The 124,638-nt window shown below is 35.6% G+C and overlaps 12 protein-coding genes across 15 annotated transcripts in view; 4 read left to right on the top strand and 8 right to left on the bottom strand.

Annotated features, from left to right (window-relative positions):
* LOC110817859 (polyphenol oxidase, chloroplastic-like) overlaps positions 1-427 on the bottom strand; it is a 1,624-nt gene extending 1,197 nt beyond the window's left edge. Inside the window, exon 1 of the mRNA XM_022046576.2 lies at positions 1-427. This exon is cut by the window's left edge and continues 1,197 nt beyond it. Within this exon, the coding sequence (XP_021902268.2) occupies positions 1-396 (396 nt within the window). The 5' untranslated portion in view covers positions 397-427.
* Positions 428-3,065: 2,638 nt separating this feature from the next.
* LOC110817816 (polyphenol oxidase, chloroplastic-like) lies at positions 3,066-5,280 on the bottom strand. The gene has a single exon (XM_022046527.2). It carries the CDS (start codon positions 5,218-5,220, stop codon positions 3,418-3,420), a length of 1,803 nt encoding a protein of 600 aa, XP_021902219.2. The 5' UTR covers positions 5,221-5,280; the 3' UTR covers positions 3,066-3,417.
* A 3,192-nt stretch (positions 5,281-8,472) lies between these two features.
* On the bottom strand, positions 8,473-10,426 carry LOC110824768 (polyphenol oxidase, chloroplastic-like). Its single transcript, XM_022055284.2, has one exon. It carries the CDS (start codon positions 10,112-10,114, stop codon positions 8,531-8,533), a length of 1,584 nt encoding a protein of 527 aa, XP_021910976.2. The 5' UTR covers positions 10,115-10,426; the 3' UTR covers positions 8,473-8,530.
* A 34,228-nt stretch (positions 10,427-44,654) lies between these two features.
* LOC148252886 (1,3-beta-glucan synthase component (DUF1218)) lies at positions 44,655-47,429 on the top strand. The gene is made up of 3 exons (XM_088208069.1): positions 44,655-44,911; positions 46,581-46,780; positions 46,935-47,429. The coding sequence occupies exons 1-3, from the start codon at positions 44,822-44,824 to the stop codon at positions 47,179-47,181; spliced, it is 537 nt and encodes a 178-aa protein (XP_088064195.1). The 5' UTR covers positions 44,655-44,821; the 3' UTR covers positions 47,182-47,429.
* A 1,409-nt stretch (positions 47,430-48,838) lies between these two features.
* LOC110813138 (uncharacterized) lies at positions 48,839-50,499 on the bottom strand. Its single transcript, XM_022040166.2, has one exon. The coding sequence runs from the start codon at positions 50,116-50,118 to the stop codon at positions 49,201-49,203; it is 918 nt and encodes a 305-aa protein (XP_021895858.1). The 5' UTR covers positions 50,119-50,499; the 3' UTR covers positions 48,839-49,200.
* Positions 50,500-67,666: 17,167 nt separating this feature from the next.
* LOC110813148 (proline-rich spliceosome-associated (PSP) family protein) lies at positions 67,667-74,739 on the bottom strand. Its single transcript, XM_088207347.1, has 18 exons — positions 74,420-74,739; positions 73,603-73,722; positions 73,368-73,493; positions 73,105-73,167; positions 72,345-72,452; positions 71,754-71,831; positions 71,367-71,459; positions 71,164-71,250; positions 70,921-71,022; positions 70,661-70,780; positions 70,499-70,561; positions 69,590-69,729; positions 69,355-69,436; positions 69,182-69,240; positions 69,046-69,091; positions 68,437-68,528; positions 68,284-68,353; positions 67,667-67,996 (listed from the first exon to the last, which is right to left on the bottom strand). Exons 1-18 carry the CDS (start codon positions 74,657-74,659, stop codon positions 67,925-67,927), a joined length of 1,761 nt encoding a protein of 586 aa, XP_088063473.1. The 5' UTR covers positions 74,660-74,739; the 3' UTR covers positions 67,667-67,924.
* Positions 74,740-74,909: 170 nt separating this feature from the next.
* On the top strand, positions 74,910-77,950 carry LOC110814032 (putative polyol transporter 4). The gene is made up of 2 exons (XM_022041350.2): positions 74,910-75,530; positions 76,178-77,950. Exons 1-2 carry the CDS (start codon positions 75,317-75,319, stop codon positions 77,548-77,550), a joined length of 1,587 nt encoding a protein of 528 aa, XP_021897042.1. The 5' UTR covers positions 74,910-75,316; the 3' UTR covers positions 77,551-77,950.
* Positions 77,951-80,624: 2,674 nt separating this feature from the next.
* Positions 80,625-82,390, bottom strand: LOC110814024 (alpha 1,4-glycosyltransferase family protein). The gene has a single exon (XM_022041337.2). The coding sequence runs from the start codon at positions 81,992-81,994 to the stop codon at positions 80,663-80,665; it is 1,332 nt and encodes a 443-aa protein (XP_021897029.1). The 5' UTR covers positions 81,995-82,390; the 3' UTR covers positions 80,625-80,662.
* Positions 82,391-91,146: 8,756 nt separating this feature from the next.
* LOC110814052 (epoxide hydrolase 2-like) lies at positions 91,147-94,057 on the top strand. The gene is made up of 5 exons (XM_022041372.2): positions 91,147-91,305; positions 91,386-91,600; positions 91,872-92,039; positions 92,657-92,892; positions 93,531-94,057. The coding sequence occupies exons 1-5, from the start codon at positions 91,236-91,238 to the stop codon at positions 93,778-93,780; spliced, it is 939 nt and encodes a 312-aa protein (XP_021897064.1). The 5' UTR covers positions 91,147-91,235; the 3' UTR covers positions 93,781-94,057.
* A 542-nt stretch (positions 94,058-94,599) lies between these two features.
* On the top strand, positions 94,600-96,755 carry LOC110814041 (epoxide hydrolase 2-like). The gene is made up of 5 exons (XM_022041361.2): positions 94,600-94,804; positions 94,905-95,119; positions 95,275-95,445; positions 95,983-96,218; positions 96,336-96,755. Exons 1-5 carry the CDS (start codon positions 94,735-94,737, stop codon positions 96,580-96,582), a joined length of 939 nt encoding a protein of 312 aa, XP_021897053.1. The 5' UTR covers positions 94,600-94,734; the 3' UTR covers positions 96,583-96,755.
* Positions 96,756-99,986: 3,231 nt separating this feature from the next.
* VIP5 (plus-3 domain-containing protein) lies at positions 99,987-104,760 on the bottom strand. 2 transcript variants are annotated; one of them, XM_022046448.2, is made up of 2 exons: positions 104,417-104,760; positions 99,987-102,330 (listed from the first exon to the last, which is right to left on the bottom strand). In XM_022046448.2, exon 2 carries the CDS (start codon positions 102,289-102,291, stop codon positions 100,294-100,296), a length of 1,998 nt encoding a protein of 665 aa, XP_021902140.2. In that variant the 5' UTR covers positions 102,292-102,330; positions 104,417-104,760; the 3' UTR covers positions 99,987-100,293. The 2 variants fall into 2 exon arrangements, with proteins under 2 accessions (XP_021902140.2, XP_088064799.1); XM_088208673.1 differs by having other exon boundaries at positions 99,987-102,363; positions 104,417-104,553.
* A 1,679-nt stretch (positions 104,761-106,439) lies between these two features.
* Positions 106,440-114,526, bottom strand: LOC110817858 (wings apart-like protein 2). Of its 3 annotated transcripts, none has more exons than XM_088207530.1 (13): positions 113,685-114,526; positions 112,346-112,445; positions 111,279-111,618; positions 110,752-110,864; positions 109,854-109,985; positions 109,653-109,746; positions 109,451-109,561; positions 108,744-109,366; positions 108,201-108,466; positions 107,916-108,066; positions 107,462-107,559; positions 107,306-107,387; positions 106,440-106,970 (listed from the first exon to the last, which is right to left on the bottom strand). In XM_088207530.1, exons 1-13 carry the CDS (start codon positions 114,227-114,229, stop codon positions 106,887-106,889), a joined length of 2,739 nt encoding a protein of 912 aa, XP_088063656.1. In that variant the 5' UTR covers positions 114,230-114,526; the 3' UTR covers positions 106,440-106,886. The 3 variants fall into 3 exon arrangements, with proteins under 3 accessions (XP_088063656.1, XP_088063658.1, XP_088063657.1); XM_088207532.1 differs by having other exon boundaries at positions 109,854-109,982; positions 113,685-114,525; XM_088207531.1 differs by having other exon boundaries at positions 108,744-109,363; positions 113,685-114,525.
* Between the last annotated feature and the right edge of the window lie 10,112 nt (positions 114,527-124,638).

Genomic DNA, 124,638 nt, shown 5'->3' on the forward strand with positions numbered 1-124,638 from the left:
AAGCTCTACATTAGGAAACCCTACTTGTGTATAACCTCCAGAACAATAAGCACAATGAACTTTGGCTTGTTGCATGAAGCTACGAGGATCATCAGCAGGAAGTGCTTTCATTAGCTCAGTGGCTTTTTCATACTTGGCTATATACTCATTGTCAACCAAATGCGCGGCAGGCCTAACTCGAAGCCGCTCACATAAGTCCGATGGCTTGAAATCTATTACCTTTTCAGAGGTTGGTGGGAGACAATTATATGGTACTACATCAGGCTTAGGTGGGAATGGCCCGGAAAGATCGGGTGGTTGAATCGGAGCAGCCAATGCGAAAGGATCTTTACTGTTGAGAGTAGTTGCTCCATAGAGGCCTCCTAAGCTAATAAGAACATCTCTTCTATCAAACATTAATTTGTTTGTAGAACTTTGTAATTCTCCCTTTTTGGTTTTAGGATTTTTGAAATCGTCATCTTCTTGACTATTTGTGATGTTGCATGATACATTGACACCTAATTTAGGAAAGAATTTAGGGTTTGATCCTTTTCTAATTGGCATGCAAGGTTGGGGTGGTTTCTGAGGGAAGAGAGTTGTGACGAATGGGGAAGAAGATAATTGAGAAGCCATGTTGATGATCATTACGTTTAGGTGTTGACGATAAAGGCTGGCTTAATTAGCTTGTATTTATAGTGAAATATTTTCGAGAATTTTCAATATTTGGTCATGCATAAATATATTGTACAAAATAAATTATATTAAACTTCTCCCTCTATATTTATTTTCAAAAGTCTATAAATATTTTTTAATTATTATTTTCTAAATTTTTCGTTGAAATTTAGTATTCATTAAACCCTACAAGTGGAATTCATAAATACTGATTAATAACATATAATTAACTTGGTTTAATATAAAAAATTTGATTAAATAGTTTATTATATTTTTAAATAATTATTTATATATATGAGATAGTAATTTGTTTTAAAAATTAGAACAAAATTATATATATTAAACTTGATTTTATGCATACATAATAATTTTTTAAAATTTAAAATATTTAACTCATATAACACGAAATTCTCACTATAAATTATTATTTTGAGCTGAAATTCTAAAACGATAAAACCTTTTTATTTTATATTTGGTGAATCAGATTCATGCATGAAGAAGTATATTAATAAATATTAATTATTTCATGTGTTAATTTCTTTTCTTTAGAAATGAGTACGAGTCAAATCATCCCACTGGATTCAAGTATTTGTGAAATTTACTTCCGTCTCAGTATATGCATACATAAATACACACTGTTGATATAGGTTAATTACAAAAATATTCAGCTAATATTCTGAAAAATATTTTATATATATTTTAAATAAACTCTGATATAGTTTGGCAATATTTTAAAAAAAAAATTATTATTTTGTTTATATAAAGGCTTACAATCATATTATTGATGAATTCAACCGTATTATTACAAAATAATAATAATAATAATAATAATTTTTTTAATCTTTTTTATTTACGTATTATAAAATATTTATGTATTAAAAAAATATATTTCTTTTAACAAAAATGATATTAGTATGTTAAGATTACATATAAAGTTACAATATAGAATTGTATTCCACACCACAAAAATGTTACATGTCATGCTTATTAATAAAAAAGCATGATTATTTGATTTTTTAAAAAGAAAATTGTTCGATATAGTTCAAATTTAAATTGTCGATTCTATAATAAAAATATAAAATTTTTAAAAGAAAAAAAAAAGAATGATTAATTGCTTATTGTATTCTACAAGAAATTTGCTTAGGTTGCTAATTTCTAATTTCGTATTATGTCAATTGTAAAAATGAATTATACAGATAAAAATAAGAATAAAACAAAGCAAATATATATACATATATATATATATATCATGTAAATTTATAATTACTTAAACTAATTAATATTACAAAAGTCGAGAACGGTGATCACCCTCATAGTTTTCTCTATGGTGATTCCGTCTTTATCATCCTCTTCAAGGATGCTCTATTGTTTCACCCCATCATCTTGATCATGATCTTCAATCATTTTAACAACAATCTCCTCAACTTAAAAGATTTTGAAGGTTAATAATATTCTATTAACAAAGATTAATATTTATATAAAAGTATCATATTAGAAATATAGCAATTAGCGTAATAGAATTACATTTCTTATCACTTCCCCGAAAGTTGAACAGGGTAAGCTAACACTATCAACTTATCACATAACTAATGAAAATGATCTTTAGCTAAGGGTTTGGTAAAAACATTAGCTATCTGATCATGAGAACTGATGTGTTTGACTTGTAACAACTTGTTTTTTACTTGTTCGTGAACAAAGTGAAAATCGATCTCCACATGCTTGGTGCGATAATGAAACACAGGATTAACAACCAGATACGTGTCACTCAAATTATTGTACAATAGAATAGAAGCAAGGTGAAACGGTAGACCAATCTCACGTAACAACAGACAAAGTAATCTGATATGAGAAGTTGTCATTGCAGTAACTTTATATTCAGATTCAGTAGATGACTGAGATATAGAGTGTTGCTTGCAAAAGATCCAACATATTAAATTGGAACCCAAATAAATCACAAAAATCAGTGGTGGACTTCCAATCATCAACTGAATCTCCCCAATCTGTATCAATATATTTATATAATAAAAAATTTGACTACTTACTCAATAAGAGTCCATGATCTATAGTGTGGCAAAGATATCGTAAAATTTTTATAAGAGCACTCCAATGAACGTCAAATGGACAATGCATAAACTGAGAGAATTTGTTAACAACAAAGACAATTAGGATATAATATAAACAATGTGGGTAGGAGATTTCTAATTATAGAGATAACAATTAGGATTACTAGAAAATCTAGAATGATCAAATATATTTATTGACTTCCTTCACCTTTCTTAATAACACCTATATATGTATTTTTATTTAATTATATTTTACATCAACTAATATATATATACTATAATATTAATCTAATATTAAAATTAGAAAATAACTACTAGAAAATTTTTATATTGTCAAATAAAATGTAGATATAAAATAAACAATGATAATTTTTTTTATTAATGTAAATATAAATAAATAAACTTCAGATAAAAAATACTTTCCACTAGCTTTATACACACACATATACATATAATAAAGTTATCATCCTATGCTTATAGATTATAGAAATTAAGATCCATTATCTCTTAATGGATTCATAAATTTCTTAATTTCAACAAAGATTTTTTTCGGTGATAACTTCCTCGCTTTTCTGGGTAAAAATCCAATAACAATATTCTAATCTTTAAGTTCAAAAAAACAAATTAAAAAAAGTTCATAAGAAAAATTAAAAACCAAAAGGATTTTCCCATAAAATTCATGAGATGATCAATATTATGCTCATCACTCTCTTAAAAATTCTATCTTTATTCCGCCAATACGGATATCATGCCCAGATCTTGGCACCAAACTCACCACAATGCTATCATCATCTTCTGCTCCTAATTCCTCAAGCAAATCTGTTAACCCTAACGTCAAAGAAGCTCTAAACTTCCTTCTTCCATTTCCATGGATATGTGGCAATTTCACAAAACTCCCTGCAAATTCTGTGTTTCCAGGTCTGCACTTTGATTCACCTTCATCATCATTGACAAGCACATCAAATTTCACAAACTCGTTCATGTTGAACTCAATGTTCTCGATCACTATCACTTCCTCTTCCTCTTCTTTCTCCTCCTTACTCCTCGATTTCTTCGGCCTCGAAATCTCAACTCTCACTGTTTCTTTTTCTAAACTCAGAGGAAAAATTCCCGTGTTGCTATTTTGGGTTTCCTTCTTTCTCCCACTTCTCTTCAGCAATGTTTTTCTTCTCGTTTCTGGCTTAACGTTGAGCCATGGAAGATCAACGTCTTGGTAAACATAACCCAATTTTTTAGTCTCTAAACAATCTTTCACTTTGACTCGGACAAGATTTGAGTTCTCATCATAGAAAACAAACCCAGAATTAAGATAATCTGGGTCGATGAGATCCTTGTGTTTGCCTCCGAGGTTCTTCCATATTGTCCACATTCGATCAACATTTGAGTGATGAGCAAAGAAAATTGGGTCCCTCCCGGCAGAGTAAAAGGCTCCCATGTCCTCCCCGTTTGGCTGATTTTTATTTCCTATCCAATTATGTAAATTATTATGAGGAGATCTCTCAATTGTACCCCCTTCTTTTCCTTCATTCGGTTCATCACCAGCTCTAATTGGCTTCCCAAAGAAAAGCCTAGGAAGTTTTGCACCAGATACCATTTGCCTATACATGATCACTAGATTGTCTTTAATCAGCTCATCTCCTGGCATCGTCGGGTCGACCCCGCCGTAATCAAGATCAGCCAGTGTTGGTGGCTGGTGCTTAGCATCTCTTAACGGGTCATAGAGTGGAGACTTCGGATTTGTAAAAATAGCAGGCATTGTCATTCCAAGAGGTGTGTCCCAATTCCAGAATGGTAAAGCAAAAATTGGATCACCAATCAACTTTCCCAAAATTTTCTCATAGAAGTAAAGATAATATCTGTGGAATGGAAAGAAAAGCCATGAAAAGTGAACTTGAAGTTCTACCCCAGGAAACCCTACTTGTTCGTAAGCTCCAGCACAATAAGCACAATGAACATTGGCTTGTTGCATGAAGCTTCGAGGATCATCTGGAGGAAGTGCTTTCATTAGCTCAATGGCTTTTTCATACTTGGCGATATATGCCTTGTCAACCAAATGCGCTGCGGATCTAACTCGGAGCGGTGCCTTTGAGGATGGTAGCTTGAAATCTATGATCTTTGTAGAGGGTGGTTGGCGACAATTTTTCGATGGATTTGGGAGTGGCTTTGAAAGATCAGGCGGCTGAATTGGAGCTGCAAGTGCAAAAGGGTCTTTACTATTGAGAGTAGTTGCTCCATAGAGGCCTCCTAAGCTAATGATAACATCTCTTCTATCAAACATTAATCTGTTTGTAGAACTTTGTAATTCTCCCTTTTTGGTTCTAAGGTTTTTGATTTCATCATCTTCTTGACTATGTGTAGCTTTACATGAAATATAAGCGCCTAATTTAGGAAAGAATTTAGGGTTTGTTCCCTTTCTAATTGGCATGCAAGGTTGGGATGGTTTTTGAGAGAAGAGAGTTGTGAAGAATGGGGAAGAAGATAATTGAGAAGCCATGTTGATGATCATTAAGTTTAGGTTTTGAGATAAAGGATGGCTTACTTAGCTTATATACATAGTGAAATATTTTTGAGAATTTTCAACATTTATGTATTTTGGTCATGCATAAATATATTATACAAAATAAATTACATTAAACTTCTCCCTCCATATTTATTTTCAAAAGTCTAGAAATATCTTTTTTTACTATCATTTTCTAAATTTTTCGTTGAAATTTACTATTCATTAAACCTTACTAATGGAATTCATAAATAAAGATTAAGAACACATAACTTGGTTTAGAATAAAAATAATTTGATTAAATAGCTTATTATCTTTTTAAACAATTATATATATGAGATAGTAATTTGTTTTAAAAAAACAGAATAAAATTATATTTATATTAAATTTGATTTTATGCATGCATAATACGACGTTGCAGATGATTTAATATGTGTTATAGTCCAAAAATTGGTTATTTTATTTTATATTTTTTGAATAATTTTTTAGATTTAAAATATTTTACTCATATAACATGAAGTTCTTATTACAATTTATTATTTCTAGCTGAAATTCTGGAAAAAAAAAATCAAATCTTTTTTATGATATAAATTTTTTTTTAATTTCAGAAAATGTATATTTGATGGACTAGATTCATGCATGAAGAAGTACATTAATAAATATAAATCATTGCAGTAATTAATTAGAAATTATATCTTTTACAAATGAGCAGGAGTTAAATCATTACTACAACTCATTCAATTGAATTGAGTTACTGTTGAAAAATCTAAACTTTTTGTGTATGTGTATGATTATGAAAATACTTTTATATATATTTTAGAAATATTTTGGTATATTTTGTTAATATTCTGGTGAAAATATTATTATTTTGTGTATGTAAGAATTTACGACCTATTAGTAGTATACTCTCACTTTTCATCATAATGTAAAGGCTACGTGATACTCATAAAAGACAATTTAGATTGTATATCATATATTCCTTAGGGCAATATAATTTAAAAAAAAAAAAAGCTGCAGTAGCATCAAATGAAGAGGAATTTGATTTCTTTTTCTACGTTGAACTCTCAATCTGTAATATTCCGAACCTCAAATGTCGGTGAATACAGACGTCTACACAATATTTTCAACTAATGGAACCAGTAAGTATTATATATATAGCAAAACTACAAATTAATACACATCTTTTGTAACAAAATAATCGTTTGTTTGTATATACATAAGACATCTAAATTAATTTACAATTCTAAAATAGAATTATTAATTTTTCTTCACAATCTTCTCTTGAATCTTGGATTTGTTTTTTGTCTCCTCTTATTTGAAATGGAGGTAAATTGGGGTGAGTTTCACAAGTTCAGTAAAAAAAATATTCTATAATATAAATTTACGTACATGTACTCACGCAATATATAAAATATAATAATATTTACAATTGAGAAAATATCAAACAAGATATCATAATCAAAATACACAACAAAATAAATCAACACACAAAACATATTCTAATCATCTTTCTTCTTATTTAACTCTTGTTTTCATTTAAAATTACATTTTTGTTTTCTCAATTCACATCTAGTACCAGTTCTATTCTTTTGCTTATCACTCTTTTCTCATACATATCCCTTACACAAAATTTGCAAACACATACACATGGATTCACATCTTCCTCGAAATAAAACGGATTTACTCACATACACAAATCTTCCACTTGGATTCAATTTAGTCTTCTCACCCACACATTTTACTTCACTCGAAATTATAATTTTATATTAGTTAGTCTTTTAAAGCTTATTTAGGTTACCATCGCGTAATATTTGTTATATCGCAATCGATGATAGGCGAAAAGGATCCCCTCATAACATGTATATTACACACAATTGTACATTGACCATAATAGGTATGTTTGCTAGGTGACCCACATGCTCATAAATATTTATTCACGTCTACACTAGGTTTTAAAAAGCTATCTATGTGCAGGTTCATCATATTCGTTGAACTTCAGTTACACACGCACCCTCATCTCCTTGATTTATAACTAACGAATTAAGTGTCTGATTAATTCTTCACAGTTTTTTAATCATATCTTCAAAAGCTTCTCTTGTTCTTCTATCTACTTACTACGTAATTTATTTTTAAATATACATAAATTCTCTATTTTAAAAACTATTTCATATGTTTACCTTCATAGTAGCTTATTCAATCTATTTCTCTAACTAACTTACACTTTTCTATTTCTTCAGTATTTATTTTCCAAATCTATTCAATTATTCAATATCTTATTTAAAAATTTAAAATCTATATCAACTTAAGATTTCTAATTCTTGTAAACAATCTAACACGAATACATTTTTCTTAATTTTTACATGCAATTAAACACAAATACATATACTGTTACATAAATATATATTACACATTCACACGCATAATATGTGTACATACATATTAATATGTACACATGTATTATAACACATATATGCATCATCACTACATATCTTACACATAATATATATTTATATTCACACACACATAATTTCTAACGATACATACATACACATCTATAATTAAACATACATACAATATACATACAACATACCATACGTAACTATTTACGCATTTGTCCTTATCAGTTTTGTTATTATCAATTTATATCTATACAAAACACGCATATACATAATTTATACATATTCATATTTACACACATCATTTATAATTTATAAACACAATCCTATGTCTCCGTACAGGATTAACAAATTCTTACCTACAGTATGATCGAAAACGATCTTCGAATCCTTTCTGGCTCAATCAATAATGTTCTCGGAAATTCGAATACAGTTGGGATAATTTTCCTCATTTGTAATGAAAAATACACATATTAAATCATGAATAATTTTGAAAACTATATAATGCAAATTGAGGAACAAATTTTAAAGAATTGGTTTGATATAATTTTGAATTAAAATATTTAGATCCAAGAAAAAATCTAAAGTAACTATGGTAAAATTGAAGGATAGAATTTTAAAAAAAAAGTATAAGAAAATTTTTAGGATTAATGTTATTTAATTTTAATTTTTTCTTATGATATTAAGATTAATGTTAATACCTGCTTTGTGAGTGTCTTAGATTTAAATTTTTCTTTAAATTAATTATTAACATTTCAAAAAAAAATAAATGAATTGGAAATTTTTTCAATTAATTTATTCAAAATAATTTTGTTATATTTTTTAATGAAAATTTTATATATTTTTAAACAAAGGTCAGAAGAAAAATTAAAAATCTAAAGGATTTTCCCATAAAATTCATGGGATGATCAATATTATGCTCATCATTCTCTCAAATAATCTATCTTTATTCCACCAATACTAATATCATTCCTAGATCTTGGCACCAAAGTCACCACCACGCTATCATCATCTTCTACTCCTAATTCCTCAAGCAAATCTGTGCACGCTAACGTCAAAGAAGCTCTAGACTTCATTTTCCCACTACCATGGATTAGCGACAAACGAATAAAACTCCCTGCAAACTCTGTGTTTCCAGGTCTGCACTTTAGCTCACCTTCAACATCATTCACAAGCACATCAAATTTCACGAACTCGTTCAAGTTGAACTCAATGTTTTCAATCACTATCACTTCCTCCTCCTCTTCTTTCTCCTCCTTACTCCTCGATTTCTTCGGCCTTGAAACCTCAACTGTCACAGTTTGTTTCTCTAAATTCAGAGGGAAAGTTCTTGTGCTGTTCTCTTTGGTTTTCTTCTTTCCAACACTTCCCTTCACCAATGTTTTTCTTGGTACTGGCTTAGCTTTTAGCCATGGAAGATCAACATCTTGGTATACATAACCCAGATTTTTAGTATCTAAACAATCTTTTATTTTGACTCGGACAAGATTTGAATTCTTGTCGTAGAAAACAAATGCAGAATTAAGATAATCTGGGTCGGTGAGATCCTTGCGTTTGCCTCCGAGGTTCTTCCAAATCGCCCACATTCGATCAACATTAGAGTGATGAGCAAAGAAAATTGAGTCCCTCCCGGCAGAGAAGAAAGCTCCCATGTTCTCATTATTTGGCTGATTTCTATCTCTTGTCCAAGTATGTAGATTATTATGAGGAGACTTCTCGATTGTACCCCCTTCTTTTGGATCGTTGGGTCCTTGACCAGCTCTAATTGGTTTCCCAAAAAACAGTCTAGGGAGTTTTGCACCAGATACTATTTGCCTATACATGATCACTAGATTGTCTTTAATAAGTTCTTTTTTCGATATCGTCGGATCAACCCCGCTGTAGTCAAGATCAGCCACTGTTGGTGGCTGGTGCTTAGCGTCTCTTAATGGGTCATAGAGCGGAGACTCCGGATTTGTATAAATGGCAGGCATTGTCATTCCAAGAGGCGTGTCCCAGTTCCAGAATGGTAAAGCAAATGTTGGGTCACCAATCAATTTTCCTAAAATTTTCTCGTAAAAGTAAAGATAGTATCTATGAAATGGAAAGAAAAGCCAAGAATAGTGAACTTGAAGCTCTACTTTAGGAAACCCTACTTGTTTATAAGCTCCAGAACAATAAGCACAATGAACTTTGGCTTGTTGCTTAAAGCTACGAGGATCATCAGCAGGAAGTGCTTTCATTAGCTCAGTGGCTTTTTCATACTTGGCTATATACTCCTTGTCAACCAAATGCGCAGCCAGCCTAACTCGGAGCCGCTCACATGGGAACGGTGGCTTGAAATCTGTTATCTTTCTAGAGGGTGGTGGGAGACAATTAAATGGTACTACATCAGGCTTAGGTGGGAATGGCCCGGAAAGATCGGGTGGTTGAATTGGAGCAGCCAATGCAAAAGGGTCTTTACTGTTGAGAGTAGTTGCTCCATAGAGGCCTCCTAAGCTAATAAGAACATCTCTTCTATCAAACATTAATCTGTTTATAGAACTTTGTAATTCTCCCTTTTTGGTTTTAAGGTTTTTGAAATCGTCATCTTCTTAGCTATTTATGTTATTTCATGATACATTGACGCTTAATTTAGGAAAGAATTTAGGGTTTGATCCCTTGCTAATTGGCATGCAAGGTTGGGGTGGTTTCTGAGGGAAGAGAGTTGTGACGAATGGGGAAGAAAATAATTGAGAAGCCATGTTGATGATCATTAGGTTTAGGTGTTGATGATAAAGGCTAGCTTAATTAGCTTGCATTTATACTGAAATACTTTTTTGGAATTTTTGACATTTATAGAAAAGAAATTATATTAAATTTGATTTTATGCATGCATAATATGAGGCTGCAGATGTTTTATTACGACAAGCTTGCTGTCTCATATGTGTCATAGTCCAAAAATTGATTAATTGATCTTATATTTTTCTAATTAATTTTTTTAAATTTAAAATATTTAACTCATGTAACATGAAGTTCTCATTATAAATTCTTATTTCGAGCAGAAATTCAGAAAAAAATCAAATCTTTTTATTATATAATTTTAATTGCAGAAAAAGTATATTTGGTCGACTAGATTCATGCATGAAGAAGTATGTTAATAAATATAAATCATTTCAAGTATAATTTCTGTCCTATTTAGAAATGATTTACGAGTTAAATCATCCAACTACATTGAATTATTTGTGGAAAATCTAAACTTATATGCCAGTACATGTATATATAAAATACATACTGTTGATGTAGGTTAATTATCTGTATATATTTTGGAAAATATTTTAGTGCGTTATGAAAATATTTTGATGAAAACGCGAGTACTTTGTGTATATAAGATTTTATAATTATATTGGTGATATTTTTTTATTTTTTATCATAATAAAAATTTATTTTCAATTTTACCGCTACTTACCTAATAATATTAAATTTTTTTTATTACTATTTACTTTATGTGACTGTGTACATATTTGGAGAATTTATTTTCTTAACAATTGGTATCAAATTGAGGAAAGAATAAAAAAAACAGAGAGAAAGTCAGGAAGAAGAAAAAAAAAAGAGTAAGGATGGTCGGTTGGACCACCAGTGAAAAAAATGGGAAAAGGAAGAATAGATGGTCGTTAATAGTAGGTTTTCCTGGCTTTTTTCTTTGAAACAAGAAGAGACGGTGGTGATAGTAGCTCTGTTTTCTGTTTGGAGAGAGATAGGAAAAAGACATTGCGGCTCTGTTTCCGTCTGCAAAGAGATAGGAAGAAGACGAAGCACGCACGGTGGTGGCACAATTCCCAAGTTCCTTTTGGATCTCCAAGCAAGGAAGAATGTAACACCCAAAATATTTTTTTGAATTATTTTTATTTATTTTTTTGTATTTGAATTTTTTAGATTTTAATTTAATTTAATTTAATTTAATGAAAATAAAAATAATAATAATGATAAAATTTGGTAAAAATATTATTTAGATTTAATTGAAATTGATTTTGAGAAAAAGGGGTGAAAATTTGGATTCTGGGGGTGTTTTTGAAAAAAATAATCGAAAACCAGGGGGTCAAAATGCAATTTAGAAAAGTTGTGCCACGTCAGCAGCTCGGTCAGCAGCCCCGGCCAACCAGGACACGCCGCGTGGCAAGGAAACACTGACACGGGACGGGCCATGTGGGCGATCCGCGTGCGCGCGATCGGACGGTCCAGATCCGTTCTCGCGCGCACGGACGGCCCAGATTCAATCAGGGACGGACGGTCCAGATCGCATCGCGATGGACGACCCATATTTAATCCCAATTAAATTACGATCGTACGGTCCAAATTTAATCTTGATGGACGATTGAGATTAAAAGGCAAATGGTGTAAATAACCCCACCCACACCTGACCACAAAACCCTAGCCGCCAGTGCCTCGCCAGAGAAGAAGAACCAAACCGGAGCCAAACCACCGGCCAATCAGCCGGAAAACCCCGCCGAAGTCCGGCGCCGCCGCCGCGACTCCCCTTTATTTTTGCCTCCGATGAGCCCCTTCCCGGCCTCTGTTCGATGCAAATTTTATACCACTGTGATCACTGTTCTTTTCTCTACAGGTTGATCGGAGCCAAACATCAAAAAGCGACTCACGTCGGAGGAGCCGCCGCACCTGAGAGTACCGCCGCCGGTAAGTCTCAGTTTTTCGTGATTTTTTTGCCCACCGAGGGCCCTAGGGTTGTTTTATCGCAGGGACCAATGCAAGTTTTGCCGAATTCGGCCGAAAACGGCCAACTCTAGGCAGATCGCCGCTGCTTGTCGCCGGAGTACGGCGGAGCCGCCGTGCCGAAATTTTGATATTGGCTGAAAAGGGCCTTAGGTCTGATTTGGGACTTTTTGGGACACGTGCAGGTACCGGTAGTGCTCTTCAGTTTTCTGGGAAAAAAATTCAGAAAAATTAGGGACAGCCTGTAGACGCACTGTAGAGCCGATTTCAGACCCCGAAATCAGTAAGAACCTCTCATCCTATTTCCTATCACGGTATTAAAGCTTAATAAATAATTAAATGGTATTTTGTGACTTTATAGATATATAATTGATTAAGGTTACCAATGGAGCCCGAGTCTGATACATTGTTGGTCAGTTGTTGTTTGATCTAATTTTCAGTATAAAATGCAGTATTATGTTTGATGTAATTGTTTTATAGTCTCGTATGCATGAATCATGGTTTCTTTTATTATGGTTTGTATTATGGTGAACCCGATACTGTGTTGTTTTGTTTGGTGTCAATTATTGGTTTACATGTTGTGTATGATTGGATGATTGAAATCAAGGAAAAAGGTAAAAAAGGTTATGTGAATTGATAAATGGATAATGTGGACAGTCTGACTAGATATCCTAGTAGATGGTGGACGGACCGGGTCTATAGGGAACCCTAGCGAGAACGTGGTCTCTCATACTGGACGGGGTATGGAGACCTTATATGTTTTGGCGCCCATACCGGACGGCGTATGGGGACAGCCCATTTCACCCTCATACTGGATGGGGTATTGAAGTTTATGGTTTTGGCGCCCATACTGGATGAGATATGGGGACGGCCCTGGAATCAGGTTATTAATGATGATGGTTCATGTGTAGCGGGGACCCCCTATAGATCCCCATGGATATTAGTAGGCTGGTAAAAGAGGAAATTTATTGTCTGATTATTGAAGTACAAAAGTAGGACATGTGTTCTGTTACAAAATCAATATGATTTTATGATGATTATCATGTTATTGTTTTTATAGGTTATTTTCATGAATCTGACCGAGGTAAGTGGACAGTAAAGGTTTTTATGTTAATAAATGAGTTTGTTATAAATTATGCTCCATTGGTCGTTTTTGTTTTCTACCGACCTTTACTTATGTGGCAGTGAGATAGTGTGATGTCTTTACTGGGCTAGTGTAGCTCATTCCTTACTTAACCATTTCATATCAGGAAGACGTGGTCCTCGAGCTCGTTCCGCAGGAAGACGGCGAGTTAGACGCCTAAGGACTTTATAACTCTATTTATAGTTTTTATTTCGAGTATTTCTTTTAATTAACTTATTCTTTCATGTTTTGAGTACGTTTTGGGTTATTGTGTAAGGGATGTTAATCAAAATTATTTATTACGCTTCCGCATTTAAGATTATGAATACATACATCTTCATTTAAATTTTTGGGGCCGTTACAGTTGGTATCAGAGCCGCGTTCCTCGAACCCATCCCTTACACAATAATGCTTAGAGAAATACTCACCGATAAATCGTTACTCAACCATTCCTTATGAAATGCAGGTGCAAAGAAATGAGGAGAGGAAGACCCCCACTAAACCGAGGGGCCCGGGATAATTCACTTCGGGAGGATGTAGACAAGTTATTTGAGATGATGGAAGGATTCATAGCTACCCAGCAAGGGCGAGAGGAGAGAAGGGAGCTACCCGACCCTCCTCCACTACAGCAGGTTGAGCCTCCGCTACAGCAGGCTGATCCCGAGCCACCCCAGCACGAGCCTGCTCCTCCACAGTACCACCCGGCACCACTACCGCAGTACAACCCGGTGCCTCAGCCACGGTACTACCCGGCACTGCCACAGTACAGTCTAGTGCCCCCATCATATCAGTAGGTGCCACCACAGGACCCCCCAATCTATCCCCAGCCGGGCCCAGTCCCTCTTCCATGGGACCCCGCTCCTTCCTTGATCAACCCAGGCTACATAGAGAGGTACAGGAGACTGAACCCTTCCACCTTTGCAGGGGGATCCTCTTTTGAAGAGGCCCAATACTGGCTGGCGAAGACTGAGAGAGCTTTCAGGACCTTGAGAGTAGTTCCTGAGCAGAGAGAGAGCTGCCCTTGCTTCCTACATGCTGGTAGGGGAAGCAGGACGTTGGTGGGAGCTCAAGTAGACCACCCTGCCTACACCAGTCACTTGGGAGCAGTTCTTAGCGGCCTTCCATGTGGAATATCTCCTTGAGCATATCCGACACCTAAAGGAAATGGAGTTTGTTCAACTAGTTCAGGGAAACATGACAGTATCGGAATATGTTCGTAAGTTCCTAGAGCTGGGCCGATAATCCCCGGAGACATTGATGGATGAGGGCCGAAAGGCTAGGAGATTCCAGTGGGGTCTCCGCCCGGAGATCAGGCAACACTTTGTTGGTACTGGAGCTCAAGACATATTCAGTAGTCCTAGCAAAGGCACAGATCGTGGAAAGGAGCTTCAACACCCGTCCTCAGCCAGGAGGGAGTTCCCGACCCTCAACTCCGTTCTGCCGGCCAGCACCTACTGCACTTACCCAACCAAATAAGAGGCCTAGACCAGCCATCCAGGCCCCTCCTCAGGCTCCAGGGCAGCACGTGGGAAGATCTGTCAGCACTACGGCAGAGATCACGGAGACCGACCCTGCTACCTCCTCAACAACACCTATCGCATATGTGGCAGTGCCCAGCATTATGCAAGAGAATGCCCGAGGAACCAGAATCAAGGAAGGCCTCCTATCCAGGGCAGAGCTTACAACCTTACCCAGCAGGATGCCGACGCCGACCCAGATGTGGTACAGGATATGTATACTATCTGTGACCATATTGCTCATGTTTTATTTGACACTGGTGCGTTGCATTCCTTTGTTTCACATGTTTTTGCTTCTAAAATTAATGTATCACCTAATAAATTTGATTCATTGTTATTTGTGTCTACTGCCGGAGGTGAAACACTACTAGGGGAAGTTATCTACAGGGCTTGTGCCGTGGAAATAGCAAATAGAAAACTGAGTGTAGACCTGATAGGGTTAGAATCGGGGGATTCTGATGTAATCATATGAATGGATTGGCTAGCGGCGTATCACGCCACCATAGATTACTTAACAAGAAAGTTATATTTAATCCTCCTAACGATGAGCCATTTACAAATTAATAAAATCATTCAGTACTTATTCCTTGATGGCAAGTTTTCTTAACTTCTAGTGCCTTAATCTTGCTATTTTCTCTGACTATGCAAGCCCAAGAAGAAAATTTGTATTCAAGATATTCCGGTAGTCTGAGACTTCCCAGATGTATTTCTGGACGAACTACCCAGTCTGCCAGTGGACAGAGAAGTCGAGTTCACTATAGACCTACAGCCAGGTACCCATCCCATTTCGGTTGCTCCTTACCGCATGAGCCGCATTGAGATGGAAGAGTTGAGAAAACAGATCACTGAATTGCAAGCCAGTGGTTTTATTATACACAGTATGCCCCCTTGGGGTGCCAGAGTCACTTTTGCAAGGAAGGAAGATGGAACGTTGAGACTGTGCATTGATTACAAAGGATTGAACAAGGTTACGATCAAGAACAAGTATCCCCTTCCCCGGATTGATGACCTCTTCGACCAGTTGCAGGGTGCACAGGTCTTCTCTAAAATAGACTTGCGATCAGGTTACCATTAGGTAAAGATAAGAACAGAAGACATCCCTAAGACGGCCTTCCGAACTAGGTACGAACACTATGAGTTCCTGGTCATGCCATTTGGGCTAACCAATGTCCCGGCAATCTTTATGGATCTGATGAACATGGTCTTTAGAGAGTTCTTGGATCAATTTTTCATCGTGTTCATCTATGATATCTTAGTCTACTCAAAAAGTAGAAAAGAACATGCTCACCATCTTGCCCAAGTTTTGCAGGTTCTCAGAAACAAAAAGTTATATGCAAGGTTGAGTAAGTGTGGGTTCTGGCTTTAGCAGACCTCATTCCTAAGACACATCATATCAAAGGAAGGGGTATCAGTGAATCCCGAAAAGGTTGAAGCGGTACTTGGCTGGGAGAAGCTGACATCAGTTAAGGAAATTCGCAGCTTCCTGGGGATGGCAGGTTATTACCGTAGATTCGTTGAAGGATTCTCTAGTCTAGCAGCTCCTCTAACCCGACTCACAAAGAAGAATGTTAAGTTTGAGTGGAACGAGGACTGCGAAAGACGTTTTTTAGAATTGAAGAAATTGCTGACTACTACACCTGTGCTGGCTTTACCGAGTGGATAGGGAGGATATACAGTTTATAGTGATGCCTCCTATTTAGGCCTGGGTTGTGTCCTGATACAGCATGGAAAGGTTATAGCATATAGGTCCAGACAGTTAAAGAATCATGAGAAGAACTATCCCACCCATGACTTGGAGCTTGCCACAATCATACACGCCTTGAAAACTTGGCGCCATTATTTGTACGGAGAGACCTTTCAGATCTATACCGATCATAAGAGTTTAAAACACATATTCACTCAAAAGGATCTTAACATGCGTAAGAGAAGGTGGATGGAACTCTTTAAGGACTATGATTGTGATATCTTATACCATCCGGGTAAGGGCAACGTGGTAGCAGATGCTCTCAGCAGGAAAAGTGCAGGTATCTTAGCTCATTTGATGGTTTCAGAATGTAGGCCAATTGGGGCCACGCAACAGGTTCGACTTCAGGATCTAAAAAAAGTCACATGTTTGGGCCGCCTAACAGTCCAGCCCGAGTTAATCCAGAGAATAAGGGAAGCCCAGTCAGTCGACCCCCCCCCCCCCCCCGGTAGCCCGCAAGAAGGATGCAGAATAGGAAGTGAGCTCAGAATTCTGAATCTCTGCCGATGGGTTACTTCGTTTCCAAGACAGGGTGTGTATCCCAGATGACAGTGAGTTAAAAAGAGGCATCATGACGGAGTCCCATAGCCCGAAGTTTGCCATGCATCCAGGAAGCACCAAAATGTACCAAAGCATGCGACCCCAGTTTTGGTGGAATGGGATTAAGAGAGACATAGCCGACTTTGTATCTAAATGCTTGGTATGTCAGCAGGTCAAGGCAGAGCATCAACGCCCAGGTGGGTTACTTCAGCTTTTACCAATCCCGGAGTGGAAGTGGGAACACATCACCATGGACTTCGTATCGGGGCTACCCAAGGCACGTTCAGGACATGATGCCATATGGGTTATTATTGACCGACTTACCAAGTCTTCCCACTTCCTAGCAATCAGGATGACCGATTCCTTGGATAAGTTGGCAAGGATGTATATCCGAGAGATAGTCAGATTGCATGGAGTTCCAATGACACTAGTATCCGACAGGGATCCAAGGTTCACTTCTCGATTTTAGAGTAGCTTTCAGCAAGCTATGGGAACAAAGCTATCTCTTAGTACTGCCTTCCATCCCCAGACTGATGGACAATCAGAAAGGACAATTCGTACACTTGAGGATATGCTCCGAGCTTGTGTCCTAGACTCTGGGGGCCATTAGGACGACCATCTACCCCTGATAGAGTTTGCCTACAACAATAGCTACCAATCAAGCATCGGCATTGCTCCATATGAGGCGTTATATGGGCGCCCGTACAGATCACCGATTTGTTGGGAGGAAGTGGGCGATAGAATATTATACGGCCCGGAGTTGGTAGAGGAAACCATGTCCAAAATAGTTAAAATTAGAAAGAACATTCAGACAGCTCAGAGTAGGCAGAAGAGTTATGCAGATACCCAGAGGAGAGACCTAGCGTTTGAGAAAGGCAACCGAGTGTTTCTTAAGGTCACTCATTTCAAGGGAATTAGTAGGTTCGGCATGAGGGAAAAATTAAACCCCTGATTTATCGGACCTTTTAAAATCTTAGACAAGATTGGTACTGCTGCCTACAGACTAGCACTGCCTCCAGAGCTCTCCAGAGTCCACAACATGTTCCACGTATCCATGCTACGTAAGTACAACCCGGACCCTTCTCATGTCTTGGCTCATGAACCGCATCCACTCCAAGAGGACTTGTCTTATGAAGAAGTACCAGTCGGTATCACGGACCGAAAGAGTAGGATACTCCGCAACCGGGAAATATCATTTGTAAAGGTCGTGTGGCAGAACCACACGTCTAGGGAGGCAACCTGGGAGCTAGAATCGGATTTTAGAGCCCAGTATCCCTATTTGTTCGACCAAGAATGAGAGACAAATTTGGGGGACCAAATTTCCTTAAGGGGGAGAGAGTTGTAACACCCAAAATATTTTTTTGAATTATTTTTATTTATTTTTTTGTATTTAAATTTTTTAGATTTTAATTTAATTTAATTTAATTTAACTTAAGGAAAATAAAAATAATAATAATGATAAAATTGGGTAAAAATATTATTTGGATTTAATTGAAATTGATTTTGGGAAAAAGTGGTGAAAATTTAGATTCTGGGGGTGTTTTCGAAAAGAAAATCGGAAACCGGGGGTCAAAACATAATTTAAAAAAGTTGTGTCACGTCAGCAACCCGGTCAGTAGCCCCGGCCAACCAAGACACGCCGCGTGGTAAGGAAACGCTGACACGGGACGGGCCACATGGGCGATCCGCATGCGAGCGATTGGACGGCCCAGATCCGTTCTCGCGTGCACGGACGGCCCAGATTCAATCAAGCACGGACGACCTAGATCGCATCGCGATGGACGGCCCAGATTTAATTCCAATTAAATTGCGATCGAACGGTCCAAATTTAATCTTGATGGACGGTTGAGATTAAAAGGCAAAGGGTATAAATAACCCCACCCACACCTGACCACAAAACCCTAGCCGCCAGTGCCTCATCGGAGAAGAAGAACCAGACGCCGGAGGAGCCGGCCGCCGCCACCCGCTGCCGCACCAGAGAATTTTCCGACCGCCAATCGAGGTAAATTTTCTCTCCCTGGCTCATTTTTCGATGTTGAATCCGCCTATGGCCAAACTAGAGCCAAACCACTAGCCAATCGGCCGAAAAAGCCCGCCGAAGTCCGGCGGCGCCGTCGCGACTCCCCTCTATTTTTGCCTCCGATTAGGCTATTTCCGGCCTCCATTCGATGCAAATTTTATACCACTGTGATCACCGTTCTTTTCTCTACAGGTTGATCGGAGCCAAACATCAAAAAGCGACTCACACCGGAGGAGCCGCCGCACCTGAGAGCACCGCCGCAGGTAAGTCTCGGTTTTTTGTGATTTTTTGGCCCACCGAGGGCCCTAGAATTTTTTTATTGCAGGGACCAATGCAAGTTTTACAGAATTCGGCAGAAAACGGCCAACCCGAGGCGGATCACCACCGCAAGCAGCGGCGCCGTCGCCGGAGCACGGCGGAGCTGCCGTGCCAGAATCTGATATTGGCCGAAAGGGACCCTAAGTCTGATTTGGAACTTTTTGGGACACGTGCAGGTACCGGTAGTGCGTTTCAATTTTCCGAGAAAAAAAATCAGAGAAATTAGGGACAGCCCGTAGGCGCACTGTAGAGCCGATTTCAAACCCCGAAACAAGTAAGGACCCCTCACCCTATTTTCTATCACGGTATTAAAGCTTAATAAATAATTAAACGGTATTTTGTGACTTTATATATGTATAATTGATTAAGATTGCCAATGGAGCCCGAGTCTGATACATTATTGGTCAGTTGTTGTTTGATCTAATTTTCAGTATTAAATGCAGTATAATGTTTGATGTAATTGTTTTATAGTCTTGTATGCATGAATCATGGTTTCTTTTATTATGTTTTGTATTATGGTGAACCCGATACTGTGTTGTCTTGTTTGGTGTCAATTACTAGTTTACATGTTGTGTATGATTGGATGATTGAGATCAAGAAAAAAGGCAAAAAAGATTATGTGAATTGATAAATGGATAATTTGGACAACTTAACTAGATATCTTGGGAGATGGTGGATGGACCAGGTCTGTAGGGAACCCTACCGGGAACGTGGTCTCTCATACCGGATGGGGCATGGAGACCTTATGTGTTTTGGCGCCCATACCGGACGGGATATGGGGACGACCCATTTCACCCTCATACCAGACGGGGTATTGAGGTTTATGGTTTTGGCACCCATACCGGACGAGGTATGGGGATGGCCCTGGAATCAGGTTATTAATGATAATGGTTCACGTGTAGCGGGGATCCCCTATGGATCCCCACGGATACTAGTAGGCTGGTAAAAAAGGAAATTTATTGTCTGATTATTGAAGTACAAAAGTAGGACATGTGTTCTGTTACAAAATCAATATAATTTTATGATGATTATCATGTTATTGTTTTCATAGGTTATTTTTATGAATCTCACCGAGGTAAGTGGACAGTAAAGGTTTTTATGTTAATAAATGAGTTTGTTATAAATTATGCTCCATTGATCGTTTTTGTTTTCTACCGATATATACTTCTGTGGCAGTGAGAAAGTGTGATGCTTTACTGGGCTAGTGTAGCTCATTCCTTACTTAACCATTTCATATCAGGAAGACGTGGTCCCCGAGCCCGTTCCGCAGGAAGACGGCGAGTTAGACGCCTAAGGACTTTATAGCTCTATTTATAGTTTTTATTTCGAGTATCTCTTTTAATTAGCTTATTCTTTCATGTTTTGAGTATGTTTTAGGTTATTGTGTAAGGGATGTTAATCAAAATTATTTATTACGCTTCCGCATTTAAGATTATGAATACATACATCTTCATTTAAATATCTGAGGCGTTTACAAAGAAGATGAAGCATTTTTTTTGCACGTGGTAGTTTTGTGCAGTTATGTTCTATTTACACACAACGCGTGACAGTTTACATAAGAACAGACCTCATACAGTGGTATCTATTGTATTTCTCGATGTTTGCCCGTGGAGGCAACAAGCTTCTAATGTGTGTGCTTTTCTGGTGGCAAAGATGCGTGGTGGTTCTACTTTGTGTGCGGCATCAGTGCGGCAGCCTGGTGGTTTCCATGGTTGTGCTTTATCGTTTAGTTCTTGCCACATGGTGGCATTTGCACGACAGAAACAACAGTGATTTTTTACTCTAAGCGCAACGGTGATTATGCGTGGCGTGGTGATTTTGCACTATGGTGTTTCCCTACGTGTAATTGTTTATTCATGATGGTTGTTTTTCCTTTATTTGTCTTGTTCACAATCCAAGGTTTTGAGATGGCATCATCTTTGGCGAAATATGAGGTCAAAGAATTTAATAGTAGAACGAGTTTTAAACTATGAAAAATTAGAATGAAATCGTTCTTGATTTTTCAAGGTTTATAGAAGATAATTGACGAAAGATATTCAGAGGGTATGAGAGAGACAAAGAAGGAATATTTAAAAAAAAAAAAGAGCATTGAGTGTGATTTTTATGAATGTGACTAATAATGTTTTTGTGAAAAATGATTATATAAATTTTAATTTCAACAATGTAGAAGAAGTTAGAAGAGTTATATTTTATAAAATCACTGATAAATTGTAACAGTCTGAACCCCAATGTCAGTGGATACGGACGTTAGCACAACATTTCTAATTAGTTAAACATATAAATATTAAATATGCAACGAAACTACATTTTAATACGTATTTCTTATGACAAGATAATTATTTGTTTACAAATAATTAAAGTATTTAAATTAATTTACAAATCTAAAATAGAAACTAATAACATTTTCTTCCCCATCGTCTATTGATCTTAGACTTGTTTCTCATTTCCTCTTACCTGAATGAAGGTGAATTTGAGTGAGATTCACGAGCTCAGTAAGAAAAAATGATTATATAATGGAGACTTACGTACATACATACATTCATGCAATATATAAGATATAATAATATTTATAATCAAGAAAATGTCAAACGAGCATTGCAATCGAAGAACACAATAAAACAAATCATATCACGAAACATATTCTAATTCTCACTCTTATGATCTAATTATTATTCTTATTTCAAATCACACTTACACTCAAAATATTACAATATACTCAGAATATCATATCTAAGTTTTTATCGTGCGATACCATTTATATCGTCATCGAGAAGAGGCGAAAATGATCCCCCCATCACATGGATAGGACACACAATCTGACACTGCTCACAACAGTTATGTTTGCTAGGTGACCCGCTCATAAATACCTACCCACGTTTGGACTAAGTTTCAAATACTATTCATGTACAGGTTTACTATATCCACTGAACTTCAGCCACATACGCACCCTCCCCTTCTTCATTCAAACTAAACAAGTAGTTATCAAAGTTCCTTACACTCTAAATTCTTTCTAAATCTCTCTCATTTTTAATTCATTTATTTCATATCTAAGATATTAATTTCTACGCATAATAAAATAGAAATACACACAAAACACATGATATCATCGCGCACATTAGAGTCATACATTTCAAAATACTTTCTGAATCATCTTGTACTAGATCATACAATAAACACAAGATCCTCAGGTTCCTCACACAACTGTACTAGATTACACAGCAAGTACAGTGCGTCGTATATCTACACCAAATCATACAGTAAGTGCAGTGTACCCAAACTTCATACGTACACAAATTGGTTATACATTTCACATGCATAACATATGTACACACATATTAATACACATACATATATATTATAATATAGACATTTACCTTTATTACATGTCTCACACAGAATATATATTTATATTTACACACACACAATCTCTATCGATACATACACATACACGTTCATGCTTAAATACGTATGCACAATCACACACAACATACAATGTACATAATTATTCATGCATTTGGTTTTATCAGTTCTGTTCTTATCACAACTGTTCTTATCAATTTATATCTCATATATCGTATATTTTATATATATACACACATATAGATACCAAAATAGATATATATATATATATATACACTATATAAATACACACAAATGATGAACAGATTTATAATATTTCTCGTTTATAATAGAAAACATATATATTAAATAGTGAATAATTTTGGAAACTATATTACATGAAATGAGAAACGGATTTTATCTTGGGACATGCGGTCCCGATCCCCAATGCCACCATGCACCATCACATGTGTCACCAAATATGCCACGCACTGATGATCGAATCAACACGCGTTGTCGTATACAGCGCATCAACATCATATTTGGTCACCACATTTTCATTTTTTCTTCCTTCTCTTTTTTTTTTCTTCTTTTTTTTCTTTTCTTTTTTTTTTTTTTTTCTTTTTTTTTTTTTTTTTTTTTTTTTTTTTTTTTTTTTTTTTTTTTTTTTTTTTTTTTTTTTTTTTTTTTTTTTTTTTTTTTTTTTTTTTTTTTTTTTTTTTTTTTTTTTTTTTTTTTTTCTTTTTTTTTTTTTTTTTTTTTTTTTCTTCTTTTTTTTTTCTTTTCTTCTTCCTTCCTCTTCCCCGTGGCCTTTCCCTCTCCTCTTCTTCTTTTTCTTTTCCTTTTCCTTTTTTCTTTCATTTTTTCCTTTTTTCTTTCTTCTTCTTTTTCTTTCATTTTTTCCCTTTCTTCTTCTCTTCTTCTTCTTTTTCTTTCTTTTCTTCTTCTTCTTCTTATTCTCTCTCTTTCTCTCTCTACCCAACCATGATTCTTCTCTTTCTTCTTCACGTGTAGCGCTCGGGGAAATTGAAGAAGGGGAAACAAAAAAAAAAAAAACACGCGTGCCACGTCAGCAGCCACGTCAGCAGACCCAGTCAGCAGGCCTGGCCAACCAGGACCTGCCACGTGGCAAAACCACGTCGACCGGGGACGGGCCACGTTGGCAATCCGCGTGCGCGCGATCGGACGACCCAGATCAATCGCGCGCACGGACGGCCCAGATTTAATCAAAAACGGACGGCCCAGATTAAATCAAAATGGACGGCTGAGATCAAAAGGCAAAAGGGTATAAATAAGACCCCCACACCAGACCCCAAACCCTAGCCGCCTGCCCTCGCCGGAGAAGACGAACCAGAAGCCGGCCGCCGCCACCCGCCGTCGCACCGGAGGGATTTTCGACCGCCGATCGAGGTAAATTTCATACCCCCAACTCGTTTTTTCACGCTGATTTTCCCAGTGGCCAAATCGGAGCCAAAATCCCGGCCAAACGACCGGAAAACACGACCGAAAGCCAGCGGCGCCGCCGCGTCCCTCCTCGATTTTTGTCTCCGATGAGGCCCTTCCCGGCCTCCGTTTAATGCAATTTTTATACCACCGTGATCACCATTCTTCTCTCTACAGGTTGATCGGAGTCGAATCACCAAAACACGAACTTCACCGGAGAGCCACCGCACCCGAGAGCACCGCCGCCAGTAAGCTTCGGTTTTCCGTAAATTTTCGGCCCCCCGAGGGCCGTAGGGTTGTTTTATCGCAGGAACCAATGCGAGTGTGGCCGAATTCGGCCAAAAACGGCCAACCTGAGGCAAACCGCCGCCGCAAGCGGCGGTGCCGTCGCCGGAGCACGGCGGAGCCGCCGTGCCGGAGTTGCGATATTGGCCGAAAGGGGCCCTAGGCCTAATTTGGGATTTTTTAGAACACGTGCAGGTACCAGTAGTGCGTTTCAGTTCCCCAGGAAAAATTCAGAGAAAATTAGGGACAGCCTGCAAGCCCACTGTGAAGCCGTGTTCGGACCCCGAAACGAGTAAGGACCCCTCACCCTATTTCCTATCACGGTTTTAAAGTTCAATAAATGATAAAACGGTATTTCATGAATCAACGAGTGTGTGAAACTGCTTAAGATCGGTAATGGAGCCCGAGTCTAGTGTGTTTGTCGGTTAACTGTTATTTGGCCTGTTTTACAGTTTTAAATGCAGCATGAGGTTCGATGTTTTCATTTTATGGTTTCATGTGCATATTTTACTGTTTTATTGATTATGGATTAAATGACCGGGATATTGATGCTGTATGTTGTCTGTTTGGCATAAATTATCGTTTTGCTTGTTTGTATGTGATTGATAATGCTGACTGAGGGAAAAAGAGAATGAAAGATTATGTAAATGGAAATTGTATAATGTGGTCAGCCTGACTAGATATCCTGGGAGATGGTGGACGGACCGGGTCCATAGGGAACCCTACCGGGATTGTGGTCTCCCATACCGGACGGGGTATGGAGATCTTATGTGTTTTGGCGCCCATACCGAACGGGGTATGGGGACGGCCCGTTTCACCCTCATACCGGACGGGGTAATGAGGTCTATGGTTTGGCGCCCATACCAGACGGGGTATGGGGACGGCCCTGGAGTATGATTTCAAGTGTTAAGGGTTAACGGGTAGCGGGATCTCTATGGATCCCCATGGATACTAGTGAGCTGGTAAATGAGGAAAGTATGTTGTGTAACGATTGAATTACGAAAAGCTTGATAGGTATTATGTTATACAGTTTATATATATGGTTTCATGATGATGATGATGTTATTGCTTTCGTATATTGTTTTATAAATTTCACCGAGATAAGTGAATGGTAAAGGTTTTATTATCGATAAAAGGATTTGTTGTAAATTATGCTCCATTGGTCTTTTTGTGTTTTCTACCCACCTTTACCTCCGTGACGATGAGATATCGTGATGTCTTTACTGGGCTAGTGTAGCTCATTCCTTATTTAATCATTTCAGATCAAGAGGACATCGTTCCCGAGCTGGTTCCGCAGGAGGACGACGAAGGGGACGCCTAAAGACTCCATAGTCACATTCGTAGCTTTTACTTTCAAATTTCTCCTTTAGGTAGTTTGATTTTTTATATTTTGTGAGCACGTTTTTGGTTTTAGTGTAAGGGATTTTATTCAAATTTTGACTTCGCTTCCGCATTTGATATTTTTAATATACATTTCATTATGAGTTTCCGGGGCTGTTACATCACGTATCACCAAATCGCACAACCCTGCATAACTCCCCTTTTTCTTTCTCTTTTGACTGTCGCGTCTCGCAACACCGTACAACCCTTCTCTCTCTCCCATTGATGTCACTCCACCCTTTCTCTCCTCTCACAGTTGCGCCTCACTCTCCTCACTCTCTCACTCTCTTTCTTTTTCTACTATTTATATATATATATATACATATATATATATATATTTGCCGCTTAAGTCCTGCTTTGCATTTTTTTTTAATTATATATATACTGACACATATATATTTTCCACCTGGTTTCCTTGTGCTCCTAGAGGCGTATATGCCTTTGGGCCTTTCTTTTTTTTTTATCTTCTTTTTTTTCAGTTATAATCAATTATATATATATATACTTTTTTTTGTACCCAGTTGGGCACCAACTGTGTATTACATAAATTACTTTTAATTTTTTAAAAAATTGTATAATCTAATAATGGATAAAGGTACATCTATTAAGCAACATATTAATGAATTTAGTTTCATTATTATATACCTAAATAATATAGATATCAAAATTAGTAATTAAGATTAGGTATGTAACGACCCCAGAAATATTCAAATGAAATAAATGATAATTAAAGTGTGGAAACGAAATAAATATTCAAGGTTTACATTCCTTGCACAATAACTTAAAGTACCAATTAGTGTTTCAAAATTCACTCTTTTGAAAGAAATACAAAAAAATAATGAAATAAACGGAAAACAAAGAAAACTAACATTCTACTCGCAACCCTCTGGCAGATCGAGCTCTGGATCCTGATCCTCTTGATCTGAAAATGTTAAATAAGGGATGAGCTACACTAACCCAATAAGAATATCACACTATATCACCGACATAGAAATAAAGATTGTTTGAAAATCAAAACAACTAATGGAGCACTTAATTTAAACTAATACATTTATTAATAATAAAATTATTTACCATCCACTTACCGCAACGAGATTTATAAAAGTAACCTATAAAGACAATAACATAGCACTTATCATGATTTCATATGCAATTGGTAACAGGCACACATTATAAATCAAGAGACAATAACATAGCACTTATCATGATTTTATATGCAATTGGTAACAGGCACACATTATAAATTCATATTCAATAAATCAAACAATAACCTTTCCTTTTATCGGCCTAATGATATCCATGGGGGTTCCTAGGGATGTCTTCGCTACACGTGAACTCTTTAATTCAACATTCTCAATTTAAGGGTCGTGCCCATACCCCATCCGGTATGAGCGTCAAACTAATAAACCTCAATATTCTGTCTGGTTTGAGGGTGAAATAGGTCGTCCCCATACCTCGTCCGATATGAGCGCCAAATTACCAAGTCTCAATACCCCGTCTGTTATGAGACAACGTTCACGGTAGGGTTCCCTATTGTACCCGGTCTGTCCATCATCTTCCAAGATACACAGTAAGGCTGTCATTTCATCCATTCACTTAATCACATAATTTTTCCGTTTTTCTTTAGTCTCTATTTTTCAAACCAACCGTAATCACATAAACAAATAAATATGCATCAGAGAATGCAATCATATCTCAATTTTTCAACTTAACAGTAGTCACGTAAGGCAGCAATACATGAATTCAAACCATAAAGTCGATAAATCAGATATTATTATGCATTCAAATCTATAAAATCAATCAACAAGGCACAATCATGCATTTAAAGTATAAGAACAATCAACAAAAGAACAGTAGATAATTTTTTGTTCTAGTTCCATTAGTAACTCGTAATTAATTATACATATTTTTTAAGTTTTAGGAAATACTATACTATTAAAAATTAAACTTCAATTCCATAACAGATGATAGGGTGAGAGATTCTTACTCAATTTGATGCCCGAAAGACTAAACTGTTAACTGTGCCCACCGACAGTCCCCGGATTCCCTAAATTTTTATTCAGAAATTAAAACGTGTTATAAGTACCTACAAATATCCTAAAAAAATCATAAATCAGTTACAGGGCCCATTTTGGCCAATTTCAGAATTCCGGCACGGCGGCTTTGCCGTGCTTCGGTGACGGCGCTGCCGCCCGCAGTGGCAGTCCGCCACGGGTCAGTTGTTCGACCAATTTTTAATCAATCCCTGCAAGAAAACATGTTAAAGGGCCTTGATTGATCGAAAAAAACACAAAAAATCAAAACTCACCGGCGACGGCTCCTCCGGCTCACGTTGCATTTGGGTGTTTTGTTCCGATCAACCTGTAGAGAAGGAAACAGAGATCATAAGGGTGGAAAAATTATGCAGAATAGGAACCAGAAAGAGCCTCACTGGAGGTGTTTTATGAAATTTCTCGCAGTGGCGCTGTCAGGCTTTGCCCACGTTTTTCGGCCAATCAGCCGGTCCTTTTGCTCTGATTTAGCCATAGATGTTTCTAAAATTGAATTTCAAGTAAAGAAAATTTGTTTTACCTCTTTTGGCGGTCAGAAAGGGCTCCGGTGCGGCGGCAGGTGGCGGCGGTCTACTTCCCGGCAGCGGTGTCTTCTTCTCTGGCGATGGGGTCTAGCAGCTACGGTTATGTTTGGTGCGAATGGGGTTATTTATATATGTCTACATTTAATCTGGACTTTCCATCGCGTTTGATCTGGACCATCTGATCGCGATTAAGTAGGGAGTGAATCTGGACCGTTCATCGCGATCTAATCTGGACCGTTCATCGCAATCCAATTTGGGTCGTCTGATTGCCTTTAAATCTAACCGTCCAATCGCGTTGGGTAGGGAACGCATCCTGGCCGTTTGTGTGCGCGGGAATTGATCTGGGTCTTTCGATCTTGGGCATGCGGATTGCCCGTGTGGTCCGCTACCACGCAGCGCATCCTGATTCATCGGGCCTGCTGATTGAGCATCGACGTGATAAAACTTTTCTAAATTATATTTTGACCTCTAGTTTCTAATTTTTCTTTCAAAAATACCCTCAGAACCCAAATTTTCACCCATTTTCCAAAAAAAAAAATTAACTTCATCCTCCATCAAATTTATTTCATTTTTAATCCAAAATAAAATTAAAAAATTACATTTAAATAAATTTAATTTACATTAAATTCCAATTTGGGCATTACAACTCTCCCCCCTTAAAAGCAATTTGGTCCCTCAAATTTGTCTCTCTCACTCTCAATCAAACAGCTGGGGGTATTTGGCTCTGAAGTCTAATTCTAGCCCCCAAGTGGCCTCTCTCGGTGTGTGATTCTGTCATAGGATCTTAACAAATAGAATTTTTTAGTTTCGGAGTAATCTACTCTTTCGGTCAACAATGTCGACCGGTACTTCTTCGTAGGACAGATCATCCTAGAGTGAAAGAAACTCGTGGGCCAAGACATGAGAGGAGTCCAAGTTGTACTTGCGTAACATGGACCCATGAAACAGATTATGGACCCTGGAAAGTTCTCGAGGTAGTTCCAGTCTGTAGGCGGCAGTACCAATTATGTCTAAGATTTTGAATGGTTCAATAAATCAGGGATTCAGTTTTCTCCTCTTACCAAACCTACTGATTCCGTTGAAATGAATTACCTTAAGGAACATCCGATCACCTTTCTCAAATTCCAAATCACTCCTCTCGGTGTGCGCATAACTCTTCTGCCTACTCTGAGCCGTCTGAATGTTCTTCCTGATCTTAACTATTTTAGATGTAGTCTCCTCTACTAGATATGGGTTGAACAGTTTTCTATCACCCACTTACTCCCAACAAATCGGTGATCTGCATGGGCTCTTATATAAAGTCTCATACGGAGCCATGGCAATACTTGCTTGGTAGCTGCTGTTGTAGGCGAACTCTATCAGGGGTAGATGGTCATCCCAGTAGCCCCTAAAATCAAGAATACAAGCTCGGAGCATATCTTCAAGTGCGTGAATTGTCCTTTCTGAGTGTCCATCGGTCTGAGGGTGAAATATAGTACTAAGAGACAGTTTCATTTCAATGGCTTGCTAAAGGTTAAACCAAAACTGAGAAGTGAACCTGGGGTCCTTGTCAGATACTATTGTCACTGGCACTCCATGTAATCTGACTACTTTCTGAATATATATTCTTGCCAACTCGTCTAAGGAATCTCTCATCCTGATGGTCAAGAAGTAGAAAGACTTAGTAAGCCGGTCAATAATTACCTAGATGGCATCATGTCCTGAGCGTGTCTTAGGTAATCCTGTCACAAAATCTATAGTGATATGTTCCCACTTCCACTCTGGGACTGGTAATGGCTGAAGTAGCCCACCTGAGTATTGATGCTCTGCCTTAACCTGCTGACATACCAAACACTTCGAAACAAAGTCAGCTATATCTCTTTTCATCCCATTTCACCAAAATCAGAGTTGTATACTTTGGTACATCTTAATACTTTCAGGATGCATGGCAAACTTTGAACTAAAGGCCTCTATCATAATGTCCCTTTTTAACTCACTGTCACCTGGAACACACACTCTGTAACGGCCCCGAAAACTCAAAAGAAAATACATATAATAATCTGAGTGCAAAAATAAAATAAAAGATTAAGGTTAACATCCCTTACACAATAACTTAAAAGTACTAAACAATATTAGGAAATAAGTTTTCTGAAAGAAATACGAAAAATGAGAAAAATAAAGGAAACTATAAAGCATCTATTCACCGTCTTCTTGTGGATCAGACTCGGGAACTGAGTCCTCTTGATCTGAAATGGTTAAATAAGGAATGAGCTACACTAGCCCAATAAGGACATCACACTATATCACCATCACAAAAGTAAAGGTTGGTAAAAAACTAAAAAACAAACAACTAGTGGAGCACAGATTTTAAACCAATACATTTATTTAAAATAAAACCATTCACTCTTTTTCTTACCCTTGGAGAACTTATGAAAACAATCTATAAAGACAATAACATCATACAGATCACAATTTCATGCATAATCAGTAACGTAAAACATATCATAAATCCGTATTCATCAACAATAACTGATTATCACTGTTTCTCTTTTTCACCAACCTACTAATATCCATGGGGATCCATAAGGGTGTCCCCTCTATACGTGAACCATTCTCCTTAACAATCTTAATTCCAGGGCCGTCCTCATACCCCATCCAGTATGAGCGCTAAGACATTAAACTTCAATACCCCGTCCGTTATGAGGGTGAAGCGGGTCGTCCCCATACCCCGTCCAGTATGAGCACCAAATGACCAAGTCTTCATACCCCATCCAGTATGAGACAATGTTCACAGTAGGGTTCCTTATGAACCTGGTCCGTCCAGCATCTCCTAGGATATCTAGTGAGGTTGTCACCTTATCTGTTTTTCCTTAGTCTCCGTTACGAAGTTGAACATAATCACATAAATAATAAACATGCACCCGGTAATACAATCATATCTTAAATTTTAAAATCACACAGTGGTCAAGTAAGACAGTAATATATACATTTAAAATCATAGAATAGATAGACTAAATACCATAATATATTAAAACTGTAAAATAAATCAAGTAGGAATCGACAGAGAATAATATCTGGTTCGGGCTCCATTAGCAACCTTAATTAATTGTGCATATCTATTTAATTTGTACAAAATACAGTATTATCATTTATTCAAACTTCAATTCCATGATAGGAAATAGGGTGAGGGGTCTTTACTTGATTCGACGCCGAAAACTAGATTATTACTGCGCCTACGGGCGGTTCCTGGGTTCCTTGATTTTTTTCTCGGGAACTGAAACGTGTTTATGGTACCTACACACGTCACAAATAACCCAAAAATCATACCCATGGCCTACTCGGCCAATTTTAGAATTCCAGCATGGCGGCTCCGCCGTGCTCCGACGACGGTGCCACCGCGGGCGACGGCAATCCGCCTCGGGTTGGCTGTTTTCGGCCGAATTCAGCCAAACTTACATCGGTTCCTGTGAAAAAAACACACTTAGGGCCCTCGGTGGCCCGAAAAAATGTAAAAAGTTGAAACTCACCGGTGGAGGGGCTCTCCGGTGCGGCAGCTCCTCCGGCTCACATTGCAGTTGGGTGTTTTGCTCCGGTCAACCTTGTTTGGCGGTCAGAAATTGCTCCGGTGCAGTGATGGGTGGCGGTAGTCGGCTCCACGACGGCTGGGCTGTCTTCTCCGGTGAGGGGCTCTGACGGCTAGGGTTAGGGCTTGGGTGTGGATGGAGTTATTTATACTCATCTGCTTTTGATCTATGCTGTCCATCGCTTTTAATCTGAACCGTCCGATTACGATTAAATAGGGAGTGAATCTAGGCCGTTCATCGCGATTCAATCTGGGCTGTCCGTGCGCGAAACGATATGAGCTGACCGTGCGCGATGCAATCTGGACCGTCCGTGCGCGTTTTGATCTGGGCCATCTGTGCGCGGGGGAACGGATCTCAGCCGTTCGATCGCGCGCACGCGGATTGCCCACACGGCTCCCCCCGCGTGGCCTCCCGCGTCAGTATCTCTGCCACCTGGTGCGTCCTAGTTGGTCGGGGCTGCTGATCGGGCAGCTGATGTGGCGTAACTTTTTAAAATTATATTTTAACCCCCGGTTTCTGATTTTTTTTTAAAAAATACCCTTATAATCCAAATTTTTACCCCTTTTTCCCAAAATTATTTTTAATTAAATCCCTAACTAATTTTTACCCATTATTATTATTATTATTATTATTACTATTTTCATTAAATCAAATTAAAATTAAATAAATCAAATTAAAATTATATAAATAATAATTATATTCATATAATAATAATTAATAAAAAGAAAAAAGGAAAGGTTGGGTGTTACACACTCTGTCCTAGAATCTGAGCAAACCATCGGTGGAGACTCGAAAATTCTGGGTTAACTCTCTATTCTGCATCTTTCTTGAGGGTTGCTAGGGTGGAGTCGGCAGACTGAGCTTCCTTTATTCTCTGGATTAAATCAGACTGAATAGTCAGGTGGCTCAAACATGTTACTTTCTTCAGGTCCTGAAACCGCACCTGCTGTGAGGCCCCTATCTGCCTGCATTCTGAAACCATCAAATGGGGTAATGTACTTGCATTTTTCCTGCTGAATGCGTCGGCTACCACATTGTCCTTACCCAGGTGATACAAGGTGTCGCAATCATAATTATTGAGAAGTTCTAGCCACCTTCTCTTACGCATATTGAGATCTTTTTGGGTGAATATGTATTTCAAACTCTTGTGATCAGTATAGATCTAAAAGATCTACCCATACAAATAATGGCACCAAATGTTCAAGGCGTGTATGATTGCGGCAAGCTCTAAGTCATTGGTGGGATAGTTTTTCTCATGACTCTATAACTGTCTGGACCCATAGACTATAACATTCTCATGCTACATTAAAACTCAACCCAAACCTAGATAGGAGGCATCACTGTAAATAGTATATCCACCCGATCCACTTGGCAAGGCCAACATAGGTGCAGTAGTCAGCCGCCTCTTTAGTTCTGAAAAACTTCTTTCACAGTTCTCCTTCCACTTAAACTTAACATTCTTCTTTGTGAGTAGAGTTAGAGGAGCAGCTAGACTAGAAAACCCTTCCACGTGTGGTAATAACCTTATATCCCCAGAAAGTTACGGATCTCCTTAACCAATGTCAATTTTTTTCAACCGAGCACTGTTTCCACATTTTTGGGGTTCACTGACACTCTATCCTTTGATATAATGTGTCTAGGAAGATAGTCTGCTCAAGCAAGAACCCACACTTACTCAACTTTGCATACAACTTCTTTTCTCTAAGAACCTGCAAAACTTGAGTCAGATGGTGAACGTGTTCCTCTCTACTTTTTGAATAAATCAAGATGTTATCGATGAAAATAATAACAAACTAATCCAGAAATTGTCTGAAAACTCTATTCATCAAGTCCATGAAGATTATTGGAGCGTTGGTTAGTCTAAATGACATGACTAGAAACTTATAGTATCCGTACCTAGTTCGAAGGGCTGTATTGGAGATGTCTTCTGTCTTAATTTTTACTTGATGGTAACCTAAACGCAGGTCTATTTTGGAGAAGATCTGGGCACTTTGCAACTGATCAAATAGGTCGTCAATCCTGGGAAGGGGATACTTGTTCTTGATCGTGACCATGTTCAGACCTCTGTAATTAATACATAACTTCAACATCCCATCAGTTAGTTGTAACACCCCAAAACTATTTTGATTTTTGTATTGGAATTTTTTTTTGGATTTTATTTTATTTTAATAGTTAATTTATTTTGTAATAATTATATGTTTAATTTAATTTAATAGAAATAAAAATAATATACAATTCATGAAATACTATTTATTCATTTATTGAGCTTTAATACCGTGATAGGAAATAGGGTGAGAAATCCTTACTTGTTTTGAAGTCTGAAATCGGGTTCTTACTGTGCCTACGGGCTATCCCTAGATTCCCTGAATTTCTTTCTCCGAGAACTGAAATAAACTTCCGGTACCTACACATGTCACAAAAAAACTCAAAAAAAGTCCCAAGGCCTACTTGGCTATTTTCATAACTCTGGCACGGCAGTTCCACCGTGCTCCGGCGACGGCGCTGCCGCCCACGGCGGCGATCCGCCTCGGGTTGGCCATTTGCAGAAATTTTTGACCGAATTCGGCCAAACTTGCATTGGTTCCTGCGATAAAACAACCCTAGGGCCCTCGGTGAGCCAAAAAATACAAAAAATCGAGACTTACAGTGGTAGAGCTCTCGGGTGCGACGGCTTCTCCGGCACGAGTCGCGATTCGATGTTTTGCTCCGGTCAACCTGTAGAGAAAATGACGGTGATCACAGTGGTGTAAAAATTGCATCGAACGGGAACCGGAAAGGGCCTCATCGGAGGTAAAAACTGAGGGAAGCTGCGGCAGCGCTGCTGGGCTTCGGTGATATTTTTTGGCCGATTGGCCGGTGGTTTGGCTCCAATTTGGCCAGAAGTGGATTCAGCATCGAAAAACGAGCCCAGGGGAGAAATTTTACCTCGTTTGGCGGTCGAATAATCCTCCGGTGCAGCGGCCAGCTCCTCCGGTGACTGGGTCGTCTTCTTCGGCGAGGGTACTGGCGGCTAGGGTTTGGGGTTGGGTGTGGGTGAGGTTATTTATAACCTTCCCCTTTTAATCTCAGCCGTCCATCACGATTTAATCTGGACCATCCGATCGCGATTAAAATGATAATAAATCTAGACCGTCCATCGCGATGCGATCTGGGCCATCCGCACGCATGAAATATAGGCTGTCTATGCGCGCGGGAACGGATTTGGGCCGTTCGATTGCGCGCACGCAGATCGCTCAAGTGGCCCCGTCCCGTGTGGTTTCCCGCATCAGGGTTCCTGCCACGCGGCGTGTCCTGGTTGGCTGGGGCTGTTGACCAGGCTAATGATGTGGCGTATCTTTTCTAAATTGCGTTTTGACCCCCCGATTTTCGATTTTCTTTTCAAAAATACCCCTAGAATCTAAATTTTCACCTATTTTTCTCAAAATCATTTTCACTTAATTACCAAAAATAATTTTACCCAATTTTATCATTATTATTATTTTTATTTCTATTAAATTAAATTAAACATATAATTATTACAAAATAAATTAACTATTAAAATAAAATAAAATCCAAAAAAAAATTCCAATACAAAAAAAAAAATAGTTTTGGGGTGTTACAACTCTCCCCCCTTAAAGAAATTTGGTCCCCCAAATTTGCATCTTACTCTTGATCGAACAAATGGGGATACTGGACTCTAAAGTCTGATTCTAACTCCCAGTTAGCCTCCTTTGGCGTGTGGTTCTGCCATACGACCTTTACAAATGATATTTTCCGGTTGCGGAGTATCCTGCTCTTTCGATCCGTGATACCGACTGGTACTTCTTCATAAGATAAGTCCTCTTGGAGTGGAAGCGGTTCATGAGCCAAGACATGAGAGGAGTCCGGGTTGTACTTACGAAGCATGGATACGTGGAACACATTGTGGACCTTGGAGAGCTCTAGAGGCAGTGCTAGTCTGTAGGCAGCAGTACTAATTCTGTCTAAGATTTTAAAAGTTCCAATAAATCAGGAGTTCAGTTTTTCCCTCCTGCCGAACCTACTAATTTCCTTGAAAAGAGTGACCTTAAGGAACACTCAGTCGCCTTTCTCAAACGCTAGATCTCTCCTCCAGGTGTCTGCATCACTCTTCTGCCTACTCTGAGTCATCTGAATGTTCTTTCTGATTTTAACTATTTTAGACGTGGTCTCCTCTACTAACTCTAGGCCGAACAATCTTCTATCGCCCACTTCTTCCCAACAAATCGATGATATGCATGGGCGCCCATATAACGCCTCATATGGAGCCATGCCGATGCTCGCTTAGTAGCTGTTGTTGTAGGCAAACTCTATCAGGGGTAGATGGTCGTCCCAATGGCCCCCAAAGTCAAGGACACAAGCTCGGAGCATATCCTCAAGTGTGCGAATTGTCCTTTCTGATTGTCCATCAATCTGAGGATGGAAGGCAGTACTGAGAGACAGCTTTGTTCCCATGGCTTGCTGAAAGCTACTCCAAAACCGAGAAGTGAACCTGGGGTCCCTGTCGGATACCACTGTCACTGGAACTCCATGCAATCTGACTATTTCCCGGATATATATTCTTGCCAACTTGTCCAAGGGGTCGGTCATCCTGATGGCCAAGAAGTAGGAAGATTTAGTAAGCCGGTCAACAATTACCCAGATGGCGTCATGTCCTGAACGTGCCTTGAGTAATCTCGTCATGAAGTCCATGGTGATGTGTTCCCACTTCCACTCCGGGATCGATAAAGGCTGAAGTAGCCCACCTGGGCTCTGATGCTCTGTCTTGACCTGCTGACATACCAAGCATTTAGATACAAAGTCGGCTATGTCTCTCTTCATCCCATTCCACAAAAACGGGGGTCGCGTGCTTTGGTACATTTTGGTGCTTCCAGGATGCATGGCAAACTTCGAGCTGTGGGACTCTGTCAATTCACAGAAAAAGGTTGAGTGATAATTCATTGCTTTCGATGTTTCTTGAGAGTTTTGTGTAAGGAACGGGTCTGAGGAACGCTGCTCTGATACCAACTGTAACGATCCCAGAAATATTCAAAGGAAATAAATGATAATTAAAGTGCGGAAGTGAAATAAATGTTCAAGTTTTACATTCCTTACACAATAACTTAAAGTACCAATTAGTGTTCCGGAATTCACCCTTTTGAAAGAAATAAAAAGAAATAAGGAAATGAATGAAAAATAAAGAAAACTAGTCCACTAAGAATATCACACTATATCACCAACACATAAATGAATGTTGGTAGAAAATTAATACAACTAATGGAGCACTTAATTTAAACCAATATATTTATTAATAATAAAATCATTTACTATCTACTTACCGCAGCGAGATTTATAAAAGCAACCTATATAGACAAAAACATAGCACTTATCATGATTTCATATGCAATTGGTAACAGACACACATTATAAATCTATATTTAATAAATCAAACAACAACCTTTCATTTTATCAGCCTACTGGTATTCATAGGGGTTCATAGGGATGTCTCCGCTACGCGTGAACCCTTTCCTTCAACATTCTTAATTTAAGGTCGTCCCTATACCCCGTCCGGTATGAGGATGAAACGGGCCGTCACCATATCTCGTCCAGTATGAGCGCTAAATTATCAAGTCTCGATACCCTATCTGGTATGAGACAACGTTCATAGTAGGGTTCCCTATTGTACCTGGTCCCTCCACCATCTCCCAGAATATACAGTAAGGCTGTTGTTTTATCCATTCACTTAATCACACAATTTTTCTATTTTTCTTTAGTCTCCATTTTTCAAACCAACCGTAATCACATAAACAAACAAACATGCATCATAGAATGCAATCATATCTCGGTTTTCTAATTTAACAGTAGTCACGTAAGGCAGTAATATATGTATTCAAATCATAAAGTCGATAAGTCAGATATTATTATGCATTCAAAGCTATAAAATCGATCAATAAGGCATTATCATGCATTTAAACTATAAAAAAAACTCAACAAAATAACAGTAGATAATTTCTAGTTCTGGCTCCATTAGTAACCCGTTATTAATTATAAATATTTTTTAAGTTTCACGAAATACTATATTATTTAAAATTAAATTTCAATTCCATAATAGATGATAGGGTGAGGGATTCTTACTCAATTTGATGCCCAAAAGGCTAAACTATTGACTGCTCCCACTGGCGGTCCCCGAGTTCCCTGAGTTTTTCTTTGAGAATTAAAACGTGCTATAAGTACCTACAAATGTCCTAAACAAACCCTAAATCAGTCCTAGGGCCCATTTTCGCCAATTTTGGAATTCCGACACAGCGACTCCGCCTTGCTCTGGCATCGGCGGTCTGCCTTGGGTCGGCTATTTTCGGTCAATTTTGCATTAATACCTACGAGAAAACATGTTAAGGGATCTCGATTGGCCAAAAAAATATAAAAAATCGAAACTCACCGGCGATGGGGCTCTCCGGTGCAGCAACTCCTCCGGCTCACATTGTGGTTGGGTGTTTTGCTCTGGCTAATCTGTAGAGAAGGAAATAATAATCACAACTGTGAAAAAATTATGCAGAATAGGAATCGAGAAGGGCCTCATCGGAGGCATTTTGTGAAATTCTCTGCGGCAACGCCGCAGGGCTTTGCCCACGTTTTTTGACCAATCAGCCGGTTCTTTTGCTCCGATTTGGCCACAAATGTGTTTAAAATTGAATTCTTAGCAAATGGGAAAATTTTTACTTCTTTTGACAGTTGGAAAGGGATCCGGCGCAGTGGCAGGTGGTGGTGGTCTCCTTCCCGGCAGCGGAGTCTTCTTCTCCGGCGAGGGGGTCTGATGGCTAGAGTTAGGGTTTGGTGCAAATTGGGGTTATTTATATCCATCCGCACTTAATCTGGGCCGTCTATTGCGTTTGATCTGAACTGTTCGATCGCGATTAAATAGGGAGTGAATCTGGACCGTTCATCGCGATCCTATCTAGACCGTCTAATCGCGTTTAAATCTGATTGTCCGATCACGTTGGGGAGGGAACGCATCCAGGCTGTCCGTGTGCGCGGGAACGGACCTGGGGCTTTCGATCACGGGCATGCGGATCGCCTACGTGGCCTCTCGACGCGTCCTGATTCATTGGGCTTGCTGACTGGGCATCCGACGTGGCAAAACTTCTCTAAATTGCATTTTGACCCCCTGATTTTCGATTTTTCTTTCAAAAATACGCCTATAATCCAAACTTTCACCCATTTTCTCCAAAATTATTTTTAATTTCATCCTCCAAATTTATTTCATTTTTACTCCAAAATAAAATTTAAAAAATTAAAAATTTGCATTTAAATAAATTTATTTTACATTAAATTCAAACTTGGACATTACAAGGTATTAATTGTACTGTGTCATCCTCTCATAAGAGATTTTTGTTGATATTCTATTGTATGAAAATGATTGTATTTCACTAAATGATATTAGTGATGCAATAAAATCAAAATAGTTAAAAAAAAATCCACTCGTAACGTGTTATATATAAAAAATAAGATGAGGTATAACGTCAAAGTTCTATTACAAAATTAAACCATGCCTTTAAAACAAATTTACATGCATTCAAGTTGTCTGAGTATTCTTCACTGATTAGGTACTTATTTTTTATTTTTTTAATTTAAAATTTTTCACAGTGAATTTGGATGAGTTTCACTTACTCAGGAAGAATGTAATTGTATTAGTATCCATAAAGATAATCGATAAAGGTCTAAAGAAACTAAAAACACCTACGGAAGTGCAATTTTTGCAAAATGCTTTGGTTTTTAAAATTGCTGAAGACTTCATAGTAAAAATTTCTTAAGACTATTTTTATGTAAAATCTCTTGCTTATTATTTCTAATTATTTGTTTTATCACCCTTGTTTCCTTTACAGCTTACTTATTACCGGATGTTATTCGAATTTCAATTTTTTTGGATATGGATTCTTTTTAAAATTATTTTCATGTTTCTTTTCATACTTACAATCACTAATTTTATTTTGATCATTTTTAATAATTTTTTATTACATTTATTTTACGCTCCCCAAAATTTTCACACACATATTCATATAGACTTCCACTTTCACTTTCATTTATATTTTCGCTTTTATTTATAATTTTGTTTTTACTTATCATATAATGTCATTGTACGATATCGTTTCGACAGTACCATTATGGACATAAACACTAAACACATATCGAAAAACATGTCTCAAAAAGTAACATTTGGTAGGTGAACGTAATGCTAATCACTTCCCCATTCACGTCTAGTCTGGAAATATATATCATTCACCTACAAAATAGGGTTCAAAATACTTCTCGCTGAATTTTGGTCACACTCTCTTTCTCTGATAAATGACTAAACAAACTTTCATGTCCTCATCGACACATCTTTATTTCTTTTTCTTTCTTTTGCAAATTACTTTAGGCTCTTCATTAAGTATTTTATTATAAAGTTGAATTTCTTCCTTTTGTTCTAATTGTTTAAGTTGGTACATTTCCATTATTGTGTTTCTTCGTTACAATCTTTATTTTGATTTGAAATTTAGGCCCTTAAAATGAGTTCCTATTATTTATATCATTAGTCCCATTTACAGTCAAAATTTTATCTTTGTCACTATTACCTTTTATTTTCCAACTTATTTATTTTCTTTGTAATAATACTTCTCATTTACCTTGAAAAAATCATTATTTATGCCTTATCTTGGGTTATACTCATACTCGATTTTAATTACTCTGCTTGCCTTATTATTTTTTTCACTTGTGTTATGTTTTTACACCTCTTCTCATTTTCTTCCTACCCAAAATCCATTTATTATTATTAGTTATCTTTATTTATTATGTTCATTCCTTACTTCTTTATAATAATTATTTCCTTCACAATTTTTTTTTTTAAAAAAAAAAAAGGTCCTAACTTTAAATCACCTTTCGATTTCTTATGAGTTTCCCTTTTTACATAAATTCATAATTTTCATATATATGTATGTATATATATACACGTATCTCTACCAATTATTTTATTTCATTATCCCTACAATTATGCTTAATTCCAATTATACGATTTTGTCCAAAAACCAAAATTCTACTTATCTTTCTTAAAATTTGATTTATGAATACCCTGATGAGTGTGTGTGTGTGTGTATATATATATATATATGTACATATAATTTTTTCCCTTAGTTCTTACCTTCCTTCAAACACCTCTATACATTCATCAAGCAAAAATCATTTAACCCACAATTGAGAAGGGAAATCAAAGCATAAACTAAAGCCAAACCGTCAAAAAACCATTAAACAGAAAAGTTTTCACAACTGTCCCTGCACGTTTAACCGCAAGAGCATTGTGCATTCACAACTAGCACCTGCATAGAACAAAAAAATCTTAGAAAACTCGAAACCCAGTTAGTATTTTGTGACAGAAGTTGAAAAAAAAATATCTAGAAAAGCAATACCCAAACATTCTTACCTCAGCCGTAGTTGGGTTTCATCACGGGTTGGCGACTAAAATCATCAAAATCCTTCACATAAACAGGACCCTCGACCTACACTGCAACTCTTGCAGTTTTGGCCAGTGTTGGGACCTGGCTTTTCAAGAGTTTTCCCAATTGAATCGTTTTGGTTCTTGCCGATCTCTCGGTTCCTACATGTTCTCTTATATTCATCTTATGGTACCATGCATTTTGTTTCCTTAAAACTACTCACGAATTTCTCGAAATATCAGTTTTGAATGCCTTGGTTGAAATATGCGAAACCAGAGGGGGGAGCTTATGTACTTTGGTTGTGGAAGCGCCTGAACCGTTTGATTTCATGCAACAGACATTGGCCGTTGGATGCGTCTTCATTAAGGGTAACATCGTCCTTTCGATCCTGCATTTAAATCCTGACCGTTAGATCTCTTCTCTGTGTGATCTGGGTCGTTGGTTTTGTCGCATCTCTGCTTTACGCCGTGTGATTTTAGGCTGTTCGATCCTTTCACCGGACGATCGTGGCCGTTCGTTATCTTGGTCGTTCGATCTTCCTCATCTTGTAATGTAGACCGTATGATTCCGTGTTTATGGGTTATAGTCGACTGTTGATCTTCTTTTGTGGTAGATCTCAGCCGTTCACTTTTGTCTCTCCTTTGCCTGCTTGGCCATATGGTCGAGCCCAGTTGGTTCTTGGACAACTCACATGCTAAGGTGTTCCATCTTTTAATAATTCCAAATTTTCCCCTCTTTTGTAATTTTTCTTCATTTTAGTCCTTATTGATTTTTATTTAAATTTTTAAATTTTCAGGTTTTATCCTTTTCCTTTGTCTCCTATACAACACTTATCGACATATTTTCGACATCATATTTCACCGGTTCAATTTGAAAACATACATTTATTATGTAGAAACATTTATGAAACTTTATATTAAAAGAATACAAATAAAATGTAAGTTTAACATCTCGATATATAAGCTCTAATATTCGGATGGATACGGGTGATTAATAAACTTAACACCTTAATAAACAAATTATAGTATTTGAATTAATATAAATAATAAATAATTCTAACACCTTGATAGACAAATTGTAATTTTAAAAAAAAATAAGTAAAAAATAAGATTAATATATAAGTTACAATATTTAGAGAAACACAAGTGATAGATGATCTTAACACCTTAGTAGATAAACTATAGTGGTCTGAAAAAGACAAGTAATAAAGTGAGTTTCATCTTTAAATTTTTTAATTTAAAAAAAATGGTTGAAATATTAAAATATATTTAAAGTATTTATAAATATTTAATTTTCTTTTAAAAGTATTTTTTTATTCAAAATTTTTTATAAATTTAAAAAAAAAAATGACAAAATTTTCGCTTTCTGTTAATTTTCTCTAATAATGTCTTTCATTGCTAACAAAATACATAACATAGAGAAGTCAAGTCGCGGTTTTATTAAAGTTGTTGACATGGTAGCCACATGGATGTTGACATGGCCGCCATGTCAAATTTTTTATTTTGAATTTTTCTAATTGAAAAATTATTGATGGTGAAAGGATAAACATGAATCCCCTCAATATATATTGCATGTCAACATCTAAAACTATGTGAGATAAGACTACATTTTTAGATTCTTGATGTGGTACCCATTAATTTCTTTCTAATAATCTATCTTTAACCTAATAATTTTTTATTTCAATTATTTATTATTAATTCTTATAATTAAAAAAGTACTTAATTTTTTATAATTCAAAAATTACTTTAAAATATCTAAAATATTAAATAAAATAAAATAACAAAATAGTGACGATTGTCTAATTTATTTTTTAATTAAATATTCATTCTGCGATATCTCTATCATATGAGCGTCTCAATGCTAATTTATGTTTATCTATTTGATAAAGAATTATACTTTTCATTTAAATTTTAATTAATTATTTTTTTGTGGTATCATTGAAGTAAAGTTTATGTCCACAAAATTGATAGAAAATAATAGACCTTTTAAAATTTTTAGAAAAAAAAAATAATTAAAACATTAAAATTTCTTCTAAATTATTCAAAAACATTCAATTTTTTCTCCAAAGTACTGCTTCGTCGAGAGTTCCTCATGAACTTCAAAGAACGTGATAAAATTTTTCTCTCCGCTAATTTTCTTTAATAATATTTGTCGTTGCTAATAAAGTACGTGACATGGAGAAATAATTTCACGGGTTTTTAAAATTTGTTGATATGGTGGCCATAAGGATACCAACATGGCCGTCACGTTAAATTCTTTTACCCATTTTTACTCGATCCCATATGATAATTTTTTTTAACTACGCTTTCTTCGTGTTCGCAAGTAACAACATCCGCTAATTGTTCTCATACGAATATTTGCTAATTATACTTCTTATGGTAAAATATGATGTATCTTTTAATCTAATTTACTTAAATCAGTTAATTTTATTTATATTTTTAATATTAAATCTAATAAATATGTTAAAAATATATAATTAAGATGACGTAAAAATAATTGTAAATTTAACGATACAAATTTTTAGCAAATCAATAATTATAATATAAAATTATTTTTATTAATAAATAAAATTGCTTGAATATCAAATTATTTTCTCCATTTATAACATTTATATATAAACCCAATTAACTTTAAGTTATATTTTTTAGATAATTAATAAACATAATAAAACAATACATATGGTTAAATGGTGTATTTTTTAAAAAATAAATAAATATTTAAATATTCTAACTTATGTTTTTGTAAACGATCGGAAAATAAAAATAAAATAATAAATAATTACATATATACTAACAGTTTTTCGTAAAAATAAATAAATAAAGTGAAGTTAAAGAGCAAGGAGCCCTCGTCGTTTCATGTGTACTTTCGTACCGTATCGTGTGGATAAAGATTAACGAATCTAGCCTTGTTTTATTATTTGCAAATCCGTATTAATTTATTATTAACTTTCTCGAGACGTAAAAAACTACCAATTAATAATATGCATATTATATTATATTAAAGCCTGAACTTGTACGTAATTATTTATCTTTAATTGACCCACAATGTTATTCATTTATTTATTTATCCTTAAATTTTCCACCAGTTTCATTCGTGCTTGTTATTATCTAACGCTTCTTGCCTCTCCAAGTTCTTCTGTGTTTGTGGAAGAAGCACGTATAGAAACCAACTATTTTTGGGTCTTTTCTGTTGATTTGATTTGATTTTGGTTTTAACATTATATATATATATATATATGGCTTCAGTTTTGCTGCTGGTGGCGGTGTTTGTGCTTGATCTGATTGCTTTTGCTCTTGCTGTTGCTGCTGAACAGAGGAGGAGCACTGTGTGTTTTCTTTCTTTTCTTCTATATCTCAATTTCTTTCTGTTTTGCTTGAGTAGCATCTGTTACTTACTAATCTTGGTAAAGTTGTCTCTGTAGATGATTTGCTATAGCTGTTTTTGCTTTCTGGGTTTCTGCGATTTATTTGGTTTAGCTTGGTTCGGTGTTCCTTTCTTTCTTTTGTCTCTACAGGAGGATCTGCTGTGAGTTTTAACCCAAGATTTAGGTGGAATACGATAGTTTGTAGTTGCTAAATAGGGTTTTGATCTCTTCTCTAAAAGTTGTAGTAGTGATGATGTGAAATCTAATCTGTCTGCTGTTGAAGTTATTTGCCGAAATTGCTTCTTAGATCTGGCTATGGACTGTCTCAAGCCTTAACCCAAGAGAAGGTTACTTCTTATTTTGTTTAGGAATAATGAACTATGCTGGTATTCAGGTCTTACCCTGTTATTCAAATGGATTCTTGTGGAGCTAATAGGGTTTTAGCTAGTAAAAAATAAGTGGGTGTTTGGTATTGTTCATAGAAATGAGTTTAAATCCCTCTAAATTCCTTTTTTTAAAAATAAACCGTTAAGTGTTTAGGTAAAATGTTTATTTTAAGAATTAACTGTTGTTTTTTTATTAAAAAAATAATAATAAAACTATACATGTATTAAAAATATTTTATTTCTTCTATTGTAGAGTATATAGCACAATCTGCCTCTAGGAACTGTAGTTGAATCCTTCGTGAGTTTCCATTTTCTATTATGAAAGAAGTTGTAATAACCATTTAGATTCAGGGTATGAATAGAAATCAGATTCAGGCACAATTCTGGTGCATGTCGCACATTTTTTCAAAGTCAGCGTGTAACTAACATTTGTTTGCACGCAAATAATATGAATACCTACCAAAATTCTCATCTTCACTCTGCCAAAATTCTCTGTTTTGTACACGGTAAAGATATTCCTCTTGGGTGTAGAATGGTAAGGTACTGGTGAATCAACAACCTACATAATATTAGGATCAGTAATATGTCTATAATTCTCAATAGTTATCAAGAGGTTAATTGACTAAATTAGTTTCATTCCATCGTTATCCTCAGTTGCATTGAGAAATTCTTGTCAGTTGCATTCAGTGTGTTATGGAAACTCACTGTTTGGCAAAATATGTTTGGCACATGTAAAAAGCAGACGAGAAACAATGAAGAGAGTAACCTTGCCAGATATTTGGTCACCGTTTTGACTGATTTTACCTACCTTTTTTTAAGGCCATGATGAATTAGTTGCAGTTCATTTGAGTTAACAATTTCTCAGATAAGAAATAGGAAGAATTTTACTTTCTGATGTTTCCTGGAAATAATTTGTTTAAATCGTCGGATCCTCTTTCAAATTTTCAGTCGAGACCATCTTCAAATTGGTCTTGAGTTCAAGCTATCTCGTAGTTTCTAGGATTCATTGTAGACGACAGCGACAAGATCAATGAGATATGATCAGAACACTTCTCAGAATTTTTGAATTATTAATATGGTTAACAAATACCTTTATGGAACTGAACACCTAAAGTATAAGACTAGAAGAGTGTAGACATCTCCAATCCTAGGTGAAAGCAGTGATAGGTCACGCTCATTTTCCGGTATTTTCCTTTGCTTTTCCGGGTTCAATCATTCATTTGCCATTTTTCTTTTTTCGGCAGGCCCAAATTGCAAATGATGGAAAGCAAAGCTTTTGTGTCTATGATAAGGACATTGCAACTGGCTTAGGTGTAGGATCATTTCTACTTCTTATGGCAAGTCAAATCCTTATAATGATAGCAAGTCGATGTTTATGCTGCGGAAGGGCTTTGACACCTAGCGGATCTAGAGCTTGCGCAATTGTCCTGTTTATCACCTCTTGGTATGTGATTTCTCAAATCATTTATGAATTATGTAAAGAATTTTCTTTCTAGCAGTTTATTTCAAGAATGAAACCCTGCAATTCGAATGCTAGGTTGAAACAATGTGTAGTTTCTAATACTGTCATCTCATATCCCTTGAATTATCTATATCAGGGTTTTCTTCTTCATTGCTGAGGTATGCTTGTTGGCTGGATCTGTACGCAATGCATACCATACCAAATTCCGTTCCCAATTAAGTAATCCACCATCATGCGAGATACTGAGGAAGGGAGTTTTTGGAGCAGGAGCTGCCTTTGTGGTCTTGACAGGCATAGTCTCCGAGCTGTACTATGTCAGCTATTCGAAGGCCAAAGACACTCATGCTCCTCGAGATCCCGGGGTGCGAATGGGAAACCTATAGCTGATTTCATATGGAAGTAGTTAGGAATATTCTAATCTATGATTCATATGTGACACATTCTGGGTATGGAGACAATTTTAGATTTCATAGTACATATGAGCTTTGTATATGTTGATTTTGAGACAAGAAGTTTAATTGGGTGATGTTTTGTTTTGTAATCCACTTTTAGTGGATGGTAGAGTTTGAATATGAATTATGAACATGTTATTTGGTTCAGCATCTAAAGAAAAGTTCTACAATTCGTTTTATTTTTTGTTTTTCAAAATGAACCCTAGATTCTTAGAAAAGAAAATAGCAGGGTAACTGGGTGTATGTGTGGGTGTATATATATATATAAGGAGTGTAACAATGGAACCCAACACTTGGTCCTTGAACAAGATGTTCTTGATTGGTTACTCCTACAACCTCCTCTGTGAACAGAGTTTAATGAAGTCTCAATCTCACATTGATTACTTACCCATTAAAAATTAAGACCCACCCACCTCTTAAAAGGCTTAAATAAATATGAAAAAAAAAAATTTAAATATCTAATTCAGATAATGACAAGTATTTTATTATTGAATTAATTTTGAGTTTGAGTCTAATTTCTTACTTTATCTAAAAAAATCTAATATAATTTGAAATAAATTATTTAATAATACCCAAAAAAAACTCTAATTTTACTAAATAATTTACCAATTTATTAAAGTTTAAAAATTTAAAAAAAAAAAATTGGGTATTCAAATATCTTTATGAATTAAAATCCTATAAATTAAACAGTTATTGCTTATTAAAAAATAATTTTAAAAAATGAATAATTAAGTACATGTATTTTGTTATTACTTACCTTATTATATATATTAAGAAACAAATTAGTTATAAACAGCAAATAAAGAATCTCAAATAATTAACTGTCTAATTAGAATGAATGATATATATATATATATATATATATATTTATAAACACACACACGTGTATGAATGCTATATATATATATATATATATGTATGTATCTATGCACTGGGGAAGCTGAAAGGATAAGTAACATATAAACAGAAGGTATAGAAAAGTGGCCCCAAGATGCACATGTTCTGTAAGGAATAGATTGGGGAATGTAGACAAAGCACAATGGAATAAAAAATTCTTCAGTGCATGCCCAGAGAGAATTAGAGCCACCAGTCAAGAAACTCTAAACTATACCAACTATAATAATTAACTCTCAACTGCTCACATCACACTACACATACACACACACACACATATATATATATATATATATGTATACACACACACACACACACATGTATAAAATATAAAATTATTCAAACCCAATTAAAAAAAGAAGAGAAAAGCTCAAGCTTTACAACAAGAATGCATGTGTCAAGAGTAAGAAAAGCTAGAGTAAGGAGATTCTTAACAAGTGGTCCTGAATTACAAAACCCATGTATTAATATCATTCAGACACCCAATATATGCATACATATATATATATATATAATGCACATATCTACAAGAATCTTCAATCACATCTTGATCTGGGTTTTAGACCCAGCCTAGCTGTAGTTGACCCCTCTTCACCTCTTGTGTCAAAATTAAACTCTTCACATCATGAATATATATATAAAATATTATATGTATATATAATATATCCTTATCAAATACGTACACCCACCAAAATTCCATCAAAATCCATATTGTATTATCAAATCCTTTTACCTACCTTACATAACATTCACAAGATATTCTTCAATTAGGAACTCAGAGTACATAAATTGTACACCTTGAAATCTTAACATGTCTCACTATTATAACAGTTAATACAGGTTGAGAAACTATATATACATTAGATCATATAAAAACTATATTATTGTCAACCTGATCAAAACTGCATACCATATAAATTAATTAAGATTAGAAACTCATGATCTAAATCACCCATCAAACTTAACCATATATGTATATATATTTTCATGCAACTCCAAAAAAATTCAAAGAAAATGGAAGTAAATGATCATTCATTCAAAATCTATATTATATATTCATGGTTTGATATCAGAATCATCCCAAGGTATGTTGAGATCATGAGTTGAGACGAAGGTATCAATGTCATCCCAGTTCCAGTAGTTCCCGATCTCCATGCTTGCTGTAGCAGATTGAGATTGCCATGACTGAGCTAAAACCGTTGTGGTGGGCATGAGCATACTGGTGATGGTTGGAACGACGTCGTTTCCTTTCGTCTGTTCATCTCCAGTAGTGAGATTATAGAGAGTAGAGGAGTGAAGAGAAGTGGAAACTGAAGATGGGTTGGTTTCAAAAGAGCTGGAACTTGAACTTGAAAAGGGAAAGTGAAGAGCTTGATGATGATGATGATGATGATGATGATGATGAGCATTAAGAGGAGAAAGTGTTAAAGAATTCGAACTACTACCAACAAACATAGTTGAATTCTGTAATGGAGATTTTGCAGGTTGAATCATCCTTCTGTAAAGCATATCGGACAAGGTTTTCTGATCATTAAACCCCAAATTAGGTAGCTCTTGATTCCGAATTCCCATATAACCAAGCTTGTTACTGATTTTTCCATTTGTCGCCGTTGAAACGGTGTCGTTTGATGTTTTCAGACGCTTGTTTTTCCGGCCACCGCCGACGGGAACATTACGTAAAGTGCCGCCTTTAGTCCAGTGCCGTTTACAAGTCTTGCAGAAATGCCTAGGCTGTGACTTGTTATAATTATTATAGTAACAAAACTTGGTGTTAGTCGAATCACACCTTGGACACTTCAATGGCGACTCTGCAACTTTCTGCTGATTATTATTACTTTGATTGTTTTGTGGGTGTTGTCTCTTTAAAGATGAAGATGCCTTTGGGAACTCCGAGGTTGTCGTTGCTTGCAACAAAGTCTGGTTCCAATCAAGCCCGTGATCATCACTAGAAACTTGCTTAGAACTCAAACCCATTTCTCCGATCAGATCAAAATCAAAGCTTTAATCTTTAATCTGTATGATCAAATCAAGAAAAGCAATTAGCTACCCTTTGGATCGGTGAGCAGTAGGAGAGATTGATGTGAAGAAGAGCAAGAGAATGAGATTGTTGATTATGATGATCAAAGGGTTTGAGGGTTTGAATTTGATTAGAGAAAGGAAATGGGTAGGAAGGTGATGAGAAGTGAGCATGTCTCTTTTAACTCTCTCTCTCTCTCTATATCTATATATCTATATGTCTATATACCCCTCTGTAAATGTATAATTATATAGAGATGGGAATTAATGATTTTTGTATTAGAAGATGAAGGTTAATTACTTGAAGAGCTTTGATTGGTAGAAGAAGGAAATAATAATGGAGCATGCTGTTGTATCTTCACACGGTTTTATAAGAAAAGAGATAGAGATGAGGAGGAGAAGTTGCTTAACCCCAAAGGTGAAAGATGGGTTCGTGACACGTGGCGATCACTACGCCGTTCATAGTGCTCCTGACTATGTCTTGTGAACAAGACGTACATATATATAAATAATTATATATAGCGGTATAAAAAATTAATTAATTAATTAATTAATTAAACTGACCTATATTTTTAATATATTTAAATATTTAACCATAAGTATATGTAATAATAATAATAATAATAATAACGTTATGCAAATTTTGTAATGCCTTGAACTTGTATATTTATTTGACAGTTCGCCTCTTGATTTGGTTGTTCTTTAAATAATTTTTTCTTTTACAAATTTATACATTTCAATAATATTAATAGCTATTTAATACATATTAATTTAATTAATAAATTAAATAATTCATACGTTCATATTTTTTTAAAAAAATTATAAATTTAAATTAAACTTAAATAATATTTTTTATTGTGTTATGATCCATATTTTTGTACAACTTATTTACGAATGTCGTATAAATTTTTATCAAAGAAAATTTAATTAATAAGTTTAGAAGCTATTTATTAATATAAATAACAAATTAACTCAATTTTATGAGTTTAATTTTCTTGAATAATTAGAAGTATATATTGTATCACTTCACACCCATAGCATAATCAAAAATTTAATTGAAAATCTAATATAACTTAGTCCTATATTTTTAAATTAAATTTTAGCCACCATGATTATGTTAGAACTTAAATGATAAAATTAATTAATTTTTTATTATTTAGAGATAATAATTAGAAACAAGATTATATTATGTTAAATATTTTCAACATGATCGATACAGTAAAAAATAATCAATTTCAATCATGACCTTTTATATTATGGAGATTTGCATTATAACTTAAACAGTTTAGTTAATTAATTCTTATTTGATTAAAAGTTAATTAATTATTTACACCACTACTAAACTTAATTCAGAAGTTGATATAGGTGGGCATAGCTTCCTATATATGGCAAGGAGCATCATATGTGTGTGTGTGTGTGTGTGTGTGTGTGTGCGTACGTATATCTACACATATACATACATACATACATATATATATATATAAATATAATTGGCACAAAGAATGAAAGTACACCTAGTAGCTGGGGTCCCAAGTTGGGTCATCCTGTTTTTGTAGGTTGTTTTTTTGGGGCTAAATGGCTTGTGTGTGTTGAGAGAGAAAAGAGAGTGGGACCATGTGGGGCCCCCAACCTGTAGAATTATAAGACAGCTGGCAGCATGTGATTAGTGGGTTGCTAATGTAAGTATATGTGGGTGATAATCCTATGGGCCTATGCACATGTGATTACATGTTAGGAGTTGGGTTGCTTGTGATCCATGCACGTGTGGTTTGCCCATGTGTGTTTTCTCTTTATTTCTAGACTACATACCATTGTTTTCATTTCTAATTTTGCATTATACACATTATAATCTCAAATATCATCCCCACAATACTAATTAAACGAAAATCCAAAGTTATCAAATCAACGATACTCTTATTAGAATTGGACTAAATATTTTATCATAATCGACGATTTTAAGTTTTATATTACAGTCTTTAGTTATTAATTGTGTTTTACATTGATTTATTAAATTATTTTACATCTTTTTTATGCGATAAATTTAAACCTAATAATACTTTTACCATGAAGTTTTAGAACAAGGAGCCATTGTTTTGTTAGTAAGAGGATAATGATCCCTTCGCCTGGTTTCATTTGAGATATTTTTTGGGGCATGTGCATGGATGAGGAAAATGACACAGAAGTGAGGTTAGCATGTCATTGATGTACTGTTGAAGGTTAAGGATGCATAATTGAACTTAGGCTACATGAGATAAGTACGACGAATATTTGGGTAAGAAGAATTTATTTTGATAAGTTATGAAGTCTTTAATTGGCTTTAATCCAATAGGTGAACAGATAGATAAGGAAAGAATTATTCGATAGTGTTGAAGATGAGTCTTCCGATAAAGACGGGTGAGAGGACAAAAATAAAAATTGGTAAAAGGATGATAAAGAAAATAAATATCTTCAATATAGGAGTAAACTAATAAAGATATTATTCCTAAAGCTAAAACTACAACAATAAGTCAATGTTTGAACTAGTAAATAAAGGCTAAGAATTGGTCTATTTACATGTCTTAAAGAGAAAAAAAAAATTTGGTAAAATGAATGCGGCCAATAATACATATGTGCATCTATGTGGCATGTTGAGGGATAAGGAGTGTAAAACCATGGGGGTTTATAAGGATGTCCCCACAACGCGTGAACTCTTTCCTTTAACATTTTCAATTAACATGTCGTCCCCATACCTTATCTGGTATGAGCACCAAATTACAAAACATCAATACCTCGTCCGCTATGAGGGTGAAACGGACCGTCCCCATACCCTATCCGGTATGAGCGTCAAATTACCAAACTTCGATATCTCGTCCGATATAAGGCAACGTTTACGATAGGGTTCCCTATGTACCTGATCCGTCCACCACCTCTCAGGATATCTAATAAAGATGTTGTTTCGTCCATCCACTTAATCACACAATATTCCATTTAGCTTTAATATCCAGTTTTTCAATTCAACAGTAATCACATAAAACAAACATAACATGCATCAGGGAATGCAATCACATCTCAGTTTTTCAATTTAACAGTAGTCACATAATGTAGCAATACATGCATTTAAAACCATAAAATCGATCAATTAGATATTATCATGTATTCAAACTATAAAATAAATCAACATAAATCAATAGAGAATAATTTTCAGTTCTCGCTCCATTAATAACCCGTAATTAATTATAGATATTTTTCTAAATTGCACAAAATACCGTATTATTGTTAATTAGACTTCAATTTCATAACAGAGAATAAGGTGAGAAATTCTTACTCAAATTGATATCCGAAAAGCTAAACTTGTTGATTGTGTCTACTGGCGGTCCCCGGATTTTTTGAAATTTTTTTTCAGAGATTAAAACGCGCTACATTACCTACAAATATATCAAAAATCCAAAATCGGTGTGAGGACCTCTTTTTGGCCAATTCTGAAATTCTGGCACGTCGGCTCCGCGGTACTTCGATGACGGTGACAACGGCGGTTTGCCTTGGGTCAGCTGTTTTCGGCCTTTTTCAGCTGAATTCGGCTGATTTTTGCATCAATTTCTGTAAGAAAACACGTTAAGGGGCCTCGGTTGACTCAAAAAAATAAAAAAACTGAAACTCACCGGCAGCGAGGTTCTCCGGTGCAGTAGCTCCGCCAGCTCACCTTTGTAATTGGGTGTTTTACTTCGGTCAACCTGTAGAGAAGAAAAGGGTGGTTAAAATGGTGAAAGAATTATGTAGAACGTGAATTGGAAAGGGCCTCATCGGATGCGTTTTTTAAAATTTTTCGTGGCTGCGCTGCAGTGCTTTACCTACGATTTTCAGCCAATCCACCGATCACCGATCTTTTTCTTCTGATTCGGCCATGGAGATGTTTAAAATTAAATTCTGAGCAAAAAAAAAATTTATCTCTTTTGGCAGTCGGAAGTGTCTCCGGCGTAGCGGTGGGTGGCGACGGCTCTCCTTCCTGGCGGCTGGGTCTTCTTCTCCGGTGAGGGTGTCTGACGGATAGGGTCAAGGTTTGGTGTGAAGAGGGTTATTTGTATCCATCTCCTTTTAATAAGGGTCGTCCATCGCGTTTGATATGGATTGTTCATCACGATCTGATCTAAACCGTCCGATCGCGTTTAAATTTGGTTATCCGATCGCGTTTGAGGAGAGAACGCATCTGGGTCATTTGTACGCGCGAAAGTAAATCTGAACTGTCCGATCGCAGGCACGCGGATCGTCCGCATGGCACCGCGTCAGCGTCCATTACCACGCGACGCATTCTGGTTCGTCGAGGCTGCTGACTGGGCATCCTACGTTGTACAACTTTTTAAAATTATATTTTGACCCCCAGTTCCCGATTTTTTTAAAAAAAATACTCCCAAAACCCAAGTTTTCACCCTTTTTTTTTTTCAAAATTGTTTTCAATTTCATCATCCTTCTATTTTCCTTCATTTTTATATTAAATTAAATTTTAAAAAATTTAAAAATTATATTTATAAATTAATTTAAATTACTATTAAATAAATTTGGGTATTATAGTTTCCTTCATGGCACTGTATCTAATATCAAAAGCAAGTCACTTAATTGTTGATTGCTTATTGCACTGTATTTATGTTCTTTAAGAGTTTGACCTCTTTTTGGCCAATTTCAGAATTCCATTAGCATATTATAAAACTAATATTCTTATCAAGAATTAGACTATAAAAAATTATTTATTTTCCATCATCATAATATGCGAAAACAATTCCATTAGCAAAATGCATTAGTCGTTCATAATTTTTTTTTTTTTTTAAAATCCTTAATAGACTTCAAAATTAAGTTCATAACTCTCAAAAATTTTAAGAAAACCTCTTTTTAACTTTAAAACTATCCATAACTTGTGATTAGTAATCAATTCAGTAGACAATACAAGTTTTTTGAATAAATTTATATATTTATTAATTTTGTGATACACATATATCAATTATAATAAAATAAAAATACTCCATCGATAAGGATTTATATATATATATATATATATATATAAGAATAGAATCCAACTTAAACTCACTTATAAAGAAAATATATATATATATATATATGTATCAATCATTCATTATTAATCAAAATTTGAGTGATTTATGAGTTTAGGTTAAAGAAAATAATTAAGGGTGAATATCAAATGAAGAAATTTATGTCAAACACACATGCATATATACATATAATTTTAATTATATACGTGATGGATGTGAAAGAATATAGATTTGATCAATGTAACTTATTAAGTTATATATAGTGGTGTATTATTATTTAAATTTGAAGTAACAAATATTGTTGGATAGGATGGTCCACCCATGTCAAATTAGTAGTCACATAGTAGTCACCGCCCATGAGAGATATTTGTTTCTTTTGCCAAAAAAAATGGCAAAACGTTGAAGTATGAAATCCAAGTCATTCACTCACTTTCTGCTCCACATAAAATCAACACACAATACTCACTCCATTTTCCAATTTGACATAGACATCCTAGCCACCCCCTCTCCCCTCCCCTCCCTTTTCTCCATCCCTCCATATATATATATATAGATACATACACACACATACATATATATACTTATTTATCTTCGTGTACGTATAGCCTAAAACATTATATTAGTATTTAAAGTTTTAATATTTGTTACTATTTCATTATTTTAAGTTATTTTTAAAAGTTATCTTCATGACAAGCTAACTATTTTAGATTTTTTCCAATAAAAAATAAAAATAAATTGAATATTTAAAATAAATAAAAATTACCAAAAATTAAGTCGTAAAAAATATATATATTATAATTAAATTGCAAGAAACACCAAATTTTAAACTAATTATATATATATATATATAATCCACTTAATAAGGAAATATTGTCAGACCTAATGGGTTCACGGGACTATTATTCTTGTCTCCACCTCTATATATGGCACAAATTTTGTAAATAATAAATTTCCATTTATAAAACAAACAGGTAAATAAAGAGAAAATAAAATTTAAATTTATATATTGATTAAAAGTGATATATATATATATAAAATGGTGTATTCTTGTATATCATTACTTTAACAAAATATATATATATATATATATAAGAAATAATAATGAATTAAACCAAAATATGTTAATTACAATTAGAATTTATTATATTATGGGACTTAATTTTTACCCTTACATATATATTTTCCATAACTTTTAATCTTTTCATTAAGAAAACAAGTCTACCATTGCAAGAAGGTGGACATATATGTATGTGTGTGTGTGTGTGTGTGTGTATAGATCCGTCTAGCAAATTAGTTTTCATTATCACAAAATATATTTTATAATAGACGCCAACCCAATTTAGTGTATGTGTGCGTGCGTGTGTATATACATACATATAACAATTATAATGGTTTTCAGATGGAAATTATGAGTCAAAATTTCGAGACACATAATTGCAGAGTACTTGATCATCAACATGTGCTACTCAAGAATTAAATGGGGAACCTAAAATGAGTACATTACGACAAAAAGGTAAAGTTGAAGCTTCGGAAATTTTCTCATCACTTCATTTGGTGCATGCATAGTAAACTATATATAATTATTATATTACAAAGATACTTACATATATATATATATATATATAAATATATGTAATATAGGAGATTACACTTGAGTGGTATCAGTACTATGCTCGATATCTGTTTGATTTTAATTTATTTACCATTTTAGAAGAAAATAAAGATATGTTTTGTTATTCATCTTTCACTAGATGCTATTGTTAGACATTGTTTCTGTACTTGACATATTCTTATATATATGTGTATATGTATGTATGTATGTATACTGTATCTTGGCATGCTTTTCAAAATATTATGAGTATAACAATATGATTGTGTTGTATTTAAGGAAAAAATTATTTTTCAATACTAAGTATAGTTATACGTGCATAATTATATGTATATTATATGATCTCCTCAAAAAGATTATATCTATTGTATGTATATATCTTACATTTCAAAAGAATAATAATAATAACAAGACCATATCTTTTGTAGAGATAATAACCACCAATAACTTAAAAGAGTTTAAACACACTTTTATATCTCAAAAATACACTTTATCAACATCTATATTTTGACCACCAACAACCCTATCGATACACACACATATACACGCACACACATATACACACACACATACATACATACATACATATATACATACACACACACACACACAACAATGAGATGATTTTCATTAAAAAAAATATATATTAAATAAATAGAGAAGGAAACTTGGTGAATCATCAAATATAGGAATCCTTGGAAGCTGTTCGGCTCCCATGCACTTAATATTTAATCGTTAAATATCAAATCTTAAGACACTGGATTAATTTATTAGACTCTAACTAACTTAACAACATACATATATATATATATATATGGTGATATAAAAAATTTAACAATATATATATATGTTAATATAAACTATATATTAAGCAGAATTAAGTTTAATTCTAAATACTAATATAATAATTTACTTTAAGTTCTACCTTAAACCATATACTATTAAATTACTCAAGACAATTAAATCTTAATTAATTGGAAGAGAGTGTATCTTGGTCGGCTGGTTAGGTAGGTAAAGTATGATAGGTGCAGGGTGCGTTTTCCACACTTTCAAAACGACACCGCAGAATGTCTGTGTGGGCTTAATTTATTACAACTACTAGAGATAGCGACTAACCCAGCCACCTTTAACATTATTATATAATATATTTTTTTTTTAATTAGTTAATTTAAGTTAATTATTAATTATTTTTAATAATTAAAAATTCTTAATAATTAGGTATCATTTTTAATAACACAGAAGTCTAACTTGTCCACCTGAGAAATTAAAAAGCAAAATGCATCATCACCCAACATAATTATTACTTTATAAATATGTTGATATAATTATTAATAATATAAGTTTGTCAATATTATTATAATTATTTCATATTAATCAAATCATAAAGATGCATGCACGTCAATATTACTGGGTGGCGCTAACAGCTTCTCTTATACTGTAAATTATAAAAATTAAATTAAGTAAAAAGCTTAATTATACAAGTAGATATAATATAAAAATATGTCTCTCAATTAATAATAAAAATTATTTTTCTAATTAAATTAATGTATAAAAGATACGAGACACCCACATCCTCCATATATCGCATTACAATTTATTAGTAATATTAATTTCAATATTACTTTAAATAAATAAATAAAATATTAATAAGTTTACTATAGACCAGAATATAATTAATTTATTATAATGTTTGTAACATTAGCATAAAATTTTTTCTAGATATAATTATTTAATATCATCTTTATTCTCTCCACGTTATATATGCAAACACCCAATTCATGTCATAATTACTGATCATCAAATGCTTACCTGGTTAAGTGGTATTTAAAACTTAATTTAATATCATTAATTATAATAAAGTACGTTAATAGTCGAGATTAATGTAAATAATCCCATTAGTAGTTGTAGCACGTGTAAAAGCATGATGGGTTCTATAGGTCCCCTTTTTTTTTTTTTTTTTTTTTATTCTCCTTATTTTTACGTTAAGTTAATTATTAATATTTAAATAAAAATCTATATATTTTATCAATAAAAGTGTATATATATATATATATGTAATAATTATAGTACAAATTTTCAATGAAAACACATGAAATGTAATGTACAACTGATTCAGTTAGTAGTTGATGATAGAATATGAATATGGAATTAACTTTTCAAGAATTAGAAATAATTAAAATTGACGGAAATGTCACGGGTATAAGGCGTATACATCAATCTTCAATACCCACTCTATTAATAAAAATATAAATAATTACTCATGTTAAATAATTTATTTTTTAATTTTAAAAAATTACTAATTATATTAAACTAAATTATTAAATCCGTATGTGATTTAAGTTTATAATTTTTTTATATTTATATAAATTTTATATTCTATTAATTACGAGTATTTATTCGTTTTATCGAAATAAATTAAGACGGATTAAGAGATCACCCACTTCAATATAGATCATGTCAAACAATGTTAATCATGCATTACCCCCATAATAATTAAATTTTATTAGAACTCATTTTTATATATTTGTGTATATTTTTTAGCCATACTTATAAGTTATTGTGACTAATACCCATATACTATTTTGGTATAATTAATAGTATGTTAGCTATTATGATGTTAGAAATCTCTAATTTCAAATAAATCTTTGACCAATTGATTAATTTGCAATGATGTAGTATCTTGAAAATTATACAAATTAATAAACCCAAAACAAATAAATTTCAAGATTGAAGTGTGAATGTCGATATAATTGTTCGACGATATACTTAGGGCTAAATATAAATATTTGATTGAGGAAAATATATATATATATATTTTTAAGATCTTGCCAAAAGTTTCTTAATTAAATAAAATAATTTGGAAATTTATAGCTAGCTATTATACTATTAATTGATCTTTAGATTTTTTGTTAATTAAATATTTTTTTAAAATTGAGTGTAAAAATTCCTAAGTTATTTGAATAATTAACAAATTATATAATTTTATAAAATAAAGAATATATAAAACTACAACTAATATTTAAATAGAATATGTATAGGCATAGTATCCCATTTAAGACTAATTTGTGTTGCATTAACCATTAATTTTGGTAAACCTAATCCACTATAAGCAGCCATGGTGGCTGATATAGTTCCTACAGTCAAGCGAGACCCATATTCTTATATATATATATATATATATATATGTATTAATCTTATAATTAATTAATTAATTAATTAGAGAATTCTTGTAGCATTTCTTTACATTTATTAGAATTATTTATATATAAAAAAATTGCACTACTTTATACCGTGCATGTGTTGACACGATATATATATGTGTGTATATAGGTATATAGTTTTACTTTTTGAATTTCCTTCAAATGAAAATGCCAGAATGATGAGTTTGTAGATAGTTATATATAGGTCCTTCAAAAAAAAAACACACACACACACACACAAACACAAGATAGCTATATATAGAATCTATATATGTGAGTATATATATTGTATTGGCAGTATATATGGGTGTGTGAGGTTGATGGGTTTGGTTTGTTCAACGGTGATACTCATCATTTTGTTTGAATTACTCACCTACGTGTGTTAATAGCAATAACCCAACACCTCAAGTTGATGGCTGACGGGGAAACCAGCATCTCATGCTTTTCCATACATACATACATACATACATACACTACTACTACTATATTTACACCTTACATTAAATTTAGGTTTACAATTATATTTGGTAATACCCAATAAATATTTTCTCATAAATTTTAAATTATCAGCAATAGTGGAATAAAGAGGTTAGGTTAAATGTACTGTTACGATGTAGGACTAAAATCTCCCTGATGCATAAATCTTTATTATATTACCCTTGAGCTATTTTTTTTAATAAATTGTACTTACATTTTTGTGTTAAAATTTTTTATAATTTAGTTTATACGATTTTATTTTGAGAAAACATGAAATATCCGGGACCGGAATTTGGTTCGAAATTAATTTTAACATTTTAAATATATAAAAAATTTATTTTAAAATTAATTTATTTCAATTTTTTGTTAAATTTATGAAAAAAAAAATAGGTTATGTATGAAATTGAAAATAATTTTGAAAAAAATGAGTATAAAATTTAGGTCTGATTAATATTTTTGAAAGAAAAATCAGAAATTAGGAGTCATAGTGCAAATAAGAAAAATTTTATCACGTAGAACTACCCAGTCAGCAACCTCGTCGAACCGGAGCACGGTGCGTGGTAAGGCACGCTGACGTCGATGCCACACGGAATATCACGCGGGCGATCTACGTGCACCGCGATAACGACCCAAGATCAATCTCGCATGCGTGGATGGTCCGAATTTATTTTTTCTTTATACACGATCGGATAGTCGATATCAAATCGCGATGAACGATTCAGATTCATTTTCTCTTTAAATGCGATCGAACGGTCAAGATCAAACGCGATGAACGGTCCATATTAACACGAGATGGGTATAAATATTTCATATCACACTAAACTCAAACCCTAACCGCTAGCCTCCCACCGGATAAGAAGAACCAGTCGCTGGAGAAGGGAGTCGACCGCCACCGCACCGGAGCCACCTCCGACCGCCGCCGCACTGGAGCCATCTCCGACCACCAAAAAAAATAAAAAATTTTCTATATGCTCGGAATATGATTTCCAGCACCCCCATGGTCAAATCAGAGCAAAAAGAATGGTAGATGAGCCAGAAACTGCAGGCAAAGTCCGGTGGTACCACCGCGGCAAAATCCGCAACCTCCTCCTATGAGCTCCTTTCCGTTTTCTATTTTCCGTTTCCCGTTTCGTGCATTTTTTCTACTGTTGTGTTTATTATTCTTTTTTTTACAAGTTGACTAAAGAAAAACTCCCAGCCGCGAAGGTGAGCTGGTGGAATCGTCGCACCCGAAAAATTCCACCGTCAGTAGATTTCTGTTTTTTATTTTTTATTTTTTGGGCCAATCAATGCTCTCTAACGTGATTTTTCACATGGATACGTATAAAGCCAGCAAAAACCGGCCAAAAAGGGCCAAAAACAGTCGGGCCGAGGTAAACCGCTGCCGCAAGCGGTGGTACTGTCGTGCCAAAACTCCAAAATTGGCCATAAAGGATTTTTTATATCGATTTTGGATTCCTATGGTATTTTTAGATACGTGACAAGTATTTTGGATTCCGCATGGATAATTCAGGAAATCCGGGGACCGCCAGTAAGCGCAGTAGAAAGTTCAATATTTCAAATACCGATTCGGGTAAGAATACCTCACCTTTTTCTCCATTATGACAAATTGAAGCTTAATAATTAATAATTGTGTGCTTTTATGAAAAATTGGATAACCCTAAAAATAATTACAAGTCACTAGTGGAGGCAGAACCAGTTAGTTTATGGTCATTTCGATTTTTTATTTATTTTTCTATATTGTCTATATTTGTTTACTATTATACTGTGTGTAACTCAATTGATGGTTTTTGGGATCTTTTTAGTTATTTCGTTATTTATTTTTCCCTGTATTGCATGCCGGTATCCCACTCATTGGTCATTTGGCAGTGTGAAACTATATTGTTATTTATGTAACGACCCCGAAAATATTTAAAAGAAATAAATGATAATTAAAGTACGGAAGTGAAATAAAGGTTCAAGGTTTACATTTCTTATACAATAACTTAAAGTACCAATTAATGTTCCAGAATTCACTCTTTTGAAAGAAATACAAAGAAATAAGGAAATGAACAAAAATAAAGAAAATTAGCATTCTACTCGCAACTCTCTTGCGGATCGGACTCTGGATCCTGATTCTTTTGATCTGAAATAGTTAAATAAGGGATGAGCTACACTAGTCCAGTAATAATATCACACTATATCACCAGTACAGAAATAAAAGTTGATAAAAAATCAAAACAAATAATGAAGTACTTAATTAAACAAATACATTTATTAATAATAAAATTATTTATCATCCACTTAGCGCAGCAAGATTTATAAAAGCAACCTATAGAGACAATAACATAGCACTTATCATGATTTCATATGCAATTAGTAACAGGCACACATTATAAATTCATATTCAATAAATCAAACAACAACATTTCCTTTTATCGGCCTACTAGTATCTGTGGAGGTTCATAGGGATGTCCCCGCTACGTATGAACCCTTTCCTTTAACATTCTCAATTTAAAAGCCGTCCACATACCCCATCTGGTATGAGCGTTAAACCACTAAATCTCAATACCCCGTCCGGTATGAGGGTGAAACAGGTTGTCCCCATACCCCGTCCGGTATGAGTGCTAAACTACCAAGTCTCGATACCCCGCTTGGTATGAGACAACGTTTACGATAATGTTTCTTATTGTACCTGGTCCGTCCACCATCTCCCAGAATATTCAGTAAGTCTGTCGTTTCATCCATTCACTTAATCACACAATTTTTCCGTTTTCCTTTAGTCTCTATTTTCAAAATCAACCGTAATCATATAAACAAACAAACATGCATCAGGGAATGCAATCATATCTCGATTTTCTAATTTAACAGTAATCACGTAAGGCAGCAATACATGCATTCAAACTATAAAATCGATAAATTAGATATTATTATGCATTCAAACTGTAAAATAAATAGACAGAAATCAATAGAGAATAGTTTCTGGTTCTGACTCCATTAGTAACTCGTAATTAATTATAGATATTTTCTAAGTTTTATGAAATACTATATTATTTAAAATTAAACTTCAATTCCATAACAGGGAATAAGGTGAGGGATTCTTACTCAATTTAATACCCGAAAGGCTAAACTGTTAACTGTGCCCATTGGCGGTCCCCGGGTTCCCTGAATTTTTCTTTAGGAATCAACACATGCTATAAGTACCTATAAATTTTCCAAACAAATCTTAAATCATTCTCAGGGCCCATTTTGACAAATTTTGGAATTCTGGCACGGCAGCTCCGCAGTGCTCCAGCGACAGCCGACGGCGATCCACCTTGGGTCGGCAATTTTCAGTCGTTTTCGGCTGAATTCAGCTGATTTCACATCAATCCCTGTGAGAAAACATGTTAAGGGGACTCGGTTGGCCCAAAAAACATAAAAAAATCGAAATTCACCGGCGGCGGGGCTCTCTGGTGCGGTGGCTCCTCTGGCTCATGTTGCGGTTGGGTGTTTTGCTCCAATCAACCTGTAGAGAAGGAAACGATGATCACAACGGTAGAAACATTATACAGAACGGGAACCAGGAAGGGCTTCATAGGAAGCGTTTTGTGAAATTTCCAGCGGCGGCATCGCCGGACTTTGCCCACGTGTTCCAACCAATCAGCCGGTTTTTTTGCTCCGATTTGGTCATGAGTGTGTTTAAAATTGAATTCTGAGCAAATAAAAAAATATTTACATCTTTTGGTGGTCAAAAAGGGCTCCGGCGCGATGGTGGATGGCGGCAGTCTCCTTTTCGGTGGCTGGATCTTCTTCTCCGACAAGGGAGTCTGGCGGCTAGGGTTAGGGTTTGGTGTGGATGAGATTATTTATATCTGTCCACTTTTGATCTGGGTCATCCATCGCATTTGATCTGGACCGTCTGGTCGCGATTAAATAAAAAGTGAATCTAGATCGTTCATCGCGATCTAATTTGGGCCGTTCATCGCGATCTAATCTGAACCGTCCGATCGCATTCAAATCTAACCGTCCGACTGCATTTGGGGAGAAAATGCATCCGGGCCGTTCGTACGCGCAAGAACGGATATAAGCCGTTCGATCGCGGGCACGCAGATCCCCTACATGGCCTCCCACGTGGCACCGCATCAACGTCTGCTGCCACACAGCGTGTTCTGATTCGTCAGGACTGCTGACCGGGCATCCTACGTGGTAAAATTTCTCTAAATTATATTTTGACCCCCGGTTTTCGATTTTTCTTTCAAAAATACCTCAAGAACCCAAATTTTCACCCTTTTTCGCCAAAATTATTTTCAATTTAATTCTCCATCAATTTTTCTTCCTTTTTACTCTAAATTAAAATTAAAAATTGAAAAATTAAGAAATTATATTTATAAATAAATCTTAAATTACATTAAAAATTTATTTAGGGTATTACGATTTAAGTGAACGGTGAGTATAAAATGAGATATGGTTATTGTATAGCTGATTATTATGTTGATAAAAATTTGTATAGGAAAGACTTACAAGGTACCCAAAAAGAGCGGACGAGCTCAGTACATAGGGAACTCTGCCGTGAACGTTATCCTAGTCGGACGGGGCTAGGAAGTCCCTTACTAGGAATGTTTGAAAAATATGATTTATCATCATACCAGACGGAGTATCGAGATGGTGGCATGTTTGGTGTCCATATCAGACAGGGTATGAGAACGGTCGATTAACTGTTTAATATGATATTATGTTCACAACTAGGAGGACATCCCTATAGACCCCCCAAAAATACCGGTAAGCGGGTAAAAATATAAAATGATCGTTTTTTGTTATCTTCTATGTGATAAATAATAATGCTTGAATATGAGTTTTTATAAGTTATTATTGGGAGAGACTTGTTATATAAATACGAAATAAATTGATTTATTTATAGTAAATGAATTTACTATAAATTAAGAGTTCAATTGGTTGTTTTTTTTTATTTCTATCAATTTTTAATTTTTTGTATCTGTTATTAATGTAATATTTTTAATAGGGTAGTGTAGCTCACCCATTCATTAACTTTTTCAGATTAAGAGGATCAAGATCCATATCCCGATCAACAAAAGGGTTATAAATAGTTCATCACCTGAACTCACTTTAAAAGGTGGTGAAGGTCGTCCTAAGATGTTTAGTGATTTGCTTTTCGTTTATTTCTTTGATTTATGTTTGCTCTTTTAGAAGGAACATTCACGTAGCCTTATTGGGTATTCTAAATTATTGTGTAAGCAATGTAAACTCTAACTCTATTATTTTACTTCCGTATTTAATTTATCATTTTATTTTTATTTAATTTATGAATTTTTATAAAATATATAATCTTCTAAATTTTTAAAATCAAAATTTAAAACTTTAAAAATAAAATAAAAAATCAATCATAGAAAAATAAAATTATATAGGTGACAAAGTATGAATCATATTTTCTTAATGTCGAAGAAGCTACAAGTTTAGAATCTTTTTCAAATTTAGTAGTGGACCCCATCTCATGCACATCACTTAATGAGGAACTCTAACTCATTTTTCCTTTCTAGACCATTCCATCTTTTTCAAACTTCAAACCCTTCTCTTTTTTTCTTTAAAAAAATAAATTAAATTATTCAAAAAAATTTATAAAGTAAGAGTTATGTTTTGGGTATCAAGAAATTCAAGAAAGAGTATGGATATTAAAAATATAAAAGATTATATTGTTGTTAATTCTATGTATAAAGATTATTGTAAAAATTAGATAAAAATAAAATAATTTATGTGACCAAATGGGTGGATGAATCAATTGGGTATTTGATTTTTTGGGCAAGATAGAAACACATGAAGTGTATGTAATGATATTAGAAGAGTGAAATTTATTGCATTAATTGGTTTTGTTGAATTAAGATTACTTTAAAAATAAAAATATTATAATCGTGATTGTTGAATTAAGATTATTATGGATATATAATAAGTTATTTTATCTTTACAACCATACTCACACACCCATTATCATAACAACATAGTATCATGAAATTTTTATATAAAATTTTATAATTTATATAAATTTTCAAGCTTGAGCATCTCTCCAAACAAAATTAAATGAATTTTTTATAATTTTATAAATTTAAAATATACAAAGTTTTATAATGTGATTAATTAATTATTGTTTAAATTTTATCGATTTATTGTTGAAAAAATAATTTTATTTATATATTGTTTATTATTTATTTAAAATATATTATATTATAAGAAGGGATATTATTATAATTTATAAAAATCAACTGTAACAATGATACTATAAATTTATTTCAATACTTAATACCATTAGAAAAAAAAAATGAAACTACAATGAATTATTCCTAAATGGGAATTAAAGATTTTAATGTGATTATGATTTTATTATAATTCTATATGGTTTTACATGAATAATATGTTGATTTATTTATTAAATAAACTAAACAAATCATAAATTATCTCGAATCAAGCCTGTAAGATAACTCAGCAAACAAGTTTACATTGTATAAAAATATGGCAAGTTACATAAATTCTCATAAGATTTTGTGTATATAATATAAAAACACATTTATTAAAACTGAACTAAAAAAAACTTCATACTTTACAAAATGTTAATTTATTGGTAAGAGAGTGATTGCAAGTTAAAAAAAAAAAAAAAAAAAAAGAAAGAAAGAATTTCATTTTATGTTTCAATATTTTGAAAACTCACCATTAATACGTTGGTGTCTTGTTGTAATTACTCAAATTTTAATTACTAAAACTCGAAAGGAGTTCCACGCTTGTAAGTATCTTCTTACACGAACAAAATGATTTAATTCATGAAGTCATATTAACAAAAAGATTCAATATTTGAATTATCTTTTTTAAGGAAAAGTCGGAATCTTAAGAGTTTTAGTTGGGACGAAAACCTTGAGAGATTTAAAGCTGAAATACAGAGGGCAGCTCGGTAAGCAACCTTCAAAATCCATAAATTCCAACAATACACGTGATGTCCCCATCGGTTGATTCTCTTTTTTTTTTTTGGAGTTAGTTTTCATCCATCACCCACTGTTTCCGACAAGTGGAACTCCGGTCACATTATCAGACACCCATGAAAATTTCAAAAGATAAAAACATCCAACTGAAAGCCTACCACAAATTCCTCCCATCTCCATACAACAAGATAAAAGTACATAGAAAACCTTATTAAATTTTTTGCTGCGTTGAAGGACAGACAGAGCAAGGACAAGTGCAGGTGGATAAATTCATATCTTCAAATTAGACTTGGTACAAAGGTAGAAAACTACGTTCAGCTGTTAAACAACCAGAGAATCACATTTTACCTACCAACAAATTCCTACTTCTTGGAAAAATAGGTCAATTTCCAACAACATTGCTATACTTATATTATATAGACCACGAAAGATGCTCGGCATCAAAATTTAAGCTTCTACCAACCCCAGCAAGAAAAACCCTCCATTCCTTACATCAGAAACACGAGTGTCTCCACCACTTCAAAATTTGAAGTCCTTTTTCTTTGATTTCCCTTCCTTTTCCTGCATCTTCCGCTTTCTTTTCTTCTCATTCTGCAAAAATTCAACTCTCTTTTCATGTTAGAGTTTGAAGAAAGTGAAATTACCCAATCTTCTTTCCAAAAAGAAAAATCAACTGTTCTAGAAAAAAAGCATAGGCATTCATTTACAACGACAACCCCTCCCCCTCCACCCCAGGCCCCAAGATCCTCCCTTGATCCCAATGAAAGAAATTTAAAGGCATTTCTATACTAACACAAAAGAATAACGGTTCTACTTTCAAGCAAAGGGCAGAAATTAAAGAGATCACAAAAATGTTCATTGAAGACAGAATACTGCACCTCTGCAACCATGTCACTGAAATCCTCACGCTGACTCCGCAACTTTTCCTCCTCTCTGGCCTCCTCATACCTGTGAAACATTCCTTGAGGTTAGGAGTCCATTTTTTCCCATTGTATGATAATATAATAGCATTCACAGGGGGTTCGACTTACTTGGCTGGCAAAACATTGTCCATAAGTTCCAGTTCCTCTGGTTGTAAAGTGACATCAACTTTATCTGATTTCTGGCCTCTAAGTAGATCAACCTAGACAAAGAAAGGGAGTTAATAATTTCAACAAATACTCATAATCCAGGCTACTGCTGCCCAGAGCAATTCAAACACTCTCAGAAACATGTACAGTCCAATCAGTCACTTTTTTGCTAATGATGGAATCAGTCCATTGAAAAACTCTAGGAGTGGCCCATGGTTCAGTAGAATCTAATTTTATGGATTAACATCATTGTCACAGGCATAGCAATACATGTCTAATTTTTGGAGGACAACCATCATTTTAACCATATAAGCTATCAATAGGGATTATCTCATCTCTCTAACGGACAATAGTAGGATCTTCCAATAGATCCACAAAAGATCTCCATGAGCAAAAACCAGTACAAATCTAAAGTAATTCAGCTCCATATTCAAATCGATCACTAGTCCTATTTTCTGCTATTACAGATCTGTTTAGCCTTTTCATGAACCATCTATAAATTCACACAAACAGACGCAAATACTCATTCCTCTATCTTATCAGAAATGTACATATCCATTCTCAACTTACTCTTTTAGCTCCTGTTTTGTCTTGCGTACCGGTGTTAACCACGTACCTATAGGGGCATGGAGATGTCAGCCAGAATAATATTCTAAACTAAAATATACAGAATAAACAGATCTCTGGATAAAAGAAGACCACTTACGTGTGTGTTGTTCCAAGTAGAGTCCCTGGTGCAATCCTCTCTTCTCTTTCCTCGAGTACCTTTAGGGAAAAAGGAGCAGTGAAGTTGGTAAAATGTCGAATATTATAATTATACATCAGTACTTCTGTAACAAAACAGCAGAAGGAAGCCAGGTTTCAGAAGATAGAACTCACTTGATAAAGAGGCCTTTCAGGCTCCTTTCTTTGCTGCTTGCGAAGATCAATAACATCAGGTGTCTCAATGCCAGTAGGAGTACTGAATAAATAACAAACATGTCAGCAGAAACGGTACCAAGCCTAAATAAAGTTGCAGACTGGAGGATGCCAAGACATAAATGCTTAAGAACCAAAAAAGATACCAAACCTAAACAAAGTTGACTATACAGCTATAATGAAAAAAAAAAGATACCTTGAGAGACTATCTACAGATTGAATGCCATCCTCTAACTCCTCCTCCTCAATCTGCTCCTCTACTTCTTCTTCTTCCTCCTCCTCCTCCTCCTCTTCCTCCAGATCACCCCAGTGCCTGGTCTTATCAATGGGCTCCTCCTAAATAATAGGATAGAAAACAAGTGGTCTCCAATTAGATTAAACCCAAGGTTTAATTGTATCAACTACCCTCCAGTCAACATTTTGAGCTAAGTAAAACTATCCATTTTCTAAACCTGCAGAAAAGGAATATGGCATTCGGGAAAATACACCAATTGTGCAGATGCAAGTACCATCAAAACAACTTCTTGCTAATGTGGCTTGTTTCTTTTCGCCAAGTGTGAACAATACAGTTAAAAGAATCAGCCTCTCCCCTGCATTAATCCTTTATCCACATGTATACAGAAGTTAGTCCTCTCTCTTCCTTTTTTTTTTAAATATAGTCATTTCTCTTCATTCCGTTTTAAAATTCTCAATTCTTCAAAAGCTATGAAGAGGGCAAATGGTGCCAGGAGCAAAGCCACTTATTACTGTGTAAACCACCTTGTGTTTTTATCATCACACGAAACATCTTGCTCATATTATTTCTACCTTTTCCTATGTATTTACACAGTGAAATATCATCTTCCTCCATCTTTCTCTTCTTTTGAGGGGATGGTGGAACAAACTTTATTGCTTTTGATGCAACAAGGGGTTAATGCCCATAAACACATTAAACATGATTTTATATCACAAGAAGCCCTCAAATATTTTTGAAGTTTCAAAAATCTCATATCTCATTAACAGAAGATAATCCTCTCCTACTCAAAATAAGAGCAAGCAAATAAGACAAGACACTAAGAACAGCTACCAGTTATGAACATGAGAATAAAATTATCCAACAACGTACATCATAATTGGGCTGATCTTGTTGCTGAACACCAAACACATCTCCATACAAAGGGCGTCCATACTATTCATAACACATGCAAAGAAATGGTTAGACACTATAAACATTTCAATAAACACTGCATCCAGAAGAATTAATATGCAGAAGAGTAGGAAGCCTTACTTCATCAACGGGAGGCTTGCCCCAGCCTCCAGGATGGTAGCCAAAGCTAGCTCCAGGTGGAATGGGAGCATTCAGCCCAGGAATTTTCAGATGTGGATATGATGGAGGAGGACCATATCTCTGCAAGGTGAAACTCAGTCAAGAAACAGTAACAAGAATTATAGTAGTTGCTTTCTGTTTACCACCCCACCCCCTAAACAAAAAAAAAAAAGAGTTTAAATAGTAGTGGCTTCTTTCAATATAAGACACAATATGCTAACCTGCATATTAATAAGCCATGGAGGAGGAGCACCCTCAGGCATACCAAGCGCTTCTTTTAGTTCCTGTGATAATGTACCTGGCTTCATCTCTCTAAGCTTTACCTATATAGTAAAGAAAAGAGCCACATGAGAATATATATAAAGGAAGTTTATATTTACTTCATTCAAGTTGGACGCAACCTGGAAGGTCCAAATGATATCTGTTTATAAATTTTACACTGAATACAACTATATGAAACACACCTCAAATTCTTTTCCTTCATGATAGAGATCACCAAGACTTGTCAGCTTTGGTTTTGTTTGATATTTGAAAAATGCATCATGGAGAACCTAACAAGTGATCATAACAAAAGAAAACAATAAATCATCTAAGCAAGTCCACAGTCATGAACAAATGGAAGCAAACTATTGTAGACCTCATAAATGTTGAAAAGCAAGGGCCAAACCTGATAGTCAATATCCATCTTTCCCATTTTCGGTTGCATTCGCTCACGTTGCTTTTGTTTCAACTTCTTACTATCCTCTTTTTCAATGTAAGCCTGCAAGAAGAGGAGGCAAGAAACTTTTGGATTAAAGAAATGAAGAAATGAATTGGACCTAATGAAGAAAATTTGATCCTTAGTTGTTTAAAATTTTATTCGTGCTGGCTTAACTAACATAAGCGAACAACTTCAACACAGATCCAAAAACATATAGGATAAAATCTTTAAAACTGACCATTAGAATGTTCTGTAAAACATAAATCAAATGCAAGCCAACATATGTCCATAATTCTTCAACATAAATGCCAACAAAAAAATAGTATCCATAAGACACAAGAGAATCAAATTTACCTGCCTAATCTTCTCAATTCCAGTTGCGGCGATGAAATCAGGAAGCTGAAAAGGCTGCTTTTCAATACCACGCTTCCCCTGCAGAATAAGTCCAAACTCAATGAAGATGCAAGTAATTTCACAAGTTTGTTGCATGAAAGTTCCGCAACAAAGGCCACTTTTTGACAAATTTAAAATCATAGACAAATAAATGAAAACAATATGTTGTATTGAAGGACAACTGACGGTTCAAAACAGATTACTTAGCATCACATATAACAAACACCCCAATATCTAGCATGCAACCGCAATATTATGCTATGAAGTGTTGTCCCATAAATTAGGATCATGTAATTTTCACATCCCCACTCAGTCTAGCAATAATAAATGAAAAATCATTTTCAAGAGTCCCCTTGGGAATACACCTAGAAGTCCAGGCTCCATGGTTGTCACAGCTGCTCCCCTGCAAGAATCACATATATACATATAAGAGAAACCTTATCAACATGATCTTCCTCCCCCTTTTCCCTAAATCCCCTCATCACGACCAGACCCAACAAGCATGCATACAAGTTTTAAACAAGATTGCTAATTTTAGCTGGAGCTACTAACCTGCAAAAATTTCCTCTTCTGACACCAATGCCTTGGCACAGGAACTGTGTTCCGGTATGCTTTCAAAAATACCAACAACTTAGGGTCTGCAGCAGTTGCATCCCACACCTAAGAATGATAAAATCACTGAATAACTACAAAATTATGAATGACAGAAACATGGGGAAGGAAACGACTAACTAATTTCAAAACATAAAAACATTTTTTCAAAAAAAAAAAAAGTCGTCCACCCCTAGTAGGTTGAATAAGGACGCACACCATCCATTGCTTAGACATTCTTAAGAATTGAAGCTGCTGACAGTTGTTCAGAGAAAATAGTAAAATCTTATAGAAGTTCCCTTCTCGATTATATAAAACTGACAATAAGCTTCAACAAATCAAACAATCACTTGAATTCAAAAAAAAAACCAAAAAGTTGGATCCTCTGTCAAAACCTACAAGCAATTTTAAATCTTCATGAGAAGAGTGTACCAAATCTTAAAGCTTAGCAGATAAGGAATGCACTTATAAAATGTCTGATGAAAAGCAAGAAATACACAAGTAATAAGTGACCACAGCATGGTAAATATTATCTGAAGACATAGCTTCCCAGGACGAAAAATAACAAGAGGGTAGAAAGGCGTATGGGACAAAGACCAAACCAGACAATAGGGAGCTGCTGACCATTCTTCAGTCGGCACTCCTTGTCAGAAGGACTACAGAATACACAGAAGAACAGAAAAAAATATATATATTATAGAGCATAGAGATTTATCATTACCTCAACTACATCGGGCCTTGAGCAGATCTGTTTGAGTTCAGCAATCTTCATCCGCCGTTGGAGCTGAAAAAAAAGTGAAAATAGAAACAGCTGTTACTGACATGAGTGTCAATGCTAGCAATTAGAATAGTGATTCACAGAGGGTGTATGCAAGCATGTAACTTCTGCATGTTAGGTTCATTGATACAAATTACAGCAATCTAATGTCTAGAAAAAAAGAACAAAAGAAACTACAAGGATAGAAGGTCAGTTAAATAGAAAACCTTTTTCTTCTTGTTTGAAATGCCTCTCTCTTTCTGTTGGTTATCCTGCTCTTCCTCTTCTGAATCTGAGTCAGTCTTCTTCTTTGCATCTGCATCTTTGGCAGACTCATCCATTTTATCATTATCCTGAGTTAACAAATAGAAATCTATATATAATAACAGTTCAGTGCAACAGGGGGAAAAAACTAAAGGAAAAGAGATCATCCCCAACAGGTGGAAATTATTTCCATTTTACCTCAGAGCCAGCAGATTCCTGGAAACTAAATTTCTCAAAGATCTTTCTGAATTCCTCATCCATCACATCATCTAATTCTGCCTTTTCTGGAACATACTCAACTACCACTTGCTCTGCAATCTACAATTTTTGAAAGAAACAAAATACCATCTATGTCATTAACTGATCAATGAATATAGAATCAGTTCTAAAGAAGCAGAAAACAGGAAATTGTATTCCAACTATAAATGATTGTCAGAACCACCAAAAGAAAATATCATGTCCATTTTCTGCTCCTTTTTTCAGGTCCACAAGCAACTACACGCAGAGTTGCCCTGACCACTCCTCTAAGAACCAACGTTAGGGCTCCTATTCTTTCCTCTAACTTCAAGATAGTTAAAACCAAAATTCTCATAATCAAATCCTAAATCAAGTATCTAAAAGAACAGTTGGAAGCAAATTAAGATCATGCTTAATAGTTTGCTTTGGAAACACGGGAGAAGTAGTGCAAAGCATAGAACTAGACCAAAAGCAGCAGAAGACAAATATACAAACCACGAGTATTCAACATTTATAGCAGTTCCTACGTAACTAGTTGACACAAGCTAATTGAAAATGGACCTTCATCAACACAACACCTAATGATCAGCACAATAGAACAACGAAAGTCCGACTTCGTCGATGTAACCCCAAAAGAAATTCCACCGCTCACTCATTCATTATAAGGACACTCAACCTAACTACTATTACTGGAATATTCACAATATCGTAAAGGTTGGTATCAAATCCCTAGAGATTTTGACGATAAGTAAAAGAAAGTAGGAGAAATGAAGCTGACCTGCTGTTGGGGATCGGCGTTCTCCTTAGCATCATCCTCGTCGCGGGCTGTGGCGGTTTCGCTTTCGTCTGCATCAACAGCCTCGGCATCAGAAGCCTGGGAGGCCTTGTTCTTCTTCTGCTTGCGCCTGCGACGACGACGTTCGCTCTCACGGGATTTCTTGGAGATAGGATCAAGATTCGTGGTAGTATCCCCATTGGAAACCATGCCGTTCTCTCGCGGAACAGTCTCCGGCGTCATGCTTCGGAAATTTTCAGGCGAATCGCGGAAGATGGAGGGTTTTGGAGTAAAAGGAGGAGAGAGTGGATGAGAGAAATTATATGGCGACACGAAAGCTAGGGCCTATAAATGCCCATGGGTTGCACTATCCGGGCCGGGCGATTCCGAGCTGACCGAGCCCGTTTGAAAATATCCGGCCCGCTTCAGTCAAGCCGGATCCAGTATTTAATTTCCATTAATTAGGAGGAAATCAAACCATCCAGAAAAAAAGGGCAAACGGGTAACTTCACAACATCTTCCAGTCCGTACAGCTCCACGGCATTTCATTCTTCTGTCAAACTTCCTTTGTATTGCCGGAAATTGACCAATCGCAAGGCCCACTTGGTTCGCTATAAGAAAATTCCAGCTCTTGCGAATCCCACGCTTGATGACAAATTAATGTTTTGAATTCTCTCCTCCCTCCCAATTTTTCTCTTTTTTCTCCTCATATCTGAATTTCAACTAACCAAAAAAAACAGATTTTGTTTGTCTCCTCATATCTGAATCTCAGCATACGTAGAAAAGGGGAGGAGACGAAGATATATACATATATATGTATATGTCTGTGTGTGAAAAATACACGCAGTATATAGATATTATAGATATTTTGTAGAGAGTATAGAGGAGAAGAGAGGGGAAATGGGGTTGCAGCGAAATGGGGATGTGGGTGGGAAGTGGAACACTTACAGGAGGATGGATTCAGAGGATGAAGAGGAGGATTCTCAGTTGTCTAATGGCGAAGAACAACGAAGAAAACAACAGATGGGTGTTAAAATTAACAATGGCGAGACCACCAAATTTGTGTTTGCTTGCGCCATATTTGCCTCTCTTAATTCTGTGCTCCTTGGCTATGGTTGGTATTTTCTTTTGTCCTGAAATCCCATTGTTTTTCTTCTTCATTTTATTTTGTAGGACGGTTATAGGACATGATCTCTTTGGTCTTTGTTTGATCTCTTAAGTGAAAGATTACCCATTTTGTTTATCAAGTCGGTTCTTAATCCAGGTTTGGAATCCAAATTGGTAGTTGGTTCAAGATATGAAAAATGCGCATTATGAGATGGATTTTTCATTTTTATGCATTAGTGAGATGGGGAATTTAAATTTTGATCAGAAACTTAGAGAGAGAATGGAGGAGATAGTGTGCTTAATTAAGGAATAGTTTCTTGTGTTTCAATTTAGGAGGTTGATTACATTTTAGTTGTAACATGAGCTTAGAGGTTAATGATATGGGTTTATTCCATTCAAACATTATGATCATGGTGGTGCTGTTGGAATTAATTTACTACCCTGCATCATAGTTTAAGACAGTGCTTGTGGTCCATTGGGCTGCAAATATTAGTACACTCTCTTATTTATTTTCCTGCTAGAAACTTTATAAGAACAAGATATAAGATGAATTCCGGATCTGATCATAGAAAGTATTTGTTGTTTTCTTTTTCTGTTCTTGGTTAGTTGCAGTAGTCAGTTTTTCTGATCAATTCTGTGTTTCAAATATCACAGATGTGGGTGTAATGAGTGGAGCTATTATATTCATTCAAGAGGATTTAAATATATCAGAGGTACAAGAAGAGGTTCTTGTTGGGATCTTAAGCATAATTTCTCTTTTAGGTAGTTTAGCTGGAGGAAAAACATCAGATGCTGTTGGTAGAAAATGGACAATAGCCTTTGCTGCCATTATTTTTCAGTCAGGTGCTGTTATAATGTCTCTTGCACCTTCATTTGGAATTCTGATGATAGGCAGGCTCTTGGCTGGCATTGGGATAGGCTTCGGGGTTATGATTGCTCCTGTATATATTGTTGAGATATCACCCTCGAATGATAGAGGATCTCTTACATCCTTTCCTGAGATCTTTACAAATCTAGGAATCCTTCTGGGCTACATCTCAAACTATGCTTTCTCCGGACTGCCCGCACATATAAACTGGAGAATCATGCTTGGTGTTGGTATTATTCCTTCAATATTTCTGGGATTTGCTTTATGTGTGATTCCCGAATCTCCAAGGTGGTTGGTGATGCAGAACAGGATTGAAGAAGCAAGAATTGTGCTTTCAAAGATAAACGAGAACGAAAGAGAAGCGGAGGAAAGACTAGCCGAAATACAAGTAGCTGCTGGAGACTATAGTTCCGAGAAGCATGAAACGAAAGCTGTGTGGCATGAAATTCTAAATCCTTCTCCTCCAGTTAGACGAATGCTTATTGCTGGTTGTGGAATCCAATGTTTCCAACAGATTACTGGTATCGATGCAACTGTATATTATAGTCCTACAATCTTCAAAAACGCAGGGATCAAAGGCAATACTCAGCTTCTTGCTGCAACAGTTGCTGTAGGCTTCACCAAAACTACATTTATCTTGACAGCAATATTCCTGATTGACAAACTGGGTAGAAAGCCCTTGCTTTATGTAAGCACAATTGGGATGACTATAAGCTTGTTATGTCTAAGTCTTACTCTATTTTTTCTGGGAAATGGGTATCTTGGAATTGGATTAGCAATCTTATCAGTTTGTGCAAATGTAGCATTTTTTTCTGTAGGAATTGGTCCTGTTTGTTGGGTTTTGTCATCTGAAATCTTTCCTCTGAGACTCCGGGCTCAAGCATCTGCTCTTGGAGCAGTAGGTAGTAGGGTGAGCAGTGGGGTTGTTGCTATGTCATTCCTCTCAGTCTCGCATGCAATCACAGTTGGAGGAACCTTCTTTGTCTTCTCCATGATTTCAGCTATTTCCATTGCTTTTGTCCACTTTTGTGTTCCGGAAACGAAAGGGAAGTCCTTGGAACAAATAGAACTGGTGTTTCAAGCTCATGATCATGGAGAATGGCAGATAACATTACCTGAGATTGAACTGAACGATGTGGAGCATCTGATCGAAAACTAAAACAGGTAGAATTCTTGGTTGCCAGACAACCATTCTTAGTCATCAAAACTAGCTTCGGTAATGGGATTTATTCCCATCTGTTGTAAATTTTGTATCAATATAGGCAAATGATTCATTAAAAAAATATAGTTGGCGTCATGCCTTGGTGATATATATATATATATATATATATATATATATATATATATGTTATAACTATACATATAGTCAGACAAGCTACTAAACCAAAGGAAAATGAACATTCTCATGGAGTTTCTTGGGGAATTCACAAGGAATTTTGCGTTCCCTCTTGTATCTGTAGCATGTATATTTTTCTTCTGCAAATCATTGGCAACTGTTATAGATGAAACATGAACATGTAATATATCTTTTGTTCCAAATAAAAATTATGAACTGGAAAGTTTCTTGTTTTATGATTATATACTATTAATTACGGCAATAAGTATACAATAATTCATATTATTTGTTGTTCTCTAACTTGACAAATAGGTTATATTGCTAAAAAGGAACTATATCTAGATCCAGAGCTCTTGAGGAAAGTGTCCTTCTGCCCTGGAAATAAGATTTAAGTGCCAGAAAAACCTTGACCTTTTACTCTTTTTCTAATTTAGTTTTTGATCTTCAATTTTTTCAGTTAAGTCTCTAACTTTGTTTTTTTTTTTCAAGATTAGTGACTCGGTTTTTACAACGAAACCTTTTATTTAACTTATAAGTTTTTATTATTCATTAATTAAAAATAAATTAATTAAATTAAAAAATATTTCTTTTAAATATAAATGTGCATTTTCATATAAAAATAAAAAAATCAAACCAGACTGAATTGTTCAATCTGAATTAAATTAAATCGAATATTATTTGGTCGAATCCTCAATTTTCATGCCAAAACATTAAAAAAAAATTAGATCAATCCAAATTTTTATTTTATTTTATTTTTATCTATTTTTAATTAATAAATTTTGAAGAAAAAAAAACATTTTTATTCTGAAAAAACTAAAAAATGTTGATTTGAATAAAACTTAAAATAATTTAACTTTGATCATACCCTCACTCTTAATCAATCATTAGCCTTATCCGGTTCAGTTTGATTCAATTTGATTTCGAACGAATAAATACCTTTACTTTTAATTTTTAATTTTTAATATTTTTTGTCATATAATAATAATATACGTTACTTTAAAGTCGTTTTATTTTTTTAACAAAAAGGAAAGAATTTTTTTTCTGATTGATTATACGATATAAATATGTATGTATGATGTGAATGTAAATATAAATAGTAGGTAAAGAAGCACAAGTAGTACATATATACCTCATTTATTTTGGCCTAATTCATTAAGAAATGAATTGATGAACAATAAGATATTGAAAGCGAAAAGGCATATTACTCACATGTCATGGGGTAGGACTCCCACCATACATATAATACAAGTCATAAAATTCCAAACTTTATATTCCTTTAAAACATTAATCTTCAATGCCCCCACAGCAATTTTAACTAAATTTATATAAATTCTATATCTTATATTTTCAATTTCATTAATTAAAATTATATACATTGAATATATCTATCTATACATATATCATTTAGTTTCAATTGAATTAATCCACACCATATTATTTGAAAGGAAATTTATTTTGGTGGTGACACCAATTGTAAAATTTATAAAGTTTGCAAACAAAATTTGACTTTAAATTATTGTAAATTATAAATATACTTGTATTAATTAAAGTAGTTGACACCCATTTTTCCTCTACCAAATTTAATCTACTATGCATCATTTTTTTTAGGGTTAACATCCATGTTAAGTACGTTGATTTCGTTTTTTTATAAGTGAATTTTAATTTAACGATGCTCAATTTGTTAGTAGTGTATAATTTAAACTTTTATGTCGAGCTTGAGAATTATATTTTTTTAGTAAAATTTTTTTGAAATCAAACCCTAATTTTTTTGTAATCCGTCGTTGCTACAACAAATTATTTTCTTACTATTACTAGTTGTTAGAGCATAAATTTAAATGATATATTGATATCACATAAGTCTTATAATTAATTATCATAAATTATTGGGTAAAATTTATATTTAATAAATGCGTTCGTTTCGAAAATATCGAAATTTATTATGAGTTTTACTTCTAAAATCAATATTTGTTATACGTATTAATTATAGTATATTAAATTGACAAAAATTTATAAAATAAGGGTAAATTAATCATCAAAGATGCGTGTAAAATACCATTCTTAAAAAACTTTCTTCGTAACGTAAAATTTAAATTTCAAGTACAAAGTCCAAAAGTTATATTTTTTTTTATAATTATATGTTAAATGTACAAAATCTTATCCAATAACAATTCAAGCGTTAAAATTAAAAGAATATTTTATTCACTAAGAATACAATGCTAAACTAACTAAACCTCAAGTGAGGGTTAGATGGATCACCAAAATTGAATGTGATAACATACCTTCCTAAAACCCATGAAATTGGAATGAGAGATATCAAATTGCAAGTTTTGAAAATAAAGGGTTTAAAGTGTATGTAGTAACTCTTGATTTTGATTGTGTGTCCAAAAACAATGATGCAGAAACTTGGTATAATGGTTTGAAGACAGCAAGTGTTGATCTTGGAGAAGTTTCTCTTGGCCAGAACCCATCTAATTTGCTTAGACTCAATCTGTTATACAAATTTGGTATTGTGTTTTCTAGACACAGACACAGATGTTGTTATATATAAACATCCACACATACCCACCATCCCATAACATCAATTCATGAACTGACTTCTTAGTTTCATTATATAAAACAATTCTTAAGGATATTCAAACACTATATGGAAACGTTTATTTGTTCCTGTTGATCATTGTATATTTCAGAATGCATTCTATTTAGAATGATTTCAAAAGAAATTAGGAGATTGTATTACTGTGTGTCCTCGTTACAAAATCGTATTATAAGATCTTGCAAGCAGATTTACAAGTACTATAACCCAAATTTTTTATACTAGCCAACAAGAGATTCATGAGCTCAGCTGCTGCATACCCACAAACATATACATATAGCAGCAAAATTTCTGAGAGAAGGAATGATCAACTCTTGTATGACTTTATTGAATACTTACAATTTACAAACTAGATCCTGAAGAATTACAGAATATGCAACAATCTGATATTATATGATCAATTATGCTGCCTTTTTCAATTCTAAGTTCCCTACTCTGTCTGTTCCATAGATGAACAGCAAAGCTTTGGCGACGAATGTTCACGAGCTTATTCTGCAACCACTTCGATTGATCACTATCGTTTCCAGGACCTCGAAAAAGGCTCTGAATCCGAGTCCAATCTACCGGATAAAATGCGTGTGGAGGCAAGATAGTGAAGTTAAACCCAGGTTTCTCATTGATTCTAGCAACAACCCTAGACACCAAATAGGGACCATTGTGACCCCATTTGTTTCCATTGAAAGTAAGAGCAAATTCTTGAATGAAATTGAAGAGTAATGGGTGTTTCTTGTCAAAGATCAAGACAGCATTATTCAATCTGCTCCAATTCTTTTTTTCAGCATCCATGGCTTGTGCTCCTATTACATTACTCAGATTAGAGAAACTCTTTAGTATGACTACATCTGTGTCTAGATACACCCCACCGAATTTGTATAACAATGAGAGTCTAAGCAAATTAGAGAGGTTTTGACCAAGAGAAACTTCTCCAGGATCAATAATGCCTCTCTTCAACCCATCAAACCATGTTTCTGCATTAGTTTTTTGGAATATATAATCAAAGTCAGGAGTTACTGCAATCACCTTAAACCCTTTTTTCAAAAACGGTTTCAGAATCAAACTTCCCCTTTTGGAATCAAGTGAGGCTGACACCATAACCAAGCAAGCATCTGGGTGTGACTTGAACAGACTCTCAACAGCAAGCAATTCTCTACCACTAAATGACTCAATTGAAGATATCCAAGTCATGAAAAACCTCAACTTACAGGAAGAATTATCCAAGAACTCCTCCACTTTTGCTGAAAAATGCTTTGATTTAGCTTCGAATTTCAGAACACTAGAAACGGGTCTCCTTTTCTCCAATCTTTTTGGGTTAAACACCGACGAACTGTTGGTGGGTGTCCTTGAAATCTCTGGTTTTTCCAAAAGGGGCAAATGGGTCTTCAAGATCGCAGGTGGGCTCTCCTCTTTCACCGCATACATCACAGAAGAAGACGAAGACGACTGTGATGATTCTCGCTCCGGCAAGAAATTGGCGGGCTCCGGCGAGGATTTGGCGGGAAAAGAGGGTTTAACGCAGAACACAGAGAATCCATTGTAGGTTAAGAGAAGAACAAGGAAAAGAGCAAAGATTGAAGTGGGTAAGCAGAAAATAAATGCAAGAACCGATCTTTTTATGTCCTGCATACAGTCAAGAAAAGCGCGGTACTGTTGATAAAGCTTGGTTATTTGGTTCATGATGGTTTTTTAAAAATGGTATCTTTTGTCTTTGGAAATTGTTCCTTTGTCGTCTAGTTAATAAGAACCAGAGATATTTGCAGAAGAAATATTAATGATCAGGACTGAGGAGGAAGAAGAGAAGAAGACTTTAATGGCGGAGGCGGTAAAACACCAAAAGAAAAGTTTGTTACTATCCTGTTTGGTAACAAGGAAAATCCAAAAGAAGATAGAAACTGTCAGAGAAAGTGGGTTTCACCTCGCAGTCCACTTTCATGGGAGATGAAAAGAGAGTTTTTTTCTTTTCTGAATTCTGGGTGCTTAACGATCTTAAAAACCCAAAATTTGCCTTCTGATTTTTCTCAAATCTTTGATTAGTTTGTATTTCGTGCGCATAAATACACACACCCACTTATGTGTATATGTTTTCTAATTAAATAATTTTGTGAAGACTAATTCGGTAAAAGAAAATTAGGGTGCTTGTCTTGTTTAGGAAAGAGTTGATTTGTAATTCTTTTGCCTAATTAAAATCATTCATATTTCTACTTGTATTTATTTTATAATAAATTATTATCATAAATGTGTAATTTATTGTGGAAGAAGTTACCCTAAAATTTAGTTCTTGTTTTTAATTGAATTTATTTTCAATCTCTTCACTATATAAAGTCAAAAGCTTTCCTAAAAAAATTTTCAAAAAAAAAAAAAAAAAAAATCCTCCAAAAAGGAGGATTCAAAAGTTTGAGATTATTTTCCATATATATATATAACGTATAAGAATGAAATCATTTAAAATTATGGTATTTTAGCTGATTTAATTATAAATTCTTTTTTTCCCAACTCAAAATTTAGAATTATTATGGGATTTTTAAGATTGTGATTAATTTTAATTTAGACAAATATTTTCTATATTTTACAAGTTTTTTATCTAGAATTTTCTTCTCTAATCATTATACTCATTAGTATTTGGTCACCCTCATTTGGTTTGACTTATTTCTTAAATTTATAAGCACGTAAAATTATAATTCAAAAGTTTATATATATATATATATACACGTATAACTTTAAAAAATAATTAATAATATATTTATTTTTCAAAGAAAGAAACATAAAGTATTAAAGATTCCCAAAATCACACATTAGAAGATGGACTAAAAAATCATAAGTCTCTTCTAAATAAGTAATTGATGATTCAACTACTTTTTCAATTAATAATTGAAATTTTTATCCTTTAAATAGGCACTAACATTGTGCCATTTTAAATATGTACTAACCATTATAAGAGAATTAATTATTTATATCATCATACATGATGATAATTATAAAATAAATTATTTAAAATTTCTTTACGGTCGCTAACAAATTGTGTATAAAATATTAATTCAAATAAGTTTTTTTTTTCAATTTTTTTTTAAGTAAAAAAATGTTTTTTTCTTTTAATTTTAATAATACGATCAAATTTAAATAATATATGATAGAAATAAAATATCATCTTTAAATTATTAAAGAAATAAAATGAATATCATTAATATATTATTACTATATTAAATAATAAACGAATTTCAGTCCGACGGATTTTAATCTACCAATCGGGAGATTATAACTAAGAGGATTCTTTTTATTCAAACTCAATTAGCCTAACTCATTGTGATCTCTACTTACACTAAGTTTACACATAAAATCCGTAGTGTTAACACATAATTAGAAAAAGAGTAAAGGCTTTGGATTTGTTGAAGGGTATTATTGGAAATTCATTATTTTTAATGTTTGATGTAACGATCCAGAACTTAAAAGAAAATAAATTATAAATCGATTGCGGAAGCAAAATAATAGCGTTAGGATTTACATTTCTTACATAATAATTCAGAATACCCAATAGGGATACGGAAATAACCTTTATAAAAGACAACGAAAAATCAAAGAAATAACTGGAAAGTAAACAATTGCTCATTCTATTCGCAACCTTCTTGTGAATCGGGATCTGAATCTCGGTCCTCTTAATCTGAAATAGTTAATGAAAGAGTGAGCTGTACTAGCGCAGTAAGAATGTCACACTACTCACTGATACAGAAATGAAGGTTGATAAAAATCATAAAAATAACTAATAGAGCTCTTAATTTAAGTAAATTTATTTACATAAATAAAATCATTTACCGCATAATTACCATAGCGAGATTTTAAAAAACTGACTTATAGAGGCAATAATATAATCAATATTATAATCTCATATTCAAACATTCGGAACAATAAGTTTCTCTTTTATCTGCCTACTGGTATCCATGGGGGTCCATAGGAACTCTTCTACGTGTGAACCTTTATTCAACATTTTTCATTAACCAGCCGTCTCCATAACCCATCCGGTATGAGTACCAAAAAATTACCATCCCTCAATACCCCGTCCGGTATGAGGGTGAAACAAACCGTCCTCATACTCTGTCTGATATGAGTGTCAAATTACCAATCCTCGATACCCCGTCTGGTATAAGGCAACATTCATAATAGGGTTTCCTATGTACCCGATTCGTTCACCATCTACCAAGATATCCAGTAAGATTATCATTCATCCATTTACTTAATTAAGTAATTTTCCATTTACATTTAATTTTGTAATCACACAAAACAAACAATACATGCATCAAGAAAACACAACCGAATCATCTTACAAATTCCAATGTATTATCATACATTCAAAACTGTAGAATCAAACAATCAGTCAAAATATGACAACAGTAATAAATAACTGATTCTGTCTCCATTAGTAACCTATAATTTGTAACGGCCCCGGAAATTTAAAATGGAATGTACATTAAAAATATCAAATGCAGAACCGAAGTCAAAAATTCGATTAACATCCCTTACACTAAAACCAAAAACGTGCTCACAATATAAAAGATCAAACTACCTAAAGGAGAAACTTGAAAGTAAAAGCTACGAGTATGACTATGGAGTCTTTAGGCGTCCCCTTCGTCGTCCTCCTGCGGAACCGGCTCGGGAACAATGTCTTCCTGATCTGAAATGATTAAATAAGAAATGAGTTACACTAGCCCAGTAAAGACATCACGATGTCACACCGTCACGGAGGTAAAGGTGGGTAGAAAACACAAAAAGACCAATGGAGCATAATTTACAACAAATCCTTTTATCAATAATAAAACCTTTACCATTCGCTTACCTCGGTGAAATTCATAAAACAATATACGAAAGCAATAACATCATCATCATCATGAAATCATATATAAACTGTATAACATAATACTTATCAAGCCTTTCGTAATTCAATCGTTACACAATATATTTTCCTCATTTACCAGCCCACTAGTATCCATGGGGATCCATAGGGGTCCCGCTACCCGTTAACCATTAACGCTTGAAATCATATTCCAGGGTCGTCCCCATACCCCGTCCGGTATGGGCACCAAAACTATAAACCTCATTACCCCGTCCGGTATGAGGGTGAAACGGGCCATCCCCATACCCCGTCCGGTATGGGCGCCAAAACACATAAGATCTCCATACTCCGTCCGGTATGGGAGACCACAATCCCGGTAGGGTTCCCTACGGACCCGGTCCGTCCACCATCTCCTAAGATATCTAGTCAGGCTGACCACATTATACGATTACCCATTTACATAATCTTTCATTCTCTTTTTCCTCAGTCAGCATCATCAATCCACATATAAACAAACAAAACGGTAATTTACGCCAAACAGACAACATACAGCATCAATATCCCAGTCATTCAATCCATAATCAATAAAACAGTAAAATGTGCACACGAAATTATAAAATAAAAACATCAAATCTCATACTGCATTTAAAACTGTAAAATATGCCAAATAACAGTTAACCGACAAACACACTAGACTCGGGCTCCATTAGCGACCTTAAGCAATTTCACACATTCGTTGATTCATGAAATGCCATTTTATCATTTATTGAACTTTAATACCGTGATAGAAAATAGGGTGAGGGGTCCTTACTCGTTTCGGGGTCCGAACACGGCTTCACAGTGCGCCTACAGACTGTCCCTAATTTTCCCTGAATTTTTTCCGGGGAACTGAAACGCACTACTGGCACCTGCATGTGTTCCAAAAAAATTCCAAATTAGGCCCAGGGCCCCTTTCGGCCAATATCGCAATTCTGGCATGGCGACTTCGCCGTGCTCCGGCGACGGTGCCGCCGCTTGCGGCAGCGATTCGCCTCGGTTTGGCCGTTTTCGGCCGAATTCGGCCACACTTGCATCGATCCTTGCGATTAAACAACTCTAGGGCCCTCGGGGGGCCAAAAAAATTACAGAAAACAGAAGCTTACCTGCGGCGGTGCTCTCGGGTGCGGCGGCTCTCCGGTGAAGTTCGTGTTTTGGTGATTCGGCTCCGATCAACCTGTAGAGAAAAGAATTGTGATCACGGTGATATAAAAATTGCATTAAACGGAGGCCGGGACGGGCCTCATCGGAGGCAAAAACTGAGGAGGGGCGCGGCGGTGCCGCTGGGTTTCGGTCGTGTTTTCCGGCCGTTTAGCTGGGATTTTGGCTCCGATTTGGCCATAGGGAAAATCAGCGTGGAAAAACGAGTCGGGGGTAAGAAATTTACCTCGATCGGCGGTCGAAAATCCCTCCGGTGCGGCGGCGGGTGGCGGCGGCCGGCTTCTGGTTCGTCTTCTCCGGCCAGGGCAGGCGGCTAGGGTTTTGTGGTCTGGTGTGGGGGTCTTATTTATACCCTTTTGCCTTTTGATCTCAGCCGTCCATTTTGATTTAATCTGGGCCGTCCGTTTTTGATTGAATCTGGGCCGTCCGTGCGATTGCATCTGGGCCGTCCGATCGCGCATACGCGGATCGCCAGCGTGGTCCGTCCCGGATCGACGTGGTCTTGCCACGTGGCAGGTCCCAGTTGGCCGGGACTGCTGACTGGGTCTGCTGACGTAGCCCTTTTTTTTTCTTTTTCTTCTCTTCTTCTTCAATTTCCCGGGCGCTACATAATAATTATTGATATTTTCTAAATTACGCAAAATACTGTATTATTTATAATTAAACTTCAATTCCATAATAGGGAATAAGGTGAGAGATTCTTATTCGAATCGGTGTTTGAAATACTAAACTTTCAGCTGCGCCTACTGGCGGTCTCCGGGTTCCATGAATTTCATTTCAAAGATTAAAATATGCTCTAAATACTTAGAAATACCCCCAAAAAACTCAAAATTGGTGTTAGAAACTATTTTCAGCCAATTTCAGAATTCCAGCATGGCGGCATCCCCGTGTTCCAGTGATGGCACCGCCACCTGTGATGGTGGTTTACCTCAGGCTGGCCGTTTTCAGTCAATTTCTGTCGATTTCGGCCAATTTTGTACTCATCCCTACGAGAAAATACGTTAAAGAGTCTCGGTTGGTCGAAAGAAATCGAAAAACATAGGCTTACCGACGACATATTTTTTTGGTGCGACGGCTTCGCCGATTCACCTTCGCAGTTGGATGTTTTTTCTTCGGTCAACTTGTGAGAAACAGAATGGTGAATACAATAATGAAAAAATTGTATAAAACGGGAATCGGAAAGGGTCTCATCGAAGGTAATTTTTTATTCTTTTCGCAGCGGCACCGCCGGGCTTTAACCCCGATTTTTGACTCATCAGCCGGTTCTTTTACTCTGATTTGGCCATGAGAGTATTTGAAATTAAATTTCGAGCGAATAAAATTTTTTTTACCTCTTTTAGCGGTCGGAGGTGGCTACGGCACGGTAATGAACGGCGATCGGCTCTCTCTCCCCGCGATTGGTTCTTCTTCTCTGGCGAGGGGCTTGCGACGATCAGCTCTCTCTCCCAACAATTAGTTATTTTTATCCGACGGGGGGCTGACGACTAATGTTAGCATTCGATGTGAAGTGAAATATTTATATCCGTCTCCCTTTAATAGGGATCGTCTATCACGTTTGATCTCGACTGTCCGATCACATTTAAATAGGAAGTGAATATAAACTGTTTATCGCGATTTGATCCGGACCGTATGATCGTGTAACAGCTCCGGAAATTCATAATGGAATGTATATTAAAAATATCAAATGCGGAAGCGAAGTCAAAAATTCGATTAACATCCCTTACACTAAAACCAAAAACGTGCTCACAATATAAAAGATTAAACTACCTAAAGGAGAAACTTGAAAGTAAAAGCTACGAATATGACTATGGAGTCTTTAGGCGTCCCCTTCGTCGTCCTCCTGCGGAACCGGCTCGGGAACAATGTCTTCCTGATCTGAAATGATTAAATAAGGAATGAGCTACACTAGCCCAATAAGGACATCACGATATCTCACCGTCACGGAGGTAAAGGTGGGTAGAAAACACAAAAAGACCAATGGAGCATAATTTACAACAAAACCTTTTATCAATAATAAAACCTTTACCATTCACTTACCCGGTGAAATTCATAAGACAATATACGAAAACTATAACATCATTATCATCATGAAATCATGTATAAACTATATAACGTAATACTTATCAAGCCTTTCGAAATTCAATCGTTACACAATATATTTTTCCTCATTTACCAGCCCACTAGTATCCATGGGGATCCATAAGGGTCCCGCTACCCGTTAAGCCTTAACACTTGAAATCATATTACAGGGCCGTCCCCATACCCCGTCCGGTATGGGCGCCAAAACCATAAACCTCATTACCCCGTCCGATATGAGGGTGAAACGGGCCGTCCCCATACCTCGTCCAGTATGGGCGCCAAAATACATAAGATCTTCATACCCCGTCCGGTATGGGAGACCACAATCCCGGTAGGGTTCCCTACGGACCCGGTCCGTCCACTATCTCCCAGGATATCTAGTCAGACTGACCACATTATACAATTACCCATTTACATAATCTTTCATTCCCCTTTTCCTCAGTCAGCATTATCAATACACATACAAACAAGCAATACGATAATTTATGGCAAACAGACAACATATAGTATCAATATCTCAATCATTCAATCCATAGTCAGTAAAATAGTAAAATATGCACACGAAACTATAAAATGAAAAACATCAAACCTCATGCTGCATTTAAAACTGTAAAATAGGCCAAATAACAGTTAACCGACAAACACACTAGACTCGAGCTCCATTAGCGACCTTAAGCAATTTCACACATTCGTTGATTCATGAAATACCGTTTTATCATTTATTGAACTTTAAGACCGTGATAGGAAATAGGGTGAGGAGTCCTTACACGTTTCGGGGTCCGAACACGGCTTCACAGTGCGCCTACAGGCTGTCCCCAAATTTCCCTGAATTTTTCCCGGGGAACTGAAACGCACTACTGGTACCTGCACGTGTTCCAAAAAATCCCAAATTAGGCCCAGGGCCCCTTTCGGCCAATATCGCAACTCTGGCACAGCAGCTCCGCCGTGCTCCGGCGACGGCGCCGCCGCTTGCGGCGGCGGTTCGCCTCGGGTTGGCCGTTTCCAGCCGAATTCGGCCACACTCACATTGGTTCCTGTGATAAAACAACCCTACGGCCCTCGGGGGGCCGAAAATTTACGGAAAACCGAAGCTTACCGGCGGCGGTGCTCTCGGGTGCGGTGGCTCTCCGGTGAAGTTCGTGTTTTGGTGATTCGGCTCCGATCAACCTGTAGAGAAAAGAATGGTGATCACGGTGAAATAAAAATTGCATTAAACGGAGGCCGGGAAGGGCCTTATCGGAGGCAAGAATCGAGGAGCTTTCGGCCGTGTTTTCCTGCCGTTTGGCCGAGATTTTGGCTCTGATTTGGCCACTGGGGAAATCAGCGTGGAAAAACGAGTCGGGGGTATGAAATTTACCTCGATCGGCGGTCGAAAATCCCTCCGGTGCGGCGGCGGGTGGCGGCGGCCGGTTTCTGGTTCGTCTTCTCCGGCGAGGGCAGGCGGCTAGGGTTTGGGGTCTGGTGTGGGGGTCTTATTTATACCCTTTTGCCTTTTGATCTCAGCCGTCCATTTTGATTTAATCTGGGCCGTCCGTGCGATTAAATCTGGGCCGTACGTGCGCGCGATTGATCTGGGCCGTCCGATCGCGCGCACTCGGATCGCCAACGTGGCCCGTCCACGGTCGACGTGGTTTTGCCACGTAGCAGGTCCTGGTTGGCCAGGACTGCTGACTGGGTCTGCTGACGTGGCTGCTGACGTGGCGCGCGCCTCTTTTTTTTTTAATTTTCTCGGGCGCTACAGATCGCTTTTAAAGAGAAAATGAATCTAAACAGTTCGTCACATTTGATCGCGACCGTTCGATCGTGCCTGAAGAGGGAACGGATCCGGATGTCTACGTGCGCACGAACAAATTTGGATTGTTTGATCGCGGGCACGCGGATCGCTAGCGTGGCACCGCGTAAGCAAGCCTTGCTATGTGGCGCGCTCCGGTTCATGGAGACCGCTGACTGGTCAGTCATATGTGGTACATTTTTCTTAAATTGCGTTTTAACCTTTAGTTTCTGATTTTTCTTTTAAAAACACCAACATAATCTAAATTTTCACACTTTTTTTTTTAAAATTGTTTTCAATTTCATCATCTACCTATTTTTTTTCTAATTTTTTATATTAAATAAAAATTTATAAATTAAAAAATTAAATTTTATACATTAATTTTAAATATTTAGAATTAATTCCAGGTATTACATTTGATGGGACTTTCATATAATTATTTCATAAGGTTTATAAATACGAATATGTATTTTATAAAAAAACAAAATTAACTAAAACAAAAGTAATAAATAAAAAATGATAAAACATTACTTTTAAGGTACTATATTTATTACATAAGAATATGTATTTTGTAAAATAAATAAATTAAAATATAAATTTATATATACTTATAAATAATTATTCTTAATGTAGAATATTTGTGTATTTAAGATACTCATAAAATATGTAATATTAATTTAAAATAATAATAAAGTAAATTTTAAATAAAAATTTTAATAATTATATATTTAAGTATATGTACTTTTTTCAAATTTTCATGTAAATATATCACACATGTCTTAATATTTTATTTGTTAATTTAATTTAATATGTGAATTATTTTCATATATATTTTAAAATAATTATAAATAATTTGCATGACAACAACGTGACTTTAATCTTCCAAAACTACTAATATAATTTATTTCTTAAAATGCAGATATTTTTCTATATATTATTATTATTATTATTATTTATAAAAACAAAATTTTGTTAATGAATAAAATTACAAACCAAGTTTAATTAAAACGACAGAGTGATTTCACCGACCAGTGCCCGTGAATTTAGAGATGGACCAGATCCAGCACAGCTTCGTCAACGTACGAGGACTCAACATCCATGTAGCAGAAATCGGGTCAGGTCAGTTTTACTCTACTCTCGATCTTCAGCCGTTGATCTCGATCGCCAATCATCCGTTTTTCCCTTCTCGTGATCATCAGGTACTCAGGTGGTGGTGTTCTTGCACGGATTTCCCGAGATATGGTACTCCTGGCGGCACCAGATGATCTCTTTGGCGAAAGCCGGGTTCCGGGCAATTGCGCCCGATTACAGGGGTTACGGGTTGTCGGATCGGCCCGAGGAACCGGAGAAGACAACGTTTGGCGACCTCGTCAGTGACCTTCTGGCCATCCTCGATCACTTCGGGTTTAATAAGGTATCAATGTCTTTGCGATCCTGTTTGGCTGATGTAATTTTCATCGAGTATATAAACTTTTAGTAAAAACCAAAATTACTTTTTAAAAATTACACATTGTAATAGATTGTTAAAAAACAGATTTACCAAAAGCGTTTTGAATTTTACCGATTTGATTATAAAAGTATTTTCACAACACAAAGATTAAAACCAAAACTTAGCCAAACACACTCAAAGTTATGGTGTATGTAACTGTTATGAAAATTTTTCTAAGTGTTTGGATAGGATGCAGGTGTTTTTGGCTGCAAAAGACTTTGGAGTGAGGCCTGCTTCAATCTTTGCTCTTGTTCACCCTGAGAGGGTGTCTGGTATTGTGACAATAGGAGTCCCAATGGTGTCTCCAAGTGTCCCTGACTACAAGAAAATCCTCCCTCAAGGCTCCTACATACTAAGATGGCAGGTATTTATTAACTCCTCCCTTCGTTTTCAAAATTGTTCATAATAACCAACCATCTCGGTCATAAAGTTGTAGATTTGAGTCAGATTATATGTCCGATGTTTATCTTAAAAGATTGTTATGTGATTGATATGAGAGATCGTTGTATAATTGGTATTGTTATTATTGGTGTACACATACCCGTATGATACTGAAAAAAAATGTTTACGACAAATTTCAGTTTGACCCCTTGTGTTTTGAGGTTTTTTTATTTAAAACCTTGTGAGTTTTTCTTTAGCTACTCACTATTTCGTGATTCAGTTTTGTGTCAAATTATTTAACCAGTACGTTGTTTAATTCTTTTTAACTTTTCAAAGGTTATGAGACAGTGAATTTGAATCAAGTTTGAACAGAAAATAGTGAATTGTAAAAAAATAATTACAAGGTTTTAAATTGAAAAATCTCTACCCACAACAAGGGGTCAAAGTGAAATTTACCCAAATGTTTATTATTAATTACAATAATTGAAGATGAATAATATATATATATATATATGGGTAGTTTCTAGGTGATTTTGAATCAGTTTTATTTGGCAAACAATGCTTATATGTGTCCGATATGGTGCCAAATTCATATACAAGGAAGCTGGAAGAGCAGAAGCTGATTTTGGACGGTTTGATACTAAAACAGTAATTAGGAAAATCTACATTCTCTTCTCAAGGAGCGAAATACCAACAGCTGGTCCAAATGAAGAGATCATGGACTTGGTTGATGAATCTACTCCTCTCCCTCCTTGGTTCACAGACCAAGATCTTACAACATATGCTGATTTGTATACCAAATCTGGTTTTCAAACTGCATTACAAGTCCCCTACAGGTACTAATTGCCTCGCTTTTAGCTTTCTCGAGAGATTGTTAAATGATCTAGGAATAGAGATAAGTTAAGAGAATCTTGTTTCCATAATGTCTTTACACAAGTTTGAAACAATTTATTTATAATTCCAGAGCATCATGTACTATTATGATGTCCAGTTGCATACGAGATATAGACTATGGTTTATGGATTATTGGGTATCAGTTGGGTGATGACTAGGTCTGTTAGAGATGAAATCCGAGCATGGAAGGGTATAAGTGGTCGGAGGAAACATGTGGACTTCATCCTACTCACCATTTTTTGGGTGGTTTAGAAGGAGAGGAATAAAAGAGCTTTTGAGATGGTAGATGATGATGATAATTTTGATGGGGTTAAAATTTTTTGTTTCATACTCTTAGTTTTTCAATTTTTGGTTATCCTCTTTATTTAATGGAGGATTTAAGGAACCTTATTGACATCTTGGAAAATATATAAATATTTTGTATACGGATTAACACCCATTAGTGCTTGTTAATCAATGATATATATTTTATTTTTTAGTTAAAAAAACTCATTTCTAATTCGGGAGCACTTGTGCAAGTTTGATGTTCGGTAAATCGTGAGCAACTGGATGATAACATTTCCTGGTATTGTTTTGCTAGGGCATTGAGTGAAGATTTCGGCATAAAAGAGATGATAGTTAAAGTTCCAGCCCTCTTGATCCAGGGTGGCAAAGACTATTCTGTCCAGTTTCCAGGGAGGGAGGAGTACATAAAAAGTGGGAAAGTGAAGGAGTTCATGTCTGATTTGGAGATCATTAATCTTCCTCTGGGAACTCATTTTGTTCAGGAGCAATTACCTGATGAAGTTAATCAAGCCATTCACAATTTTCTCCACAAACACATTCCATGATGATAGCTGGAAATCTAAAAGTTCAAAAAAAGAAGCCTCTTTTGAACTTTGTGGTAATTAGTTTGATTTTTCAAGTTACCATAGTTGATCTTTTGTTGAATCATATGTATCTACAAGACCCAGAAATCTTAAAGATTAGATCTTTGATGGGTGCTCCATAATTAAGTACATATCTATCTATATTGTTGTAGTTTTGATTTTATTTCAGATGGGAATTTATGTTAGTTGATGAAACTTAAAAGGGTGGAGATGACATGATATGGTGGAATTTTCTGAAGTTCTATTTTATCCTCTTCACCTAATTTTTAATATTTTATTTAGACAAGAAAGCTCTATAAATATTTGACTAAGTATTTGCATTCAAAAATATTTGTCTCGTTAGTATTTGGTTTTAGGTCGAGTAGGACCTACGTGTTCTTAAAGTAAACCAACGCTAAATAATCTTCGAAAATGTTAGACATTGATTGAGTTTATCATTTAATAGTAGTAAATAATATATACATATTAAAGAATTAAAATTTTATAATTGAATAAAAATCATGACATTACTTTATTTATTTACAACAGCGGTATTTTTTATTATTTTAGTTATTATTTATTATTTATTTTTAACTTAATATTAGTATAAAAAAAGTTAAGATAAATTATTAAAATAATAATCAAATGTTAAAATTTAAAAGTTTGACAATAATTTATCTTAAAATTTAATAATTAAGATAATAAATAATAATTTAAATCATAAAATATATAGTTTATTAATAATTACTGTAATTATATATTTAAAAAATAAATTATATATATACTGAATATTTAAAAAAAAAAAAAAACAGCCAAATCACCATTGAAACAGCAGCCAGCAGCCAGCAGCTCAACACCAGTAGACAAAGTGACACAAAAATATCTCAGCTGCAGGTACTACTTTCTTCTTCCTCCCTTCGTCTTCCAAACACAGAAATGGACCATATCCAGCACAGGTTTGTCAACGTCCAAGGACTCAACCTCCATGTAGCAGAAACCGGAACCGGTCAGTCTTTTGCTTTTATACTTCTCTTCCTCTCGGCACGTCTCTACTCTCTCATCTCTATCATCACTTTCTGTCTTTTTGTGTGATTTATGATCATCAGGTTCTCAGGTAGTCATCTTCTTGCATGGATTCCCCGAGATATGGTACACCTGGCGTCACCAGATGGTTGGTTTAGCGAATGCCGGATTCCGGGTCATGGCACCCGATTACAGAGGCTACGGGTTGTCCGACCCGCCACCAGAACATGAGAAGACCACGTACGCCGATCTTATTAAAGATCTTCTGGCTCTCATCGATCACTTTGCGCTTGATAAGGTATCTGCACTGCGGATCTCTGTTTGGTGTTTTGTAATTTAAACCTCTTAATTTGAATCTCTTTGGTAACGATCCCTATCGTGTAATACATATGGCTGGATCTATTCAATTCTAATTTGATTGATACAACTGTGAATATATATATATATATATAGGTTTTTCTTGTTGGGAAGGATTTTGGAGCATGGCCGGCTTACTACTTTGCTCTTCACCATCCTGAGAGGGTGTCAGGAGTTGTGACAATCGGGGTGCCATTTTTGCCCCCTGTTTCCCTGGATCTCTACCCTCAAGTGCTTCCTGAAGGATTCTACTTATTACGGTGGCGGGTATTGATTGCTGCTACTCACATTTCTACCTTCATTTTAGATTTGGGTGCGAATTAGTTCTACTTATAAACTTAAGTTTAGATGATCGGTTTCAGACAATTTAGTTAAGGTTGAGATCAGATCTTAATTTTATGAGAATTCAATGCAAACAGGATAAAGATCTATATGTAACAATATTTTATTTCCAAATTAGAAATTTTCATGATTTATGAAAATAGAAAAATCATCAATGTGGAATTAGAAAATGTAGGACTCTACTTGGTTTTAGTTATAGATTAAATGTGTGAATTATACTAAATTTTTTACATACTGAATAATTAAATTTTGGAATTAAATGACAATAGAAATAGGCTTAAACCCTTAAACAATGCAGTGCAAATGTATTACACAAGAATGCAGTGAAACTTGTTCTTTGATGCCCGAAATCAAAATGTTATGAGAAGGAGATGCTATTTATGGCTTGTGTAAATCAAAGAACAGATGGATACTTATACAGATACTTAATTTGATAATGTTTTTCTTTGGTGTTCTAAATAGGAACCTGGAAGAGCAGAAGCTGATTTTGGGCGATTTGATGCTAAAACTGTTGTCAGGAAGGTATATATTCTCTTCTCCAGGAGTGAATTACCAATAGCCGATGAGAACCAGGAGATCATGGACTTGGTTGATGCATCTACTCCTCTGCCCTCATGGTTTTCAGAAGAAGATCTTGCAGTTTATGGGGAATTGTATGAGAAGTCAGGATTCCAAACTGCACTAAAAGTTCCATATAGGTAAATACCACTCATCCTATCTTAATCAGATGATTAATAACATCATACATGTTAGTTGAATTTTTAAGAAAGTAAGATGAAATCAAGTAGGTTAGTGAATGATTATGGGTTTTGTAGGTCATTGAAAGAAGAATTTGAGCTAAAAGATTTTACAGTTAGAGTTCCAACCCTTTTAATCATGGGAGGCAAAGACTATGTCCTTAACTTTCCTGGGATGGAGGAGCACATAAGGACTGAGAAAGTGAAGGAGTTTGTGCCTGATTTGGAGATCATATTCTTGCCGGAAGGAACTCATTTTGTTCACGAGCAGTCACCGGAGGAGATTAATCAGCTTATTCTCACATTTCTTCGCAAACATATTTGATCCTGATCGTGTCTTCCAACTCTTTGCTTCATAATTTACTTGACTATATACGTATGTGTATGTGTAGAAAAATTTAGCCATAATAAGTCTAGCGTCTAATGTTGGTGATCTCTTACTTTGTGTTTACGTGTTTGATGAGAAAAATAAAGGATAGTGTTCATTGCCCTCTTAAAGTGTAACACCCAAAAAATTATTTTTTTAATTTTTTAATTTATTTTAATTTGTATTAAAATTTTAGTTTAATTTTGTATATATTTAATTTATAAGATTTTAAATTAATTTAATTTAATTTAATGAAAATAAAAATAATAATAAAGATAAAATACGGTAAAATTATTTTTGAATTTAATTAAAATTAATTTTTAAAAAAATAGGTGAAATTTTGACTTCTGAGAGTGTTTTTGAAAAGAAAATAAGAAATCGGATGTCAAAACGTAATTAAGAAAAGTTGTGACACGTCAGCAGCCCAGTCAGCAGCCCCGGCCAACCAGGACACGCCGCGTGGCAAGGAACGCTGATGCGGGACGGGGTCACGTGGGCGATCCACGTGCATGCGATCGGACGGCCCAGATCCGTTCTCGCGCGTACGGACGGCCCAGATCAAATGTGCGCACAGACAGCCCAGATCTCACGCGTACGGACGGCTCAGATTCAATCAAGCACAGACGACCCAGATCGCATCGCGATGGACGGCCCAGATTTGATCCCAAATAAATTGCGATCGGACAGTACAGATTAAATCTTGATGGACGGTTGAGATTAAAAGGGGAAGGATATAAATAACTTCACCCACACCCGACCACAAACCCTAGCCGCCAGTGCCTCGTCGGAGAAGAAGAACCAGACGCCGGAAGAGCCGGCTGCTGCCACCCGCCGTCGCACCGGAAAATTTTCCGACCGCCAAACGAGGTAAATTTTCTCCTCTTGGCTCGTTTTTCAATGTTGAATCCGCCTATGGCCAAATCGGAGTCAAACCACCGGCTAATCGGCCGAAAAATCACGCTGAAGTCCAGCGGCGCCACCACGACTTCCCTCTGTTTTTGCCTCCGATGAGGCCCTTTCCGGTCTCTGTTCGATGTAATTTTTATACCACTGTGATCACCGTCCTTTTCTCTATAGGTTGACCGGAGCAAAATATCAAAACGCGACTCGTGCCGGAGAAGCCGCTGCACCCGAGAGCGCCGCCGCCGGTAAGTCTCGGTTTTTCATGATTTTTTGGCCCACTGAGGGCCCTAGGGTTGTTTTATCGCAGGGACCAATGCAAGTTTGGCCGAATTCGACCGAAAACGGCCAACCCGAGGCGGATCGCCACCGCAGGCGGCGGAGCCACCGTGCCAGAATTCTGATATTGGCCGAAATGGGCCGTAGGTCTGATTTGAGATTTTTTGGGACACGTGCAGGTACTGATAGTGCGTTTCAGTTTTCCGAAAAAAAGTCAGAAAATTTAAGGACAGTCCATAGGCGCACCTTAGAGCCGATTTTAGACCCCGAAACAAGTAAGGATCTCTCACCCTACCTCCTATCACGGCATTAAAGCTTAATAAATAATTAAACGGTATTTTGTGACTTTATCGATATGTATAATTGATTGAGATTGCCAATGGAGCCCGAATCTAATACATTGTTGGTCAGTTGTTGTTTGATCTATTTTTCAGTATTAAATGCAGTATGATATTTGATGTATTTATTTTATGGTCTCGTATGCATGAATCATGGTTTCTTTTATTATGGTTTGTATTATGGTGAACCCGATACTGTGTTGTCTTGTTTGGTGTCAATTACTGGTTTACATGTTTGTGTATGATTGAATGATTGAGACCAAAGAAAAGGGCAAAAAGGTTATGTGAATTGATAAATGGATAATGTGGACAGCCTGACTAGATATCTTGGGAGATGGTGGACGGACCGGGTCCATAGGGAACCCTGCCGGGAACGTGGTCTCTCATACCTGACGGAGTATGGAGACCTTATGTATTTTGGCGCCTATACCGGACGGGGTATGGAGACGGCCCGTTTCACCTTCATACCGGACGGGGTATTGAGGTTTATAGTTTTGGCGCCCATACCGGACAGGGTATGGGGACAGCCTTAGAATCAGGTTATTAATGTTAATGGTTCACGTGTAGCGAGGACCCCCGATGAATCTCATTGGATACTAGTAGGCTGGTAAAAGATGAAAATTTATTATTTGATTATTGAAGTGCAAGAGTATGACATGTGTTCTGTTACAAAGTCGATATGATTTTATGATGGTTATAATGTTATTGTTTTCATATGTTATTTTCATGAATCTCATCGAGATAAGTGGACAGTAAAAGTTTTTATGTTAATAAATGAGTTTATTATAAATTATACTTCATTGGTTGTTTTTGTTTTCTACCGACTTTTACTTCTGTGGCAGTGAGATAGTGTGATGTCTTTACTTGACTAATATAACTCATTCCTTACTTAACCATTTCAGATCAGGAAGACGTGGTTCCCGAGCCTGTTCCGCAGGAAGACGGTGAGTTAGACGCCTAAAAACTTTATAGTTCTATTTATAATTTTTATTTCGAGTATCTTTTTTAATTAGCTTATTCTTTCATATGTTGAATACGTTTTTGATTATTGTGTAACGGATGTTAATCAAAATTTTTATTACGCTTTCACATTTAATATTTTTAATACATACATATTCATTTAAATTCCGAGGCCGTCACATAAAGTCCCTTAGCTCAGCTCTCACCTGAGTCGCCTCCCCTGATTCTCTGCACCCTTGGACTTTGTGACCTTGCTAATTCTCCAGTTCTAGCAGCGTCTCTGCTTAACTCACAACTATTGCTCTCCTCAGTCTCCCAGCTCCAGCTTGTTGCTTGGTACTCATTTATGTATAAATTATTTATAATTTTATTTGATGTTCTAATTAAAAAATTCAGTCCATCTGGTTCTAATCGAAACGAGATCCAACCTAATAAAGTCCAGTTTTTTATCCAAAAGTCTAGTTTTTTATCCAAAAGTTTAAAATTTTTTTAGTCCGGCTCCAGACCCGATCTGATCTTGAGCTGACGCACACTGCTAAACTTAAACCCACACATTCAGAAAAATGAACTACGGTATCATCCATCCAAAAAGTAATTAGTGTGTGTGTGTATCTCTATATATATATATATATATATATGTATTAGCAATAAAATCCAATAGCAGACACTTAACACTTGAATTTTAGTTCAAATTACTAAACAAATTTCCATTGATGGACTATGTAAAAACACAGGTTTGGCTCTTGAGATAGGTGCAGGTTGAACACTTGGACAACCTCAGAGTATTACAGAAATGGCTTGGTCACTTGAGCTTCAAAAAAAGGGCTATCTACTTTAACATGGATAACCCCAACTTCAACGAAACACTGTTTCTGAGTACATGTATATGCGCACTAAATCTCAATAACTGCAAATAGTGAGATATCAGAGACTTACAGAAAAACCATTAATAACTAAAATCCCAAATTCAAGAACCAAAACAAATATACATATTTGTACCATGTATACACACATGAACAATTAAAAACAGGTAAGTTGTCAGGCACTATTGTTCATGACATGTTATTTCACAACCCCACAGCAATAGGCTTCCTGGACACCGATTGTGTATACCGTTCAACGGTAAACTGGCAAGTATGAAACCCAAATATTCTTTTCTGAAAGGAAGCTACTTGGCAACAATACAACATTTTCAAAGAAGCCCTCTTCTTCTCTTGTAGTCACTAACTGTCAAGGTCAAACCATGCCTCCTCCCATCATTCTCTGGCACACAGCATCCGACTGTTGCTTCTATCATTTGCTTCCTTGCCATGAATCCTTTATGAGCTCCATGGGGTCCGCCATACTTTTGAAGCATAGACAATGATATCGGAAGCTCAAAGTCATGCAGAAGATTCGATTCTGTTCCTTGATCCACGGGAGCGCTTGTGTCAACCAGCTTCCCAGCACCAGCAGCAGCTTGTAGTGCTGCAGCCGTAGCTGCAATGCCAGTAACAGATGCTACTGTGGCTCCTGGTCCTGATCCTGCTCCATTACTCTCTGAACCTGCCAATGCACTATTTGCATCAACATTTGCTTCTAAATTACCCTCTTGTCCACCAGGTTTTGCAGCATAATAGTTTCTTGATCGAGTCCACCTCCTTGAGAATGGATCATATCCAGCCTCCCCAGCTTTTAAACTTGTATTAACAGGTTTAAGTTCTGATGCATTTTTAAAATTCTCCACTCTGTTCTTTCTGTTCATCTCAGCTAGCCTAAGAGCCTTGGCATCCTTCCCCTGCGACTGCCTCGATGCCTCTAGTTGCTGCAGTCTTGTCTTGATTCTCTCCACCTCTGCATCGTCATGCTTGCTCTGTGCAACTTCCAACTCCCTCCTAAGCCGATCCTTCTCAGCTGCAATATTTAATGGCCTTATCGAGGCTGATTTTTTCTCTTTCAACATCTGCTTCACAGTTGCAGCAGAGTAGACAAATGTGTTGATTTTTTTAATGGCCTCTTTCTTGTCCAACACATCTTGTTTGCTCAGCATCCGCCCCCCACTTCGTTCAACCTCCCTAATCCACTGTTTAAACTCCTCCTCTAGCGGTGCAGAGTCAGAAACCATGGCCATCTGCCACCTGGCAGCAGAGCTGTCATTGCCCCAAATGCAATTCAGATATTTATATGTTGTCTTATTTTCTAGCTTGTATGTCCTGTCAGGATCCGTAGCATCAACATTCCGCACTATGCAAAGCCTGTAGATGGGCCCACTCCTTGACCTCCCAATGCCAACCCTCACAAAGCATCCTACAATCAGCTCCTCGAAGAAAGGCTCCATAAACCATTTTGCAAGTTTTGACCTCCTGATTGTAATTTCCTTAATATCCTCAAATTTTGGTCCCTCTGACCCAGGCATCATTCTGTCATCATCGCTGTCTATCATTCCACCATCCCCAGTTGACCCTTCATCTTCACTGCGAGACCTACTTTCACTTTCACTTTGACTGGAGCTACTCAAGCTTGTTGAAGTGAAGGGTTTCCGCTTGACAGGTGACGAGCCCCTATTGCCTGAACTTCCCCTAGATGCATCCCTCAATTTACGGTGGGCTTCTGGGTCCTGCTGCTTCAACCGTTTTGCTCTCAGCTCATTCAGCGCATCATCCTTGGCAGCTGCCCTGTCTGCAGATCTAGCAGATGACCTCACACCCCGAGAGGATGATAGAGGAGGAGTGTCTTTTGTGGAGCGTGTGCTCCTCTCATTTTCTCTCTTTGACCTAAATTTCTCCGTAAAATTCTTATCACCCTTCTTATCAGCACGTTCTGCCAATATCATCTCTCTTTGAAATTCAGTCATCCCGGCAAGCTTTTGCCGGTCTTCTTCATTCTTATAAAGATCATCACCAAAATCAGATTCATCGCTGCTCTCATCCTCATGACCAGAACCACCATGATCATAACCACCTTCTTCCTGGCTTCCATGATCATCCTCTCTCTCTGGGGGGTCCAACCTCTTCTTTAAAGGAACTTGAGATCCAGAAGGTTTCCTGTTTGCATAAGCACGATCATCATCAGAATCATCCCTCGAATCGCTTCCACCATCAGAATATGAACCCTCACGTTGCCTTCGAGATGATGGATGAGAGTTCCGGTTTCTGCCTCCAGCATTGGTTCTTCCTGCTGCCTCCAGAAGCAAATTTTCCAAATCAGCCATGATCAGCGATATCCCCTATATGTGTCAGAATTTTAACTCCTGAGAAAATGAGAAAGTATTAACCAATGACATCTGCAGTCATTAAGGGGGAAAATGATTAACATGTAAGCTGTATCATTGTGTATAACTAAATTATCAATCAAGTAAATAAAATGCACATATATATAAAATTTTGACTTACCGAAACACCTATGCTCTATTATAAGCTTATACATCAGGATAAATCTATATTGATCTTAATAATCCCCAAGATCAAAGTCCTACAATTAGAGTAGAATAACAAAAGAACCAAATAACCAACTCCCTTTGGGATGGGAAAAAGCTTAAGTTTCTTTATCTCTTAGGAAATCGGTGCAGAATAGACTAGTGAAGATTACCTAAATAGATTAGAAATTATAATGTAAAACTACTATGCAATTCAGGAACCTATTATTGAAGTTTTAATAACTTTAGGATTTTATTCTTATTGATATTTTAGGTTTTCCTATTTATATTAGCATATATTCCTGTCATTATTAGGACTATAAGTTTTAGTATTTCTTTTTTTTTAGATAAAAAGTATGAACAGTATATAGTTGTTATAGCACCAATGGGGTGCAACCCAGGTACAAAAAATATTTACAGCTCGGTTAGACTATCCATGACATGTCCAAAATCCTCAATCCTATACATGCCGTGCCCCAAGAAAATACTGCCAAAATAATGATAGCAACTATCCTTAATTTTCACAATATCACTCTCCACTCCTTCAAATGTTCTCCTATTTCTCTCTTTCCAAACCAGACAAAGAATAGTCAATAGAATAAGTTTTATAGATTTCTTCTTTTTACAAACCCCACCACACGCCCAATAAGTTTTAGTATTTCTTAGTCTAATCCTACTTATTAAAGATTACTTAGAGAGCACTATAAATATCTTTGGGACATAATTTAATTATTCAATAACATATTTTGATAGCTTATCAAAACTTGATTGCGTGATTCAATCAAGTTCAGGTGTGAAACTAAGAAACTTTAGGTGGTATGTCTAGGTTTTTATCCTCAAAATTCCTAATCGGACATAACTACCCTATTTATCCTAAATCAAGAAAGACCCTTAACTAGAGCAGAACAGTAAAACATCTCACTTAGTCTTTTTAAGATCAGAATGGTTATTTGCACTATACAACCAACTCAAACCTAAAATTTCTATCACAGCGACTTCAGAATTCATATCCAAACCATCAAAATAGTTGATACACGAAAGAACTTAATGCACACCTACACATTAATGCTACACAATAGACTCGTCAAAAAATGCATAAGGCACATTTATCAGGAGCCAGGAAGCAATAAGAACTAAAATATGGAACTGGAAAACAATAAATTCAACATGTGCAAAAGTAGTATTCTCCTTCCCTTCAAATTTTAGGGAAAAAGCTTACCATATTAAGTCTTAGAAACAAAGAAAGAACAAAACCAAGAACAAAATATATTAACCAACATGAGGAAAATCTGGTTATATTTGGATTGTAACATCAACTGTTCCCCGTCCAGAACAAAAATTCAGAAATTAGAGCAAAATCATCAAGTCAACTCTACCCTAAACATGTAAAAAAGAAACCGGTGCGAAAGATTGAACATTCAACAGATTTATCCAACAACAAGAAGAAACAAGAAACTATGGCAAAATAACCAGAGCTTGTAACTTAAATACAAAAATAATAAGAAAAATAATCAAATCATGCTGAAAAACAATGTCCCTCCTCCCCTCACATAAACTTCAGATTTTAAGTTCCTAAAACACCAAACAAACACCGTGCCCAAAATAGTAACCTTCAGTTCCCTCTTCTATTTTATCACTTCCCAAGCGTCCAAATAAACAAAGAAGAACAAAGCCACCATCTTAATCGGACTTACTTCTTTTTTAGATAATTAATCGAACTTACTTTAACAACAACAAAAAAATGAAAATAAACAAAAGCTTAACAATGAAACTACAAAATCTTAGCAGACAAGAATTAACGGGAGAAATGCTATCTCTTCTTTTAAAAATCAAATAAATGTATACAAGAATTAATTATATAAAAAACCAGGAAGAAGAGAGACCAGTCGAGTTTGTAGATCGAGATATCAAAGAAGATGACCTAGAATTTTATTGTTCTGGTTAGCTGTTGGGAGAGAAAATTCTTCTGCAGACGATCAAACCAAGCGCGAGTTTCTCGAATCAAGCCAAAGTTCACGCTTCGTGCAGGAGAAAGTCGAGAGATGAGTTTCTGGAAAGTACGTGGCAGCTGATTTGATGCCGGTTACAGAGAGAAGAAACGAAGGCGAAGCGATGCAGAACAGATGCGTGCCGGTGAGGTACAGTCGGTAGGAACCAGCCCCCTGAAGAAGACATTGAAGAGATGAGAGAAACGAAACCCTAAAAGATCATTCGAAATACTATTTTATATATTTTCGCTTTTAATCAAACAAAAAATGTAAATTCATAATATTATAGCAAGACAATTACAAATATCAAGTAAATTATGTATATATATATATATATATTGGAACACATAATATTTTTAATTTACTAGTGAAGAATTAAACTTAAAATCATATCCAAACCATCAAATAACTCAATATCATAATCACCTTAATGCATATTAATCTTTAATATTATAAAGATTAGGGTTTTGAAATTTAATTTAACCAAATGTATAATGTATAAATCTTTCGTATTAAGAATGGTAAGGTTTCGAAAGATATCACGTAATATATATATATATAATGATCAAATAACATGCATATAATCAAATAAAGTTCGATGTAAAAATGAACAACATGTCAACATCTCCTAGTAATGTTAGAGGGGACTAATGAACGGTCGAAAACTTGAATATCTTTTTAAATATAAATTTTATACAAATATAGAAAATATTAAATAAATTTAAATGGTATAAGGGGGTCAATGAACTTGTTTATGTTAATTTTCTATTAAAAAAATTTTTTATTAAGAAATTATTAAACTAAAATAATAATAAATTTAATATAAAATCTAACATGTGATTTTTTTCCTTTAGATAAAAAGATTTTTTTTTCCATAATCATCTCTTTCTATATTTTACTTTAGAATATAACATGCTTAGAACACATTTGATTATATCTTCTAATTAGTATACATCTCTCCAAAATACTAACTTTAAAGTTTAATATAGTAAAAACTTCTTCTATTTTTGTTTTTTTTTTTAAAAAAAAAAATTAGTAAACATTGTTTGAGTATTTGAATTGATTTTGATAGTAACAAAATTTAATATTTTACTGATATTTATTTATAAATTTACTGATAGTAAAAATAATATAAATTAAAAAATAAAAAGGATGAACCGTAAAAGATTACAATGATAATAATAAAAAAAAAACGATTTAAAAAATAATTATTTTACTTTTTATAAATAGACTATTCAATTTTGAAATTTTTGAAATTTTTTTGTTCTTTGCAATTTGCTCATAAACTTACTTTGAAAATTATTGCTTTGGAAATATTTTCTTTAATTTTAAAATGTTAGTTTATTTGAAAAACAAGTTCTGAAAAAAAATCAAAATAATGGAAATTCTTTTTAAATTCTCCAAAACATTAAAAGACTTTTTGCTTTAGTTTGTTTTATTCGTTTCAAGTACAAATTTATTTGATTTCGCACGATATAAGAATTAACTCATTAATGTGTTAATAAAACCACAGTGGCCGAATTAAATTTCATTACAACAAATCATGATATATTCAAACAAAAAAAATATTCTTTTAATAATTAAATTTTTTTACCCTAATTTTTTTTATATTTAAAAAATATTCATACCCATATATGTAATTGACACCCAATTTTCTTAATGGAGTAAGTAGCTCACATGTTCTTACATCATCTCAGATTAGTGTTGACCTTTACCTGAGTGCCATTCTGATTATAAAAAATTAATATTTACATATACCTACAATATCCATGTTTAAAATTTTACCAAACAAACTTTACATAAAAAAAATATATACACACACTATGCATTATTCAAATAAAAGATAAGCAACCCAAAATCACCAATCACCATGATTTATAACCCATCTCAACCAGCAAAAATTAAATGAGAGTACTCCTAGAATTTAAAGATTACTCCCCAAACAAGAAAAGGAAATCACATAAAACCATTTACCATTCTCGAATCTCTATTTACAATAATCTTTTTGAAACAAACAATAATCCCTTGCAGAGGCATGTACGCTGGAAACGGGTAAAAAAAATTACATATAAGATATACGTCAGTAAGAAAATTTTGATTCTACTATCATTTCTGTATACAAGCAGCGAAGCCTGCACCATGATTCGATTAAAGAGCTATAAAAGAATACTTAAGGAAGGAATGAAACAAAAACTGTTAATCAAAGAAAAAGAGAAGGGGTGGAGGGATGGATAGATGGAAACAGGTCAATCAGACTATAACACAGGCCTGTAGTCGGATCTGATACAATATATGCTGCAGAAATCCCAGCCTCTTGGGCACTGGCATCATGTAATAACCTAAATCTAATCTACAAGGGCTGAAGGCTGAAGCTGTACAAGAGAATCTTCATTTCTCAACTTCTCATGGCTCCCTACATGACTCGATTACTTCACTAACAGCTTTATGAGTCTCCGGTGAGATCATGTTCAAGGTCAAATGAAATGCCTGAATGGAAGGGGAAAAAGTAGGAAATGAGAGAAATGAAGAACAAAAAGGAGCAGAATCAAGTTCTCAAGCAAAACATAACCATTTCATTTCCAAACCTTCACCATTCTATGGGTTCTCAACAAATCAATCAAGCCAGGGCATTCAAATCAGCAAACAGACCAACCAATTTTCATTCTCTTACATATACTATTTCTCTTGATATTAAGAAATATATAGATAAGGAATACAACCAGCTACAAACAAGGATTAAGTAATGGGATGTCTACAGGGTTTTCCATCAACCTGTAGGTAATATTTCATTGATGATCAGCTAATAAGTTGAAGAGACATACCACAAATTTCTCTAGCACAGGCACCAGAATTGCCAGATTGCGATTTGGGAGACAATCAGAAATTGCATTCCGTATACTCTTACTGTCAGGGGAAAAAAAATTGATTTCAATAAGGATTACAATCAGAAAGGTTTGTAAAAGTTAGAGAATATAAACCTCTCAGTCGAAATAAATGCAAGTAACAATGCTGCATAAGCTTCCACAATCATCTTCTCTGCTTCTTTCTCCCCTTGTAACAAAGCTTCCTCATCATTCTGCACAACATTTGTAACAAATGCAGACTTAGAACATGCCAATCATGATTAAATTCCTTCAGCCTCCTAAGACAACTAAGGTGCTTATGATTTGCAGCCAATTTGATTGAGAAAATCAAAGTTTAATACAATTGATGCAGCCAAATGAATGAATAGAACATATTGAGCTTTGCACTGATGTTATTCTTCTGATTTCTCTTCTCTTATATGATAAAAGAGGGATAACCTACTATTACATTCTATCTCATAGAGAGAAATGGAAGGTAAATCCTTGCTAAATAAAGTAGATGCTAAATTGGTTAAGAAACAGGACAGAACTTACAACCAAGAAATATGATTACATATATGTCACTCACCCATGAGACCAGGTTCTCTTCTCCAGCTGGGTCAACTGCTCCACGGTTGGCAAGAAAGATAGAACATAGTAGTGGAATTACATCCCTGTGATTCTCTTCTTCCAACCCCTCTGAATTAGGTAACGAAACACTTGCTGCTGCAAGCCGTGATCTGTAATGAATCACCTAAAACGTTTAGCTGAAAAAGAAATGGTACATTTGCATGCTACATGCTAGTAAAGGTCAATGTATAAAATATCAACAACAACTATGTATACAGACAGACAATGATTGGCAAAGATTAACCTGTTGCATCCATCTTTCTCTACCAAGTTTACAAGCAAGCCCAATATTGCAACAAGGAGATCTGACTCTTGCTCAGTAAGATGTTTATCCTTCTGAAGTTCAGGTTCAATGCTCAAACTGTTCTCATCCGTTTCATTGAAGAGAGATAAAGAAGAGCTAAAAGAAGGGAAGTGTGTAGCTATCAATGATGACATGGTTTCCAGCCCTCCACAGGCAGCAATTTGCTGACAGCCAACGGGGTTATCATTTGTTAAATTCATTAGAACCTGCCAAAAGGTTAACAACCCAACTTGAGTTAAACAAAGAGCCTATGTTAGAAACCAACAGAATATCAAAGAGTAAAAAAGTAAGGAAAAATAAAACATTATATATTCTACAAAATGCAAGGGTTTATCAGGCTTGTGAATGAATATGTGTTAAGAGAACAAAAACTACAAATAAAGGAAAAAACCTTGAGTTCACAGTATCAGTCAAACCATTGTATCAAAGTTCATGAATCAAGTTGGATTAAAGAATAGTGTGAATTTTGAATCGAAGGAACACCTTGATAGCAGTAAGAAGGCAGTCAGATAGAAGACTGTAATATTCCTCCTCAGCAGCATCTGGAGAAGGGATTTCATGAGAACGGTGATTTTCTGCATTACTTGATTCTTCTTGAGAATTTACTCCATGGTTAGATTTTTGTTGGCTCATCATTAGCTGCTGCTGGAACCCATCTTCAAGTTCTATGTATCTTTTCCTATGCTTTTGAGCTTCAGGTATCTTTTGTTTACCTGATAGCAAGTCCCATTTTGAGGGCTCAAACTCATCTTCGTCAAATGCATAAGGATCTTGACCATCCTCCAAAAATGAAAACTCTTCATGTTTTCCACTATCTAGTTTACTGCAAGCACTGGAGTTTGTCCTTGACCTGTGACTGCTTGCATGTGTTCCACTGAATGAACTGCTCAATTTCCCACTATATGATCCAGATATTGAAGAACCAACTCTAATCCTTAGCAAACAACGATCATTCATTGGCGCAGTAGTCGTTTCAGAACCAGATACAGAGCGACTTGACTGCAGAGTTGATTGATTGTTCTGAGATGCATGGGAGCTCTTCCTAGAGGAAGTCCCTGTATTTAAGCATTTTGTAGAACTTATGCATATAACCTCATTGTTGTCTGCTGCAAATTAGCAATAAATCCTTAGATATACAGAAAGAGAAAAAAATAGTGAGAGAAGGACAGTATATTAAGAGTAACAAGTACCTTTAAAATCATCTGCGAACGCCAATTCAGAAGCATGACCAAGCACATCAGAAAAACTACTAGGCTTTTCATCATTGGACACAGCTGCCAAATTTCTGCGTAGATAGAGACCTGAAAACAGGTGGCCAAGTCATCAAAATGCAAATGGTCTCAGAAAAGGGGAAACATATCATCAAAGGTAACTTCCAGAGCTTTTACTCACGCGAAAGAATCTTGATGAAGCTAATCATAAGTTCCATAAAAGACAGTTGTGACTGACAAGAAGCCAGGTTTCCTTTCATTGCAAGCAAATGAGTCTGCATTGGAAGAGAAAAGCAACACAAAGTTAATCAACATCAAATGGCCGTTCAAGTATCACAGAACATATGTGAGAAAGGGAAAGATAGAAATCACATCCCAATACCTGATTATCTTTACTAAGGAATGCTGCATTCTCCATGATTTTCAAAAATTTTAGAAGTAAGGCAAGAGTCTCTTTATCCAAATGATCTTTTCTGTCCTTAGAAGAAGATACACTACACTCCATCCTTCCCTGCTGATGTAATTATATTTTTTATAGAAAAAGAAATATCATTAAGACAAGAAAAGAGAATACAAAACAGTAGAGGATTTGATATCCTCCTAGATTAAAAAAAAAAAAAAGAACAGGAAAAAAGGAGATAGTCTAGTGCCCCTTAAACAGAGAAGGCTGTCCAATCTCTATGCAACAAATATCATCTATAATTATGCCTGTACACCATAAGATAAATTTCTAAAACAGAAATTAACAGAGAGGGCATAAAATAAGCGGCTATGTCTAGAGACTTCACCTTAAATGAGAAAATGAAACCATGCAAAAACAGTAGGTGAGTAGAATGGGAACTCAAGAATATTAAACTTGATGGGCCCAGTATCCATCAATACTATATCTAAGCATGAGGAGACCATCTTAGAATGAAATTCTGGATATATTAAAATCAAAGGGGTCAAATCCATCAGTACTATATATCCAAGCATGAAACCATCATTTTGGGACATCTACTCACAATTCAAGAAGTGCAAGGAATGACAACCTTAAAAACCTCTCTGGGTCAGTCATTCTTTTCATACTGCTTCTCTTTCTGATTCTTGTTTAGTGCATCCATGTATCAACAAAATTTTCATGTCACACACTGAATTCTCAGTTTCTTGAGAAATAGATCGGCAAGAGAAAAGGGTTATAAGAACAAACTCTTGTGATAAAAAGGTTATGACAACCTCCAGAATCTAAAACAAGTATAGTAATACAGATAATGAGATCAAACAAACATACTGGCTCACACCTCTATAACAGAATGACAATTCATGGCGATCTCAAAAACCGCATCAAGTCCTCCATGCTCTCGTAATTTTTCCTTGAAGTTGCCCCCAGTTTTTCTCACTGTATCTGGGTTATCTGGCAAATCCAACACAGAGAAAGAAACAAAATAAATCTCAGCAATGAGAAGAAAATCACTTAGAGAGAGAAGTCAGGATGAGGAATGATTCCTATAGTGCATGTTGTCTTAGTTCCATTGATTTACTAGTTTAAGAACTTATACAGGGGATCCCAACTGCCGCTAGCTTAAAAGGACACATTTAACTTTCTTAAGACCAGAATCCCAAAGTACTAGTTCCTCAACGTAAAAATTAAAGAAAACAAAACAGTCCCAAAATACCAATTTCAACCATATCTAAGATTCTTATTATTAAACCTAGTATTCTGTCTTCAACAATGGCAACAACAAATAACCTACAGGCCTAACTAGGCCATCTATAAAAATAATGATTAGCTCAAATAGATAGCAAAAGAGGAAGATTATCCAAATACCTTCAAATGAAATTTTAGATAAGCAAGCTTTCTCCAAAATCAACAAAGCTATCCATTTTGGGTTTAATTCTGGCCTCTTGACTCCACTGCCATCCCCATCTGGAGGCTTTAATTGCTTGCAAGTAACCAGAATTTCCTGAACTTTGGAAATAATAGCAGCAGAGCTTGAATCTGACACTTTAGTTGTATCTCGAACAACATCAGCATCCCTGCGTAATGACAAAAGTTTGCATCCCAGCTTTCGTGTCTTGTCCTCAGTTGTGGTGGAGACAATTGGTTTTAACAATTTAATTAGAAAACGAATGCAGGAGGGTGACTCCAGAAGGTGCTCATCTTGACCCTGCAGGTGATATTTTTTGTAGAAAATAAATGTTGCTATAGAAAGAAAGAGAAGTAGAACAAGCAAAGGACTAAATATCCCCATAAAAGAAAAAAAAAAGGTATTATTAGAGAATGAAATTAAATGTCCTCAGGGTATGGCAAGATGATAAATATTACGTGAAAATAGAACTTAGTACTCGGAAGCGCATGAACATGCAATAACATAACTGAAATTATTAGGACTTCAGAGAGAACTGAGTATACAATTTACATCAAATTCAAGTTTTTGAATTTAAAATAATCATCTACTAACTTTACATTTGTTCAGAAAACTATATTATTTACAATTATTAGATATAATGAATAAAAGCATTATTAAATTATAGACCTCAGTCTTAAAAAAAAATAGAGATTATAGTTAGGTCCATGGGCAGAGACAGAAATAGGCCTGATCCTCAAAACAGCTAGCAGTTGATAATTAGGAGCATAATCTTTGGCATATGCAATTTAACTTAAATGACCATCCATATAATCAGAATCCTTTAATGTTCATCAGGAAGTATTAGCGGCAAGCCCAATGTTGGCCTTCCCAGCAAATAAGATAAGTAATTATTATCTACCCTGCTTAGCCACCTGTTCAAGATAGTCTCATACTCAACACTTATATGCAAAACCATTTGTCAACAAGCCATGGTTACTGATTCAACATTCACTAAAACTAAAGCTTCTCAGACTGAACAACTTACATCACCCGTCAATACAAAGAAAAGAGTAGCTGCAGCCAGATTACTTAGCGTGTCGTCAAGACTGAGACCCAAAAGAGCATCAACTATAGTCTTTGCAATCCTGAAAACAACATAATTCAGAAGGGTTGCAGCCAAAAAAAAAAAAGGAACTGAAGTCCAGATTTCTGCATAATTGGAAGAAATGCCATTTATGATTTCACAAAATCAAAAAAGGAAAAAAAAAACCGATTATAGTCACTCATTTAGATGACCCAAATTCCATTTAATGAACAACACACTTGTCATATTTTTTCTTCATAGCATGCTTTGAGAGAGTATGAGAAAGTGGAGTCTCAAATAGCCAAAATAATATAAATTTCGAATGCAGGGGAAAATTTTGATTATTTCATATAACAGGTACAAATTGATATTCTGACACATTTCCACTAATACCATGATACAAATCTCATTTTATAATTGAATTGGTCAATTCAGATTTTTATCAAGCTATTAATGGAAATGTAATGCCAAATTACCTGTTCTGATCTATTAATATATTTATAGCTCGTATATTTAAATAAGGAACCAAGCATACCCAAAATTTGTAAAGATTCATTCTAGAAGTAAAAATTGAAAAGGCAATTACTTTAGGACATGAGGGCAAATCCCCAGAGGTTACATGAGGTCAACCAGCCTAGTCCTTACCCACTCCAAAAGAAAATTCCAAGAAGGCAAGACAATCCATAGGGAATATCATTCGACTCAATCAGGCCCGCAAATCCAACAGGACTGAAGAAATGGGTAGCATATCTGTAGTGCTTCCCCTTCAATTAACTAGGAATTATATGCAACTTTGTGTTTTCTTTTATATCTCTCATTATCATGCTCTACTGCTTTTAGGTGACAGCTATTACATGAAAATGTAAGAAATACTGATATTATTATCTTGTCAGCCTCCTATATAAACCCAACCAAGTTTGAAGTTTTCCATCAATCCTATAATGCCTTTTGGCAATTAACACTGTAATTCCTTGAAAAGAAATATAGAATCTAATGGATCCCATATATAACATGAATAAGCCCTTAAAAAAACTCTACGGATGCCATTACTTGATGCCAATCTTCTGAAAAATCTTTGTACAAGCTTCAAACCCACTTAGCCATAAACACAGTTCTACTCGAACTGTACATTTCTAAAATCAACTTTCGTCATAAAATTCAAATAACCCCAGATGTCTATACAAATTTCCTAGCATTGCCTCTAACATAACCCATAACTCATCCTCAAAACCAAAACCAAAACCAAAAAAATGAAAGAAAAGATAATAATAAATAAAGCAAATTCCTTCAAAGAACCTACCCTTGAGCTCTCAACAGCCTTCTCTGCTGCACAGTACCGCAAATCGACAACAAGGACAAAAGGCTGGCTCTCCTGATCCTCAGCTGCTGGCCCTTCTTTAGCCCATCAAGCGCAAAATTTACCTCGTCAACATGCTCCATCATCTCCCCAAACTCCTGGGCCTCCATCAGCGTTGAGGTAACCGGAATCAAGGACCCAGATGAATGAGCAAAAGAGGAAGAAGAAGAAGGGGGAAACCTTTTACCAGTGTTCCCGCTCCTATGCTTCTTGCCCCTCCTCACGACGCCGTTGGTCGAATCGTCATCGAAATGGGATTTCCTCCGCAAAGTTGATTGAGAGTTGTCCTGGGATGAGCTGGGATCGAGCGAAGAAGGCCAGAAAGAAGAAGATTCCTGAGAAGAAAAGGGGAAGCTATAAAAATCTTGCGGCGGCGCTTCTTGGGAAGAGAAAGAGTCTCTGAAAGGGTCCGCTACGTCGTCGTTTAAGGAGTCCGAGTAAGCCCTCGCGATTCCTTTGTTGCGGCGACCGTATGTCCTCACGATCATGGTCGCTGCTTCGTGATTATCTTGAACAACAACAAGGACTACAAGAATTTGAATTTGGCATTTAAACAAACCACAGGGGTAATTTGGGAAAAAAGAAGAATCCGATAATTCGAAAACCCTCCTCCCCGTCTCTCTTTCTCTGTTCAATCCAACGGGGAGCTGACGAAGAGAGGAGAAGAAGCTTTTTCCAGTTCCGGAACAGTGAAAAGAGAATTTTGGTTTGAGCTTGATTTTTCCGAGTTGGGTCGGGTTTGGAATTTTGTGAAATTCAGAGCTTTTTTTCTCCTCTTTGTTTGTTGGGGATTTGGGTTAATTAGATTTCAGGTTACTTGGCGATGTTGAGGGTATTTTAGTCATTTCACAATTCTCTTTTTTTATTTTTACAATAATTATAATAATAATAATAATGTCATAAATATGCATTAGTGATGTTGAATAAATTTTTTATTTGGTACGGGAAAAGTTCAAGTTTGGTTTGATATGAAGTTTTGAGGTAACAAATATTATATTTTATCACAATATATATATATATATAATATATACATTGTAACTTGAATCTAAAATTAAGTAATTAAAGATAAAAAATTATTAATTTAATCTTTAATTATATTTTCTTAATTGGAACAATAAAAATGGATTAAAAAAACCAAAATACTATTTTAAATTCTTTTTTTAAAAAAAAAAACCCCCCAATTTATGACCCAAATTTATTTCTCACACAAACCACTTTAATCCATTTCATAAATCCAAAAGAACCCATTAAACTTTTTTGCATTTTCATTAAACCCATCAAGAAATAAGCCCAAATACTCATTAATTAATATACATAAAATGTGTATACATTATTATATTTTTTATATTTTAGATTCAATAACTTAAAATACTTTAGACTAATTATGTAATCTTTTTAATGTATTAAATTTGTAATTGTTTAATATTAACATAAAATACTAGTTACAAAAGTAAATTATTAAATAAGACCATAATGTATAAACATGTTTTAAATACCTTATAGAAATCTTCATGTGATGTATATCTTATTTTAACATTGATATTACATTTGATTCAAATCTTATTTATTCATATTTAATATTTATATTTTAATTATTTAATATGCAAAAATTAACAATAATTTATAATTTATATATTTAATGAATAATTTATCTATATATATGTATATAAGTAACACGGATGAATGTCACATGGTATTTTGTTATTCTTTGAAATAAAAAATCAAAATAATATCTTAATATTAATTATAAATATATATTTTTACATAAAGGTAAAATTATAGATATTATTAATTTAAATTTTAAAATAAGAATAGGATTAATATAATAGTTTTAATTATATGTATTATATACACATAAAAATGTTACCCATTCAAATTTTAAAATATAAAAATAAAATTAATATGATATACACAATAATTATCTATTTGAGTTTTTAAAATGTAAAATAAGATTTAATTTTTAATTGACTATGGACCACATACCTTACAAGTTCTTAAATGTAAAAATTATTTTGATATATACATATAATAATTATCTATTGAAATTTTTCATATGTAAAACTTTATTTTATTTTTTAATTCACTATAATTTTATATAATTGATCACAGTGAGCCTTTGTGATGAGTTTTAAAAGATGATGAATAGTTTTTTGTGGAATAAGAGGAAAGATGACAGTAAAACAACGCACTGGTTTTTATGCAGAAGTACGAAAAGAGGAATGGGCTTCCGCAATCTTAAAGTATGACAAACCACTTCATCGTCTTACGGAAAAATAATGATATATTCCACTATCCTATATCAATGCATCGAAATGAGTAAAATTCAACCAACACTGAAAAACTTGTGCCACTAGGCAATCACCATTCTTTACAAGGTATACAACATTTATCCCAAAAATCAGTCTAACAAATAGAAGGAAACACGTGAAAAATCAGCTATCATGTTAACACAGTTAATTGTAACAGTTCATCTCAATTTCAATACTACTAATCTATCTCCCTTAAGTATGGAATCCAGTGGCTACCTATTCCGGTTCTGACTCTTGTTACGCTGCATCTGAAAAGGACGATAACGAGTATACATAACCAATAAGAACAATTTAGACTTTAAAACTAAAGGATGACAATTACTTAGACTCTCTTCCCAACATTTTATTCCCTACTCTGCCTCTCTTCCCTCCTACTAACCATACTCCCTTTCCACCCATGCTTATCTCACACTCATCCTCATTTTCATTTACTACCTACTGGCTCTAACTTCGTCTCCCTGCGACTGATCAGCACAGCTCGACACCCCATCATACTTTGACCTAACACTATACTACGACCCTACCGATTCCTAGATACAGAAAATAAATCCACTTTACACCTTTAGCAATACCGCCATACTGAGCAACATCACAACCCAGAACAACTAATAGTCCTTCCCCTCCCACATATACTATCTCTCACATGATTACACTAAACCATATCTCTCATTTTCCCCCATTCACACCATTCGATATACAACGCACGTCTTGGTGCAAAGACTAACCCTTAAAGGCCACCCACGCAGTGCCGTATCCATTGTCTCACTACAGCAGTAGATGCTCCCACACATATCAACCCTTTAAGGGCCACACTCACACAGCCGTCGACCCCTAAGGGCCACACTCACACAATCGTCGACCCCTAAGGCCATACTCACACAGTCGTCGAATCCTAAGGGCCACACTCACATAGTAGTCAACCCTTGAGGGTCATACTCACACATCCGTCGACCCTTAAGGGCCACACTCACACAATCACTCTCCTGGCACATCCACACCCCAGCACCTGCTTCACCCCAACCACATCTTAACCCCTGAGAGGCCGCACGCACAAGACGTGCCTCTGCATCCTATCGGCACCTTACACAAATGTAAATGCCCAAGCACCCCACCACTGACTGACCATCAACATATGCACATAGACTCACATTCTCAACACATCGGCACCCCGGCACCCCTAAGTGTAGGCCAAAGGCCTCCTAAACAACATGCCTGAACTAGTAAGTGTCGGCCAATAGATGACCTTGTCCCTGTCTGTCTCCCTCACCCCTCAGTTTATTCAGCTCATTCCTAGCAGTCCTTTATCCTCGCTCAGCCTAGTCGACTTCACCATTTACCTCCTCTAATCCTCCTCATGTACTTTCTATATCCCTAGCTATCGGTCTGTTAAGACTTTTCCCTCTCCCCCATAGCTCCTAAATGTATCATCTCCTTCCCTGTTTATTGCTTCAATGTACCGTTCCCCTCACAGTGCTTCCTGAATCCATATTTGCCCCATATGTAATCATCGGTTAACCTGAAATCCAGCATATATTACCACTAATTAGTTTTTAAACTCCAAATTCTTATGGCCTCTTGCTTCCATTGTAAATGCCCATAACTTAAATAGAAATAAATTCATAAATTAAATGGGGAAGTGATTAATGGAGTTATAATTTATATTCATTACATAATAATTTAGAATACTTAATAGAGTTATGCGACTGTTCTTTCTAAAAGATAAATGGTAATTAAAAAAATGAAACAAAGAGCAAATACAAAAGTACCCAATGACAACCCTTACCAGTACTTGAAGGAAGTTCGGTGGTGAACTACTCACAATCCTCTTACTGATCAGAATCTAGATTCTGGTCCATTTTATTTGAAATGATTAATGAAAGGGTGAGTTATATTAGTCAAGTAAGAATATCACACTAATCACAGATACATAAAACTAAAAATTGATAAAAATAAAAAAAATAACTAATGGAGTCCTTTCTTTATTTAAATACGTTTAAACTTGAAAATATTTGTTTGATACTTACCGTAATGAGTTTTCCAAAAATAACCTATGAATGTCCATATCCATACCACTTTTCACTTTCACGTATAAGAGAACAAGAGGTAATAACTTTTTTTTTTTTACCTGTTTACTAGTACCTCTGGGGGTTTATAGGGATGTCCCCCCTATTCGTGAACCCAATATCTAATTTTACAATTAACCAGTCATCCTCATACCTCATCCAATAATGGACATCAAATATTTCATTATCTCGATACCCCATCCAATATGAAAGTGAATAATCTCTAAACATTTTCGGTAAGGGACTTCTCAGCTCTGTCCGACTGAGATAATGTTCACAGTAGAATTTATTATGTACCGAGCTCGTCTGCCCTTTTTCTGGGTAACCAGTAAGTCTTTCATATATAGATTTTCACCAATAAACAATCAACAACGCATACTAATATCTCATATCACATTCACAAATTAATTAAATTACATTCATGCTGATGTTGTAAAACTAAAATAACCAGATAAGTCAATAAGACCATTGAAACTATAAATTAAGAACACGTACTATATGAAAATCAAGCAAGTAGGATAATATAGAAAAATAAACAAAAAAACTAACAAGTTCCGGTTACACTAGTAACCTATAATTATTTTTAGAGTTTTTTAAATTTTTACAAAAATACAAAATTATAAATCGTTAAACCTCAATTTATCGTAACAGCGAATAGGATGAGGGATCCTTATCTAAATTAGTGTTTTAAGATGTCACACTGTCTATCATACCTCCTAACGGGTACTGGGTTTCTTGAATTTTTCTTACAAAATTCAAAACACTTGTTACATACCTAAAAATTAAAAATTAGTGTCCAAAACCCTTTTCGACCAATTTTAGAGTTTCGACACGACGACGCTGCCGTGCTCCGACGCCCACGATAGCAATTCACCTCAACATTGCCAGTTTTGGCCAGTTTTGATCTGTTATACACGTATTCTTACAGAAAATTATGTTAGAGGACCTCAGTTGGCCAAAAAATCACAAAAATCAAACCTACCAACGGGAGGGACCTCTAGGTGCGGCGGCTCCACCAGTCCTCATTCGTGGCTGAGATTATTTCTTTGGCTAACCTGCACAGAAAATGACAGTGAACATAATGACTGAAAAATCGCGTGAAACGAGAAGCGGGAAGGAGCTCATCAGAGGTATTTTGGGATTTTGGCCACGACGGCTCCACCGAACTTTGTATGCGATTTTTGGCTCACCCACTGTCTCTCTTGCTTTAATTTGCCATAGGGGTGCTCGAAATCGAATTTTGAGTGGGTAGGAAAAAATTTTACTTTGTTTGGCAACCGTCAGTAGTTCCAGTGCGGCAGCGATCGATGGTCAGCGGTCAGTCTCCTTCTCCAACATCCAATTCTTCTTCTCCGGTGGGAGCTGGCAGCTAGAGTTTGGGATCTCGTATGATGCGAAGTTTTTACACCCATCTCGTGTTAATTTGAGTCGTCCGTCGTAATCAATCTCATCCATCTACTCATGTCTAATGAAGAAACGAATCTGGATCGTTTATCACCATTGATCTCAGTTATCTTATCATACCTAAGAAAAAAATGAACCTGGACCGTCCACGAGCGTGTGATTGATCCTGAGCCACCCAATCGTGAGATACGTCGATCGCTCGGGTAGCCTGTAACGGCCCCGGAAATTTAAAATGAAATATATGTATTAAAAATGTCAAATGCGGAAGCGAAATAAAAATTTCGATTAACATCCCTTACACTAAAACCAAAAACGTGCTCAAAGTATAAAAGAACAAACTAATTAAAAGAGAAACTCGAAAGTAAAAGCTATAAATATAACTACGGAGTCTTTAGGCATCCCCTTCGTCGTCTTCCTGCGGAACGAGCTCGGGAACAAGTCTTCCTGATCTGAAATGATTAAATAAGGAATGAGCTACACCAGCCCAATAAAGAGATCACACTATCTCACCGTCACGGAGGTAAAGGTGGGTAGAAAACACAAAAAGACCAATGGAGCATAATTTACAACAAATTCTTTTATCAATAATAAAATCCTTTACTATCCACTTATCTCGGTGAAATTCATAAAATAATATATGAAAGCAATAATATTATCATCATCATGAAATCATATGAGCTGTATAACATAATACTTATCATGCCTTTGTAATTCAATCATTATACAACATATTTCTCCTCATTTACCAGCCTACTAGTATCCATGGAGATCCATAGGGGTCCCGTTACCCGTAAACCCTTAACACTTGTAATCATATTCCAGGGCCGTCCCCATACCCCGTCCAGTATGGACGCCAAAACTATAAACCTCAATACCCCATCCGGTATGAGGGTGAAACGGGCCGTCCCCATACCCCGTCCGGTATGGGCGCCAAAACACATAAGGTCTCCATACCCCCTCCGGTATGAGAGACCACAATTCCGGTAGGGTTCCCTACGGACCCGGTCCGTCCACCATCTTCCAGGATATTTAGTCAGGCTGACCACATTATACAATTATCAATTCACATAACCTTTCATTCCCCTTTTCCTCAGTCAGCATCATCAATTCACACACAAACAAGCAAACCAATAATTTATGCCAAACAAGACAACATACAATATCGGGTTCTCAGTCATTCAACCCATAATCAATAAAACAGTAATATATGCACACGAAACTATGAAATGAAAATATCAGATCTCATACTGCATTTAAAACCGTAAAATAGGCCAAACAACAGCTAACCGACAAACACACTAGACTCGGGCTCCATTAGCGACCTTAAACAATTTCACACATCTGTTGATTCATTAAATACCGTTTTATATTTATTGAACTTTAATACCGTGATAGGAAATAGGGTGAGGGATCCTTACTTGTTTCGGGGTCCGAATAGGCTCTAAAGTGCGCCTATAGGCTGTCTATAATTTTTTCTGAATTTTTTCCAGGGAATTGAAACGCACTACTGGTACCTGCACGTGTCCCAAAAATCTCAAATTAGACCCAGGGCCCCTTTCGGCCAATATCGCAATTCCGGCACTGCGGCTCCGTCGTGCTCCGGCGTCGGCGCCGCCGCAAGCAGTGGCGATTCGCCTCGGGTTGGCCGTTTTCGGCCGTTTCTGGCCGAATTCGGCCACACTTGCATCGGTCCCTGCGATAAAACAACCCTAGGACCCTCGGGGGGCCAAAAAATTATGAAAAACCGAAGCTTACCGGCGGTGGTGCTATCGGGTGCGGCGGCTCTCTAGCGAGATTCGTGTTTTGGTGATTTGCCTCCGATCAACCTGTAGAGAAAAGAATGATGATCACAGTGATATAAAAATTGTATCGAACGGAGGCCGGGAAGGACCTCATCGGAGGCTTCGAGGAGGGGCGCAGCGGCGCCGCTGGGTTTCGGCCGTATTTTATGGCCGTTTGGCTGGGATTTTGGCTCCGATTTGGCCATAGGGGAACTCAGCGGTTAAAAACGAGACGGGGGTATGAAATTTACCTCCGATCGGCGGTCGGAAAACTCCCCGGTGCGGCGGCGGGTGGCGGCGGCCGGCTCCTCTGGCGTCTGGTTCGTCTTCTCCGGCGAGGGCAGGCGGCTAGGGTTTTTGTGGTCAGGTGTGGGGGCTCTATTTATACCCTTTTGCTTTTTTATCACAGCCGTCCATTTTGATTAAATCTGGACCGTCCGTGCTTGATTGCATCTGGGCCGTCCGTGCGCGTGCATCTGGGCCGTCCGTGCGCTTGCATCTGGGTCGTCCGATCGCGCGCACGCAGATCGCCCACGTGGCATGTTCCCGGGTCGACGTGGTCTTGCCACGCGGCAGGTCCTGGTTGGCCAGGGCTGCTGACTGGGCCGCTGACGTGGCTGCTGACGTGGCGCTGACGGGGCGCAATTTTTTTAAATTGCGTTTTGACCTCCCGGTTTCCGATTTTCTTTTCAAAAATACCCTCAGAATCCTAATTTTCACTCCTTTTCCCAAAATCAATTTCAATTAAATCTAAATAATATTTTTACCCAATTTTATAATTATTGTTATTTTTATTTTTATTAAATTAAATTAAAATAAACTAAATGAAATAAATAAATCAATTAAATAATAAAATTATAAAAATAAACTAAATAAAATTAATAATAAAAATAAAAATAAAAAATCAAGAAATTATTGGGCGTTACATAGCCTCCCCCATTGCACCGACGTTAGCGTGCGTTATCACGCGGCGTGCTCTGCTTCGTCGGGACTGCTGATTCAGTGGTCCTACGTATTCAAACTTTTTTTTCTACATTTTGACCTTCTGTTTCTAAATTTTCTTTTAAAAAAATTTTTCAAACTCAATTTTCATCTTTTTTAAAAAATTATTTTCAATCTCGTCTATAATTCATTTTCTCTTAAAATTTTTCTTAAATAAAAATAAAATAAAAAAATTAATTATTTTAAATTAATAATTTAATAATAAAAAATTATCTCAGATCATTTTTCAAATTCGGATATTATATCTATACTCTTCTCTCTCATCGAATCTACCACGACTTCACCTCTTTTAGAACTCCCGATCAATCGCCTTCTGTACTCAATCGCCTTTCGCGCTCACCAATCATTCAGCTCTCGCAGTCGTCTCTCCTTCTCTCTCATACACTCTCTATTTTTCCCTTTTTCCTTTTCTTTCTTTCTCCCTTCTCCTCTATCTGCCTGACTATTACATAAAGACTTCAATAAGTCTTGTTTGAAAAACAACGTTGGAGGATCTTTACATACCCAAACTCCCTAATAACTAAAACCCTAAAAGTCAAGTACTTCCCATATGGAGACCTATTAACAGTAAGTTTGGGTACAAATCCTAGTTATACATGACAAAGTCTGTTAGGTGCAAAGGATTTGTTGAGCAGTGGGCTACATTTGTTTATTAGTAACAATAAGACAATAAGAGTCTAAGGTGATCCATGGCTCCCAAGAGAGATTGACTTTTGTGTTCGCAGTTAGTGTGTTGAAGGCCTTGGGGATATGGTTGTCGATGACTTGATGGATGAGGAGAAATAGAGTTAGGATAGCGGCTTAGTTAGGGGACTGTTTGTGAAAGAGGAAGGGGAGCTAGTCTTGAGTATCCCACTCAGCCTGAGATGTAAAGAGGATAAATGTATTTGGGCTCACTCAAGGGATGGTAATTACATTGTTAAATCCGCATACCACCATATGCAAGGGTTTCATACAATTCAAAGATGAAATTCTTTTAGTCTCTAGAAGTCTATATGGAAAGTCGAAACTCCACCAAAAGTCAAGAACTTTTCTTGGCAACTATTGAATAACACACTCCCTATACGGGTCCGCTTACGTGAGGAAGGAATATACTTAAATGCCAAATGCCCAAAGTGTGATGATGAAGAAACAGCCAGACGTGTCTTCTTTAAGTGCAAAAAAGCCAAAAAAATGTTAGGGCTTACTTAGTTTCCAAATCTCATATAATCGTTCTGATAGTATTGTCAAGTGGTTGGAGACGACTTACATGACAGTGTAATACCCGGGCTCAGAATTTGGCCCAGGATTAATTTTAAAATTTTAAAAATATATAAAAATATAAGTTTGAAATTAATAAATTTTTATTTAATGTGAAATTAGAAAAAAATATGTTGATAATAAAATTGAAAACAATTTCGAGAAAAATAGGTGAAAATTTAGATTCGCATGGTGTTTTTGAAAGAAAAATTAGAAATTGAGGTCAAAATATAATTAAAGAAAATTAGACCACGTAGGACTGTCCAGTAAGCAGCCCCGACGAACCGAAGTGCGTCGCGTGGCAAGGGACGGTGACTTGGTGCCACCGGGAGGCTATGCTGGCATCTGCATGCCCACGATCGGACGATCGGAAGCGTTCCCGCGCACATGGACAGTTCAGATCCGTTCAATCCTCAAGCACGATCAGACGGTCACAATTAAATGCAATAAATAGTCCAGATTTGTTCTCTCTTTAAACGCGATCGGACGATCGAGATCAAATCGAGATGAATGGTCCATGTACATTTCTTCTTTAAACGTGATCGGACGGTCAAGATCAAATACGATGAATGGTCCAGATTTAAGCGAGACAGCTATAAATATCTCGCATCACACCAAACCTAAACCCTAGCAGCCAGCCTCTCGTCAGAGAAGAAGAACCAATCACCAGAGAAAAGAGCTAACTGCCGCCCGCCGCCGCACTAGAGCCACCTCCAACTGCCAAAAAAGGTAAAAATTCTCCTATCCGCTCGGAATTTGATTCCGAGCACCCCAATGGCCAAATCAGAGCAAGAAAAATAGTAGATGAGTCAGAAACTGCGGGCAAAGCTTTGTGCAACTGCCGCGAGCAAAACCCGAACTGCCTCTGATGAGCCCCTTCCCGTTTCTCATTTTGTGCAATTTTGCTACCATTGTGTTCACCGTTCTATTTTTTACAGGTTGACAAAAAAAAATGTCCAGTAACGAAGGTGAGCCGGCGGAGCCGCCGCATCGAAAAATTTTACTGCCGGTAGGTTTCTATTTTTTTGACTTTTTTTAGCCAATTGAAGCTCCATAACGTGTTTTCTCACAGGGATTGGTATAAAACCGGCCAAAACTG

Source organism: Carica papaya, chromosome 7 (genome assembly GCF_054855325.1).
Source record: "Carica papaya isolate Zhongbai chromosome 7, ASM5485532v1, whole genome shotgun sequence".
Lineage (NCBI taxonomy): Eukaryota > Viridiplantae > Streptophyta > Magnoliopsida > Brassicales > Caricaceae > Carica > Carica papaya.

Bases quoted from the DNA above. Each gene is read 5' to 3' on its own strand.
- LOC110817816 (XM_022046527.2), bottom strand. From the start codon at position 5,220: ATGATCATCAACATGGCTTCTCAATTATCTTCTTCCCCATTCTTCACA.
- LOC110824768 (XM_022055284.2), bottom strand. From the start codon at position 10,114: ATGTTTGATAGAAGAGATGTTCTTATTAGCTTAGGAGGCCTCTATGGA.
- LOC148252886 (XM_088208069.1), top strand. From the start codon at position 44,822: ATGGCTTCAGTTTTGCTGCTGGTGGCGGTGTTTGTGCTTGATCTGATT. The intron at 44,912-46,580 runs GTGTGTTTTCTT...TTTTTTCGGCAG, and splicing joins CTGAACAGAGGAGGAGCACT to GCCCAAATTGCAAATGATGG. The intron at 46,781-46,934 runs GTATGTGATTTC...TATCTATATCAG, and splicing joins GTCCTGTTTATCACCTCTTG to GGTTTTCTTCTTCATTGCTG.
- LOC110813138 (XM_022040166.2), bottom strand. From the start codon at position 50,118: ATGGGTTTGAGTTCTAAGCAAGTTTCTAGTGATGATCACGGGCTTGAT.
- LOC110813148 (XM_088207347.1), bottom strand. From the start codon at position 74,659: ATGACGCCGGAGACTGTTCCGCGAGAGAACGGCATGGTTTCCAATGGG. The intron at 73,168-73,367 runs GTTTTCTATTTA...CTTTTTTTTCAG, and splicing joins TTTCAAACAAGAAGAAAAAG to CTCCAACGGCGGATGAAGAT. The intron at 71,832-72,344 runs GTTAGTAGCTCC...CTTATTCTGCAG, and splicing joins AGAAGAGGAAATTTTTGCAG to GGGAAGCGTGGTATTGAAAA.
- LOC110814032 (XM_022041350.2), top strand. From the start codon at position 75,317: ATGGGGTTGCAGCGAAATGGGGATGTGGGTGGGAAGTGGAACACTTAC. The intron at 75,531-76,177 runs GTTGGTATTTTC...CAAATATCACAG, and splicing joins TTCTGTGCTCCTTGGCTATG to ATGTGGGTGTAATGAGTGGA.
- LOC110814024 (XM_022041337.2), bottom strand. From the start codon at position 81,994: ATGAACCAAATAACCAAGCTTTATCAACAGTACCGCGCTTTTCTTGAC.
- LOC110814052 (XM_022041372.2), top strand. From the start codon at position 91,236: ATGGACCAGATCCAGCACAGCTTCGTCAACGTACGAGGACTCAACATC. The intron at 91,306-91,385 runs GTCAGTTTTACT...CGTGATCATCAG, and splicing joins TGTAGCAGAAATCGGGTCAG to GTACTCAGGTGGTGGTGTTC. The intron at 92,040-92,656 runs GTATTTATTAAC...TTCATATACAAG, and splicing joins CCTACATACTAAGATGGCAG to GAAGCTGGAAGAGCAGAAGC.
- LOC110814041 (XM_022041361.2), top strand. From the start codon at position 94,735: ATGGACCATATCCAGCACAGGTTTGTCAACGTCCAAGGACTCAACCTC. The intron at 94,805-94,904 runs GTCAGTCTTTTG...TATGATCATCAG, and splicing joins TGTAGCAGAAACCGGAACCG to GTTCTCAGGTAGTCATCTTC. The intron at 95,120-95,274 runs GTATCTGCACTG...ATATATATATAG, and splicing joins ATCACTTTGCGCTTGATAAG to GTTTTTCTTGTTGGGAAGGA.
- VIP5 (XM_022046448.2), bottom strand. From the start codon at position 102,291: ATGGCTGATTTGGAAAATTTGCTTCTGGAGGCAGCAGGAAGAACCAAT.
- LOC110817858 (XM_088207530.1), bottom strand. From the start codon at position 114,229: ATGATCGTGAGGACATACGGTCGCCGCAACAAAGGAATCGCGAGGGCT. The intron at 110,865-111,278 runs GTATTTGGATAA...TGGATTTGCCAG, and splicing joins ATCTAAAATTTCATTTGAAG to ATAACCCAGATACAGTGAGA. The intron at 109,367-109,450 runs GTACTTGTTACT...GCTAATTTGCAG, and splicing joins GTTCGCAGATGATTTTAAAG to CAGACAACAATGAGGTTATA.